A 125,776-nucleotide genomic window follows, 5' to 3' on the forward strand; every position below is an offset into this window, starting at 1 on the left:
CAGCAAGGACACAGCCAACAAAACTTCCCTCTAACTCTGAAGTCACAGTGGGGTTGCAAAGACTCAGCACCCACGCACACAACATAACTTTCAAAACCACATACTCTCTAGGCTTTCCTTCTTATTCCTCAGATTTTGGCTGCAACAACACTGCACAACAATCTCAAAATCTCAGTAGCATGAAAAAAACACTGTTTTATTTCTCACTTACAGTTCTGAAGGTGGGCTGTGGCTTAGTTGTTCTAGGTTGGGCTCAGCCGGGCCAGACTTCTGGTTCAGCTCTATAGAACTTTTCAAAGGGTTCTTTTATTGAGTGTAATGTTTTTTTGAAATTTAACCATGTTGTTGCATGTATAAGTAATTCTGAATTGATCATTTTTAAAAACACCTATCGTAGCTCTATCTATTGAATGGGTCTAAAAACAATGACATCTTGACAGCAGTGAATACAAACAGTACTCAGACTTGATTTCTAAATACCATCCCCACTAAAGGGAACCAAAGTTCATGGGAAACACAGCTGATTCCAAGATTGATCCAAGGAAAGTGTAAAGTGATTCTTGAATACTGTCTACCAGAAAGCAAGGAAATACTTAAAGACTAATGGAAACATGTTAAAAGAACACAATAGCGCTTTTAAAAGGTTCTCATTTGCCCAATTAATTTATTGAATTGTTAAAAAGAAAAGAATCTATGAGTCTATAAAGAGAAATAGATGGAATGAAACAGGTGATATTATTCTTTATATAATACCTCCTGTGAATAAATGTAAAAGGAATAATCACCATTTTGCAGTCTCCAACATAATCATGATTTAGACAAAGATCATCAATGAAATGCTAAAACCATTTTGCAGAACAAGATACCCACATGGTCTCCAAGTATGATTTCGTAGGTGATTATGTGTCAATTTCTAAGTGCTACTAATTTCAATGGGAATTAGTACCTTTACTATCAAGAGATCTGTCAGGCACCCCTATAATCAAGTAATCAAACATAGAATTACCAATATTGGGACAAACAAACAGTAAGTGTTTCTTGATGTAATAGCATAAGAAGTACATATCACCTCTATATTATTCTTGCCAAAAATATTTAATCTGAAAGCTAAACCTGAGGAAACTATCAGAAAATGCAAACTGTGGGACATTTTATAAATAAGTTGACCCAAATTTGCCAAAATGTCAATGTCACAAAAGGTTATTTTTTTTTTTAAACAAGATTGAGAGAATGTTCTAGATCAGAAATTCTCAAACTGTGGACTGTGGTTCCCTCGGGGGACCCTAGTCTATGAGACTAGGGAGTCCACAAAGTCAAAACCATTTTCATAATAATAATAAAAGATTGTTTGCCTTTTTCACTGTGTTGAGATTTGTAGGGATGGTGCGAAAGCACTGGTGTATTAAACCACCTTAGCAATCCAAACTCTGCAAGTAGTAATATTCTTCTCCAAGAGGTACCCTAATTTTTAAATGTCAATTTCACTTAAGAATATCCTTGAAGCAGCCAAAATTATTAATTTCATAAGATTTCAATTCATGAATACACATATTTTTAAAACTCTGTGTGGCGAAATAGGAAGTACACTTCCAAAGCACTTCTGCAAACCAAAGAGCAATGGTTGTTTCAAGGAAAAGCCTGTGCACACCAGTTTGAACTGCACATTGATCTGGTCACATTTTTCATGGAACATAATTTTTACATGACAGAACTACTGACAGATCCATGGTTTTTCAGGCTTGCGTATTTGGCAGCCAGTTTCTCCAAAATGTACAAAGTGAGCTCATCACTTCAAGAAAATCACTGACAGTATTTTGTTTCCAATAATAAAATCCCAGCTTTCAAGCAAACAACTGAATTTTGAAAAATTGTATTAATCATATTCATTTACATTCAATATCAATTTTTCAGTTCTCAAAGACGTTTTGTGAAACTGGTGGTATCGGTGTATGTGATTTCTTGATTATCAAAAGAACTCACATTTGAGTCCTCACTATCCACTGCACATCGTGCACGGTAGTTTACATACTGCACCATAACAATTCAGATTCTCTACAAGTCTATGCAGGGTTTCACCTCAAAAACAACTGGAAAGAACAGTAATAATGACATGGGGGAGAGCTTTAATATAGTTTGGAAAATGCTTTAGATGCAAAGCAAATAAAGAGAAAGGTTAATAAGATGTTAATTAGAAGTTTCAACTGAAACACCAAAATACAATGAATACTAAGAGTGTCAGGCAGACCCACCCTCATAATATGGTGATTTCAAAGGGTTCAGAGTGTTGATGCAGAAGAAGCCCTCAACATATTTGGAGAAAACAACTGACTCCCTGACTCACCCTTATGGGAAGGGATGGGTACTCTTCCCTCAGCTCAAGCCTGGGGTTAAAAGCTTCAGCAGGCCACCTGGAGAGCCTTCGTGTGTCCCTGCAGTTATAGGGGTACAAAGGACTGTGCCTGATTCATGAGAGGGACAACAAAAGTGGCCTGCACAGAACACAGGACCACATCAGGAGCAGCCCAATGCTCAGAATTTGTCAGAGCAGGGGAAGCATGAGGGGTTCCCATGGACTGTAAGTGAGCAGGTGACTGGAATCATTTTGACCACTGCCTGAGAGGGTTATTGGACTTCAAATAGTGAAAACCTGCGCAGAATAGACTATCAGAAAAAGTGGGGCTGAGGGAGAGAATTGTAGAAAATAAAGAGAAGACACCATCCATGTCAAGACAGTTGTAATCAGGGTTGTTAACCAAGCAAACCAGGAAGGCATCCGTAGGAGTCAGTTTTAGATTTCTTCCAAGGCCCAAGCATACGAAGCCAGTATATGATGGTATCATTCAAGCAAGAACTGTCTGATCCCTTTTCCTTGCTTCTTCCAAATCACTGGCTACAGGCTGCAAGGGGAGGTAGGGGAGAAGTCATTTTTAAATCAAGATTGAAGTATTCCATAGTATACTGAACTCTACATTCTAACTTATGAATCTTCAAGATTCACAAATTCTTTCATTTGTTCAATGAAGTCTTTGAGGTTTCCAAATGACATCAAACTTTGCCAAGTAGTGAAGAGGTGGACTTAAAGATAAAGGATAGACCACAGCACTGTAGAAAGGCAGTAAGTTACATCCCAGATTGAATAAATCCTCACTGGTCTATAATTCCCTCTGGGGTTTTCCTTGTGAATTGGTGTTTCCTGGAGTGCCTACATATGGCCTAATTTTAAGGAATGTTTACAATATCCACAGTCTACTGTTCAGAGTTAGTTTTATCACATGTCACCAATAATGTGGACACAACTCATCCAAAATACTAGTCCTTGACCAAAGGCTCCATCTAAAGGCTGGCTGACCAGAGGCCCATTTCACATGCCCTGTCCAGCAAGTGCTTTCTAAACTAATTCTGTCCTTCCTCTTGGGGTGTCTAAAAAGGCACAAATACAGAAATAAGGGCCTGTGAATAGGGTGAAGATGAAGAAAAGCACAGAGTAAAGAGGTAAATAGAAGTCATGACAATTCCTCAAAAAATTATACATAGACTTTCCAGGAATACACTCAAAGCAACTCTACTCTCAGGAATACACTCAAAAGGATTAAAGACAGTATTTTACAGAGATATCTGCACTCTGCATATCTGTATTCACTGCAGCATGATTCACTAGCCAAGATTTGGAAATACCTTACATTTCCATCTATCAATGAATGGATAAAGAAAATATGGTGTCTACATACAGTGGAATATTACTCAGCCTTAAAATGGAATGAACTCTGAAACATGCTGCAACTTGGAAGAACCTTGAAAACATCATGTTAAGTGAAACGTTAGATACCAAAACGCAAATATTGTCTGATTTTTTTATGAGGTACACAGAAGAGGCAAATTCATACAGACAGAGTAGAATATGGGTCACTAGGGCTTGGTGGGGAAGTAATGAGGATGGGGAGTTGATGTTCGAGTTGAGTTTCAAGACAATGAAAAGGCTTTGGAGGTAGATGGTGGGGATGGTTGCACAACATTGTGAATGTAGCTATTGTCATAAAACTGTATACATAAAAATTGCCAAAATGGTAAGCTTTATGTCATGTATGCTGCTGCTGCTAAGTCATTTCAGTCGTGTCCTACTCTGTGTGACCCCATAGACAGCAGCCCACCAGGCTCCCCCATCCCTGGGATTCTCCAGCCAAGAACACTGGAGTGGGTCTCCATTTCCTTCTCCAATGCATGAAAGTGAAAGGGAAGTCACTCAGTCATGTCCGACCCTTCGCGACCCCATGGACTGCAGCCCACCAGGCTCCTCTGTCCATGGTATTCTCCAGGCAAGAGTACTGGAGTGGGGTGCCATCGCCTTCTCTGTTATGTCATGTTTATTTTACCATAATAAAAACATTTACTTAAAAAATTTGTTCCAAGTTACTCTCCAACAATTTGTTTCACTGCAGTCTTTTATGAGAACGTGCACTCATCTTCTCCTGCGAGAACTCCAAAATTACAACTCGCTGCTGAACAACCATCAACAGGAGAATGTTTGATCCCACCAAAAAAAGATACCCCATGTCCAAGGGCAAAGGAGAAGCCCCAGAAAGATTGTAGGAGGGGTGAAATCACAGTTAGAATCAAACCCCATAACCTGCCAGAGACACTCGGAGGTCTCATACAAACCTTGTGCACACAGGACCCAGAGACCCCACAGAGACTGAACCAGAACTGTGTTTGACTATCTCCTGCGGAGGTATGGGTCAGCAGTAGACTGCTGCAGGGGCAGGGGCTCTGGGTACAGTAGACCTGGGTATGGCATAAGCCCTCTTGGAGGAGGTCGCCATTAACCCGACCATAGAGTCACCAGAACTTACACAGGACTGGGGAAACAGACTCTTGGAGGGCACAGACAAAAGCTAGTGCACACCAGGACCCAGGAGAAAGGAGCAGTGACCCCACAAGAGGCTGACTCAGACCAACCTGTGAGTGTCCAGGAATCCCTGGCAGAGACATGGGTCAGTGGTGGCCTGCTGCAGGGTTGGGGGCACTGATGGCAGCAATGCTTGCATGGAACCGTTTGAAGGAGGTCGCCATTATCTTCATTACCTCCACCATATTTGGCCTTAGGGCAAACAACAGGGAAGGAATACAGCCCACCCACCCCCCCTTCATCAACAGAAAATTGGATTAAAGATTTACTGAACATGGCCCCACCCATCAGAACAAGATCCAGTTTCCCCCTCAGTCTGTGCTATCAGGAAGCTTCCATGAGCCTCTTATCTTTCTCCATCAGAGGGTAGACAAAATGAAAACCACAATCACAGAAAACTAACCAATCTGATCACATGGACCACAGCCCTGTCTAACTCAATGAAACTATGATCCATGCATGTAGGGCCACCCAAGATAGATGGGTCATGATGGAGAGTTCTGAAAAAACGTGGTCCACTGGAGAAGGAAATGGCAAATCACTTCAGTATTCTTACCTTGAGAACCCCATGGAAAGTATGAAAAGGCAAAAAGATAGGACACTGAAAGATGAACTGCCCAGGTTGGTAGGTGCCCAATATGCTACTGGAGATCAGTGGAGAAATAACTACAGAAAGAATGAAGGGATGGAGTCAAAGTAAAACCAACACCCAGTTGTGGATGTGACTGGGGAAGGAAGTAAAGTCCGATGTTGTAAAGAGCAATACATGCATAGTAACCTGGAATCTTAGGTCCATGAGTCAAGGCAAATTGGAAGTGATCAAACAGGAGAAGGCAAGAGTGAACATCAACATTTTAGGAACCAGTGAACTAAAATGGACTGAAATAGGTGGTATGGACCTAACAGAAGCAGAAGATATTAAGAAGAGGTGGCAAGAATACACAGAAGAACTGTACAAAAAAAATCTTCATGACCAAGATAATCACGATGGTATGATCACTCAGCTAGAGCCAGACATCCTGGAATGTGAAGTCAAGTGGGCCTTAGAAAGCATCACTATGAACAAAGCTAGTGGAGGTGGTGGAATTCCAGTTGAGTTATTTCAAATTCTAAAAGATGATGCTGTGAAAGTGCTGCACTCAATATGCCAGCAAATTTGGAAAACTCAGCAGTGGCCACAGGACTGGAAAAGGTCAGTTTTCATTCCAATCCCAAAGAAAGGCAATGCCAAAGAATGCTCAAACTACTGCACAATTGCACTCATCTCACACATTAGTAAAGTAATGCTCAAAATTCTCCAAGCCAGGCTTCAGCAATACGTGAACCGTGAACTTCCAGATGTTCAAGCTGGTTTTAGAAAAGGCAGAAGAACCAGAGATCAAATTGCCGACATCCGCTGGATCATGGAAAAAGCAAGAGAGTTCCAGAAAAACATCTATTTCTGCTTTATTGACTATGCCAAATCCTTTGACTGTGTGGATCACAATAAACCATGGAAAATTCTTCAAGAGATGGGAATACCAGACCACCTGACCTGCCTCTTGAGAAACCTATAAGCAGGTCAGGAAGCAACAGTTAGAACTGGACATGGAACAACAGACTGGTTCCAAATAGGAAAAGCAGTACGTCAAGGCTGTATATTGTCACCCTGCTTATTTAACTTATATGCAGAGTACATCATGAGAAATGCTGGGCTGGAAGAAGCAAAAGCTGGAATGAAGATTGCTGGGAGAAATATCAATAACCTCAGATATGCAGATGACACCACCCTTAGGGCAGAAAGTGAAGAGGAATTAAAAAGCCTCTTGATGAAAGTGAAAGAGGAGAGTGAAAAGTTGGCTTAAAGCTCAACATTCAGAAAACTAAGATCATGGCATCCGGTCCCATCACTTCATGGGAAATAGATGGGGAAACAGTGGATACAGTGTCAGACTTTATTTTTGGGGGGCTCCAAAATCACTGCAGATGGTGACTGCAACCATGAAATTAAAAGACGCTTACTCCTTGGAAGGAAAGTTATGACCAACCTAGATAGCATATTCAAAAGCAGAGACATTACTTTGCCAACAAAGGTCTGTCTAGTCAAGGCTACGGTTTTTCCAGTGTTCATGTATGGATGTGACAGTTGGACTGTGAAGAAGGCTGAGCACTGAAGAATGGTGCTTTTGAACTGTGGTATTGGAGAAGACTTGAGAGTCCATTGGACTGCAAGGAGATCCAATCAGTCCATTCTAAAGGAGATCAGTTCTGGGTGTTCTTTGGAAGGACTGATGCTAAAGCTGAAACTTCAATACTTTGGCCACCTCATGTGAAGAGTTGACTCATTGGAAAAGACCCTGCTGCTGGGAGGGATTGGGGGCAGAAGGAGAAGGGGATGACAGAGGATGAGATGGCTGGATGGCATCACCAGTTCGATGCACATGAGTTTGAGTAAACTCCAGGAGTTGGTGATGGACAGGGAGGCCTGGCGTGTTGGAATTCATGGGGTCTCAAAAAGTCAGACACAACTGAGCGACTGAACTGAACTGAACTGAGGTGAATTTAACTCAGATGACTGTTATATATACTACTGTGGTCAAGAATCGCTTAGAAGAAATGGAGTAGCCATCAGTCAACAGAAGAGTCTGAAATGCAATACTTGGATGTGATCTCAAAAACAACAGAATTACTCTGTTCCTCTCCAAGGCAAACCATTCAATATCACAATAATCCAAACTATGCCCCAACCAGTAATGCTGAAGAAGCTGAAGTTGAACAGTTCTATAATGACCTACAAGACTTTCTAGAACTAACACCCAAAAAAGATGTCCTTTTCATTATAGGGGACTGGAATACAAAGAGTAGGAAGTCAAGAGATACCATACCTGGAGTAACAGGCAAATTTGGCCTTACAGTACAAAATGAAGCAGGTCAAAGGCTATCAATTTTCCCTACAGACACCACTGGTCATAGCAAATACCCTCTTCCAAGAACACAAGAGAAAACTCTACACATGGACATCATCGGATGGTCAACACCAAAATCAGATTGATTATATTCTTTGCAGCCAAAGATGGAGAAGCTCTATACAGTCAGCAAAAACAAGACCAGGAGCTGGCTGTGGCTCAGATCATAAATTCCTTATAGCCCAATTTAACTTAAATTGAAGAAAGTAGGGAAAATCACTAGACCATTCAGGTATGACCTAAATCAAACCCCTTACGATACAGTGGAAGTGACAGATTCAAGGGATTAGATCTGATAGACAGCGTGCCTGAAGAACTCTGAGACAGGTTCATGACATTGCACAGGAGGCAGGGATCAAGACCATCCTCAAGAGAAAGAAATGCAAAAAGGCCAAATGGTTGTCTGAGGAGGCCTTACAGATAGCTGAGAAAAGAAAAGATGCAAAAGCAAAGGAGAAAAGGAAAGATATACCCATTTGAATGCAGAGTTCCAAAAAATAGCCAGGAGAGATAAGAAAGCCTTCCTCAGTGATCAATGCAAAGAAATAGAGGAAAACACTAGAATGGGAAAGACTAGAGATCTCTTCAAGAAAATTAGAGATACCAAAGTAACATTTCATGCAAGTTCAGTTCAGTTCAGTCGCTCAGTCGTGTCTGACTCTCTGCGACTCCATGAATTGCAGCACGCCAGGCCTCCCTGTCCATCACAAACTCCCGGAGTTCACTCAGACTCACGTCCATCAAGTCAGTGATACCATCCAGCCATCTCATCCTCTGTCGTCCCCTTGTCCTCCTGCCCCCAATCCCTCCCAGCATCAGAGTCTTTTCCAATGAGTCAACTCTTCACATGAGGTGGCCAAAGTACTCGAGTTTCAGCTTCAATATCATTCCCTCCAAAGAAATCCCAGGGCTGATCTCCTTCAGAATGGACTGGTTGGATCTCCTTGCAGTCCAAGGGACTCTCAAGAGTCTTCTCCACCACCACAGTTCAAAAGCATCAATTCTTCGATGCTCAGCCTTCTTCACAGTCCAACTCTCACATCCATACATGACCACAGGAAAAACCATAGCCTTGACTAGAAGGACCTTTGTTGGCAAAGTAATGTCTCTGCTTTTGAATATGCTATCTAGGTTGGTCATAACCTTCCTTTCAAGGAGTAAGTGTCTTTTAATTTCATGGCTGCAGTCACCATCTGCAGTGATTTTGGAGCCCAAAAAAATAAAGTCTGACACTGTTTCCCCATCTATTTCCCATGAAGTGATGGGACCGGATGCCATGATCTTCGTTTTCTGAATGTTGAGCTTTAAGCCAACTTTTTCACTCTTCACTTTCACTTTCATCAAGAGGCTTTTTAGTTCCTCAAAAATTTCATGCAAAGATGAGCACAATAAAGGACAGAAATGGTATGGACTTAACAAGCAGAAGTTATTAAGAAGAGGTGGCAAGAATACACAGAAGAACTATACAAAAAAGATCTTCACCACCCAAATAACCACAATAGTGTGATCACTCACCTAGAGCCAGACATCCTGGAATACAAAGTCAAGTGGGCCTTAGGAAGCATCACTACAAACAAAGCGAGTGGAAGTGATAGAATTCCAGTTGAGCTATTTCAAATCCTAAAAGATGATACTGTTAAAGTGTTCTACTCAATACACCAGCAAATTGAAAAACCCAGCAGTGGCAACAGGACTGGAAAAGGTCTGCTTTCATTCCAATCCCAAAGAAAGGCAATGCCAAAAAATGCTCAAACTACCACACAGTTGCACTCATCCCACACGCTAGTAAAGTAATGCTCAAAATTTTCCACCAGGCTTCAACAGTATGTGAACCGTGAACTTCCAGATGTTCAAGCTGGTTTTAGAAAAGGCACAGGAACCGGCAATCAAATTGTCAATATCTGTTAGGTCATCGAAAATGCAAGAGAGTTTCAGAAAACCATGTACTTCTGCTTTATTGACTACGCCAAAGCCTTTGACTGTGTGGATGACAACAAACTGTGGAAAATTCTTAAAGAGATGAGAATACCAGACCACCTGACCTGCATCCTGAGAAATCTGTATGCAGGTCAAGAAGCAACAGTTAGAACTGGACGTGGGAAAAGAGAATGGTTCCAAATGGGGAAAGGAGTATGTCAAGGCTGTATATTGTCACCCTGCTTATTTAACTTCTATGCAGAGCACATCATGAGAAATGCCAGGCTAGATGAAGCACAAGCTGCAATCAAGATTTCCAGGAGCAATATCAATAACCTCAGATATGCAGATGACACCATCATTATGGCAGAAAGTAAAGAAGAACTAAAGAGCCTCTTGATGAAAATGAAAGAGGAAAGTGAAAAAGTTGGCTTAAAACTCAACATTCAGAAAGCTAAGTTCATGGCATCTGGTCCTATCACTTCATGGCTAATAGATGGGGAAACATGGAAACTGTGAGACACTTTATTTTGGGGGGCTCCAAAATTACTGCAGATGGTGACTGCAATCATGGAATTAAAAGACGCTTGCTCCTTGGATAAAAAGCTATGACCAACCTAGACAGCATTTTAGAAAACAAAGACAATACTTTCCCAACAAAGGACCATATAGTCAAAGCTATGGTTTTTCCAGTCATCATATATAGATGTGTGAGTTGGACTATAAAGAAAGCTGAGCACCAAAGAATTGATGCTTTTGAACTGTGGTGTTGGCAAAGACTCTTGAGAGTCCCTTGGACTGCAAGGAGATCCAACCAGTCCATCCTAAAGGAAATCAGTCCTGGGTGTTCATTGGAAGTACCGATGCTGAAGCTGAAACTCCAATACTTTGGCCACCTGATGCAAAGAGCTGACTCATTTGCAAAGATCCTGATGCTGGAAAGATTGAAGGCAGGAGGAGAAGGGGATGACAGAGGATGAGATGCTTGGATGGCATCACCGACTCTATGGCCATGAGTTTGATTAAGCTGCAGGAGTTGGTGAAGCTTGGAGTGCTGCTGTCCATGGGGTTGCAAAGAGTCAGACATGACTGAGTGACTGAACTGAGTCTTTTCTTGACAAGTCAGGTAATATGGAAAATCTTTTTTATGTAGAAGAAGAGATGCAATCTCCTTTTATTGATGCCTGCTCTGGACACATTCTTGCTTTTATCTCCAGATTCTGCCCTTTTTTGGAATGTTGAGATAGAAGTCAAGAAATGAACACTAGTAACAACATGGACTCTATAAAAGGACCCTGAACTTGAAGATGAAACACTGCAGGCTTGTAAAGTACAACAGGTCACCTGTGCTCATCAAGTCCTCTCAAACTGGCCTACTCAGAGCACAACCCATGGACCCCATACAAAAGCAGGAAGTAACCAGAGGTCAAGACAGCACAAACACAAATGTGGGGGCACTGTGGAGGCCATAGAGAATGACAAGAAGCCAAGGACTTGGCTGGATCCAGATTTTGACAAGGTCTTATGGCCTTAGAGTTGGGCAGGAGGACCACTGAAGACTCCAAGAGGGGACAGCACAGCCAAGCCACCAATGTCTGCAGGTGGAGAAGCGGTGTGGGCAGTGGATCAGGCTCCTGGTTGGGGAAAAGCAGAAGGAGAAGGAAGGCTGGACATGCTGCCTATTGGGAACTCTAGTCTGAAATGAACTTGTTTGGACAGAGAATTTCAGGCTAACTTCTAAGCATAAGGAAAGTCTCATCTGTCCACTCCAACTTCTGCCTGCGGAGGAACGCCAAGTGGGACTTTTTATGTTAAGGCTATGATTATGGAAAAATTCCTTAAGGCAGACAAGTATGTCAACATATTTTTCTAGTTTGTATTTTACATTGTCAAGTGTTCCCAGAGGCCTTGTGACAGACACGACTTTTATAAATATAAAGAAGTCAAACAGTCTGCGCACAACTGCCAGCCTGCTTAAGCCTCCCACTCCTTCCCGATTTAACCCATCAAACTTGTTAAAGATTATTATGTTTTGAAATTTTAAACATGCAGCTAGTTAGGCTGAGGGGAATGAGAGTTTACTCCAACAACATTGCAAGAAGCATTTCCTCCAACTCTGGTTTTTTCAGCATTAAAGCCCTTCCCTTGAAATAAGAGTCAACAGAGCTCTTCACATCATGAAAGATGTGGAGAAAAACCCAGCTTGCAGATAGGCATATTTTGGAGTGATGAAGGGAACCTGCACGGTTCTGCAGAGATGCCAAGGTTCAAGGCCCAGTCATGTTCCTTCTAAGAGGCATGCCCTTGGCCAAGTTACTAAACCTGCATCTCAAGCGTTGGTTTAGTGTGGCAGGTGGACTTTCCTAAGTTCAAATCTTCTTGTGCCTCCTCCATGCTGGGACTCCTGGCTGTGGGACAGTGACGACACAGCACCCAACTCATGGCATTATTGTGAGGTTATAAATGAGTTAGCTTTCACAAAGTACTTAAGAGAGTACTGCCATGCAGAGAACGGTGTATAAATGTTTGCTATTCTATCGCCAGTTTTATTTTAAAAAAATAAAAGCATATGCTCTCTCCCAGGGCACTTGTGATGGGGAGTAGGGCAATATAAATGGATCAAATACTAAATCCTAGCTCTACCACTTATTAGCTGTATGTCCTAGAACAATTTCGTCTACTTTCCTGTACTTCAATTTTGAGATTGAAAGAGATGATGCACTTTCAGAATTTAGCATAAGACCTTGTACATAGTGAGTAGACAGTAGATGTGGGCCGCTGTCATGTCATATCAACAACAAGCGTTACTTTCTTCTATCTTGATCATTCTCACTACAAGATTTTTTTTTTTCTTCTAAGAGGAGATGATCCCCTGGTCTGTTGAAGTGAACAGGGTAGTCCCCAGATGAGGGTTGTTATGGACTGTATTGGGTCCTAATAATTCCTGCATTGAAGTCCTAAGCCCTAGAACCTCAGATTGTAACCATAAATACTTTAAAGAGGTAATTCAGTTCAACTGGGCCCTAATCCAACATGACTGGTATCCTCATAAAAAGAATACATTTAGACACAGCGCAACACCAGACACTTGCATATACTGTAGAAAGACCACATGAGGACACAGAAAGAAGGCAGCCATCTGCCAGCCAGGGAGAGTGGCCTCAGAATAAAACCTGCTAACACCTTGGTCTTGGCTTTCTAGCCTACAAAGCCGAGAAAATTAATCGTTGTTGTTTAAGCCATCCAGTCATTGGTATTTTGTTATGGCAGCCCCAGCAGATTAGTATAGTATAAGGGTTTAAATCTATTCTGCATATTTTTAAGAGAAAGATACTCCATTTTCCAAGTTTCCCAGTAGGTGCTGATTTATTCAGCAAACATCTGTTGACCACCTGATATGTACGGGGCACCGTTCTAGTGCTGGAGGCGCCACAAGGAAGTGCCATGTGTCCACAGGGAAGCGCCTTGTGTCCTCAGGGAGCACATGGTCCAGTGCCTCCATGAACACGTGGCCTCCAAAGCCATCACAGCAGGAAAAGAGGAAAAAAGGAGGCCAGTCACAGGACTTACGTCAGTCCCACTCCCACTTGATTATCACATGGTCCCAACCTAACTTCACAAAAGGCTGGAAAACATCAGGTAGTGAGTGGGTGAAATATTTGGTGAGTAACTGCCTCAGGTAGATGCCTTTATTATATCCCAACTCTCTTAGCGAGGTTAAGTGTATTGCCCAAGGCCACACCACTCATAAGCAAAGGAGCCAGGATTTTATCCTACTGTCTGCTTCTAAACCCACATCTTAGCCACTGCACTGTACTGCACTGATTCAGATCATGAAAAAGTTTTTACTGTAAGAAGTTTGGTGAAATCTTATAGAAAATGGGGGCTACTGAGGAGTTTTAAGCAAAAGAATGGCATGATCATATTCTCCTTTTAGGTAGATCACACGTGCTGTGGTTTGGATGATAAATTTGAAAAAGCAAAACTGGAAGCAAGAAGACCACTTAGGAAGTTATTGCAATTGCTCAAACCAGAGCTGATGAAGCCTCAGGGAAGGCAATGACAGAAGGACTGGAGTGAGGGACATAGTGGAGGAGTTTGGGGATAAAGAGAAAATTAGTCAGACTTATTTAGTGTCGGGGTGAGGAGGAGGAAATATTCAGGAAACACACCCTTGTGTTTGAATGATCACCTGGAAGGATGACATCACTGATGAAAACAAAATACAGAAGGAGGAACAAGTTTGCTGGAGAAAATGGTGATTTTACTTTGGAAATGCTGAGTTTGAAGAACTTGGAAGATAAGTAGCAACACATGATCAACTGCTTGTGGAACAGTTATTCCAAAGCTTGGGAAAGTTGGAGTAGGGAGTCATGAATATGCAGGTGGTAGTTGAATAAGAGAAGAATTGGAATCTTGTGAAAAACAATCATCAAAATACCAAGTTCACAAGTGATGATAAAATCAAATGCCATAGAGTCCAGTCTAAACAATATCAATTGGGTTTTGTCATTAAAAGCCATTGATGACCTTAGTGATAAGAGCTTTCAAAGAGTGAGAAAACGGGTGGGGGACAGAAGCCAGATCGCCACTTTCTCCAGAGTGAAAATGAATGTAAAATACTACCATTTTCAACCCTCTCAATAAGATGGGTATTATCGTCCCTCCTTTATAATGAAACTCCAAATGGTGGCTTGCAATACGTGTGGTAGCTAGAAACTCAAGACTCAGGAATGCAGCTATCTCAGACTGGGTTCCTTGAATTAGACTGAGGTGGGTATTTGTATGTCGGCTTATTAGGGAACATTGTCAAAAACACCTTTTAGGAAATGAGGGAAGCAGGATTGGGCAGAGTTGATGAAAGGACTAGTCTGATCTTGCTGAGAATTCCTGACTTGGAAGGGAGTTCAAGTCGTCCTTAATGTGGACAAAGAAGTTTTGACCAGGGTTTTGGCCACATATTGACCAGACATTGGATGTACTATCCCCAAGAAAGAATGTAATTTGAGAGAGGCACCTTCCTTTGGCCAACTTCCAGAGAGGGACTCAGCTGAGAGGCATCAAGAACCTGCTCTCCCAGCAGCTGGGAAAATGAGCACCTCAGTTGTGACCAGGCATCTGGGTGGTGCATGACAGCATCCATTACACTGCCTGTCCAGGTGCCAATCTTAGTCCAGCCACTTACTGTGAGACCTCAGTTGATTTCTTAATTTCTCTGTTCCTCAGTTTCCTCATTTCTAAGGTAGGGATATCAATAAATGTGCCTCATAGGGTCGTTGTGAGAATTAAATGAGTTAATAAAACTGCTAGAAAAAATGCCTGGCATATGGTCAGCATTTCATAAGCTATTATCATTAAACATAGAAAAACCACTGCACCCAGCTTTTATGATTTCGAGTCCTGTGCCAGTTCTTCAGACCATTCAGCCTCCATTCTCATTGTTTCCAGTCTATGTAGTGGTAAAGAATCCACCTGCCAATGCAGAAGACTTAAGAGATACAAGTTCAATCCCTGGGTTGGGAAGATCCCTTGGAGTAGGAAATGGCAACCAACTCCAGTATTCTTGCCTGGAAAATTCCATGGACAGAGGAGTCTGGTGGGCTACAGAATGGAGTCATAAAGAGTCAGACACTACGGAGCAACCGAGCACAACACAACACATACAGCACATTAGCACTGAGGACTACACTGTGTTATCTATAACTGTTTTGCATTTTACAAAAGTATGTATTAATGTAGTCCTACATAAACAAAGATACCTGACAAATAACCTGGACACTTCAGTGGCTTGCAGAAGCCTGCTGCTCCCTCACACATCTATGGACTTGGCTGATGTGGCCTGGCTAACCTGGGCCTGACTCCCAGCTGCAGACTGCATCCAGGTCTGCTCCATGCCTTTCATCCTTCTTACATGAGCAGTGTCCACATCATGTTCTTCTCATGGTAAAAGTCAGGAGCTCTAGAGACCAAAACCACGTGTGCAAGCACATTTCAAGCCTTTGCTCACCTCCATTGACATCCTGTTGCCTAAAGCAATCAGGTGACTGAGTCCAGAGTCAAGCCCGGCAGGATGTGAAGGCAGGCGCAACACCCACGGAGGTTGGGGGAAGAGAGGGATTGGAAATATGCAGAACAATAGTCTTCCATATATCCGAATGAACAAAGATTCTGTAATAGTAAAGAAGATACTTCTGACCAAAATAATACAGTAAAAACTTTAATTGAAAGCTTTGGCTAAATATTGCTGGTATTTCTGAATATGTCCTTATAGATTCTCTCTATTTCTGTTTCCTCATTAGTAAAACATAATTACAATACTTCCTTCCATTCAACTCAGAAAAATGAGAAATCATCATCCTTATTGATGTATCATGTATTTTTTGAACACTGCAGCACTTCTTTGAATAATAATTGGCATCCTCTGCCATCCAGCATGCTTCTAAACCTTTACTGAGATCCCAACATGAGCACTGATCTCCCAAGACTACCATAGAAAGCCAGGAAGATGCAGGAGTGGTGTTCTTAATAACCACAATGGCTGAAATCCAGTGTACTGCAGATTTCTGAAGCACTGGGTCTTCACGTTTTGGGCTTCTGCTTATTTTGACAATGCTGAGTATACAGTAAGCAAGTCATAATTGTTGAATTTCTTGAATACCTTATGTTTGTAAGCAGTTAGATTAAGTAACCAAACACTGCTGAGATCTGAAACTCCATTCAGCGAGTGGCCTCTGTGAAAAATCTAACACAAGCTCATTGCCTATCTTAGCTACTAAACACTCCATTCAACACTTTGCTCCTTAATTCCAAAACCTTATATTTGGACACTGCCTATGAAGAAGCAGTGAATTTCCTCAGAATGGAATGAAAGAATGATGGTTCTGCAAACTGCAACTTTTGGTCCCCCAAAATTGTATTTCCAATTCATTGAATTATAGTGAGACAGTGCCCAACTTTTATGGCTTCAGTGAAATTAGTTTTCACAAAGATGAAATCCACTTCTCTCTACTTGCCAAAACAAAGGCAAATTTTCTTTATTCCTATAAAAATTTTATTGCTACAAGCATCATCCAACTCTTTAAACTCATTCTGAAATCATTTTGATCTCAGGAACTTTTTCATATCTCTGCTGTATCAATCTTACAAAAATGGTACAGGACCTCTAGTTAAAAAGTAGGAGAAACTCTTAGTGACTATATTAGTTTGCTAGGACTGCTATAACAAAGTACCACAAACTGAATAGCTGAAACAACAGAAATATATTCTATCACAACTCTGGAGAGTGACAGCCCAATGTCAAGGTGTTGGAAAGGCTAGCTCCTTCTGAGAGCTGTGAGGAAGTATATGTTCAATGCCTTTCTCTTCTTCTAGTGCTGTGCTAACATTTGGGGGATGCTTTGGTCTATAGATATATCACATTCTCTCTGTGTATCTGTGTGGGTGTGTGTCTCCAAATTTCCTTTCCTTATAGGAATAATCTGTTATGAAAGTGAAAGTGAAGTCATGTCCAACTCATTGCGACCTCATGGACTGTAGCCTACCAGGTTCCTCTGTCCATGGGATCCTTCTCCAGGAGATCCTCCCAACCCAGGGATTGAACCTGGGTCTCCCACATTGTAGGCAGATGCTTTACCATCTGAGCCACCAGGAAAGTAAATCTGTTATGACTCACCCTAATAAACTCATTTTAACTTGCTTACCTTTACAAAGATTCTGTCTCCATATAAGGTTACATTCCAAGGCAGTCAGGGTTAAGACTTCAACATACTAGTTTGGACCAGAGTGAGTACACGTTTCAAACAGTAACAGTGACGTTGCATTAGTTAGGCAAAGATATCTCACAAACTATAAAAGAAGAAAATCGATAAGTTGGATGTCATCAAAATTACATACTTCTGCTCTTTAAAAAAAAAATATTAAGAAATTAGAAAAACAAATGAGCCATAGACTTGGTGGAAAATATTTTGAAAATATACATTCAATAAAGCACTTGTGTCTAGAATACATAAAGAAATTTTACTCAATAATAAGACTTAATAGGAAAAATACAACTTATACAACCCAATTAGAAATGGGCTAAAGATTTGGACAGATACACCATCAAATAAGATACATAAATGACCACAGTCAAAACAACTGACAATACCAAGTGGCAGCAAGAATGTGGAGCAACTAAACCCTCATGCAGTTACTCTGGAAACCAGCAGGGCAGCTTCTTTTAAGAGTAATCATAACCTACCATGCAACACATCAACCCAAATCCTAGGTATTTACACAAGAGAAACAAAAATCTATGTTCACATGGACACCTCTACATGAATGTTCATAACAGCTTTGTTCATGGTAGCCAAGCCTGGAAATACTTTAAATGCCCATTAACTGGAGAATGGATAAACAAGTTTGATATGTATGTACAATGGATGGAGCACTACTCAGCAATAAAAAGAATGAATTACTAATACACATAAGAAAAGACTACATAACCTTTACTTCTATTTACACATTGTTCTAGAAAAGATGGTACCATAGAGAGAGAAAATCAACCAGCAGTTGACAAGAGCTGGAAGCAGTGAAAGAAAACTGGCTGAAAAGGAACACAGTGGAACTTTTGGGGATAATGGATGATGGTTAGATGACTATACACTTGCCAAAATTCACTGAACTATATTTAAGAAAGTAGTTGATTTTTTTTTTTTTTTTTTTTTTTTTGCTACAGTACTTTTCACTTTCTCTAGCATTCACAGACATTTCTGGAAAAATGCTCCGCCACTCTCCCCACCAGTCTTCAACAATTGAGTAGTGTAGCTTTCTCTTTTCAGCTCATTCCTGGAGCCAGTTTCCTAACAGGAATGTAATAAATATTTGCTGATCCTGTTATTCTCCATCTAAACATTCTATGAAATTGTTACTGGAAGGAATGGAGTCTGGCTGTTGCCCACCCAAAAGCCAACAAACAGGCCAGGCTGGTGGACAGGGAGGTTTGCTTCATTTCAGATGCCGGCAACTAGGGGTTGGTGTGGTGGACATCTGTGCGTAGGCTGACTCCACCAACTGGCAACCAGTGGGGCAAGAGCTGGTTGGATAGAAGGAGGGAGCTACATGCAGAAACAGCACAGTCAGCTGAGACAGTCATCTTCAGATTGGTCATCGGTGGTCTGACCAGTGTCACCTTGATTGTTTTAGGTACAGTTAATCTTCCTGAGTGAGACAGGAAGACAAGAGTGGGAGATGAGATGGCAGAGGAAAAGGATGTGCATTCACCTTCTCCTGCAAGAACACCAAATTGCAACTAGCTGTTGCCATGAGGAGATACCACACATCCAAGGTAAGAGAAACCCAAGTAAGATGGTAGGCATGGAGAGAGGGCATCAGAGGGCAGATAGACTAGAACCACAATCACAGACAACTAACCAATCTGATCACATGAACCACAGCCTTTTCTAACTCAGTGAAACTAAGACATGCTATGTGGGGCCACCTAAGATGGATGGATCATGGTAGAGAGCTCTGACAGAATGTGGTCCACTGGAGAAGGGAATGGCAAACCACTTCAGTATTCCTGCCTTGAGAACCCATGAACAGTATGAAAAAGCAAAAAGATAGGACACTGAAAGATCAACTCCCCAGGTTGGTAGGTGTCCATTATGCTACTGGAGATCAGTGGAGAAATAACTCCAGAAAGAATGAAGGGATGGAGCCAAAGCAAAATCAACACCCAGTTGTTGATGGGACTGGTGATAGAAGCAAGGTCCGATGCTGTAAAGAGCAATACTGCATAGGAACCTGGATGTTAGGTCCATGAATCAAGGCAAATGGGAAGTGGTCAAACAGGAGATGACAAGAGTGAACATTGACATTCTAAGAATCAGAGAACTAAAATGGACTGGAATGGGTGAATTTAACTCAGATGACCATTATATCTACCACTGTGGGCAGGAATCCCTTAGAAGAAATGGAGTAGCCATCATAGTCAACAAAAGAGTCCAAAATGCAGTACTTGGATGCAATCTCAAAAACGACAGAAAGATCTCTGTTCATTTCCAAGGCAACCATTCAATATCATAGTAATCCAAGTCTATGCCCTGACTAGTAACACTGAAGAAGCTGAAGTTGAACAGTTCTATGAAGACCTACAAGACCTTCGAGAACTAACACCCAAAAAAGATGTCCTTTTCATTATAGGGGACTGGAATGCAAAAGTAGGAAGTCAAGAAACACCTGGAGTAGCAGGTAAATTTGGCCTTGGAGTACAGAATAAATCAGGGTAAAGGTTAATAGGGTTCTGCCAAGAGAACACACTGGTCATAGCAAACACCCTCTTCCAACAACACAAGAAAAGACTCTACACATGGACATCACCAGATGGTCGACACCAAAATCAGATTGATTATATTCTTTGCAGCCAAGATGGAGAAGCTCTATACAGTCAGCAAAAGCAAGACCTGGAGCTGAGTGTGGCTCAGATTATCAGTTCATTTTTGCCAAATTCAGACTGAAATTGAAGAAAGTAGAGAAAACCACTAGATCATTCAGGTATGACCTAAATCAAATCCCTATGACCATACAGAGAAAGTGAGAAATAGATTTAAGGGACTAGATCTGATAGACAGAGTGCCTGATAAACTATGGACAGAGGTTCGTGACATTGTACAGGAAACAGGAATCAAGACCATCGCCAAGAAAAAGAAATGCAATAATGCAAAATGGCTGTCTGAGGAGGCCTTACAAATAGCTGTGAAAAGAAGGGAAGCAAAAAGCAAAGGGGAAAAGAAAGATATACTCATTTGAATGCAGAGTTCCGAAGAATAGCAAGGAGAGATAAGAAAGCCTTCCTCAGTGATCAATGCAAAGAAATAGAGGAAAACAATAGAATGGGAAAGACTAGACATCTCTTCAAGAAAATTAGAGATACCAAGGGAACATTTCATGCAAAGATGGGCTCAATAAAGGACAGAAATGGTACGGACCTAACAGAACCGAAAGATTTTAAGAAGAGGTGGCAAGAATACACAGAAGAACTGTACAAAAAAGATCTTCACGACGAAGATAATCACAATGGTGTGTTCACTCACCTAGAGCCAGACATCCTGGAATACAAAGTCAAGTGGGCCTTAGGAAGCATCACTACAAACAAAGCGAGTGGAGGTGATGGAATTCCAGTTGAGCTATTTCAAATCCTGAAAGATGATGCTAGGAAAGTGCTGCACTCAATATGCCAGCAAATCTGGAAAACTCAGCAGTGGCCACAGCACTGGAAAAGATCAGTTTTCATCCCAATCCCAAAGAAAGGCAATGCCAAAGAATGCTCAAACTACCACACAATTGCACTCATCTAACACGCTAGTAAAGTAATGCTCAAAATTCTCCAAGCCAGGTTTCAGCAATACATGAACCATGAACTTCCAGATGTTCAAGCTGGATTTTAAAAAGGCAGAGGAACCAGAGATCAGATTGCCAACATCTGCTGGATTATCAAAATAGCAAGAGAGTTCCAGAAAAACATCTATTTCTGCTTTATTGACTATGCCAAAGCCTTTGACTGTGTGGATCACCACCAACTGTGGAAAATTCTGAAAGAGATGGGAATACCAGACCACCTGACCTGCCTCTTGAGAAACCTGTATGCAGGTCAGGAAGCAACAGTTAGAACTGGACATGGAACAACAGACTAATTCCAAATAGGAAAAGGAGCACGTCAAAGTTGTATATTGTCACCCTGCTTATTTAACTTATATGCAGAGTACATCATGAGAAATGCTGGGCTGGAGGAAGCACAAGCTGGAATCAAGATTGCCGGGAGAAATAGCAATAATCTCAGATATGCAGATGACACCACCCTTATGGCAGAAAGCAAAGAACTAAAGAGCCTCTTGATGAAAGTGAAAGAGGAGAGTGAAAAAGTTGGCTTAAAACTCAACATTCAGAAAACTAAGATCACGGCATCCAGTCCCATCACTTCATGGCAAATAGGTGGGGAAACAGTGGCTGACTTTATTTTTCTGGGCTCCAAAATCACTGTGGATGGTGATTGCAGCCATGAAATTAAAAGACGCTTGCTCCTTGGAAGGAAAGTTATGACCAACCTAGACAGCATGTTAAAAAGTAGAGACATTGCTTTGTCAACATAGGTCCATCTAGTCAAGGCTATGGTTTTTCCAGTGGTCATGTATGGATGTAAGAGTTGGACTATAAAGAAAGCTGAGTGCAGATGAATTGATGCTTTTGAACTGTGGTGTTGAAGAAGACTCTTGAGAGTCGCTTGGACTGCAAGGAGATCCAACCAGTTCATCCTAAAGGAGATCAGTGCTGGGTGTTCATTGGAAGGACTGATGTTGAAGCTGAAACTCCAATACTTCAAGACCCTGATGCTGGGAAAGATTGAAGGCAGAAGGAGAAGGGGATGATAGAGGATGAGATGGTTGGATGGATCGCCGACTCAATGGACATAGGTTTGGGTGGACTCTGGAAGTTGGTGTTGGACAGGGAGGCCTGGCGTGCTGCAGTTCATGGGGTCACAAATAATCAGACACGACTGAGCGACTGAACTGTACTGCTGAAGAACCATCGACAGGAGGATATTGAAACTTACCAAAAAAGATAACCCATGTCCAAGGACAAAGGAGAAGCTGCAATGAGATGGCAGGTGGAGCGCAATCACATAAAATCAAATGCTATACCTGCCAGGTTGGTGACCCAAACTGAGAACAATTATACCAAGGAAGTTCTCCCACAGTTGCAAAGTCTCTAGACCCCACATCAGATTACCAAACCTGGGGATCCAGATAAGGGACTGGGAATCCCAAGGGAATCTTATTTTGAAGGTCAGTGGAATTTGATTACAGAATTTCCACAGGACTGGAGGAAACAGAGACTATTGGAGGGCATAAACAAAACCTTGCATGCACCAGGCCCCAGGAGAAAGGAGCAGTGACCCCAGAGGACACTGAGCCAGAACTCCCTGTGAGTGTTTGAGGGTCTCCTGCTGAGGTGTGGGTTGGCAGTGGCCTGCCATGGGGACAAGGGCACTAGCAGCAGCAGCCCTGAGAGGCACGTGTTGGCATAAGTCTTCTTGGAGGTCACCATTAGCCCTACCATAGAGAATGCAGACTTCAGGATTGGGTGACCACCGGCCAAACAACTAGCAGGGAGGGAGCACAGCCCCACCTATTAGCAGACAATTGGGTTAAAGGTTTACTGAGCACAGCCCTGCCCACTAGAGCAAGATTCAGTTTTCCCCAAAGTCAGTCCCTTCCATCAGGAAGTTTGCACAAGCTTCTTATCCTCATCCATCAGAGGGCAGACAGAGGAAACATTCCCACAGCCTCCAGAATTACACAGCCTCCAGAATGAAAACCACAATCACAGAAAGCTAACTAAAATAATTACATGGATCACAGCCTTGTGTCGCTCAATAAAACTATGAGCCATGTCATGCAGGGACACCCAAGATGGATGGGGCATGGTGGAGAGTTCTGACAAAATGTAGTCCATACAAAATGTAGTCCATAGAAGTAGGGGATGGAAAACCACTCCAGTATTCTTGCCTTGAGAAGACCATGAACAGTATGAAAAGGCAAAATGAAATGACATTGAAAGATGAGTGCCCCAGGTCACTAGGTGTCCAATAAGCTACTGGGGAAGAGTGGAGAATTCACTCAAGAAAGAATGAAGAGGCTGGGCCAAAGCAGGAACAACCCACAGTTGTGGTTGTATCTGATGGTGAGAGTAAAGTCCAATGCTGTGAAAAACAATATTGCAAAGGAACCTGGAATGCTAGATCCATAAGTCAAGGTAAATTGAAAGTGATCAAGCAGGAGATGGCAAGAGAACATCGACATTTTAGGAATCAGTCGATTCCTAAATGGATGGGAATGGGCGAATTTAATTAGATAACCATTATATCTACTGCTATTGGCAAGAATCCCTTACAAGAAATGGAGTAGCCCTCATAGTCAACAAAAGAGTCTGAAATGCAGTACTTGGGTGAAATCTCAAAAACAACAGAATGATCTCGGTTCGTTTCCAAGGAAAACCATTCAATATCACAGTAATCCAAGCCTATACCCCAAACACTAATGTCAAAGAAGCTGAAGTTGAATGGTTCTATGAAAACCTATAATACCTTCCAGAAATAACACCAAAATAAGATATCTTTTTCATCACAGGGGACTGGAATGCAAAAGTAGGAAGTCAAGAGATACCTCAAGTAACAGACAAGTTTGGCCTTAGAGTACAAAATGAAGCAAGGCAAAGGCTAACAGAGTTTTGCCAAGAGAACGCACTGGTCATAGCAAACATCCTCTTCCAACAACACAAAAGACAACGTTACACATGGACATCACCAGATGGTCAACACCGAAATCAGATTGATTCTATTCTTTGCAGCCAAAGATGGAGAAGCTCTATACAGTCAGCAAAAACAAGACCTGGAGCTGATTGTGGCTCAGATTATCAGTTCATTTTTCCAAATTCAGACTTAAATTGAAGAAAGTAGGGAAAACCTTAATCAAATGGCTTATGATTATACAGTGGAGGTGAAGAATAGATTCAACTGATGAGATCCAGTAAACAGAGTGCCTGAAGAACTATGGACAAAGGGTTCATAACACGGTATAGGAGGAAGTGACCAAAACCATTCCCAAGAAAAAGAAATTCAAGAAGGAAAAGTGGTTGTCTGAGGAGGCCTTACAAATAGCTGAGGACAGAAGTGAAAGGCAAAGGAAAAAGGATAAGATAGACCCAACTGAAGGCAAAGTTCCAGAGAACAGCAAGGAGAGATAAGAAAGCCTTCTTCAATGAACAATGCAAACAAACAGAGGAAAATAATAGAATGGGAAAGACTAGAGATCTATTCAAGAAAATTGGTGATACCAAGGGAATATTTCATGCAAAGATGGGCTCAATAAAGGGCAGAAATTGTATGGACCTAACAGAAGCAGAAGAGATTAAGAAGAGGTGGCAAGAATACCCAAAAAATCATATAAAAAAGATCTTAATGACCCAGATAATGACGACGGTGTGGCCATTCACCTAGAGCCAGACATTCTGGAGGGTGAAGTCAAGTGGGCCTTGGGAAGCATTACTATGAAAAAGCTGGTAGAAGTGATAGAATTCCAGCTAAGCTATTTAAGATCCTAAAAGATGATGATGTTAAAGTGTTGTACTCAATATGTCAGCAAATTTGGAAAACTTAGCAGTGGCCACAGGACTGGAAAAGGTCAGTTTTCATTCTAATTCCAAAGAAAGGAAATGTGAAAGAATGTTCAAAATATGGTACAATTGCATTCGCTTCACATGCTAGCAGGATAATGCTCAAAATTCTTCAAACTAGGCTTTAGCAGTATGCAAACTGAGGACCTCAGATGAACAAGCTGTCTTTAGAAAAGGCAGAGGAACCAGAGATCAAATTGCCAACAACCACTAGATCTTAGAAAAAACAAGGGAATTCCAGAAAAATGTCTATTTCTGCTTCATAGACTATGCTGCAGCCTTTGACTGTGTGAACCACAACAAACTGTGGAAAATTCTTCAAGAGATGGGAATACCAGATCACTTTACCTGCCTCCTGAGAAACCTGTATGCAAGTCAAGAAGCAACAACAGTTAGAATAGCAGAAGAAACAACGAAAATTGGGAAAGGACTACATCAAGGTTGTATATTGTAACCCTGATTATTTAACTTAACCACGGAGTACACCATGTGAAATGCCAGGCTAGCTGAATCACAAGCTGGAATTAAGATTGCTGGGAGAAATATCAACGACCTCAGATATGCAGATGATACCACTGTTATGGCAGAAAGCTAAAAGTAACTAAAGAGACTTTTGAGGAGAGTGAAAGAGGATAGTGAAAATGCTGGCTCAAAATTCAACATTCAAAAAACTAAATCATGGCATTCAGTCCCATCATTTCATGGCAAATAACTGGGGGAAAAGTGGAAACAGTGACAAATTTTCTTAGGCTCCGCAATCACTGTGGATGGTGGGTGAATGCAGCCATGAAATTAAAAGATGCTTGGTCCTTGAAAGGAAAGCTATGACAAGCCTAGACAGTGTATTAAAAAGCATAGACATCACTTGCTGACAAAGGTCTATATAGTCAAAGCTATGGTTTTTCCAATAGTCATGTACGAATGTGAGAGTTGGACCATAAAAAAGGCTGAGCACCGATGAATTGATGCCTTTGAATTGTGGTACTAGAGAAGACTGTTGAGAGTTCCATGGTTTCAAGGAAATCAAATCAATTAACCCTAAAGGAAATCAACCCTGAATATTCATTGGAAAGACTGATGCTGAAGTTGAAGCTCCAATTCTTTGGCCACCATCTGAAGAACTGACTCACTGGAAAAGACCATGATGCTGGGAAAGACTGAGAGCTGGAGGAGAGGAGGGCCACAGAGGACAAAATGATTGGATGGCATCACTCACTCAGTGGACATAAGTTTGCACAAACTCTGGGAGATAGAAGGACAGGGAAGCATGGTGTGCTGTAGTCCATGGGGTCACAAAGAGTCAGACATGACTTCACAACTGAACAACAACAATCTTCAGTTCCAGGGTCCACTTGTTCCTATTTCTTTGAGGTCAATTCTCGGAATTGTGATAGTTCGTGTCTTAGGTACAGTCTGGTGATCATGTAATTAATGTTCCACCTGGGGTTTCTGTATCTATAAGACAGTTCACAGGATATGGCTCAGAATATTATCTATAGCCCTTGAGAAGGAATTAATGGTCCTTTGCTATGCTTAATGACTACATTATTATTATTTGGTCCCCTTTTTCTATTTTCTTTTGTTTCAGCATTTCTCATCTCTCTGATTAAACTTATTATTTGGCCAAAGGTTTCCACAGACAAAAGGCAGAGAGGAAAGGACCTTAGGGTCCTGCTCTGTTTCAAAGTCAGATAAAAATGGTGAATGTTTCAACTCTTCTTTCTGCCAAATAAATTGGGTCCTGATTCCATTCACTGCTTAGTTCTTTCCCCCTTCTTCCTCTGAACAGGATTGAGAATATTCAGTCTCTTGGAAGCAGAATTAGGAAAAAGAGTTGAGGATAAAGGCTTAGTCTAGTGAAAACAAGAATGAGAGTAAAAAGGAGCCTCCATCCTTAGGGAATCTCACATGTGGAGGTGTGGAGGGCCCAGTGCAGTGCTGGGAGAGATGGGTTTGTGGTGGGTTAGAGAGAATACAAGGCTTTCTTGGTGGGTCGGTGATAAAGAATCTGCTTGCCAAGCAGGAGACGTGGGTTTAATCCCTGGTTCAAGAAGATCCCCTGGAGAAGGGAATGGCAGATCAGATCAGATCAGTTGCTGAGTCGTGTCTGACTCTTTGCGACCCCATGAATCACAGCATGCCAGGCCTCCCTGTTCATCACCAACTCCCAGAGTTCATTGAGACTCATGTCCATCGAGTCAGTGATGCCATCCAGCCATCTCATCCTCTGTTGTCCCCTTCTCCTCCTGCCCCCAATCCCTCCCAGCATCAGAGTCTTTTCCAATGAGTCAACTCTTCGCATGAGGTGGCATGGTTCTATGAAGACTTGCAAGACCTTTTAGAACTAACACCCAAAAAAGATGTCCTTTTCATTATAGGGGACTGGAATGCAAAAGTAGGAAGTCAAGAAACACCTGGAGTAACAGGCAAATTTGGCCTTGGAATACGGAATGAAGCAGGGCAAAGACTAATAGAGTTTTGCCAAGAAAATGCACTGGTCGTAACAAACACCCTCTTCCAACAACACAAGAGAAGACTCTATACATGGACATCACCAGATGGTCAACACCGAAATCAGATTGATTATATTCTTTGCAGCCAAAGATGGAGAAGCTCTATACAGTCAGCAAAAACAAGACCAGGAGCTGACTGTGGCTCAGTCCATGAACTCCTTTTTGCCAAATTCAGACTTAAATTGAAGAAAGTAGGGAAAATCACTAAACCATTCAGGTATGACCTAAATCAAATCCCTTATGATTATACAGTGGAAGTGAGAAATAGATTTAAGGGCCTAGATCTGATACATAGAGTGCCTGATGAACTATGGACTGAGATTCGTGACATTGTACAGGAGACAGGGATCAAGACCATTCCCATAGAAAAGAAATGCAAAAAAGCAAAATGGCTGTATGGGGAGGCCTTACAAATAGCTGTGAAAAGAAGAGAAGCGAAAAGCAAAGGAGAAAAGGAAAGATATAAACATCTGAATGCAGAGTTCCAAAGAAAAGCAAGAAGAGATAAGAAAGCCTTCTTCAGCAATCAATGCAAAGAAATAGAGGAAAACAACAGAATGGGAAAGACTAGGGATCTCTTCAAGAAAATCAGAGATACCAAAGGAATATTTCATGCAAAGATGAACTCGATAAAGGACAGAAATGGTATGGACCTAACAGAAGCAGAAGATATTAAGAAGAGATGGCAAGAATACACAGGAGAACTGTACAAAAAAGAGCTTCACGACCCAGATAATCATGATGGTGTGATCACTGACCTAGAGCCAGACATACTGGAATGTGAAGTCAAGTGGGCCTTAGAAAGCATCACTACGAACAAAGCTAGTGGAGGTGATGGAATTCCAGTTGAGCTATTCCAAATCCTAAAAGATGATGCTGTGAAAGTGCTGCACTCAAAATGCCAGCAAATTTGGAAAACTCAGCAGTGGCCACAGGACTGGAAGGTCAGTTTTCTTTCCAATCCCAAAGAAAGGCAATGCCAAAGAATGCTCAAACTACTGCACAATTGCACCCATCTCACACGCTAGTAAAGTAAAATTCTCCAAGCCAGGGAATGGCAAGCCACTGCTATATTCTTGCCTGGGAAATCACATGGACAGAGGAGCCTGATGGGCTACAGTCCATGTGGTTGCACAAGAGCCAGACATGACTTATCAACTAAACCACCACCAGAGAGAGTAACGGATGGGCCAGGGAGGGTGAGCGAGAGGGTATTCTGTGGGAGAAGGGTGACAATGACAACTTGAGAGTTGCAGGCTGCTAGAGAACAGGAAACTCAGCAGTGGCCACAGCACTGGAAAAAGTCAGTTTTCATTCCAATCCCAAAGAAAGCCAATGCCAAAGAATGCTCAAACTACCACACAATTGCACTCATCTCACACGCTAGTAAAGTAATGCTCAAAATTCTCCAAGCCAGGCTTCAGCAATACATGAACCATGAACTTCCAGATGTTCAAGCTGGTTTTAGAAAAGGCAGAGGAACCAGAGATCAAATTGCCAACATCCCCTGGATCATGGGAAAAGCAAGAGAGTTCCAGAAAAACATCTATTTCTGCTTTATTGACTATGCCAAAGCCTTTGACTGTGTGGATCACAATAAACTGTGGGAAATTCTGAAAGAGATGGGAATACCACACCACCTGATCTGCCTCTTGAGAAATTTGTATGCAGGTCAGGAAGCAACAGTTAGAACTGGACATGGAACAACAGACTGGTTCCAAATAGGAAAAGGAGTACGTCAAGGCTGTATATTGTCACCCTGCTTATTTAACTTACATGCAGAGTACATCATGAGAAACCCTGGACTGGAAGAAGCACAAGCTGGAATCAAGGTTGCCAGGAGAAATCTCAATAACCTCAGATATGCAGATGACACCACCCTTATGGCAGAAAGTGAAGAGGAACTCAAAAGCCTCTTGATGAAAGTGAAAGTGGAGAGTGAAAAAGTTGGCTTAAAGTTCAACATTCAGAAAACGATGATTATGGCATCTGGTCCCATCACTTCATGGGAAATAGATGGGGAAACAGTGGAAACAGGGTCAGACTTTATTTTTCTGGGCTCCAAAATCACTGCAAATGATGACTTCAGCCATGAAATTAAAAGACGCTTACTCCTTGGAAGGAAAATTATGACCAACCTAGACAGCATATTGAAAAGCAGAGACATTACTTTGCCAACAAAGGTCCATCTAGTCAAGGTTATGGTTTTTCCAGTGGTCATGTATGGATGTGAGAGTTGGACTGTGAAGAAAGCTGAGCGCGGAAGAATTGATGCTTTTGAACTGTGGTGTTGGAGAAGACTCTTGAGAGTCCCTTGGACTGCAAGGAGATCCAACCAGTCCATTCTGAAGGAGATCAGCCCTGGGATTACTTTGGAAGGAATGATGCTAAAGCTGAAAGTCCAGTACTTTGGCCACCTGATGCGAAGAGTTGACTCATTGGAAAAGACTCTGATGCTGGGAGGGATTGGGGGCAGGAGGACAGGGGGATGACAGAGGATGAGATGGCTGGATGGCATCACCGACTGGATGCACATGAGTTTGAGTGAACTCCGGGAGTTGGTGATAGACAGGAAGGCCTGGCGTGCTGCAATTCATGGGGTCACAAAGAGCGACTGAACTGAACTGAGAGAACAGGAGCAGAAAGGGATTTTAGTAAGAGCTGCCTTAGAGTTCTGCATTTGATTTGTTAGTGATTTGAATTTCTCTTTGTTCTGTTCTCCAAACATGGCTCCAGTCCTGAACGAATTACAAGGGTCATGATTTTAGGGTGGTCATACATGGAACAAGCATTTATTAGGCACCTTCTGGTGATCCCTCATCTTACTGTGCAGCTCAGAGGAGGCAAAATATATAAAAGACAATATTGAAGACATTTGGTGAGCTAAGAAATGAAATTTACAATCATTTATAACTTTCAAAAATCTTCATTTGATACTTTAATGTTTGATATGCTCTGATTGTATTGAACCCTTGTAAGAACTCTGTGGGGTAGTCTGGACAGACTGTAATTGAATTATCTGAACTAAATGATCTGACGGTGGCTAATATTGAGCTCAAGAGCAAGAATCTGAACCCAGGGACTCCAAAGTGTGTCCTCTTTGTTCTTTCTGCAACTTTTTGCTCTCTCTGGTCTGGGAAGAAACATGGAATACAGACAGAAACCCTAAAGCAGATACCTAGTTGCTGGTGTACAGAGTGGTTTTCAGGGTTACAAGAAATAAGTCTGGTGACCTTCAGTGACAAGGGTCTCTCACAGAGATTCAGGAGCATGTTAATTTTCACAAGTAATCCTCTTCCTCTTGACTGTTCAGTCCCTCTTGATCCCAAAGACTTGGGTAGAGGGCGGGGCCCATAGAGCACCAGCCCACATCTCAGCAAACATTGGGATACAATTTCCATTTCTGCATGTCTCATGGAATCCATATTTATTAAAAAGGATAAAATTGATCTGTTTTTCACCATTCCCTATGGAGTTCCTCTGTAGAACGTGGTTTTTGCCCAAAACCCCACAAAGGCATCTGGCCTCTCTCATTTTTATCAGAAAAGGACTGTAGGTGTGGGAGGGGGATGAGGCAGACAGACTGTGACTTCAAGGCAGATGATACAGGTAACCCTGCTATTGTGCTGTTTCCTGAAGTAATAAATACACAGGCTTGTGTTTTGTGTTGGGGATGGGAGGGGGGTGTGGCACATGTAAACTTAGCAACCTCATGTGCTTTTACATTTTTGTTCTAAAATCCTTTCAGGTATGACAGGACTTCAGAGCATCTATCTCAATTCCCCCTATTTCTCACCCACTCACCATTTCTCCACTATATTCTCTCAGCTTTGCCACTCAGAGTGTGTTGATCTAGAATTTAGCCAGTAAGTGAGGAGAAACACCCATGCTATTATTTTTTAAATGACCTGAACCCATTTCAAGAGCAGCATTCATATGCAGGCATCACTTATCATAAGGGATTATAAAAGTCCCCCAAATAATCATTTTTTAATATTGATACAAATTATCAGTGGGTTGTATTATTCATTATATAAAGGTTCCTAAAAAAAAATTATGAAACAATCTGGTCTGTGATTCAAAGTCTAAGTGCTTTCAAAACAAAAAATACTTGATTTTTAAATATAAATACATTTTAATATAGTAGACAAATGAAGAGACGTGCCTGTTGTATTCAGAGTAACAATATAACTCCATTCTATAACACTGTCATAAAGAAAGATTATCAGTTCCACAGCTGCACTGTAAGTATATCCATTGTTGTTGTTGGAATTCAGAGGTCTACAAACTATTCCATCATATTTAACTAAACCAAAGCATATACAAAGCAGTTGTTGAATCAATAGAGGATTAAAAAAAGATTGTTGACATTACATCACTTTAATCATAGATCTTAATCCCTATAATAAAGTCAATCATTACAATGTTTGCAAAAAAAAGAATGAGATCACAGCACTGACCTTTTAACCTAGGATGAAACACTCCATCTGGCAAGATCATGTTACAGAAACAGCCTTTGCTGTCTCTCTTGTATCCCATCCCAGCATTCCGTGATAGGCCTTCCCATCTTGTCTGGGTGAGTTCATTAGGAATTATTATGTCTAGACTCAGCAGTCAAAAATTAGTAAGCAGCCATCTATGCTGGGATTTGGAGATTATGGAGAGGATCCCCTTCACAAACAGATCTCCTCTAGCTTCTATTAGTATACCTGATATCAAGCTCTTTAGGTCTTCCTGACATTTTTGTTGCTAAAGAGGCTAGTTGGTTCTTTCTTCAAAGCACAAGACTTGCAGAGCTGACCTTGTCTTCTGATGGATGGTGATGCATACAACACTAGAAATGCAATGAGTTTGGAAAAGATAACAGACTTATGATGAGGTTGATAATCCAGTCACTGATGGCTCTTCTGTTAAAATGTGCATGCGTGCTTAGTCGCTTCAGTCATGTCTGACTCTTTGTGACCCTATGGACTGTAGCCCACCAGGCTCCTCTGTCCGTGGGATTCTCCAAGCAAGAATACTGGAGTGGGTTGCCGTTTCCTTCTCCATGGGATCTTGCAGACCCAGAGATTGAACCTGAGTCTCTTATATCTCCTGCATTGGCAGGCAGGTTCTTTACCACTAGCAGTACCTGGGAAGTTCCTGTTAAAATGAGTAGTAGCTAAATACACAGTATAACATACATAGCAAGACTTTTAAAAATTACATGATACCACTTTAACTGAAGTATATCAATTGAAACAACTTGCTCTTGGTTTACAAATGTAAAATGAAAGTTTTCTGGAAATATCACAAGGCTCTGAAACTGTTTTTTTAATAATTGTACTTATTTATTTACTTTTGGCTGTGCTGGGCCTTCATTGCTGTGTGGGCTTTTCCCTAATTGCAGTGAGTGGGAGCTACTCCCTAGATGCAGTGCCTGGGTTTCTCATTGTGGTGGCCTCTTTTGTGGAGCGTGGGATCTAGGGCATGTTGTCTTCAGTAGTTGCAGCATGTAGGCTCCAGAGCACAGGCTCAGTAGTTGTGGTGCAAAGGCTTAGTTGCTCCATGGCATGCAGGATCTTCCAGGAACAGGGATGGAATCTGTATCTCTTGCAATGGCCCATGGATTTTTCACCACTGAGCCACAGGGAAGTCCCTGAAACTATGTTTTACATCAAAAACCCATTTGTTCACTTCTGTGTGCTTGCTTGTCTAATCAGAGAAAGAAATCACTTTTTTTCTGTCCTACTCATTAGCCCAAAACATCATCTCCACTTGCATCTTCTATTCTGTTTGCAGAATTCCATTGCCTTTTCTCTTTCTTTGCATCTTTGACTTATTTCTCTTAGATTAACTGAAGAATTCACCAAGAAATGATAACAGTTTCATATTTGATGTAGGTCCTGTTAAGGACCTCAACCTGCTCAAAATTCACCTTAGACATGTGACCAGTCTCTTGTAACATCACACTCCAACCCCCTTGAATGTTGTACACTGAAGTGAACAAAATGACAGACACAACATCTGACTGAAACTCTGGGCCACCTTTGTTTTTGTCTTGTCTTTCTTCTGAACATTGTAAATAGATTTTTTAAATACACTAGAAATTTTTTTAACATATATGGGGGCTATTTGGTATAGCTATAGTGTTCATTTAATGAATCTTCCCATGACTTCTCTTGGAAAAACACAGGAGAAAAAAAAAAGCAGAGTTTTAAAAGCCACAAATTCAGTTTTCATGGAACTGGGAAAAACAAAAATCCCACGAAGTCTAAATTGAAATAGAAGTGTTTTTAAAAACAGCTGACCAGAATGCAGAAATGAGAGAGCAAAGGAGTACACAGAGGGATGTAGCAGTAAAAGACCTCAGAAATCACCAGCAAAATATTTCCCCTGAAGGTGAGGACCTCACCCTGAATGAGACCTGTTGTAGACAGGACTGGCTTTGAATAGATATCACGTGCTGGAGAAGAGAGAGAGAAAAAGATGGAAGGTGCCTGTGGGTATCTGGAGTAGCAAATATCAAAAGCATCAGCCAAAATGAAGGATCACATTCCAAGGAGGTACAGCATTGGGTGAAGAAACCAGGGGCATGCAAAAGAAGGCTGAAGACATCATACTGAACCAGGTGAAGTTCAGAGGGGCATACACAGAGGTGCCACTTTTAAAGAGAAAAAGGCAGTGTAGCAGGGCACAGAAAAAGATTTTAAATAGTAATGACTGAGGTTTCCCAAGTGATCCTAGTGGTAAAGAACCCATCTGCCAATGCAGGAGATACAAGAGACACACATTCGGTCCCTGGGTCAGAAAGATCCCCTGAATGAGGGCATGGCAACCCACTTCAGTATTCATGCCTGGAGAATCCCATGGACAGAGAGCCTGGCAGGCTACAGTTCATGGGGTCACAAACAGTCAGACACAACTGAAGCAACTTAGCACACACACACAGTAATGACCAAAAACTTCCCACATTTGATGAAAAACATTAATCCACACAGCCAAGAAGCTCAACAAGCCCTAAGTAGGATAAATTCAAACAGATCCATACCTAGACACATCATATTCAAACTGCCAAGGGACAAAAAGAAGTTTTTCCACATAGCAAGAGAAAAGCAATTCACCATAAAGGACCCTCAGTAAGATTAACAGCTTCATCACAACAATGGAGGCCGGAAGAAAGTGGGATGATATATTCAAAATGCTAAGATAAAAAAAAAAGTCAACTAAAAAGTACATATCTAGTAAAACTATCCAAAATGAAGGTGAAATAAAGACATACCCAGATTTTTAAAAGACAGAGAAACTGTTGCTTGCAGATCTACTTTTACAATAAGTTCTAAAAGACACCCCCCTGGCTGAAAAATAAATAAATAAATAAATTCACATGAAAAAAGCAAAGAACATGGTAAAGATAATTACATAGTCTGTTAGTTTCTTATGGCTTTAGTTAGAAAGTGAAGTCGCTCAGTCGTGTTCGGCTCTTTGCGACCCCATGGACTGTAGCCTATCAGGTTCCTCCATCCAAGGGATTTTCCAGGCAAGAATACTGGAGTGGGTTGCCATTTCCTTCTCCAGGAGATCTTCCCGACCCAGGGATTGAACCCGGGTCTCCTGCATTGTAGGCAGATGTTTTACCATCTGAGCCACCAGGGAAGTCATGGCTTTAGTTAACAGATTACCAAAGACTTAGCAGCCTAAAATGATGCAAAAATACTATCTCATAAGTTTAGAAGTCCAAAACAGATCTCACTGGGCTAAAATCAAGTTGTCAGCTGGTCTACATTCTCTCCTGGTAGTTCTAGGGGAAAATCCACTAAGTTCTCTCATTCAGCTTCTATAAGCTATCTGCATTCCTTGACTTGTGGTTCTCTTCCTACATCTTAAGAGATAGAAATGGTGGGTTGGGTCCTTCTCATATCACTCTGATTTTCTCTTCTGCTTCCCTTTTCCACTTTTAAAAACACTGGGATTATGTTGTATCCACTGGGCTAATGCAGAATAGTCTCCCCTCTCTTAAACTCAGCAGCTGAACAGTCTTAATTCTATCTAGAACCTTAATTTTTCTTTGTTATATAACCTAACATAATCACAGGTTTTGAGGATTAAGACATGAACATCTTTGGGGAGTCATTATTCTGTGTACACACATAGGTAAATGTATAACATAATATAAATGCATTTTTTACTTATTTCTTCTCTTGATTTAAAAGACAACTGTATAAAATAATAATGATATAGCTATATTGATGTACTTCTAACTAACAAAGATATAATCACTATGATAATGGACCTCCCTGGTGGCTCAGCTGGTAAAGAATCTGCCTACAATGCAGGAGACCTGGGTTCAATCCCTGTGTTGGAGTGATCCCCTAAAGAAGGGAAAGGTTACCCACTCCAGTATTTTGGGCTGGAGAATTCCATGGACTGTATAGTCTAAAGGGTCACAAAAAGTTGGACACAACTGAGCGACTTTCACTTCACTTACACTTCATTATAATAGTGTATTATACATGATTAATAATAACGCAATGGAGGAGGAAGGAAAGAGACGTATGTTGAAGCAAAATGTATATATATATATAAAATAGATATTATGGAAAGCACAATAAGAGATAGGCAGGAAAGAAATGAGAAAAGCAAGCAAAATTAAGCCAAAATAGAGAAAAATATCAACAGGATTAGAGATAAAATCATAGATACAGAAGACAAGTAAAGTGTATCTTAGACATACAGAGTCCAAAAGAAGAAAGTCAAAATGGTAGAATAGAATGCATATTTGAAAATATAACTATAGAAAGTATTTCTGGAATACATGATCTAAGCCTACCTATTGAAAAAGCACACTGTATATTAGGAAAACTTAATCCACCTCCAACAAAACAGACATATCTTAGTAAATCCACTGTCTTTAAAGAGTCAGAAAATCATTTGGAAATCCAAGCAAAAAGATGATATCATTTATGAAAAAGAAAAAGAAAATAAGGATGATGGTAGATGTCAGATTACTCAAAAATAACTTTCAATGTCAGAAGGTAGTTTTAACACTTAAACTCAAGGTCAGTATGAACCAGCCAAATTTTACTTCTAATATAAAGTTTCAACCTCAGGGTGTATAAAACTAGTCAGAATTCTTGGCTCAAAGCATATTTTCACTCTTAGTCCATACATGTCATTTATGTATTATACATATATTTATTTGATTTATGATAATTTGTTAATTATTATTAAAATAAGAAATGTTTAAATAATTATCTAAATATCCATGAAACCAACATGAGAACTCAAACAGTAACTTTCATCTACCTTTCTTTCATATCTCATCAATTTGACTTCCCCCACCAGAAGGAATCACCATCCTTAATTTTTTTATTACCCCCTTGGACACACATAGTATTGTCATACATACATGTTCATAAATAAAATTGCTTAGTTTTAGTTGTTTCAACCTTACACAAAGGGCACCATATTGAACGTAATCTTCTGACACTTCATTATGTCACATATTATTACCATATGTCCTTGAATACAAGTTCCCATGAAATGTAAGATACAGTGTTATTTTATATAAGAAAAGATAATATCCTCTAATTAAACAATGACATACCATTAATTGTAATATATATCACAATTTTACAAGTGTTAAAATGACAAGGATGAGAATTAGTAAAATATAGCACATTGCTAAGACTTTGTCTATACTGTTGAATGTGACTATAGATTATTCATTTTGATTGATGTATAAAATTTGAAAAATATACCTTGATTTACTTATCATTTGCTTTTTGGTGGTCATTCAATTTTTTACTGTTATAAAGAATCTTGTTATGAACAGCCCTCTATGTGACTTCTGAAAACCTGTGTATGAGTTGTCCCTGAGTAGACATGAAATTTCTGAGTCATATAGTAGTGAGTGTTTAACTTGATAAGTTGTTGCAAACCTGCTTTCCAGTGGTTGTACCAATTTATACTCTTGCCAGAAACAGAGCTTTTAGTCACATTCATTCCAATGGTTAATACTATCAAATTGCCTTGAACATTCCAGAATTCAGGGAATAATGTTCGTGTATATTCTTCCAAAGGACACTACTAGAGGAAAAACTGTAATCAGCCAAGGGATGACTGAGGAAGCCTCAGTTAAAAGACTTCTCAATGGCAGTAAATATATCTACCAACAGATATAAAATTTAAAAGGGGGGGAAATAGAGTGGCAGAATAAAATATATGTGGTATATGACCTGACAACTTAAAAACAATTTTTTTTAATGGAAAGAGGGAAAGCAGAAAAAAGAATAAACTCATTGATTGCTTCATCTATAATACCAAGAAACCAAGAGGTATTTAAAGTTGAAAATTCAAGTTTTAGAAGTAAAACATATTTGACAGCACAAAAGTCAACACTAAGAAAGATAGCATCATTTACCCGAACTGTGGGATGGAGAGGACGGGATGAAGGGGAAGAAGAGAATACACGCAACTTTAATGCTGCTTATGTTAGGAAAATTTTACATATTATTCTAAAGAAAAAAAGAGAATAAAAGTATTAAATAAAGATATAATTATGTAGCCACTATCAGAAAGAAAGAGGCTGCAAAGAAGAGACTTTTAAAATGTTACACATATCATAGGTCTAAAATTAATCCTACCAATATGTGTAGGTTTAATTTAGCTTATAAAAGAAAAAGATTGATTTTCAGATTGACTCACAGATCTAGGTCACAAACCCAATTCCTAGGCTATAATACAGAATAACAATGAAAACAAAATTATTCAGAAAAGCTAAAAAGATGAACAACAACAAAAAATACCAGAAAAAGCAAAACAAAAAGAAAGTGGCTAGTGTAATAAAATGTTAGAGAAGGTAGAAATCAAGCCAAAAAGCAATAATAAAGGCACTTCACAGCGTCAGAGCATACAAACCAAAATGAAAATGTAACAGCTATGACTACCTCTGTACTAAACAATGTAGCAACAATGTTGATAAAAACAGAAACTTTTGCAAGCACCAAGAGACACAGATGAAAACAGCAGTGGAAGGCTATTTCATTTCTCTCAGCCCACATCAGATCAAACGGACAAAAAATAAAAGGCATATTTCTGCATCTGGATATGACGGAATTCATGGCAGGAAAATGCTCCTACTGAGAACTACAAAACCCAGATAAACTTTTTAAACCTTTAAAATTTTCTAAGGTAACAGAGAGATACAAAAGCAAACAGTACTAGAGGGACTAAAATTCCAGAGACTGACAGAACCTTCTGTAAAGCTGTTGAGAACTGGCAGTTGACTTTTCCAGGAGGTATCTGTCAATTCTGGGCATAGGCTGAAGACTGAGGATCTGAGCTTGGTCCAGACAGGTCTCTTCTGGGAAGACAAAAGAAACTCACAGAGCTTTGTGTGGGCATTCAGGACTGAAATGCCAAAGCTGGAGATCTGAGACCTGGTCTCCGCCATCAAGGCATTTAGCTAATTCCAAAATGTGCATAATGGGAGATTAAAGAACATTTCTGAAAACCAGTGAAAAGCAGGGCAGAAATTCCCATAGTTCTCGGAGCTAAGGAGACCCAGACCTACCAGTCTCTTAACTGAAATCCTGAAGGGCAAGCTCTAGGTACAAGGCACAAAGAGTAGACTGAATCTTACCAGAACTGTAATCTAACCTCAAAACAGCCCAGTCGCTGATAGTATTAAAATGTTTCCCCTTATTCCAAATCTGTTTTCTTAGGGAAATTTTTGAACTTTCTCCATGAAAAGACATCATCATGTGGAGCCTCTTTTATTTTTGGCCTTGCAGGATCTTAGTTCCCTGATCAGGAATGAAATGTGTGCCCCCTGTGGAGTCTTAACCACTGGACCACCAGGAAAGTCCCAAGCCTTTTTTTTTTTTTTTAAGTTTCCAGTATTAAATAAGAATTCCTCAGCACGCAAAGATATGCAAAAAATATGACTAATTATCAAGAGAAACAAATAGAGGAGCTTGGTAAGGAAAGGATCTATACAGAGTTTTCCCTAAGTGCATTTTAGAACTAGGGACAGAGGAAACAGTCAATTTCCCTCATCCCAATCTCCCAGTTGCCATCCTGTAACATACCAATTACCTAGAGTTCTTGCAATTTTAACTTCCCCCTGCCTCAGGTACAAGGCTCACTTTGCCCTTCCGAATTCCTTTCTCTCTACATAGCTTAGCATAAGGTGGGGGGTGGGGGGGAGCGGATTATATTCTTAAAAAGAGATGATAGAGGTTTAGGAACATAAAAACCTAATCAAAAATCACAGTAATGGCCGTCTCCACCAGTTTCTCAGGCAACTACTTTCAAAATTTCATCTTGTTTTTTCTTCTTAAAGAAGCATCTACTTGAATGGGTAAAGAAGATGCGGTACATATATATGATCGACTATTACTCACCCATAAAAAAAGAAGTGAAATTGGATCATTTGTAGCAATGTGGATGAACCTAGAATCATACACAGTGAAGTCAGAAAAAGAAAAACAAATACCATATGTTAATGCATATATGTGGAATCTAGAAAAATGGTACAGATGAATCTATTTGCAGGGCAGGAATTGAAATGAAGATGTAGAACATGGACGTGTGGACACAGGATGGGGAAGGGGAGGGTAGGATGAATTAGGAAATTAGGTTTGACATAAATATACTTCACTACCCTGTGTAAAATAAACAGCTAGTGAGAACCTGCTGCATAGCACAGGTAGCTCAGCTCGGTGCTCTGTGATGACTTAGATGAATGGGATGGAGATGGGGGAAGTCCAAGAGGGAGGGGCCTGGGTTCACTGCTGGGGCTCAGGTTCAATCCCTGGTAGGGGAACTGAGATCCCAAACCATGAGGCATGGCAAAAAAAAAAAAAAAATTCAGTGTGAACCAGACTGAAAAATCATTCCTTCTCTAAAACCCTAGTAGGTATTTAATGAACTTGGCATATAGACTTCCCAGGCTTCCCAATACAAACTAAATTTTCAGACAAGAGTACAGTGAAATGAAAAAGAATCTAAAGAAAAATTAGAAGCCAGAGGGGAAAATAAATGAGAAAGATGAGGCATAAAAGCATGCCAAAAGTAGAGTCAATGACCATTAAACAGAATGTTGGCCCATAAATGTTTTTTCTAAAGGCAAGAAAATCTGTAACAAGCATCAAGAATTCTAGAGTGTTTTACAGAATATCAAGAAATGTGTGTGTGTGTGTGGTTGAGGTGCCGGGGTCCAGCCCCGGCTGATCCAGGGTATTCGAAGCGGGGATGGCGTCAGCGACCTATTTATTTATAAATATTTATCAAAGATATAAAGAGTAATAGAATGAGGATAGCTCAGTAGGAAAATTCAGTGGAGAAAAGAGGCTGAGTAGCTTGGTTTACGCGGGAGACCAATAAAACTTCAAGACAAGAAGTTTGCACCACTTACGTAGGCCACAGGCGTCCTTCCGCTCTCCCAAAGGAGAGGAGACACTGAGGCCTCCCCAGTCGGATCTTAGAAGCCCAGGCATAATTAGCAAGCATGGAGGGTTCCACGCTCCAGATGGAGACTCGGCCAGAATTTGAGAGAGAGAGCGACATGGGGAGACCAAGTTTCAGTGAACAAGGCCCGCACTTTATTTTCCAAAGTAGTTTTTATACCTTAAGTTGTGCATAGAGGATAATGGGGGAAGGGGTGGAGTCATGCAAGAACAGCAGTTCCTGGTCCTAATCGAAGTCAGGCTTTCAAACTTATCATATGCAAAAGTTCAGGTGAATTACATCATCTTCTGGCCTGGAGGCCTGTTAACATTTTAAGAAACTTATTTGTCTCTAAAGGTGATTATTCCAAAGTCAGGCACCAGCCTCCAAAAAAGCATTGGACAAATCTGCATTTTACATTTCTATACACCCATTATATCAATCAATACACTGCCAAGGACACAGTAGGTAAGGAGTATGGAGACTTAGCAGCAAACATTGGCTCAATAAGTGAAAAACCCTTCACCAATACAATTTCTAATCAATCTTTTAACTACTCAAAGGAATCTGTGTTTAGACAGTTTAGAACATCTCCTGCCTCTCACAGTTGGGAGGCTCTGAACAATCACATGTGGCCGGAAAAGCCTATTCAGGCAGGCTAGAGGATTTCCAAAGGAGTTTGTAGGTTAAACACTATCACACCCAGGAATTATTAACTAGAGCTGTAAGCTAATTCTTTTTTCAGAGAGAGGTAGTGGGGGACAGCCCCCCGTAAAGTCAGAGGTGTAGGTGAAAGCACAAAGCAGAAAGTAGGCAGACTCTGGTTTTGGGGGTAGATGCTCGAGAATTTCCAGGGGGACTCCTGAGGCTCGATCCCGCCTTTGCGTATGCCGAGCCTCCTTCCTCATGACCTTTGTCACGGGCGGAGTTCCTCACGCTGGCTCCTGGCAGTGATAGAATTCCAGTTGAGCTATTCCAGATCCTGAAAGATGATGCTGTGGAAAGTGCTGCACTCAATATGCAATATGCAATATGCACTCAATATGCAATATGCCAGCTCCTGGCATTGAGGAGGGAGGGTTTTTGGTGGCCTAGTGGTTGGGACTCCAGACTCCCACTGCCGTGACCTGGGTTCAATCCCTGGTTGGGGAACTGAGATTCTGCAAGCCACTCAGCATGACCCAAAAAAGAAAAGAAAAAAGAAAGAAATTTGTGTGGGCAAAAATAGCTTTTAGAATTCTAGGAACAAGAAAGGTCACCCTTTCTCTGCCTGGTATTGGTGACAGAGAATGAAGGTGGCCCCGGGCTGAAGGCAGATGGTTTGATGGCCTGTCACTTGCTTGTACAGTGTGAGTGGGCAAAGCAGAAGCTGGCCACATGGTCCAGCTCACTCCCATATTCTTGTTTGTTGACTTTTAGAAGTTATTCTAAATTTCTAACCGCTTCTTTGAGTTTTGCTTCTGTGAAATCTTATGAATAGGAAAATGAATAAAAAACTGTACTTTTTCCGTTTTCTTTTCTTAGGTTAATTCTCAAGACCACAGTTGCTGAACCTAAGAGAGCAGAGGAAAAGTTTTTCCTCAATACATTGTTATGCCATAAACGTCGCTCCAATGACATTTACATATACACACAAACACACACACACTATATATATATATGTACATATAATCAAATGCTTTTAAACAGCATGTCTAAACTTTGTTTTGAAAGTGTCACAGGTTAAAAACTGCCTTGAGTACCACACATACAATCTTATAGAAGCATGCAGTGGGAAGCTAGATCCACCATACTGAAATGCACTTTATAGCATTCAATAACTGAAGGGCTACTTCAGTTATTAAGGTACATTGCTAATCACAGAACAACTGGACCATGTTGCTTTCATTCCATTACAATTTCTCATAGAGGGTCTGTCAAACTTGATTGACAGCATAATCCATTACCCTAATTTAGTGGTTCTCCACAAGGCAGAATAAAATCACAATGTCACCAAATAACCATCAGCAAGTGACAGCTCAACAAAAGACCTAGGGAGGCAAATGCCTGTGTTATTATATTACAAGAGCAATTCTGTTCTAGTGTTTAAGCCCCACAGTCAATTCTAAACACAGATGTCTCTGAAAATCAAATTTCCAAGTTGAATATAAACAGGACGCAGTAAAAATAGAGCCCAAGGGCAGAGACACACATCCAAACTTGTGAATCTTTTTGAAAGGGACTGAGAATTAGCTTTACAGCAATGCAAGATCATCATGCACGTAAAAGTGATCTGCGGACAAACTGCACTGCATGAGTTTGTACAGCTGACCCACGGGGTCAGTGTAACTCAAGATAATGTCTGAACACACAAAAAAATTAGTTCAGTCATGGTTTCAAATGATACTTCATGACAATAAAAACATAGCCTATAAACTGCACCATGCCTTTTTATTTATAGAAAGTTTCACATGTTAAACAATAAAGCTGACTAAAAATTAAAATAAATGATAATACTTGAGAACAAACACCTAACATCCATAAACAAGATGTAAACTGAATCTAATCTGCAGGTTCTGTCATATCTGTTTTTAGATACAGTTCAGTTTGAAAGTAGAAAATCTAGATTATTTTAGGAAAATTCAGTTATTATAGTCAGTCTTCAGCTTCAAACTACTGTAGAATCTTGGGTGGGGATAAATCTTGGAAAATATCTAGTGCTGCCTCATATCAGATGTCAGCATTCTATTTCCTGGCAATCCAGGGTGTATTATTTATTCATAGTAGAAAGTATGGGAGAGTTTTTGTAAACAGTGTATTAGTTATTTATAGCAGCATAACAAAAGGTCACCAAACAGCTAAAATCAACAGTCATTTATTGTCTCAGTGTCTGAGAATCAGGAATCTAGGAGTGGCTTGGTTGGATGCTTATGATTTAGGGTCCTTCATGAGGTTATTACAATCAAGCTGTCAGCCAGGTCTGTGATCGCTGAAGACTTGACAAGCTTGAAGGATCTACTTTCTAAGTCATGCGTGTGTCTCCTGGCAGGCTTCATTCAGCTCCTCGCCATATGGTCCTCACCATAGGGCCACTCACAACATGGCTCCCACCAGAGCACATGGAGAGAGGGAGAGAGAAAACACATCCAAGATGTAAGTCACATATTTTTATAATCTAATCTTGGAAGTGACACACCATAACTTCTGCATGCTATAGCTCTCACAGCTTAACTGTGGAACAATCTGAGAGGGAGCAACCCAAGAGATATCAAAGCTCGTTGTGGGCCATCGTGGAAGCTGGCTACCACAGCAAGTAGACTCCATCTGGAGTCACACAGCTCTCTAGATCCAAAGTCTGGGCTGTACCATATTCATCAAAACTTGATTGGAAGGAAAGGATGAAGGCCTGTCAGATGCTGGCATGTTGAAAGAGTAAACAATCTGCTTATTTAACTTGTCACTGCCTCAGGGAATCTCTGGTGAAAGTGCCCAACCACAGCCCCACGAAGGGGCTGGCCAGAGGGTGTGTCCTGGAACTCCCGCTGTCGGGAGGGCTGACCTCACTGGGACACCCAGGAAACAGGGCGCCAGCTGATGACGGTTTCCAAATACAGCTCCTCATTTACCAACTAGTGAAATGAAAACCAGTTTTCTTGTTCCCACCAAAGTAGAAAAGATAAACACTTCCTGCTGATATCTACTGATGTCAAACATTGTTTTATGTGGAAAATGCCCCTCATTTTGGCGCCACCTAGCAGAGGGTTGTCTTATATCAGCAGCTGCAGGAAGCTAAAAATTGAGAAATTGAGTTTGTAGTTTTGTTTATTGGGAATGACCAATATTGGATTACCTGGCTTGGAAAACTGTGTGTAATAAATGTATAGAAGTCTCTTATTTTGAAAATATTTGTATACAATATCTATTAATAAAAAATTTCTCCCCAACTTCACTGAATAAATATTGAGTGAACACTTAAACAGTACTAGGTTAAAGGGGAGACCAAATTATTAAACTTTTTTAAATAATTGCTTGAGAATTCACTGGGTGGTCCAGTGGTTAGGACATGGTGCTTTCACTGACATGGCCTGGGTTCAATCTCTGGTCTAAGAAATTAGATCCAAGAAGCTGAGAGGTATGACAAATAAATATTTGTTGCACTGCAGCCAGGCACAGAAATAATTCAATTTCAGGTGGGATGTTTCAAGTCCCCCTGAATTCTCCAGTCTAGTTATTAGTCTTCTTTGTGGAGACTTGGTACCAATGATTGACTTCTCCAATGGCTCAGCTGGTAAAGAATCCGCCTGCCAATGCAGGAGACTCAAGAGACGGAGGTTAGAACCCCAGGTCAGGAAGATCCCTGGAGTGGGAAGTGGCAACCCACTCCAATATTCTTGCCTGCAAAATTCCATGGACAGAGAGCCTGGTGGGCTACAGTCCATGGGATCACAAAGAGTTGGACACAATTGAGCAACTAAGCACGCACACTCTCTAAGGTCACTCCTGCCTAAATTGCTCTTAGCTCCAAGTATATTCCAGACCCTCTGTGAAGCCTCTGATTCTTAGCTCTTGAGAGATATCCATGTACTGCTTGAATCTTTTTTTCAAACTGGATGATCTCCAAGGTGAACTTCATCTCAGGTGCTCTACAGGGAGCATGGGCCTTCACTCACCTTCCCCCTTAATGGAAGAGTCTTGCAGACCTTCTCACAACATAGCCCTCTTCTCTCTGCCAGCACTGCTGTCTGCCCCAGACTCTCCTGCCACTCAACCCACTACTGCATACACAATCTCTCTCCTGGCTACAGAATTGGCCATGGTTGCACTGGTGTTTGTGCTTCTTCTTAAAAATACAGCCCAACCTTTCATTCACTGACTTTGTGGTCTTAGTCACTAATGGACTGCCTGAGATGTTTCCAACCCACTTGTACACTAATCTTAGCGGAGAGAGTGAAACAGGAGCAGGATGGATTTCCATTTAAGGCTTATCTGATTTTTTTTTTTTTTTTTTACAGATGAAACATGTGCACACGCATGCACACACACATACAAAACTGGCAGGCTCTGATCACATGGAGAAATTTCCTTTGATTTCCTCCATAAATGTATTGCAATTTTCAACCTCCACTGCTGAACAGAAAACTGGACTGTAATTCACTATATTAAACAAATAACCTAATTTATTTTCTTTCTTTGTAATTTTCACAGATGAACAATGTACTGGTTCAGTGCAGTCTTAACATAAATCAGAGGTAGGGAAGAGAAGCTTACTGTCATTCTAGGTAAATATTTGAGAATCAAAAGGCCAGCACTTACCATTTCACTCAGTTTCAACTGCTCCTAATTTGATGGCCACCCATCAAAAAACTGGGGCTTCCCAGGTGGCACAGTGGCAAAATATCCACCTACCAATGCAGGAGACACAAGAGACTTGGGTTTGATCCCTGAGTCAGAAAGATCCCCTATAGGAGGAAGTGGTAACTCACTCCAGTATTGTTGCCTGAAAAATCCCATGGACAGAGGAACCTGGGTGACAGTCCATGGGGTTGCAAAGAGTCAGACATGACTAAGCACGCACATACACATCAGAAAATGGCTCCACCACAGGCATCTTTTCCTTTTCTTCAGGGTCCTGATGTGGTTGAATGATCTTGCTTTTTCAGAGCATCTGCAGTTCTCATTTGGACACCTTGGTTTATAAGATGGGCTCTTGTCCCCAAACACTCCCCACTCTTTAGCTGTTTCTGATGAGCCCAACCTATGCCCACCTTGCTTCAGGTCCCCAGGAGTCAGGAAAACATCCCGACGGGTGTTTCAGAAAATATTTCACACAGAGGAGTTCAGGATCCTGGGAATCAGCCGCATTTTATTATACATTCATATGAGTTCCTGCATTTCCAAGGTTATCAGATCACATTCAGGTTAGCACTGCTGGTAACAAAACTGTACAACTACCCTGGCTTCAAAACAAGATAGGATGATACACATTAACACTTCTTTCCCTTTAATACTGCAGGAGACAATACAGCACAAAAATAAAATCACATGCCTCTTACAATCCAGTGTGAAGGCATATTATGTTCAAATTAAACCATTTGGGACATAAGGAGAATAAAAAGAGTTTCAAAGCTTAAGATGTTAACAATTTCCCCCAATGCCATCTTTCTCTTCTAACTCCCAGTTGGCACACTATCAGTGCCTTGGGAAGAGTGGGGCAGAGGAAAGCAGGGGATCATTTAACTGAAACTCATGGCTTCTTGGGCTACTTCTGTAAAATCTACTTAAATAACCTAAAATTCTAAAAACAGTTCATATTAACAAGGGATGGTAATCTAGAAAGCACCTGGAGGAAATTCCTCCAGTCACTGATGGAAAATATAAGCGGCAAACAGTTCATAAAAAAGGACAACTGTATCATATCCAGAAATATATTAAGTTCTGAAAATCCATTTTCACTTTACAGAATGAAAACACTATGACCCATGTTCTGGCACTGAATCAGTTCAGAAAAACAGCTGTAACCTCTATCTGTAATATTTCTCATGGGCTATCTTGCATCATTACAATGTAAGAGTGCAGTGACCAATATCCCAACCCCTGAAAAATAGAAGCCAAACTGAGCTAAAATAAAAACAGATTCAGTTCAGATTAGATAGGAGAAAAGTCAGATGTGTGAGAAAGCAAGCAGTTAGATTTACTTGGGTCTTTTTCCTAGATAAAAAATATTGTTACAAAATGTTCTGGACCCAGGTCCAACACAGCTGGAATGATAAGTTATTGACAATGCAAGCCCCCATCCAGAAAGACAGCATGCTTATGCAGCACCTTTCTCTTAGAAGTTCAATGTGCTTGAGCATAATTATCAATTAACTGCATAATTAAGTACATGATTCAGAAAACACTCGGACTTATTGTTAATTCCAGTGACTAAGGAGTCCCTGCCACTTGCTGCCAAGAAATTTTTGAGTCCTGAACTTACCAGGTTATGAATGAAATCAATACTCATACAGATTGATTCAAAAGAAATACTACCCCTTTAAGGGCTGAAAAATATGACAGAAGAGAGAATAAGACACTTCTTAGGAAAGCCACATCCTTAGGAAAAAACACATTATGAAAAACCAGAGCCAGTGCATATTGTACAACCCCTGAAGAAAGCCCCCAGCAGCAGGGGGATCAAGGGGAGCAGTGATGATTTTGAAACCAGAGTGACTCATAGCTAACTGTCTAACAGGAAATTCACATAGTAAAATACAGAATAAATCAACATATAGCCAAGGTTTACATTTATCTAGAAATATGTTTTATGCTTTAAAAAAAATTGCAACACACTCCAAAAAAATTTTTTTTCAGATAATTCATGTACAACAGAAGGCACTGTTATTCGCATAAATCCATTGATTCTGCATGGCAAAACCTGAGACGTGCAATTCCATCCAATCCTCTAAATCCACCTTGGTCATTCATCCTTTGGAACATATGCTTTGTCCTTTTCAGTCCTATGATTTTGTTTTTCTTTAATTTCATACATTACAGTAGCTGCTTAAAATATATACTTCAGGGTGAGAAAGATCAAAGGGGACACAGGGGCAGAGAAAGGTGCTGCCAGACGCCAAGTGTAACTGGCACAGCAGGTGGTGCGAACAGCAGCCCCTCCCAGCTCTGCTGACCCTCTCCTTCCAGCTGACGTTCAATGTAACAATGATGTTTGGTCAGTTGATGTTCCTTCTTTCAGTTGTTGGTGGGCAGAGTCCCAAAATTAAATGCAGAGAGGACTCCTTTGTTTTCAAAGGTGAAGCCTCCCTGTTGTTCAATCTTCTTCTTTGCCTCTAGAATTTGAAGAGAAAGCAGGGAAAAGAGAAAAGTATCTAAGGTGACAAAGTTGGAAATATCCTCAAAGGAGCCAGATTCTTTAGAGTTAGCACTGTGAAGGAATGTGAATCGTGGTATTAATTATTCTGCCCAATTGAACACTAGCCTTTAACAAACCCATGTCAGTAAGTACCATCGTCCAGGTGTCTGGGGATGTGTAACCCACATACACATAGGATATAGAGGGCCCACTGCACCACACCATTTTAACAAGGAACTTGAGCATCCTAGGATTTTGGTATTTGAGGGGAGCCCAGGAACTAATCCCCTCTGAAGATACTGAGGAATGACTGGAATTACCATCTCTATTTTGGAAAAACTGTTTGCTAAAACTGAGCAAGATAAAAACAAGGCTCAAAGCCAGAGTGTCTACTCCTAAAAGGGCACACTCACTTCTCCCATTAGGAGAGGCGATACAGAATCTAGGCAGGACTGAAGTCTAAAGTCCATGCAGAAGAACCTGAGTTCTAAACTCTAGATTCCTATTCCATAATGTCTTCCACTAAAATACTTCTGTAATTACAAAATCTTCCATTAATTTTCCAGAAGTGACCATAATAATGTCTGCATAAAATAATTTCTCTAGCTCAAAAACTGAAAATCAACAAGAATCACCAACTTCTACATAAAGCCCAACAAAAAGAAATGGAGAGTATTTCATTTCTAGAAATATAAGGTCCTTATAAGAACTCATAAAATGCCTCTGGTTCACTGTTTAGATGGTTAGGTGGGTGACCCAGCTGGTTAACTCTCCTTCAGCAAGATTCATCCCAACTTTATGTCTTACCTTTGGCTCCAAAATAGGATAAAGGTGTGAATAAGAACACTACTGAAGACACATGTTAACACAGGGTGTTTTGCAAAACTATCGTAAGTGATTAAAAAGATCATAAAATAATGATAATTTCTTATTATCTTGAAAGGTTGGCCTCTAAAAACAAATTTTAGAACAGTATTTAGGTGCCACCAGGCTGGTAAAAATAAAAGCTGACTACCGACACATGCGCTCTGATCAGAAAATCATGCTGCTGACCTGCCACTGTCCTCCGGTGCTCGGCCAATGTGTACACCTCCTGCAGCGCCCTCCTCTGATCCTCACTGAGCGGTGCCATCAGCAGTTGATACCACGCAGCATCCCGATTCTGCACAGCTGTTGTAATGCGGGGTGTTTGAGGCAAGAAGGAATGATAAGGGAGTCCAGTGACAATTATTATTTCAGATAATAACTAATGATATAACCAAATTACAATAAAATGATAACAGACAATAGGTGATAAAACTTATTCCAACAAAGGATGACTCCTGAGTACTCACTTTAGTACTCAACCTATGTGGGGCTGTGGGGCTACAAGGGAAGGTTGAAGTGAAGTGAAAGTCGGCCAGTCGTGCCCAACTCTTTGCGACCCCATGGACTATATATATAATTCTCCAGGCCAGAATACTGGTGTGGGTAGCCTTTCCCTTCTCCAGGGGATGTTCCCAACCCAAGGATTGAACCCAGGTCTTTGCATTGCAGGTGGATTCTTTACCAGCTGAGCCACAAGGGAAGCCCCTTGTGGAAGGGCTGAAACACCACAAATCTCTCCTTTGCCTAGTTCTCTGCCTCCTTTGCCATCTCCTCCTCTTCTTGGGGTTTCACTAACTATGAAAGCTCCATAAAATCCAGATCATGGGAAACACTTTACTCACTTGTTATCATTTTCCTCAGGAATTCTCATGCTGCCGGCACATGCCACATGCTACCTGCATCTACACCAAAACCTCAAATTTGTACCTTTAGGCAAAACTGTTCACTAAACTTCCTGGACTTTTACATTGGATAGGTCACCTGAAACTCAGCACAACTATAACCAAATTTAACATTTTACCTCTCAAACTCTCCTTGGATCTCCCCATTTCCATCACTAGTTCTTTTAGTCTCCTAGTCAACCACTGTGATACCCTCTCCACATCCAATTCTGTGCTGCTTTCTTGATGGTTTTTACCTATATGCTTTTTTCATCAAATGCCATCCTTTCTCTCGAGGGCCCTACTTACATAAAGCAATTTCCTAACACTTGGTTCCCAAGTCTAGTCCACTTCAGTTGTTTTTGGACCTTATCAATAGATAATAGCCCTGAAAGAAACCACCACATCCCCAAGATCACTTCTTTATACAAAAACATTCAACAACACTCTAATCGGCAATGCGATAAAGACAACCTCAGTCCAGAATCCAAGGCTGGTACAATTTGGTACAATTTTACCACTTCACAGAGACTTAAGCAGTGGTCTCTATGTGCTGACTGAGCCAAAGCTGGTTGCCTGTCTCTTGAGGAGCATTTTCAAAATACATATCCTGAGATCCCACCCAAGACCAAAGAGCTTCTTTGTTGCTCATAATGGACACCCAGGTCCAGTAGCAACTGCCTTAGAGAACACCCTCTGCATTCCAATTTCCACATTTATGCTCTTTATCTTCCTCATGTTTTGGAATATCATTCCCTGGACTCTCAACCTCTTGTTCCTGCTAAATTTCAATAAAACATAGAGGTGACTCATTAATGGTATTTGTAATAAACAATATATTGGCATACTACATACTGCCAGTATATTAGGCTACCACTACCTTGTTAGTACCAAGATTACCGGGAGAAATATCAATAACCTCAGATATGCAGATGACACCACCCTTATGGCAGAAAGTGAAGGGGAACTCAAAAGCCTGTTGATGAAGGTGAAAGTGAAGAGTGAAAAAGTTGGCTTAAAGCTCAACATTCAGAAAACGAAGATCATGGCATCCGGTCCCATCACTTCATGGGAAATAGATGGGGAAACAGTGGATACAGTGTCAGACTTTATTTTTGGGGGCTCCAAAATCACTGCAGATGGTGACTGCAGCCATGAAATTAAAAGACGCTTACTCCTTGGAAGGAAAGTTATGACCAACCTAGATAGTATATTCAAAAGCAGAGACATTACTTTGCCAACAAAGGTCTGTCTAGTCAAGGCTATGGTTTTTCCTGTGGTCATGTATGGACGTGAGAGTTGGACTGTGAAGAAGGCTGAGCACCGAAGAATTGATGCTTTTGAACTGTGGTGTTGGAGAAGACTCTTGAGCATCCCTTGGACTGCAAGGACATCCAACCAGTCCATTCTGAAGGAGATCAGCCCTGGGATTTCTTTGGAAGGAATGATGCTAAAGCTGAAACTCTAGTACTTTGGCCACCTCATGCGAAGATTTGACTCACTGGAAAAACTCTGATGCTGGGAAGGATTGGGGGCAGGAGGAGAAGGGGATGACAGAGGATGAGATGGCTGGATGGCATCACTGACTAGATGGACCTGAGTCTGAGTGAACTCCGGGAGTGGGTGATGGACAGGGAGGCCTGGCGTGCTGCAATTCATGGGGTCGCAAAGAATTGGACACGACTGAGCGACTGAACTGAACTGAACCTTGTTAGTATTAACAACAATATTTTAGGGTTGGTGTTCAAATTGAACAAGGATGTTCAATTTAATATTCTTTATAACAGCAAAGAAACAAAAAACTGGAAATATCCTGTATGTCCATCAGTGGAAATAAGCTAAATTATGATACTGCCATAGAAATACAATGTAACTATCAAGCAACCCATATAGTGGGATTTCTTTTCATTATACCTTGTTTATAATAATTTTCCAAATATTCTCATTGGTTTATTACTTATTTTTAATTCTATAAGCTTTCTATTTATGTATCTCATTCTTATACGAGGTTATTTATAGAAGGTTTCTGTAATCTGTGGATCTTACATGACAGTATTTTCTTCCAATCTTTTATGAGTACTTTAACTGTATTTCTAGTATCCTTTGCTGTAAAAAATTGGTATATTGCTTATATAGTTAAAAATATACTCTCTTATGGACCCCATTCCTTCCCATGGGGATTGTGAATTGCTGATAAGTTTATGGCCACAATTTTTAAGCAAAATATGTGAGATACTTCATTCTGTAAAAATCTTTGTTTATACCTAGAGGATGAACAATATATACAGATACTCTTGCCTTAAATTACTTTTATGAGGATATCCTGCAATCTTACCCTGACATTATGCTATCTGCTCTCATTTTATGTATGTTTGGGGATTTCTATAATTAAAAATAAATACAATTTTTACAGGGAATCCTAAACCAATTTGGGGTAGACCCCCAAACAACTTCTAAAAGATGGAAATGAAAACCATATTTGATGATTCAGGGAGTAACAACATACTCAGCAAAGCTTGTGTAAAAAATTGATATTCATCCACACTATTGTCAAGGTCCAGCGGAGTACTGAATCCCTCAAGAGCAGTTTCTTCCAACACTTCTTCATCCCAGTCATCATCATCTTCCTCTTCATCTTCACCTCTTCCATTATTTGACTGCATTGCTTGAGCAGTTACATTAGTCTCCTCTTCATCACTTGAAATCTCTTCTGTGAATCCATTTCAAAAGGAATCAAATCACATAAGGACAAAAGATAAATCCAAATGAAAACAAAAATTATAAAGTGACATTCTAGAAATGGAAAAACTATCAAATAATTTTATATAAAATTAATAAAATAAACCTTACCTTTACTATAGCTTGCTAAATTGAAAATGACTTTATCTTCCTCATTTAAAACAATTTCTAACTATCTCTAAATCTGTGATCTAGATGAACTGTTATTACTGTTTTACTATGGCTGCTTCATATCCATTAATATAAAAATACTATTTAGCCACAGATTCCCAAATTAACCTTTTTGTAAAAAAAAAGACATAAAATGATTGTGTACTCAGTGCATGTGTTTTAAACAACAATGACCTCCCATTGAGAATGTGAGTCTCTTAACAATTAACTAAGATATTACTGCTGCTGCTGCTGCTGCTGCTAAGTCGCTTCAGTCGTGTCCGACTCTGTGCGACCCCATGGACTGCAGCCCACCAGGCTTCTCCATCCATGGGATTCTCCAGGCAAGAACACTGGAGTGGGTTGCCATTTCCTTCTCCAACTAAGCTATTAATAATTACCAATTGCTTGGAAATGCTCAAATGAAGAGGTCATTTCAGCTAACAGAAACAGAAAAGTTTAGAAATATTAAAGAAAAATAATTAGCTACACATGGGTTAAAAAGTTGACAGCTGAACTGTGTATCTCCATAGATTGAGTTTCTATTTTCAGGGCCAGTCTGTTCCAGACAGACCAGTACTGTAAATAACTGGAAGATACTAAATGCAGGGCAAAAATCAATCTAAGAGGAAAAACCTGGAGTAAACTTAAACCAGGCATTATTAATCTAAATCTAGTTCTATAAAACATACCATACTGAAGCACGTGTATTAAGCTGCAAAATAATTTTAGGGATAAGGCAAGAAACCATAGTTTTTACCACATACAAAAAAAATAAAAAACTATATACAAAGGATAATAATAAGACAACAAGAGATACCTTTGTTGGTTAATGGTCATACACTTAAGTAGGCAATTCAATAAGAAAGTCTGGGATATTACTAAAAAATCTTCCCTCAAGTCTTAATAATTATAAGCCAAGAGAGACCAAAGTAAGAAATTAGAAAGAGTGCAATATACTGGAAAAAAAGAATTCTGATTGCTTGAAGAAACTAATTTCAGGGTTAAAGACACACACAGATGGAAATGGAGTTTGGCGGTTTTTCTAATGTGTCTAAATGAACATCAGACCACTTGAACTTAACAGATATCTACAGGACATTAGATCCCCAAAATGGCAGAATACACATTTTTTCCAAGTGCACGTGGAACGTTCTCCAGGACAGAACACATGCTAGGCCACAAAATAAGTCTCACCAAATGTAAAGGGATAGGAATTATATTAAGCATTTTTTCAGACCACACTATGAAACTAGAAATCAATCACAGGTAGAAAAATGAAAAACATAAACACATGAAGACTAAACAACATGCTACTAAAACACCAATGGATGAATGAAAAAATCATAAAAGAAATCAGAAAATACCTTGAGACAAATGAAAACAAAAACACAACTTTCCAAATTTACAAACACTGCAAAATTTAGGTTTACCTCAAGAAACAAGAAAAATATCAAATAAACAGCCTAACCTACCATCTAAAAGAATAAAAAAAGAACAAACAAAGCCTAAAGTCAGAAGAAAGAAATAATAAAGTTTAGAGGGGAAATAAAATAGACCCAAAAAAAAAATAGTAGAAAAGATCAAGAACTGTTTTTGAAAAATAAGCAAAATGTATAAGCCTTTAGTGGGGGGAAAAAAGAGAGGGCTCAAATAAATAAAACAAGAAATAAAAGAAATTGCAACTGATATCACAGAGATACCAAAAAAATCATAAGTGAATGCTACAAATAGTTACAAGCCAACAAACTGAACAACCAAGAAGGAATGGAAACATTTCTAGAGATACACAACCTTCCAAAATTGAATAAGGAAGAAATAGACAATCTAAATAAAGAGATCACTCTAGTAAATTGAATTCATAATCAAAAAACTCCCAGCAAAAAGAAGTCCATGACTGGATGGCTTAACATGAAAACTCTTCCAAATGTATAAAGAAAAGCTAATACCTGTCCTCAAACTATTCCAAAAAGCCGAAGAGGGGGGAACACGCCCAAACTCATTCCACGGTGCCACCAAAAGCAAAGACACTACCAAAAAAAAGAGAAAGAATTATAGGCTAATATTTCTGATGAATATCAATGCAAAACTCCTCAACAGAATTATCAGCAAACCAAATTCAACAACTTATAAAAAGGATCATACACAACAATCCAGTAAGATTTATTCCAGGCATGCAAAGATGACTCAATATCCACCAATCAATGTGATACACCACACAAAAAAAGAATAAAATCACATGATGATCATAATACCTACCAAAAAGCACTTGACAAAATTCAACATCCATTCATGACAAAAATTCTCATCGAAGTAGGTATAGAGATAACATATCTCAACATAATAAAGGCTGTTTATGGCCAACCCACAGCTAACATCATATGCTACAGTGAAAGCTACAAGATTTTCCTCTAAATTCAGGAACAAGGTAAGGATGCCCACTCTTGCCACTTCTATTTAACATACTATTGGGAGGTGAGCCATGCAATCAGACAAGAAATAAGAAATAAAGGAATCCAAATTGGAAGGGAAGTAAAACTGTCACTATTTTCATATGCCATAATACTATATATAGAAAAGCATAAAGTCTCCACCAAAAAGCTTTTAGAACTAATAAATGAATTCAGTAAAGTTGCAGAAAGAGAAATCAAGAAAACAAATCTATTTAAAATCGTATTGAAGAAAATGAAATACTTATGAACTTTACTGAGGGAAGTGAAAAGACCTATACTCTACAAATTATAAAACACTGAAGAAGGAATGGAAGAAAATACCAAAAAATGGAAAGATATCCTGTGTTTATGGATTGGAAGAGTTAATATTGTTAAACTATCCATACTACCAAAGCAATCTATAGATTTAATGTCTATCAAAATACCCATGACACCCTCCACAGAATTAGAACAAATCGTCCTAAAATTTATATGGAACCACAAAAAACCCTGAACTGTCAAAGCAATCTTGATGAAAAAGAACAGGGTTGGAGATATCATGTGCTTTAATTTCAGACTATCCTATAAAGCTACAGTAATCAAAACAGTATGGTAATGGCACAAAAACAGACACATAGATCAACGGGAAACAATTAAAAGCCCAGAAATAAACTTCTACATTTGGAGTTGATTCACCTACCACAAAAGAAGCAAGAATATACAATGGAAAATATCAGTTTCTTCAATAATAAGCATATTGGAAAAACTGGACAGCTACATGTAAAAGAATGAAACTAGAACATTTTCTCACATCATAGATAAAAATAAACTCAAAATGGATTAAAGACCTAAATGTATAACCAGAAACCATAAAACTACTAGCAGAAAAATAGAACACTCTTTGATATAAATTGCAGAAATATTTTGGGTGTTCTGTCTCCTAAAGCAAAGAACATAAAAACAAAAACAAATGGAACCTAATTAAACTTAAAAGTTTTGGGGCATCAAAGAAAATCATTAATAAAATGAAAAGACAACTAATAAGTGCAAGAAATGATATAATATGATAGGGGTTAATACTCAAAATATATAAATACCTCATACAACTCAAATGTCAAAAAACCAACTGACCCAATTAAAAAATGAGCAGAAGACCTGAATAGGCATAAAAGATATTCAACATGGCTAATCACTAGAGAAATGCAATTCAAAATCACAATGAGATATCATCTCACCCCTCTCAATAAGAATGGCTATCAACAAATAACAAATGTTGGCAAGGATATAAAGAAAAGGGAACCCTTGCATACTGTTGGTGGGAATATAAACTCGTACAACCATTATGGAAAACTATGAAAAGTTTCTCAAACAACTAAAAATATGATCTAGCAATTTCACTCCTGGGTATATATACATATATTAAAAAATAACTCAAAAAGCTACACACACCCCCCAATGTTCACAGCAGCGTTATTTACAATAGCCAATATAAGGAAGCAATGCAAATGTCCATCAACAAATGAATGGATAATGAAAATGTGGTGAGATATACAGTGGATTAGTACTCAGCTATAAACAAAGAATGACATCTTGCCATTTGCAACAAAATGGGATAGACCTAAAGGATATTATGCTTAATGAAGTAAGTCAAACAGAGATAGACAAGTTCTATATGTTACATTTAAATATGGAATATAAAAAATGAAAGAAACGAATATAAAACAGACTCACAGATAGAGAGAAATAACTAGTAGTTACCATTAGGAAGGGGGAAGTGGAGGGCCAAGGGTAGGAGATTAAGAGGTACAAACTATTAAGTTTTAAAAAAATAAGCTACAAGGATATATTGAACAGCACAGGGAATATGTTAATATAATAACTTTAAACAGTGTAATCTATAAAAACAGTGAATCATTATATATGCTGTACATCTGAAACTAAAGACCTAAATGTATAACCAAAAATATAATATTGTAGATCAACTATACTTCAACGGGAAATAGATAAATAAAGTTATGAACTGTTTATTTCTGGAATTTTCCATTTAACATTTTTAGACAACTGAAATCATAAAACCAAAATTGTGGTAAGAAGGGACTACTATAATTCAGTCAATCAAACTCAAAATATTTGTTAAACATGTAGCAAGCCAAGAAATGTAAATCTATTTAATGTTTCTAAATAAACTAAAACTCAAAGAAAACACACTCAAAAAAATCAGTTCTAGCATTCACTGCAATTAGAACACTTTACCATTTTCTTCTATATTGGCTTTATCTGCTTTTGAGTGATCTTCCCGGTTTACCAGTTGTCTGGTAGCACAGACCTGCTTTAGTCCAAGGAAAAGGAAAAGAATTGAGGGCACAATCTGTCCCACCACAGCATCTACTGCAGGAGGTCGATTTTGCAATTCCAAAAGGATACTCAGTCCTATTATACACATCTTCCGATCATGATGCCTATAAATCATAAAAGGGAAAAAAGTGTGCACATGAGAAATAAGAAAAATTTCTGAAGAAATTACAAAAAGGAACATCCAAGTTGTGCTCTAAGGTTCATTCACTGGAGCTACACAGAGGTAAAACCATTTTGTACTATATGAATTCCTATGTAAATCAAGTTTTGCAAACCAATTCTCATCATCAAAGACCTATGGGAGCCTACAAGTGATATGATGAATCTTGCTGTAATACCAATTTATGATTAATACAAATGCTGCAACTGGGCCTTGACAAAACAAGTTTTATTAAAGCAAGAATACCTGTATATGACAGCATAAAACTCCTATCCAGTGAAAAAATAAAAGTCCCTTAGACTTTGATTCATTGCACTGGTCTACAAGGTACACTATACTGTATACTAATCCCCCAGGTGCCAAAAGCTAGTCTAAAAATCTCAACGTCGAATATGCTGAACTTAATGCGGGCATGCTCAGTTACTCAGCCATGCCCTCTTCTTTCAGGAACCATGGACTGTAGCCTGCCAGGCTTCTCTGTCCATGGAACATTCCAGCCAAGAATACTGGAGTGGGTAGCCATTTCCTGCTTCAGAGGATCTTCCCAACCCTGGGATGGAACCCAGGTCTCCTGTGCCTCCTGCATTGGCAGGTGGATTCTTTACCACTGCACCACCTGGAAAGCCCTGCTGAACTTAGTAGCTGCAAGTAAATCTATTAAATGTTCTGTGCTATAAAATAAGGAAAACTTAATTCTGAAGGAAAAAAAGTTTGACCAATGGTGGAGCTAGTGGTAAAAAACTCACCTACCAATGCAGGAGACATAAGATACCCAGGTTCAGTCCCTGGGTTCAGAAGATCACCTGGAGGAGGGGATGGAAACCCCTTCCAGTATTCTTGCCTGGAGAATCCAATGAACAGAGGAGCCTAGCAGGCTACAGTCCATAGGGCCGCACAGAGTCAGACATAACTGAAGCGATTTAGCAAATACACTATATACATTACAAAGATTTTTACATGAATGCTTCTAAATTGTTTAAAACTAAAAATATTAAGAATGAAAAGGTTTCTGTATTAGTGTAACATTCACACAGGCATGAATAAAAAAATTTACTGGCAGTAATTCAAAATAAAATACACAACAAAAAAAGTGAAAAGTGTTAAGTCATTCAAACATGTCCAACTCTTTGAGACCCCATGGACTGTAGCCCACTAGGCTACTCTGTTCATGGGATTCTCCAGAGCAAGAATATTGGAGTGGGTAGCCATTCCCTTTTCCAGGGGATCTTCCTGACCCAGGGGTCAAATGCCAGTCTCCCACATTGCAGGAAGATTCTTTACTGTCTGAGCCACCAAGAAAGCCCCAATATACACCATGCGCTCCTCAATATACAACAAACCTAAACAAATATAGCTTCTGTTATTCTTCATTATTTCCATTGCTTGATTCAAGTTACCAATGCGAAAGCAGTATACTATAATAGGTGCTGTGCTTGACCTGATGACTTTCTCATTAATGTAGCTCTACCTAGTAGTGTACACCAAGGGTCAAATGGATTACAGTACAAAAGACGATTACTGAGTGGGGCTCTGAAGAATCCAAGGGAGCACAATCCACACATGCCCAATCTATATAATTGCTGAGACACCTTCTATTTTTGGGAAATTGCTTATAGATGCTACTAACTGTGTAACTGGGCTTCCTTGGTGGCTCAATGGTACAGAATCTGCCTGCCAATGCAGGAGAAGTGGGTTCAATCCCTGGGTCAGGAAGATCCCCTGGAGAAGGAAATGGCAACCCACTTCAATATTCTTGTCTGGAAAATCCAGGGACAGAGGAGCCTGGCAGGCTACAGTCCATGGGGTGGCAGAAGAGTTGGACATGACCAAGCAACTAAGCAACAACTATATAACTGTGAATGACTAAATCTCTACTCTGTAAACCTTTGTCAGATATAACTAAGTACAATTTCTTTCTAAAGTATGCTCTTCCTTTCAAAGTATTAGTAAGAAATCTAAATCCAGGACAAATTCTAGTCTCCTATATGTAGAAAAATTAGAATACACATAGCAGCTTATAAGTATGTTTCCCTATTCCTTTTCCACCATCCTAATTCAGGCCTCCACCATCTCCCCACCACTTGGTAATATTCTAACTACTCCTGATGGAATTATTTCCCCCTCAGTAAATTTTTCTAAATGATATCTTACAAGATGTAAAAAGAACACTAGTTATTTCTAAATTAATCAGCAGTCTCTCAAATTCTAACACAACAGGGTCACTTATATGTGTGGGGTCACCTGAGGTGGGTATATAACTATGACTTAGGATCTCACTTTTCCTATGTTGGAAAGCTAGGAGAGTGCTTCACACAAAGCTGAACTCTCCTACCAGGATAGGACCTGGACTATAGCTAACAATCCTCTGATTTCACATTTGAGAACAGGCTTCCTTGAGGTTTTCATATTTTTACCAGACTAGTACTTTCCTTAGAAACATGACTCCATTTAGAATGTTGTTACCCAGAGACACTTAAAGTCGAGGAACCCAAGTAGACACTTAATTCTTGTTGCCAAGACATATAACGATACACATTAAGTCAAAAACAAGTGAAGAAGGGTAATAAACCTAATTTTCAGAGTCTGTGTTCTTTTCCACTAGATTATACTCCTGAAACACATTCTTAATTCTCTAAAAATTAAATATTATGTTAACAATATACTAAAAAATTCTTAAGATATAAAACTATCTTTCAATATGCTATTTTTTAAATTTTTTTTGAAAATTAATGGTTTTTTTTTTTTTTTTATAAATTTTATCAATATGCTATTATACATGCATATTACAAGTCACCTTTCCAAGAACAGAAATGCAGTGTAAAATCAAAAAGACACAGACCCAAGAAAACAATCTGTATCATTCATCCACTGATTTATAAATTGTACAGTTACAGGTCCAGGGTTGTGAGGCAACTGAATTCGTTCTAAAGTATGTAGCAGCAAATCAGGGTTGTAGTACAAGGCAGCAATTGCAACCTGAAGACACATAGTACGAAGCTCACTAGTTTTGACCCCTCGGGTTAATCTCTCCAAAACAAGTTGAACGAAGAGTGGAATGCACTAGAGGAAAAAAGAAAAAGAGAAATCAAGTAACTTTTACAGAAAGCTGAATGCTGGTAAAGTATAATCATTAAATAAGATACTCTTTAAAAACAGTAGAACTTGCTAGTTTAAATCATTTTCAGAATTATTAAACTCAGAGAGATTTAATGACCAAAAAAGGTCCTAGAGCAGTACCAAAATGTCTCCTTTCCTTTTAACTGAAGATTACAGTTAGATGAAGGTTGTCCTACAAGAATACACAATCAAAAAACTGCAATAATCCAAACATAGACTCAGTCACTTCCATGTTTAAGTTAAAATGACTAGGATGGAGTTTTTCTTTGATAAATCAAATTGGAAATACACTTGACCCTTGAACAAAATGGGTTTGAACTATATGGATCCATTTAAATGCAGATTTTTTCAACAATTAATACTACAGTTCTACACTGCTGCTAAGTCGCTTCAATCGTGCCCGACTCTGTGTGACCCCATAGACGACAGCCCACCAGGCTCCGCCGTCCCTGGGATTCTCCAGGCAAGAACATTGGAGTGGGTTGCCATTTCCTTCTCCAATGCATGAAAGTGAAAAGTGAAAGTGAAGTCACTCAGTCATGTCTGACTCTTAGCGACTCCATGGACTACAGCCTACCAGGCTCCTCTGTCCATGGGATTTTCCAGGCGAGAGTACTGGAGTGGGGTGCCATACACTATCCATGGTTAATTAAATCCAGATAGGGAGAAATCATGTATACAGAGGGCCAACTAGAAGTTATACACAGATTTCTAACTGCACAGAGGGTGAGCACCTCTAACTCCTGCATTGCTTAAGAATCAAGTGCAAAAAAAAAAAAAGAGAGAATAAGCATGATGTGATCAGAATTTCTCTCGAGGAAAAAAAATTCCTAAAAAAGTCACAGGGATATAACATACAACATGGTTTGCTGTTGTTCAGCCACTAAGGTGTGTCTGACTCTTTGCAATTACATGGACTGCAACACCCAAGGCTTCCCTGTCCTTCACTATCACCCAGAGTTTGCTCGAACTCATGTCCATTGAGTTAATAATGCCATCCAACCATCTCATCCTGTCACCCCCTTTTATTCCTGCTCTCAATGTTTCCCAGCATCAGGGTCTTTTCCAATGAGTCAGCTCTTTGCATCAGGTGGCAAAAATATTGTAGCTTCAGCTTAAGCATCAGTCCTTCCAGTTGAATATTCAGGGTTGATTTCCTTTAGGAATGACTGATTTGATTGTGCTTTCCAAGGGACCCTCAAGAGTCTTCTCCAGCATCACAAATCAAAAGCATCAATTCTTTAGCACTCAGTCTTCCTTATGGGCCAACTCTCACATCTGTACATGACTACTGGAAAAACCATAGCTTTGACTATATGGACCTTTGTCGCCAAAGTGATATCTCTGCTTTCTAATATGCTATCTGGGTTACATCAAGCAAAATGCTGAGCTGAATGACTCACAAGCTAGAATCAAGATTGCCAGGATAAATATCAACAACCTCAGCTATGCAGATGATACCACTCTAATGTTAGAAAGTGAAGAAGAACTAAAGAGCCTCTTGATCAGGGTGAAAGAGGTGAGTAAAAGAGCTGGCTTAAAACCCAACATTCAAAAAACTAAGATCATGGCATGCAGTCCCATCACTTCCTGGCAAACAGATGGGGAAAAAGTGGAAACAGTGACAGATTTTATTTTCTTGGGTTATAAAATCACTGCGGACAGTGACTGAAGCCACGAAATTAAGACGCTTCCTTCTTGGGAAAAAAGCCTATCAGGCTCCTCCATCCATGGGATTTTCCAGGCAAGAGTGCTGGAGTGGATTGCCATTTCCTTCTCCAGGGGATCTTCCCAACCCAGGGATCAAACCCAGGTCTCCCGCATTGCAGGCAGACGCTTTACCATCTGAGCCACGAGGGAAGCCCATGACAAACCTAGACAGTGTATTAAAAACTAGAGATATCACTTTGCCAACAAAGGCCCACATAGTCAAAGCTATATTTTTCTAGTAGTCATGTACAGATGTGAGAGTTGGTCCATAAAGAAAGCTGAGTGCTGAAGAATTGATGCTTTCAAACTGTGGAGCTGGAGAAGACTCTTGAGAGTCCCTTGGACAGCAAGGAGATCAAACCAGTCAATTCTAAAGGAAATCAGTCCTGAATATTCACTGGAAGGACTGATACTCAAGTTGAAGCTCCAATACTTTAGCCACTTGATGTAATGAGCAGACTCACTGGAAAAGACCTCGATGCTGGGAAAGATTGAAGGCAGGAGGAGAAGGAGGAGACAGAGGATGAGACCATTGGATGGCATCACCAACTCAACAGACATGAGTTTAAGCAAACTCCAGGAGATACTGAAGAACAAGGAAGACTGGCATGCTGCAGTCCATGGGGTCACAAAGAGTTGGACACAACTTAGCCAGAGAACAACAACACTACTACTTAAGAAGGTGAGGAGATAACGAATGTAACTATTTGCTTATTTTTTTTAATGAAAGTATGAACTAAAAACTGGGGTTGGGGGAGATGGAAATAGGGAAAGAGAGTAATGGTAGAATGGACAGGGATGGAAGCTAGATTTTTCTGAATATACATTGTTTTTTGTAAACCAGACTTTAGACTATGCATACGTTTTATTTATTCATAAAAAAATTTAAGCAATCCCTAGGAGTTAAAATAAAATGAATAATCAAACAGGGATTATTCTAAATTACTTTAAAATTTGTGACTTGACATGTTTGGCTATAAATATTCCTAGAATATACCCTTGAGACAAGAAGAGCTACTAAAAAATCTTAAACACACATGTTTAAGACAATGCAATCACATGTTTGTGACAATGCTGGTATAACTACACTGACACTGTGTATATACTTTTTTTTATTATTTTTAAGTGGAGAATAATCACTTTATGATGTTGTGTTGGTTTCTGCCATACATCAACATGAATCAGCCATAGGTATACATTGTTCCCTCCCTTCTGAACCTCTCTCCCACCTCCCATCTATCCAATCCCTCTAGATTGTCACAGAGTACCAGGATGAGCTCCCTGTGTTACACAGCAACTTCCCATTTGCTATCTATTTTACATATGGTAGTATGTATGTTTCCATACTACCTCTCAATTCATCCCACCCTGTACTTCCCCCACTGTGTCCACAAGTCTGTTCTCTATGTCTGTGTCTCTACTGCTGCCCTGCAAACAGTCTCATCAATACATCTTTCTATATTCCATATGTATCTATTAATATTCAATATTTGCTTTTCTCTTCCTGACTTACTTCACTCTGTATAACAGGCTCTAGGTTCATCTACCACACTAGAACTGCCTCAAATTTGTTCCTTTTTATGGCTGAGAACTAGTCCATCATATATATGTACCACAACTTCTTTATCCATTCATCTGTTGATGGACATCTAGGTTGCTTTGATGTCCTGGCTACTGTAAATAGTGCTGCTGTGAACACTGCGGAACATACATCTTTTAGAATTGTGGTTTTCACAGGGTATGTCTAGTAGTGGGATGCTGGTCATATGGCAGTTTTAGTCCCAGTTTTTTAAGAAGTTTCCATACTCTCCATAGTGGCTGCATCAATTTACATTTCTACCAACTGTGCAAAAGGGTTCCCTTTTCTCCACATTGTCTCCAGCATTCACAGTTTGTAGATTCTTTGATGATGGCCATTCCAACTGGTGTGAGGTGATATCTCATTGCAGTTTTAATTTGCATTTCTCTAAAAATAAGCAATGTTGAGCATTTTTTCATGTGTCTATTTGCCATCTGTATATCTTCTTTGGAGAATGTCTATTTAGGTCTTCTTCCCATTTTTTTTTTGGAGAAGGAAATGGCTTTTTTGATTGGGTTGTTTGTTTTTCTGATATTAAGCTGCATGAACTGCTTGTATATTTCAGAGATTAATCCTTTATGAGACTCTATATATTAATACATATTAGTGGGATAAAGTAAATGAGTAATTATGATGAAAACAAGGATTCTGGGTTTAGGGGATACTGATTAGGATCAATTTGGTTTAAAATAATGTAGTCTTGAATTTGAACTGGAAATATCCATGTCTTCTAATAATGCATTAGTCTTAAAATAATATAGTATGTATTTCCTGGTTCTCTTTTCTGGAAATAATGACCAACTCAATAGCAGAGGCTATCCCGTCTGCTTATAGTCCTGGAATACCATTTCCCAGGGTAGGGCAGGAAATGTACAAGATGAACCTGGAGCATCTAGTCACACCAGATAGCAGAAAATTCCCAAACACTACTAGAGTCAGGTCAAAAGCACTCATATGGCAAACTCAAGAAGCTCCCACTAGCCAAGGCTGAAAGAACTCTGTGTGCCTGAAACATTTTCTGAAGTATTATTTTAGTATTATTTGAACATACAGATTTAAATGAAACACATCAAATAAATGTGAATCTGTAAGTTCAAGTAATACTAAAATCCAAAAACAAAAAAACCCAAAACATCTCACTGGTCATCTTTGGAAGATGCTAGGAAACAAACTTATTGCCTCAGTCATAACAAATAAAGAGAAATACTCAAACTGTTCCTCAGAGGAACCTAATAAATTGATGAGAAAGCACTTTTCTTCATAGAAATATTTCTACTCATAAATGAAGAAAGAATGACAAATTAAAATATCATCACAATCAGCACTAAGATCATAAGATGAGAAACAACCAGACATCTGTGCCTCCTGGTAGGAACACACACCACCACCTATGAAGCATTCTTGCCAAAAAAATCACAAATAAATCTTACCAAAATATCTAGATATAACTACCAATTTATAGGAAATACTGAGGAATTTAATTCCAAGGTGTTATAATCTTTCAGCACAGTAGTGCTAACCTCACTAAAATTATAAAGTGAGCTAACTCAACTTTCTGACGTAGAAATGCTTGGATACCAACTTTTCAATCCCTCTGACAATCCAGTTTTAGAAGTAGAAATCCACAGTATTACACCTGAAATTCTTATTTGCTAACTTCAAATGAGTCTATCCAACTAAAAGCAATTCCTTTACTCAGTTTTTCTTTACTAGACTTACTAGACTTCTCCAAACTGAAATTTCAACTTTCTTCATTTCTTAACAATTCTATCTAACTAAGAAGATAAAGCCATTGGACTTAAGTTTTGACATCCCTTCTTTCTACCTCAAGACACATCTCTATATCAACATTATCTAAGGTGGAAATAAGAACATATTTTAAGATGAATGAATATGAACATATACCAAAACTTATTAATGTAGTTAAAGCAGCAGTTAGAGGGAAATTTATAGCTATCAATCTCTATAATAAAAAGCAAGAAAGATCTCAATCTACTAACCTAAATTTCCACCTCAAGACTCTGGGAAAAGAAGAGCAAGCTAAACTCAAAGAAAGTAGAAAAGACTAAATTATGAGGATTAAAGCAAAAACTAATGAAATAGCAAACAGAAAAACAAGAGAGAAAAATCATAAATTGGTTCATTGAAAAACTGAACAAAATTGACAAATTTTTACTTGAAATAAAAGGGGAAAAAAGAGAAAGAAAGAGAAGATGATAATTACTAAAATCAAAAACAAACAAGGTCATTACAAAAAGATAACAAAATATTATGAACTGCATGCCAACTAATTAGATGAAATGGACAACTTCTAAGAAAGATGCAAACTCCCATATTAACTCAAAAAGAAATAGAAATATAAGTAGACCTATAACAATTAAGAGATTGAACTGGTAATTTTAAAACTACCCACAAAATAACCTCAGGCAAAGATGGCTTCACTGCTATATTCTAACGTTTAAAAAACACCAACCTTCATAAATTCTTCCAAAAAATACAAGAGGAGGGAGCCCTTCCCAACTCATTCCACGAGGCCAGCGTAACACTGATTCCAAATCCAAAGATATCACAAGAAAAAAAATTACAGATCAATATCTCCTATAAATATAGACATAAAAAGTTATAAAAAATACCATCTAACTGAATCTAGAAATATATAAAAAGGATCATATTCCATGATCAAGTAGGATTTACACCAGGAATTCAATGTTGATTTAACATGTGAAAATCAACAAATCCACCATATTAAAAGAACAAAAACCATATGATCATCTCAAGAGAGGCAAAAAAGCATCTGACACTCCTTCATGATTGAAACACTCAACAATCCAGGAGTAAACAGGAACGCACTCAATCTGATAAAAGACAGTTATGAAAAACCCACAGCTAACACTAGACTTAATGGTGAAAGGAATGCTTCCCTACCTAAGATTAAGAACAAGACAAGATGTCACCATACCTATTCACCCTTGCACTGAAGGTTCTAGCCAAGGCAACTAGGCAAGAAAAGTAAAAAAAAAAAGCACCCAGGTTTGAAAGGCAAAACTCTATCTGCAGATGAGATGACCTTGTATACAGAAAATCCAAAGAAATTGTCTGAAACTCTATTAAAACTAATAAACAACTTTGGCAAAGTTGCAAGAAACAAGATAAATATATCAAAATATGTATTTCTAAACACAGGCAATAAACAACTTGAAAATAAAATTAAGAAAACAATACCATTTACAACAGCATTAGAAAGGATAAAATATTTCAGGAAGATTTTAACAAAAGAAATGTACTTGAAAACTACAAAACATTTTTGAAAAAAACTAAAGATACCCTAAATACAAGGAAAAGGAAAGATATCCTATGTTCAGGGATTGAAGTATTCTCAAAGTGACAATACTCCCCAAAGTGATCTAAAGATTTAGCACAATGCCTTATCACAATTCCAGCTGTCTTCTTTCCTTAAAGTGACAAGTCAGTCCTAAAATTCATATGGAAATTCAAGGGTCCAGAATAGCTAAAAGAATCTTATACAGGAAAACTGGAGGACTTAAACTTCCTAATTTCAAAAACTTACTACAAAGCTACAGTAATAGTGCAATCCTGGATTAAGGACAAAAAAATTCATCAAAACTGAATGAAAGTCCACAAATACATCCTCCCATTTATAGTGAATAGATCTGACAAGTGTGCCAGGACATTTCAACAGGGAAAGAAGTTTTTCAACAAATAGTGCTCCTAGACACCTTGACATCTACATGCAAAATGATGACTTTGTACCTTTTCCTCACACCATCTACAAAAATTAACTCAAAATGAATTAAAGACTTAAATATTAGAGCTAAGACCATAAGTCTCTTAGAAGAAAATGGAAATTTTTTGTAAACTTGAATTTAGCAATGATTTCTTAAATATGATGACAACCACAACAACAACAAAAAAATAAATTAGACATCATCAAAATTAACTTTCCTGTGCTTCAAAGGACATCAAGAAAGTGATAACACAAAAATTGGGAGGAAATTTTTGCAAAGTACATATCTGATAAGGAACTTGAGTTTAGAATATATACAAAGAATCCATACAACTCAAAAATAAATAAACTAATCAAAAATAGGCCAAAAAATCCGAATAAACATTCTTCAAAAAAATACAAACAGCCACATGAAAAGATGCTCACTATCATAAGCCATCTGGGAAAATGCAAACCAAAACCATGAAATATCGCTACTAGGATGGCTATAACAAAAAGACCAACCAAGTGTTAGTGAGGATATGGAGAAATCAGAACTCTCATTCACTACTGGTAGGAACAGGAAATGGTGCAGCTACTTTGGAAAAGTTTGGCAGTTCCTCAAATGGTTAAACACAGAATTACCACTCCTATATATATACATATATAAATATATATACCAAGAGAAATGAAGACATGTCCACACAAAAATCAGCATACAAATGTTCATGTCAACATTGTTCACAATAGCCAAAATGTGTAAATAAGAAAAATGTCCATCAATTGACAATTAGCTAAAATATATGTGATACAATCATATGATGAAATATTTATCAATTAAAAGAAATACAGAATTATCAATTAAAAGAAAGTAGAATAATGGTTGCCTAGGGTTGAGGGTCATTTAGGTGAAATGAGAAATAACTACTAAAGGGCACAGAGTTTTCTCAGGGGTAGTGATGAAATATTCTGAAAACTGATGGTGATAATAGTTGTACAATTTGGTGACTATATTAAAAACCAGTGAAGCATAAACTCTAAATGACTGACTGGATGGTATATAAATTATATCTCAATAAAGCTGTTATACAAAAATACATGGAGTAAATATTACAGAATTGGAAAAAAAAACTCTACACTTATACTTGAACATTTTTCTCAGTAACTGAATATCATACCACAGTTGTATCAAAAACTGAATTAATCTTATTAAAAATACATATTTTTATATCAATAGAGAAAAACTTTTTCCTTTTTGCACCTTCATTTCCTTTTTGCACCTTCTGGTTGAAAAAGATATCTGGGAATATTTCAATAGCATACACAAAAACAAAGGAAAAAAGCAAATCTCTGGGAATCAAACTGAGCAGGATTTGTACATTTATCTCCTTCATGATTTACTTGTTAGTCTCTTAAGTTATTACATATTTTTCTGTGTATCTAGAATGCAAGGAACAATTTCCAAATTGCATGGGTATTTTTGTTATAAGATTTGTACCAGTAAATACAAACTATAGGCTATCTTTATAATTTTTCATCATAATATAAACAAAATGTCAAGCAGGCATTGTAAATTCAAAATTTTAAACATCAAGTAGGATGTTTTCCATACATATATTACCTGATCAATTCCCCTTCCTTTGCACTGAAGAATGATGACTTCAAGAAGTTTGGCTGCATGACATTCTGCATCTTCTCCTGCATCTCCACATAGTACCTGCGGTAATTAAAATTTCACTCAGCAGTGAACAGCACTGTAAAACTTTAATCAAGTTTACATAAAGTAAATATCACGTAAAAAACAGCCATTAGAATCATGGTGTTTGCATCATGAGTTTACCTTGCCAAACCAAAAAAAGGAAGTTCAAAATAAAGTCCATCTATCTTTTTTATCTACTCTAATTCCTTATATGAGTAATGATTCACTTTATTTAACTCTGGATTAAAAAGTAGGCTGTTAGCTGTCTAGACAAAAAAGCTTCCCTTTAAGTAAGGCACCAAAAACAATAAAATGATACAATGAAATTAAAAAAAAAAAAAAAACCTTCTTAAACAATGAAACAAACCCTGTATTTTTTGTATTTTTCTGTTCTTTTTGAATCCTGTCTATATTCACCCAGTTTTTCATAACGAAACCATAAATATAATATTACATACCATTTAATTTTCTCACATGGACTTTACAACTCGAAGTACTTTCTAAAGATATTAAACCATTTAGGACTAAACAGTATTACACAAGATGACTATAACAAAGCTTACCAGACTGTTCCCCTAATGACAATTCTGTATTTTCACTGAATGAACAATTATAGAAAGCACATGTTCATACTGAACTGAGACCTAAATTAGATAAACTGAGTATGAGTTCAGCACTCTTTAATAGAGCCTGGTACATATCTCTTCTATGAAGGAAAACAGGCTGTACACTAGCTATCTTACTAACAACTCCAAAGCCAAACTTAGGTTTCTGGCTATTTGAGCTTTCTGAAATCTGCCATCTCTATGTAATACAGTTTTATATTTATGAATATACACATATTCACCTAAAAGAGGAGGAAAGCATTAGTCATGAGTCACTCCTAGATATAACCAAGAGGGGGCATTTGTGACAAAGATAACATAGTAGACAATCATGCTTGTACATAAATACAACAGTAGTCATTATGTGGCTTACAAACTATCCTGTATTGAGTTAAATGATGCTATCTTTCCAAATATTCCAATTTTTTGTGTCTTGTTTATGTTCAAATTACCTATACCTAGTGTTTTCCAATATATACATTCAATTAAAAGAAAAATCATAATTGACAAAGTGTGATATTTTCCTAGCACTCTTCTTTAATCAAGTAGTAAGTCTATATTTTTGAAAGAAAAACTACATGGAAAATTATTTACCTAAGCATTGTGAAGTACACAGCTATAGAAGTAGCAAACATTAAGTATAACAGACAATATGAAATTTTCAGAATATAATTCCAAACTCCATTTGAAAACACAAAATGACAAATATATGTTCATAAGAGCAATATACAACTAAATATATAAGAAATAAATTGAGAGAGTACCTGAAGTGAAATACAACACTAGTCAGTAAACATTAGTAAGACTCATTATGACAAATTGATTAGGACACGCTTACCTTTCTACACATTGTAAAAAGTATTTCTAAATGCTTTGGATTTAACAGTAAAGTATTTGTATCTATTGTCACATAATTATGCAGAAGAGGCATCATGTCTGGAAAAAAATTCAAACGCTCAATGAGATTTGAGCAACAGAAGCAGAAACCAATTATTACCACTGAAAGCACATTTCTATAGCACACACACATTACTATCTTCCCTTGCAACCACAAAATGCAAGAAACTAAAATGGTACACCTGCCCTATTTATTGATGAGGGAAATGTGGATCAGAAAGATTAAAATTCTCATCATTTACTGTAGTGATTGTTATGAATTTTCTTCTTTTTCCCCATACCACTCATTACCATCTGACACACTCTATTTGCTTATTTGTCTGTGTGTTTCCTAGCTTCTCCCACCCCATACTAGAATGGAGGTGTCAAAAGGGCAAGGGCTGTCTATTTTGTTCTCTGATGTACTGCTGAGCTTAGAACATTGCTTGGAATATAGCTGACATTCAGAAAATATTAATTAATATATGGATATATACTCTGACTGCAAAGTAATTTAAGTAAGATTCAGTAGGAAATATAGCCTTCCTACCATGACCTCTATTCCTAGGGCTAAAAAATAGTCCTACAATAGCACCACTCAACAGGAAAGGAAGAACAATTATTTTCTGATTAGTACTGGAATCATATGTCTTTATGTTAAGTGTCAGAGGAAATAATACCTATCTAGACACAGAACAGCAAAAATGTTACATGGTCAAAGTCATACCTGTAAAATATTCAAAACAATCCTGCTGAAAAACCTCATATAATATACCTAGAAGCTGCCACATTTGAGGAGAAATACCATGGCAAGTTAAACTGTAAGCCAGTGAAAGAATTTCTTCATAGAATTCTAGAAAGAAGAGAATCTCCAGTTAGAATCCTAGGAAATAGCAAAAATTAAACACAAAGACCACACAGAAGAGGATTTAGGCTATATACTCACACATATCTTATATCTAACATACTTTTGAACATCTGTTTCTCAGCTCCTATCTCTTGCTATCTCTATTAATATTTGCCATCTTCCATTTCTCACGAAGATCTGCCCCCTACTTAATAAGATATGGCAAAGATTTGCTTTTACTAAACTTACTTGTAATACTGAAAAGTTATATTTTTTGTGTTTTGTAATATAGAAAATAAAGTTTATATATAAAGCTATATTAGAAATGGATACAAGAAGGAACAATTATTGTATGTGTCTCATGCACAGGATTTTAAATTTACAAACAATTAATGTTCTTCAGAGAACTTAATTCATCTAGGTGAAAATATCGGTCTGCTGCATGTATTTTTTACAAACTATATACAGAATATATTTTGCCAATTTACAAAGCTTGTAAAATTAGTACAATATTTTTCAACTTACTTCAAGATAATTATACTTACTATTAAAAAAGTCCAAAGGGAATATTCTTGCATTTGTACATATACTTATTATTCTTACCCTCATTCAGAAGGAAATTATATCTAAACATACAATCAGAAAACACAAACCTCAACACAAAAATTTCAAAAATTTCCTACCATGTCACTGAAAAAAAAACTAACTTCAAAGTTTTGGGGTTTGTTTTTTTTTTCTTCTTCTTATTTAAGGGAACCAATATTTACCCTGGAAGCTTGAATAAAATTTTTTTCTGTAACATTATTCAAATTTTAATATATTTAAAAGCTAGCAATACAGATATTTGCCTTACCAAAAGCAAAATAAGATGGAAATTATAGATATTGGGAAATAATTTAGGAAAGACAATCACTTGAAATACAACCAATGGCCTGAATTAAAAATTTCTGAAAGTTCTGTTCAGGAAAGCAAATGCCTCTTCCTAACATGAAGCCTAAAAGAAAGAAAAGAGGCCCAGTATTTCCTTTCATGCTCTTGATGGCTACAGCCTGTGTACTTTACCAGGCCACTCGAGATGCTCAAGATGAGGACTATGAATCTGAGGGAGAAACTAAAAGGCACAAAGCTGTTCCAGTTTTTTTTGTGGAGGGTGGGAAGAATAAGGAGGATCACGGTCTGTGTTGGGAGTCTGGACTATGGTGGGCAGCAGTGTAGGACCCAGTGTTGAGCAAGGCAGCACAGGCCTTCTAAGCAGACCATTTTTATGGCAGAATCCTGGCTGACTCTGGCCAACTCCAGCCTTCCCACTGCTTTGGTGAGCTACCAATATCCTTCCATCAATTCCATTTATGTTTAAATTAACCAGAAGCTTTTTCATTTAGTCTCAGCCAAGACAACGGATTATTAGGGTAGGATGGTTGTACTAACTTTGACTTACTACATAAGATAGAGGAGTTAAATCAGTAATGGCTAAGCCTAGCTTTTAATAACACATGAAGTTCAAGAGTAAATTAGCAATAAAAACAGGCAAAAGAAGGAGGCAGAAGTGGAACAGTGGAAAAAGACTGGACCATGGACATAAACATGGTCAGACTGCTATGTAATGCACAGCACAGGGGATATAGTCAGTATTTTATAACTTTGTATATAGAATATTCTATAAAAATATCCAATTACTATGTTGTAAACCTGTAACTAATACAATATTATAAGTCAATACAATATCCACATGTTTGAAGTCCTTAAAAGAAATTTTTTAATGGAGAATTTTCAGTTGCATCTCTTCACAAAAAGGACATAAGTGAATACATTCTTTCTGATGTATCAGAATCTCTGAAGTTATGGCCCAGGAAGCCTCATTTTAACTAGATCCTCAGTGATTCTTATCCACATCAAAGTTAGAGAACTACTGCTTTATAGTGATGATTTCAAAAGTAAGGACTACTTCAGCAAAGTAGAGGATAATGCTCTAAAATGGGAGAAGAATGTATTAGAACACTTAGTAGAGATAAATATATTCATTTATATTTAATTTCACATTTTACATTTCTCTTTATGTATGTAAATGTATCACAGTAACATGTATATTGCATATAAATATATATTCAAGTATTATTCACATACATTAGAAGTACATGCTCAATATTTTACTAATGGTGTGAATGATAAAAGTTTGGAGATGGCTGCTCTAATGTGATAACCTGCTTTTGTTCCATCTTTCTATCTCTTACACTATACAGGCTACATTTCTCTCCTACCCACAAGACTTGCGGCTGGTATCTTCAAAATGCTTGGATACTATGAAAAGTTGCCTCTTCTACAAATCCCAACCAATCTATAACATCCAGTATTAACTACTGACTCTACTCAGAATTCAGGTACCATAACATAAACAGAATAACAATTAATGCACACTTCTGATAGAATATATGCCTATCATCTCACATTTTTCAATCCTAAAGTAACCTCACCTGAACCTCATCTTAGTTCTTTCTTTCTAAAAAAAATTTAAAATCTCTGTTCTTTAAAAACTCCCAACAACAAAAATTCTTAATTGGGTATGTTAAGCTTACCTCTAAATGAAAATCTAGAAATCTAATATTAGAAAGTATATCTAAAAATTGAACAGAAGACAAGCTTCTCTTTCTCAAAACTGTCCATCTTGTTGAATTTGAAGGGCTAAAATGCATTTTTCATCAAATTTTAAAATAGTCTCAATTTACCTTTTTATTCTATCTTTGAACTTACCAATTACATGTTTCTGTAAAACAAGATCAATGATCCGTAGACAGATATTCTCTAACTGCTGAGTAACCTAAAGACAAATTTTAAACATTTAGTTTAAAATTTATCATAACCCTTAATTTAATCTATAAATTTAATATTATCCCAATAAAAATACCAATAGGATTTTTTTTTCCAATAGTAGCTTTTTGAGAAGAGAAATTAAGAAGTTAATTCTAAACTCCATGTGAAAAATTAAACATCAAAGAATAACCAGGAAATTCTGAAAAGTTGGCTAATGATGGACATGTGAGTTAAAATCATAATAAAATTACAAGTTAAATTAATTCCTTATCTCATATTTTATACCAATATTTTAATTCCTAATATATCTAGGGCTTCAATGTGAAGACTTAAGCCATAAAAATACTAGCCATCTTTTTCCGATTTCTAATTTTACTCTTCATACATTAAGTATTTATACACATGTAAATACTTCTTTTAAGGAAATCTTACTTTCAAAGCTTGCTTTTAGTAAGTCAAAGTTCAAAATCATCAGAGGACCAAGATTCCAGTCCTTGTTTTACCTCTAGTTACCTATGACCTTGGCAAAGCCATCTAGCTAAAGGCTTTAAGATTTTTCATCTATAGGTTAGGGAAGCTAGATTTGATTAGTGTATCTCAACTTAAACCCATTCCTCCTTTGATAATCACAATAAGGTCACATGCTCCTTTAACTTTATTTGAAATTCAAAATAAAAGTAATATCAAGAATTAAAAAATTAAAACAGAAAGATAAAATGGTGGTTTTTTGTTTGTTTTTTTTTTTTCCAAACTAATCCTGATGTTTATCCTACTACTGCCCATCCTCCAGACAAACATATTTGGGAAAACTTGACAAGACGATTTCTAAGTTCTCTTCAAATTTAAAATACAAGTTCTACATATATGGGGAAAGAATAATCCTTAAGTATATATGCAATTTAACTTGAAAATCTCACCATTACAGAGAGGCCCATATACTTTCAACAATACAATAATGAATATAAAAACAAAAATTCACATTAAGTCTTTTAGGCAAAGAAAGGCCTGCCCAGGAGAAGAAAATTGAACCATTTTTAAGAACCTGGTAAGCATCCATTAGTATGCGATAAACACAGGATAAGTCAATAGCCACAGGGTTTAACAATGCTATTTAAAGAACCAGCACCTGCTTCCTAAGTCCCACTGTATAAAACGAGAGCTGCCAACATTGCCAAACAAGTCAACTGTGCTGGCAGAAGTAATGAACACAAATCTAATTTAAGTAAAGGCTATATAATATATAATACTTGGGGAGGAGAGCAGCAGGTTTTAGGTAGGCAATAATTGATATATTATCAGGATATATCAATTGACTGCAACTCTAAATCTACAAATTCCCAACTCCGTGAACATGAGATACTACCTGAACCTTGTGCTATACTTTCGCAAAAGGGCACTACCATTACCCGTGCTGGCAGGGGACATGGTGACATTCTGTCAGCTAATGGATAAGGGGATGACAGAGGATGAGATGGCTGATGGCATCACCAACTTGATGGACATGAGTTTGAGCAAGCTCCGGGAGTTGGTGATGGACAGGGAAGCCTGGCATGCCACAGTCCATGGGGTCGCAAAGAGTTGGACATGAATGAGCAACTGAACTGAACTGAACTGAACGGATATGAGAGTGCTTGACAAACATCTGCGCAAATTCTTAATCCAGTATTGTTCTGGAATTCAGCCTAGGGAAGATGATGTTTTAAGCTCTTCTTCCCTTCCATTCTCAGGTATTTGTTACATCAGTATTTTGTTCTATTATTTAAAATTTGCCTCTGTAACTGAATGGCAGTCTCTCTCTACCAGGAAGACCAGACTGTGGATTCCAAACAGTGGGGCTTATGTCCTATTAAATTTGGTTTTCCCCCAAGCCTACCCTGGCACATAGCAGATGTGATGAACTAAGTTTAGCAAAAGAGATATACTATATACTTTAAAATCACATGCAACATTTCCCTTCAATCATTTTAATACTTTTCTTTAAGATTTGAGGGTAATTTTTAAAATCCAGCAACATAAACAGCAATTTAAAGGTCAAGACTTTAAAATTCATGACCAATAATATAAATTTCAGTTACTATAATGACATCATAAAACACAAGGAAATCCTACCTCTTTGTGATCTTCTACAACTGTCAAGATAGTATCAATGGTATGTAAAATTCCCATAGCCATTACAGTCTTGTCTTCAACTTCTTCATATTCATCACTTTGAAGAACTTTGCCAAATATCTCAGCCTACAAAAATAGCAAACACATTCAACAATTAGTACTGCTACATTCACACTTCTCTATGAGAAGTGAGCAAAAGGACAGTGTCACATCTCCAAATGCCACCACTGCTCAAACTTTAAGATATGCAGTTTGCCAAGTGAATATTGATGATAGAAACTGTCATGTTTTAAATATAGCCACTTTGCCTTTATCTAGTCACTAAAGTGGAATACATATTAGCTATTATAATCAAACAGCAAATAATTAACTTCTGGTTGCCATTAAATAAATAAATCCAAAATCTAGGAAAACTGAAAACTATACATTGAAATTATTAACTGTCAGAATTATTAGAGCAAATATTTTTACATTAGTATTTCAGTTATATACAAACTAAACTTCAAATTTTGGAGTTTAATTTACTTAGATTATTCAAAGCCTTTATACCAAACTAACATAAAACTGTGCCCAGTCTTACCAAATGCTGAGTCATATCCACAGCAATTGAGGCTACCTCTTGGCTGTATTCACATATCATCTTCTGGATAACATTAGTAACATCATCATTTTCTGTCTCTCTAACAATGTGCAACAGCTCCTGCATAATAGGCCTTACATGTGGCTTCATATATTCCTTGGCTAATGCAATAAAAAACAAACTCAGTAAAAAATATTAGCGATTCACAAGTGAAAGTTACTTGGTCACAAGGTAAATAACACAGAGTAATAGGTTCCAGATACATATTTGCCTGATGGTAAGTAAGTTATAAAGTTGTACCAAAATAATGTTCCCCAATGTATCCATTTTCCCACGAGCAACATATGGACAATCAGTCCTGCACAGTAAAGAACTCTCCTGCCCCAAATGCCAATAGCTCCCTTGAGAAATGTGAATCACATGTGTCCTCTGTCATCAGCATGACTTATCAAACATGAATATGCCAGCATGATACAAGTGTAAAAACCATTTACATAAAGACTATGCCCAACATTGATGATGCTCATTCACTCTTTCACCCCATCTCCAACCACCCTTCTCCCCACATGTGTTTATCTAATATTGCCTTCCATTGGAACAGTGTTGTGTAGGGATAAAGGCTAAGGTTCTTCATAATGCAGAATTTACTTTTAAAGGTTTATTTGAATTTTGAACAGAGCATTCTTCTAAACAAAGGAGATATGTGTTATCACTCACTAGAAATGCAACTTGCTACTTTCAGAACTGTGAGAATCACAGAATCCTAGACCTGAAAGGAATCTTGAAGCCATCTAGTCCAATCCCCCTAAATTTAAATATATGGCAATCTAAGCCTTGACAGATCACATATCTTGCCCAGGTCTAGACGGCAAGGAAGAAGCTCACTCAAAACTAGACTCCTGGGTCTCTTGATTCCCCATCTACCCTAATGTTTAACAATCAACTTGTTTCCTAATCTCAAATTTTTCTGGAAACCACGGTTAACAGACATTTCTAAAAGTGGCAAGAATAAACTCTTATAAAATTCTGAGGGGGCAGAAGCTCAAAAACCCAAACTCTGAACTTTAAGACAAGGAAGTAAACAAAACTATTTGAGAAGACCACATCAAAATAATTATTTAATTAAAAATATCCTCTAAAAAATGTATTTTTATTTTAAATTTTGTTAATTTAATAATAATTTTGGCTTTACCTTGTGTCTGGTTAGAAATTAATGACTGAAGAGCAAGGGCAGCTTCAACCTTGACGGGCATCTCCTTATCCTCAATCAGGCTCTTCTTTGCTAGATCAACTGCATTTCTTAGGTTGAGCTCATTATGAAATTTCAAAGAACTGAATGCATGAAGTACCCAACAGGACTATGTTATAAGGAAAAAGTTAGTAGGAAGCTATTAGGATTATGGTTTTATGTAATAATGAATATAAAAACTTCTAAGTAAAACATCATTAATCCTACCATGTACTATTTATTTATTTGTTTTTTGGAGGGAAACATATTAGTCTCAGTTGCTAACTTCACGATTCCATACGTCTTATAAGAAAGGCAATTTTATTACTTCTAAATTACCTTTATGCAATATCATTATTTATAAGATTAAACAGAGCCCAACTTAAGTGTCTCTAAAAAAAAATCCTGTCAATGCTTTAATAAATATTATGACTCACAACTTATTATTTATATGCAAAAGCACTACAAGCCAGTGTTGACATTCATTTACTGGTCTTCAAAGCAAATGAATAAATCACTTACACTAATCAGCTTAAGAAACTTGACTTTTTCAGTCACAGAAGATAAAAAAAAATTTAACCTTGTATAAATTATCAAACCTTAAACTATTAGACCACTAAATCATAGTATTTTTTTTAATCTCTATTGCATAAAATACAATTGACAGTAATTAATTTGAATGACTAACAACTTGTAAGAGACATACAATTAATAGTCTGTAAAAATAGTAGCCTACTTATAAAAATACTTGTGTACCCTCTATATTTCTAACCTACATTCACACAAATATTCTCTAGTGACTATTATTTCTTTTTAAATATTTTTATTTATTTATTTATTTGATTGCTCCAGGTCTCAGTTCCCTGATCAGGGATTGAACCCAGGCCCCCTGCACTGGGAGCACAGTCTTAACCACTGGACCACCAGGGAAGTCCCTGTCTTTTATTTATAAAATGCTTTGGTGTGTACAAGGCATTATTAACATATATTGGTTTTAGCAAGATATTTTGTTGTGTTGATATAGTTACAAAAATAAGAACTAGGCTGTTAAAAGTTCTATTTTTATTTCTCCATAAAATATATTGCTTCTATAAATAATATATACTTAGAATACAAATAAATTTACATGGATTATTATGTTCTCCATGTTATTAAAGTGTATCTAACTATTATACTGGAAATCATAATCAAGAGTTTAGCCAAAATATAACTTTCATGCTGTTTTGGACACTAAAAATTAATCAGCCTATGAATTTACATGGTACCACTGCTGCAGCATCAGCCCTCTCACAGTACGTTCTGCATATGCAGCAAGTGAGGCAAGGGGGGGCAGCTGGAGTTAAAATCTATACATCCCTTTATTTACTAATTTGCTCTTTATTCAGCTTTTATGACTATAAAAGACATTCTCACTGACTTCATTTTGTCCCAGTGTGGTAAAAGATAAATTTGTCCAAAAGTATTTAGTTCAATAATTAACTTACAAATGAAGATTTCGAGACACTATAATGAAATATGGAAAAACCTACTCTGGCTCGAAGGTATCCCAGGTTAGACAATAGTAATGGAAATACGTGATTCTGCAACAATAACTCCATTTGGTCCTTGAATAAACTCTTCTGTTAGGAAATAGAAATTGAGTTTAACTTATTAATGTCTTTTTCATATGTAAAAATCACTTCCTAATAAAGCATGTTTCTTATGATTTACACTTAATATACTTTTATTTAAATTTTGTAAAATTATTGACCTACATAATGCATGTTTTAAAATAAGAGAGAAATACTCTTTAGATAGAAACCTGATATTAACTGATCTTTCTAGAAACAACACTAAAGTTATTTTGTATCATCTTTTTTACATAGCAACAGTTTCATACTGAAAAAGTGAATAAAAAGTCATTTTAAATTAAAAAAATTAAAATGACAGAAAGAAAAATATTTACAGTCAACTCAATTATGCAGAGTCAGAAGTTTTAAATTATCCATAATTCTCATATTATCTCATTTGCCTATGCTTCACAGTGTTATTAAGTAAATTAAATTTGAGTAGCTTAACCTTCAGTAAAATATCAGCTAGGGAACCAATCACATGCAGGGCTCCATCTTTCTTCCTAGGATCAAAGTTCGGGTCTGTTAGGATTTGATAACAGAATGCCATCATTTTTGGCAACACCTAAAGAAATAGAAGAATCCACTTTAGTCTACATGAGCTTTCACTGCTTTACTATCATATTAAAAATGATGTACAAATTTTCAAAAATAAAGACATTTTATTGTGTTCTATCAAGCAATTACAATTAAGAAAAAATATTCCTTTTCCCTTATGAGGACACAAAAATTTTTTTAAGTTACAGATTATAACTACTAACATAATTTTTCAATTACAAGGGCATTCATTAGAATGTCAAATCAACACAGGTCACTTTTCAGTTTTGTATTTAAAAAGAATAACTACATACCTCTTTTCTTTTCTTTGCAGCAGTATATAAGAGAGTCTGGGCTGCTGTGGTAGGAGATGCATAATCTTCGAAAATATCTAAGATTTTAGATTTTAAAAGTTTAAACCATGTTAGCAAAAATACAACTACTTATTATAGTTTAAACCTGACTGACCACTATTCCAAAACCAAGAAATAAAACAGTCCATATATAACACTGGTTATAAGCTAAGAACATATCATGACTGCTCTCATACACAACAATATTTATCAAACTCTATAGGCTGTCCTTTTAAATAATCATATTAAAACAAACAATACAGTTCCACTGAGGATAGGACAAATGCTTTACCTCTATCAGAAAACAATAAAAATTTATTTACTGCTTACTGTGTGCCAGGCTCTGTTCTAAGCTCTGGGAATACAAATATCAAAAAAAGGTTCCCATGTTGCTTACACAGTAAGAGAAGAAACAAACTGATTACATACAAACGCACACAAGACAGTACAGCTGAAAGCACCGCATCTCAGAGAGGTTAAGTAATTTGTCCACAATTACACAGTAAGCGACTAGGCCAGTATTTACAGCCAGACTGTCTTAACATCAAGGCCTGAGCTCTTCAGTCTGTTTTTTTAAAAATATTTATTTATTTCTCTGGCTGTGCTGGGTCTCAGTTGTGGCATGTGGGATTATTGATCTTTGTTGGGGCATGTGGGATCTTCTAATTATGGCATGTAGGATCCAGTTTTCTGACCAGGGATCAAAACCAGGCACCCTGCATTAGGAGCATGGAGTCTTAGCCACTGGACTGGCAGATAAGTCCCTCTCCTTCAGTTTTTACCAAATCTAAAAACACCATTATTAATATCAGTCAATATACTTAGAAGTATTTTGTTCATATAAATAACTGTACATGACAAAAATATAAAAAGGAAACTAGTAATTGTTTTCCCCAATAGCTTTCTAAAAGTAAAATACACACACTAGCCACTGCGTTCTAGTCCACAGAAGCAAACTATTAAGGAAAAAAAGACACTGAACCTAGTCTTGAGTTATCCATATTCTCCTTTAATCAATAAAATGTAACACACAGAACTCTTAACTATTATATTTTCCAAAACCTGAGGTACTTTCTTATTTAATATGAAGAGTAAGTAAAATAACAGTAGTTTTCTGAAAGCTAAACAAATACACTGCACTTATAAAAGTTCACAGGTATAGAAAAGCCAAACACTAAAAAGAATGCCTTAAATAAGACAGAAGAAAGATTGGCAAATAATTCTGTGCTATTTAAAGCACTGTGCATGTGCCGAGTCACTTCAGTCGTGTCCGACTGTGCAGTGCTATGGACTGAAGCCCACCAGGCTCCTCTGTCCAAGGGATTCACCAGGCAAGAATACTGGAGTGGGCTGCCATGCCCTCCTTCAGAGGATCAACTGGCACAGGGATCGAAGCAACATCTCTTAAGTCTCCTGCATTAGCAAGTAGGTTCTTTACCACTAGTGCCACCCGGGAAGCCCATTAAAGCATTAGGAAGGGGAATTAATAAATCTTGCATTATGTATCATGATTTGAAAAGGAAATGATAGAATGGAAGGATAAACCAGTGGTAAATACTTTTCTCATACTTTTGCTTTTCCTGTACTTTGTCTCCAAGGGAAAGAGGCACTTCCTCACTTACCAAATCAAATAATACTAAACATAAAGCATTGTGAAAACAACATGGACCAATAATCTGGCATCTATTCTAGTAGGTTTAATTCAGGTAACCAGAAACACATGTCCCAAGAAGAGGAAAGCACTGTGGTCACAGCCCCTTCAGCATGCCTTAGGTAATGCTAGTTTTAACATTATTTATTTGAACATTTCACTGAATGCAGACTAGTGCCAAGAACTTGCAAAGTAGTGTAGAGCTCTAGAACAGATGGAGAATGCAAAATAAAGCAAGATAGACCACCAGATGGTCAATACTGAAATCACACTGGCTGATTCTTTGCAACCAAAGATGGAGAAGCTCTATACAGTCAGCAGAAACAAGACTGGGAGCTGTCTGTGGCTCAGATCATGAACTCCTTATTGCCAAATTCAGATTTAAATTGAAGAAAATAGATAAAACTACTAGACCATTCAGGTATGACCTAAATCAAATCCTTACAATTATACAGTGGAACTGACAAATAGATTCAAGGGATTAGATCTGATAGACAGAGTGCCTGAAGAATTACGGACAGAGGTTTGTGACATTTTACAGGAGGCAGTGATCAAGAACATCCTCAAGAAAAAGAAATGCAAAAGACAAAATAGTTGTCTGAGGAGGCCTTACAAATAGCTGTGAAAAGAAGAAAGCTAAAGGCAAAGGAGAAAAGGAAAGATACATCCATTTGAATGCAGAGTTTCAAAGAACAGCAAGGAGAGATAAGAAAGCCCTCCTCAGTAATCAATGCAAAGAAATGGAGGAAAACAATAGAATGGGAAAGACTAGAGATCTCTTTAAGAAAAACAGAGATACCAGGGGAACATTTCATGCCAAGACAGGCACAATCAAGGACAGAAATGGTAAGGACCTAACAGAAGCAGAAGGTATTAAGAAGAGGTGGCAAGAAACACAGAAAAACTATACAAAAAAGATCTTTATGACCCAGATCATTATGATGGTGTGATCACTCACCTAGAGCCAGACATCCTGGAATATGAAATCAAATGGGCCTTAGGAAGCATCACTACAAAGCGAGTGGAGGTAATGGAATTCCAGTTGAGCTATTTCAAATACTAAAAGATGATGCTAAGAAAGTGCTGCACTCAATATGTCAGCAAATCTGGAAAGCTCAACAGTGACCACAGGACTGGAAAAGGTCAATTTTCATTTCAATCCCAAAGAAAGGCAATGTCAAAGAATGTTCAAACTACTGCACAATTGCACTCATTCACATGCTAGCAAACTAATGCTCAAAATTCTCCAAGTGAGGCTTCAGCAAGCAGTACGTGAACCAAGAACTTCCAGATGTTCAAGCTGGTTTTAGAAAAGGCAGAGGAACCAGAGATCAAATTGCCAACATCCATTGGATCATCTTAAAAGCAAGAGAGTTCCAGAAAAACATCTACTTCTGCTTTATTGATTATACCAAAACCTTTGCCTGTGTAGATCACAACAAACTGGAAAATTCTTCAAGAGATGGGAATACCAGACCACCTTACCTGCCTCCTGAGAAATATGTATGCAGGTAGAAGCAACAGTTAGAACCAGACATGGAGCAACAGACTGGTTCCAAATTGGGAAGGGAGTACATCAAGACTATATATTGTCAGCCTGGTTATTTAACTTATATTCAGAGTACATCATGCAAAATGCCAGGCTGGATGAAGCACAAGCTGGAATCAAGACTGCCAGGAGAAATATCAATAACCTCCAATACACAGATGACACCACCCTTATGGCAGAAAGGGAAGAAAAACTAGAGCCTCTTGATGAAAGTGAAGGAAAAGAGTGAAAAAGCTGGCTTAAAACTCAGCATTCAGAAAATAAGATCATGGCATCCAGCCCCATCACTTCATGGCAAATAGAGTGGGGAAACAACGGAAACAGCACCAAACTTTATTTTCTTGGGCTCCAAGATCACTGCAGATAGTGACTGCAGCCATGAAATTAAAAGGCGCTTGCTCCTTGGAAGAAATGTTATGACGAACCTAGACAGCATATCAAAAAGCAGAGACATTACTTTGCCAACAAAGGTCTGTCTAGTCAAAGCCATGGTTTTTCCAGTAGTCATGTAAGGATGTGAGAGTTGGACCATAAGAAAGCTGGGCACTGAAGAATTGATGCTTTTGAACTGTGGTGTTGGAGAAGACTCTTGAGAGTCCCTTGGACTGCAAGGAGATCAAACCAGTCAATCCTAGAGGAAGTCAGTCCTGAGTATTCATTGGAAGGAGTGATGCTGAAGCTGAAATTGCAATATTTTGGCCACCTGATGCAAAGAACTAACTCTGGAAAAGACCCTGATTCTAAGAAAGATTGAACGCAGGATGAGAAGGGGATGACAGAGGATGAGATGGTTGGATGGCATCACCAACTCGATGGACATGAGTTTGGGTAAACTCTGGGAGTCGGTGATGGACAGGGAGGCCTGGTGTGCTGCAATTCATGGGGTCACAAAGAGTCGGACATGACTGAGCAGCTGAACTGGACTGAACTGAAGACAGTCCCTGCCCCCAGATAGCTTCTTCACTGTGGGAGAAAGAGCGGTACACAAGTAACACCTTCCTATACTAACTGTCTGAGTATGCATGAAGTGATTAATTCATACTGGGAATAAAGGGGAATGAATTTGGGCAACCTACAGAGTTCAGCAGCTTCCAGGAAGATGCAAGGCTAAAAGAATCCACAGAGAACAGGGCCACACACTGGTGTCAACATAAGTATTTCATTCCCCTGAGGAATATTCAGTCCCTAGGATAAGGACACAAACTATATTGGAGCATTCCTAAAATATGCAGAAACGCAAGTGATCTCCCAGACCAAGAACAAACCCAAATGTGTAGCCCAAAAGGCATAGAAAGGAATGGACTCTGCAGATCAGCATCAGAATAGAAAGAGTTGTATAGAGATGATACTGCTTCAGCATCCTTGAGAGGGTTAGATAAATAAAGTAGCTTCTCATCTCAAGACCACTGGCTCAGCAGAACATCAAACTTTCATGAGTTTTGGAGTTTATCATGCAAAGCAGAACTCTGGGAATTTCACAAAGTAATAAATCTACTTAAAAGTATAAATTTAGTTATATTACTTCATATAACCAGGAACTGATGAAGAATAAAATCATCTCAATTACCGAATTTCATCCTTATATACTCATATGGATCTTCCTGCCACAGTTCTTCATCCTCATCTTTATAGCACATAACAGAAAAAATCACATCTTCAGAGATATTCTAAGAGAAAAAAACAAACCAATAAATGGATATAGAGTATTCATATTTGGGGAATATCAATAATGAAAGGCTTTAGGAAGTCAGTTTTCCAAACTGTCATATTAATGTTTCTAACAGATCTTTAAGATCTATAATAAGATAACACTAAACAAAAGCTATCCTAGACTCCAAAGATAAAAGAATTTGCTTTACTTTTCAGCTACCGTCTTAGAGATTACAGAATTAAAGAATGCATACTTTGAGAAGAAAAAATTTAGTTCCTAAATTCTTCAAATTATCCAGTTATCTGTATGTAAATATTACTTTATCAGTGGTCTATAACTTTTCATTGATTTGTTCCTTATCAATGCTGAATTAATCAATGCTTAACAATGCTGAATTCTACCTTTAAGTAAAATTGATACAAACGGAAAACTTTAGCTTTTGCTGTAGAATTTAACAACCTAAAAAAAGAAATAAAAACCTACAAAAGAAAATGGTCATGTATCAGGCTGCATTTCCTACAAAAGAACACTACCTTAACTACAGCCCTGGTGACTGTTTTCAAAACGCTATTATACAAAATACCTCATTTGATCCTAGCAACTTGCAGGTAAGGAGGGTAGAAAAATACTATCTGACGTATCAGAGGAAAAACAGAGGCTAAATGAGATTCCAACCAAGATCAACTCATTTAACTTGAAGGCCTCATTCTTCTCAAATATTTAAACTTCTAAACTCTTTATATGAAACATAAGATACTCTTCTGAAATTATTAATGAAAACAAAAATATGTTAAATATAAAATATTGGATTAGTTAACACTGACCTTGTCTAGAAAATTTTTAACCAGAGGATAATTGCGGAGAGCTGCTCACTGCCACTAACCTGTATGTGCGGCTTCATCTGCTTCCAGGTCACAGAATGAACAATTCCTTGGTTGAGATAGTTGAAAGCCTGCTGAAGAACACGGGGAGCTACATACTCTTTCTGCCTATACTGGTCTAAAATTTTTAGTAGTACCTACAGGAAAATAGGAAGAGAAAACATAGGAAAACAAACAATTTTAAAGTTAACAGGAGGGGCATTTTAGGCATGACATAAAATCAAGTCAGAGGTTACAGAGATTAAAAAAAAATAACAGATTTTTAGAGAAATAAATATTTTGTGAGAAAGCACATGAGCTTAGATAGGTCCTTGTTATACTGAACTGAAAGGTATCTCACTGTGATTTTCTGCCATTTACCCTACTTCTAACCTGTGGAAGTATTCAAAATAAGTCTATATTCTATTCCACATACTAGCTCTTCAAATAAATTAAAACTACTGTAAAATAATAGACTTGACTAAATGAACACTGAAAACACTATATCCATATAGTGAGGGACACCATAAACAGATTTTTAATATTTGATAAAGGTGCATTTCAACTGGAAGAGAAACAAGGTCATTCAAAAGAAAACAGTACTGGGATAGTTGACTAGGTAGCTCCTAAAAAATTAATGTAGTTCCCTAACTAAACTTCACATCAAAATAAAATCCAGATGGGGAAAATATTTCAACAGCTACAAAAAAATGAAACCATACAATAACTAAAAGAGTGTGGAAATTTTTATTTTATAATCTCAGACCATGGAAAGTCTTTGCAGAAATAACACAAAACTGAGTTTTTAAATTTTTTTTTTTTTAAAAAGACTGTTTCTAAGGAAGGAACCATGCCCAAAGCCACTGCGATGACCCATGTCGGAGGCTGCACTACCACACAGCCAAAGTATCCGGTTCCTGATCTCCAGAGTCCTTCACTACAGCAAGCTTATCTCTGAACCGCTGCATAAATTTAAAAGTGTCCTTTTAAAACACGTACAAAATTTATAAATTCAGAACATGAATTCAGTTCAAGTCACATAAAATTCAGGTTTATAAAATTTGTCAGAAGTACTATCACCAAGAAACTCTTTCTGGAATTCAGACTAAAAAGGGACGCTATTGAACACAGTTCTCCCTAATACGGCTGTGGTTTATGCGAAGTGCAGATAGCAGATGAGGCACAACTAACGAAAGGAACAGCTTTTGATTTTAAAAAAAACATTAAAAAATATGAGGAATATATACCTTAAATAACCAAGGTTCAGTTTATGGCATGGATGCAGTTCAGTTTAGCTGCTCAGTCATGAGCGCCATTTTGTGAAGGGCTTCCACAGCATGGATGCAACAGCATGGAATTTAAATGTGTGTGTATTTACACATGTTTATGTGACGCTGAAAACCTCTAATGAACACACTATAAGAAGGATTCAATTTTAGGATGCTTACTGGGGCTTTAATAGCAGTGGAAAGAGCAGAGAGAGAGCTGACCAGCTCCTTGATTACCCTGGTATCAACAATGAAGTATATATTTCAGTTCAGTTCAATCGCTCAGTCATGTCTGACTCCTTGCGACCCCATGGACTCCAGCACGCCAGGCTTCCCTGTCCATCACCAACTCCCTGAGCATGCTCAAACTCATGTCCATCGAGTTGGTGATGCCATCCAACCATCTCATCCTCTGTCGTCGCCCTTCTTCTCCTACCTTTAATCTTTCCCAGCACCAGGGTCTTTTCGAAGAAGTCAGTTCTTCCCATCTGGTGGCCAAAGTATTGGGGTTTCAGCTTCAACATCAGTCCTTCCAATGAATATTCAGGACTGATTCCCTTTAGGATTGACTGGTTAGATCTCCTTGCAGTCCAAGGGACTCTCAAGAGTCTTCTCCAACACCACAGTTCAAAAGCATCAATTCTTCCGCCCTCAGCTTTCTTATGGTCCAACTCTCACATCCTTATGTGACTAATGGAAAAACCATAGCTTTAAGTAGATGGACCATTGTTGGCAAAGTAATGTCTCTGCTTTGTGATATGCTGTCTAGGTTCATCACAGCTTTCCTTCCAAGGAGCAAGTGTCTTTTAATTTCATGGTTGCATTCACCATCTGCAGTGATTTTGGAGCCCAAGAAAATAAAGTCTGGTGCTATTTCCATTTTTCCCCACTCTATTTGCCATGAAGTGATGGGACAGGATGCCATGATCTTCATTTTTTGACCTTTGAGTTTTAAACCAGCTTTTTCACTCTCTCCTTCACTTTCATCAACAGGCTCTTTAGTTCTTCTTAACTTTCTGCCATAAGGGTGTCATCTGTGTATCTGAGGTTATTGATATTTCTCCCAGCAATCTTGTTTCCAGCTTGTGTTTCATCCTGCCCAGCATTTCACATGATGTACTCTACATATAAGTTAAATAAGCGGTTGACAATTATATAGCCTTGACATACTCCTTTCCCAACTGGGAACCAGTCCATTGTTCCATGTCTGGTTCTAACTGTTGCTTCTTTACCTGCATACAGGTTTCTCAGGGAGCAGGTAAGGTGGTCTGGTATTCCGATCTCTTGAAGAGTTTTCCAGTTTGTTGTGATCCACACAGTCAAAGACTTTGGTATAGTCAATAAAGCAGATGTTTTTCTGGAACTCTCTTGCTTTTAAGATGATCCAACAGATGTTGGCAATTTCTCTCTGGTTCCTCTGTCTTTTCTAAATCCAGTTTGAACATCTGAAGTTCTCGGTTCACGTACTGCTGAAGCCTCACTTGGAGAATTTTGAGCATTACTTTGCTAGCATGCAAAATGAGTGCAGTTGTCCAGTAGTTTGAATACTCTTTGGCACTGCCTTACTTTGGGATTGGAATGAAAACTGACCTGTTCCTGTCCTGTGGCCACTGCTGTGTTTTCCAAATTTGCTGACATATTGAGTGCAGCACTTTAACAGCATTATCTTTTAGGATTTGACATACAAACTGTCTAATGGAATACAAACTGCCCTTAAGGGCAGAAAGCAAAGAGGAACTAAAGAGCCTCTTGAGGAGGGTGAAGGAGGAGAGTGAAAAATCTGGCTTAAAACTCAAAATTCAAAAAACTAAGATCATGATATCCAGTCCCATCACTTCATGACACAGATGGGGAAACAATGAAAACAGTGACAGACTGTATTTTCTTGGGCTCCAAAATCACTGCAGATGGTGACTGCAGATGTGAAATTAAAAGACGCTTGCTCCTTGGAAGGAATTCCCAGGTGGCTCAAGTGGTGAAGAACCCGCTTGCCAATGCAGGAGACATAAAAGATGAGGGTTCAATCCCTGGATTGGGAAGATCACCTGGAGCAGGGCATGGCAACTCACTCCAGTTTTCTTGCCTGGAAAATCCCTTGGACAGAGGAGCCTGGTGGGTTATGGCCCATAGGGTCACAAAGAGTCAGACATGACTGAAGCAACTTAGCATGCACGCACACTCCTTGGAAGAAAAGCTATGACAAACCTAGACATCATATTGAAAAGCAGAGACATTGCTTTGCCAACAATGGTCCCATCTAGTCAAAGCTATGGTTTTTCCAGTAGTCATATAAGGATGTGAGAGTTGGACCATAAAGAAAGCTGAGCACTGAAGAACTGATGCTTTTAAACTATGTTGTCAGAGAAGACTCTAGAGAGTCCCTTGGACAGCAAGAAGATCAAACCAGTCAATCCTAGAGGAAATCAGTCCTGAATATTCATTGGAAGGACTGATGTTGAAGCTGAAACTCCCATACTTTGGCCACCTGATGCGAAGAACTGACTCAATGGAAAATACCCTGATGCTGGGAAAGATTGAAGGCAGGAGGAGAAGAGGATGATAGAGGATGAGATGGTTGGATGGCATCACTGACTCAATGGACATGGAGTTTGAACAAGCTCCAAGAGTTAGTGATAGACAGGGAGGCCTGGCATGCTCCAGACCGTGGGGTCACAAAGAGTTGAACACAACTGAGGTACTGAACTAAACTTAATGGGCCAATAAAATAATTTGTGAGAAAATTATAGCCATAGCTTTCCTGAAACATTGCAAGGTAATTTTTAGAAATGATAATCCATAAAAGGAATTACTCCATATAAGATGTCAGGTTTTAAGTATTTAACTTTCTATCACTGTCAATAAAGAAGACTAATATGCAGAGATTGATAAAAATCTAGAAACCCTTTCTTTATCATTAAAGCCTTTTACTATGTCTGATTAATCTTTGTTTCCTTAATACAGCCCTGATATAGCCAATGCTCAATCATTATTAAATTTCATGTGTTGAAATAGAAACAAAAATTTCATAATTCAAATGGCAATACAGATAATCCAGTCTTCATGTCCATCTATCCTTTGTAGTTTGTAAACATTAAAATCAACTTGGAGTGTTTCTTAAGAGTTCCTAATTTTCACTGTATAGAAAAGTTCCCAAACTTCCACAAAAATGTGTAAGCTCTCAGCTGAATGTCAACTTCTGAGTTCAACTCCTCTTGAAATAGATCAATTCCTATTACGTAAATCTTCCGATATAAAAACTTAAAACAAAGATGTGCAGGCTTCAAGAAATAGCAGGTAAGAAACTGATATGAGGTCAGAAAGTTAACTGAAGAAAATGATCTAATACTGGTGACTGCTGTACAAGTACCAATCAACATACTTGAAAGGGCTGAGTCCAGCATCAAGGAGGGGAATTTTTTTTTTTGTTTGTTTGTTTGGGAGGGGAATTCTTGCAGTAGCTACCCTAGTACATTTGCTTCTACAACTGACTGCATTGCATTAGATTCCCAGATCTGCCATTTCATCCTTAAAAATAGGTAATGTATTAATTAATATTTTATAATCTACTTTTAAATGATAGAAGTGACTTTAACTACTTTCAGTAGTAACCATCCTTTTATTTTAAAAATGTTAAGTTTATTACCTGTTGAATTCCCACTGCATAAGTTTTCAAAAAGAATTCAGAAAATTCAAAGTATTCTTTTGTGACATTTCCTGGGCTTCCATATCTTAAAACACAAAGAGAAAATGTTTAAATATTGAGAATTTTGTAAACAAAACATGCTCATTAGTTTAAATACATTTTGATAGATACATTCTATTGGGGCAGAAAACTAACACTTTCCCTTTTATTCACAAGCCCCAAAATGAAATTATGACAAGCAGCACTTAGACTGCAGGCCATACTTAAAATTTCAGACAGAAATATCATCTCTCCATCCTTTTTTACAGAAACTAGAAAGACCCAGCGAAGACTGTTCACCTCATTATGATCTCAAAGCCAAGGATCACAGTGAAGCCTGCTTTAAAACAAGCACAGGATAACTTTTTGCCCTCTAAAGAAAAATGATCAAATACCATACAGCATCAAGGGGACCTATTCAATTTTATTATATCCAATACTGAGATACTAACCACAGATGGTAAATCTAATAACCAGAATTACCGTTCAAAGAGACGAGCTACAATGTGTAGTGCCCACTTCTTGCATTTCCACCAGACTAGTTCTGGTCTATCATCTTCATCAATCTGCAGAGTCTCCTAGGAGGACAAAACACCCAGATAAAATTCCTACAATGAAAGGGTTTGTGTGACTAACAAAGGCAGAATAAATGTTGATATGAATTAAGCAATATTAAATATGAATTCAGATTGCCATACAAATGCAAGTTCTTACTTTACAGATTGCTAGGTAGGAATTAAACAAGCAAAACTGCAACTAACTAGTGCTACTGTTCACATTTATCTCCTATCTTTAAAAGGCCCAAATAAGTAGAAAACAAAATACAAAGCATCATATCCCTCAAGGAAACTCTCTGGGATACCAAAAAGTTCTATATTTTGATCTGGGAGACAGTAACACAAGTGTCAGTCTGTCAAAATTCACTGAACTGTTCATTAATTTCTGTGCATTCATGTGTATAAACTAAACCTCAACATAATTCGTCACAAGATATAGACAAAGGAAGGAATATTGAAACATCTGGAGACAACATCGGGAGACAAACTCAAAATTTAAAATATTTTATAATTTTTTATAATTTTATATTTTAATATAATTAATATATTTAATTTTATATATAATTTTTAAATTTTAATGTATTTTAAGTTAGTTAATCTGATTAGTTATTTGAGTTAATTTGATAGATGAAATATAGTATCACATCTATTGCAGATAAAAATAAGACACCATCTTTCACCTATCAAACTGGCAAACAGAATTTAACAAAACAGTATCAGTCACTGCTTATTAAAGTGTAAGCCAAACACTGTTTCTGGAAAGCTGTTTTCAAGATCTGTCAAAGTAGAAAATAATAGCCATTACTTTCTACTAACTTTTAATAGAATATAATCTATAAAAATACTGAATCACTATGCCAAACACCTGAAACTAATATAAGATTGTGAATCAACTCTACTTCTATTAATTAATTTACTAATTAGCTAAAGATCTGTCAAAGCCTTAACACAGCAAGGAGGTTATCCAAACAAAATAATCATGTATGTGCATAGAAATCTAACTACATCCTTATAGTTAAACCTATAACAAGCTAAATATCTAGCAAATGAAGCATTAAGCAAAAATGTACCATACAAAAAAATTCAAAATTGTACAAAATATTTCTAAGAAATTTTAAGTGAAAATTAATATCAAAACAGTACCCACTCCAGTATTCTTGCCTGGGAAATCCCATGGACAGAGAAGCCTGGTGGACTACAGTCCATGGGTCACAAGAGTCAGACATGACTGAGCACACACGCATGCTCACAACTATCTGTATACACCATTCTTACAAATATAATAAAATGTAATTGTTCTTCCTGACAGATTTCATTAATGCTTCTTTCTTTGTATACCCTTTTTAATCACTTTTTAATAAGATTTTGTCAGTACAGCCTTTTTAATCACTTCTTCCTATAAAGATTTTATAGTATTTTCTGTAGGAAAAAATATGTTGTATATGAATATAGAGAAAAAAAGAGAATGATTATCAAGTTTTAAAAATGGCTATTTTTAGTAGGATTAAACAGTTATTTTATTAATTTTGTTTATCCGAATTTTCTATAGCTGGGCATGTATCATAAATTGTTTTTATTACAGTATTTTTTTTTCCCCAAATAGCAGGCTGGGATAATAATCAGTCTACCACAAATAACCCAAATCCAACTTTTCCCAATTCTTCTTAGAAACAGCAGCCCTTTCTTACAGGAGGAACAGTCCTGTCAATAATAGTTCGGAAGATCTCCATCCACGCTGTCATGGTTTGGTTATTCACCAGTTGAAGAGGCAATGCATACTGAAAAGAAAGGAAACAATATCAGACAATAATTCCTCCCCTCTAAAAAATCTGCAACTTATCTATATAGAAAGGTTGAAATACATGAAATGGCTAACACTTGGACCATGAAAATAGTAATTTCAGATGATTCAATCTAAAATTTAACTTAAAACAGCTCTATAAGCATATGTGTATAAGTTAAATTTTTAAAATCTAGAAAATATACATGCTATAAATTATTTCTCTGAGCTCCTCCTTTTTTTTCAGCCATGCTGTGCATCATCCAGGCTTTTAGTTCCCCAACTAGGGGTCAAACCCATGCCCCCTGCATTGGGAGCATGGAGTGTTAACCACTGGACCTCCAACGAAGTCCCTGGTACATTTTTAAGTAAAAAATAATAAAAATAATACAGAAAGAGGTCATTTATTCAGCATGAGACTCTAGATAAGTGATTTTTTACCATTTACCACTTTGGGTGTCAAACTTCATCTTTCCAGCTTTATTGAGATAGAATTGATATATAACACTATGTAAGTTTAAGGTACACAACATGATCATTTGATACACATATATATTTTTAAATTACTTTTACAACAACGTTAGTCAATACTTCCATTACCTCATATCATTATCTTTCTATTTTTGAAATGTAGTTCATTTAAAATATTATATTATTTTCAGGTATATAAGCAACTTCACAATTTAATAGACATATTCCATTTAAAGTTATTACAAAATAATGGCTATATTTCGCTGTACAATACATCCTTGTTACTCATTTATTTAATACACAGTAGTTAATATCTCTTAATCTCATATGCATCTTGACCCTCCCCACTTCCCTCTCCTGTTAACCACTAGTTTATTCTCTGTATCTATGTATCCGTTTCTGTTTTGTTACAAACACTTGTTTATTTTTTAGATTCCACATATACGTGATAACAGTATTTGTCTTTCTTTGCCTGACATTTCTCTAAGTGTAAAACACTCTAGGTCCATCCACATTGCTGCAAATGGCAGAATTTCATTCTTTTTTATGGCTGATTAATATTCCATTGTATGTATATGCATGTACATAAACATACAACATCTTCATTCATTAATTTATTGATGGACACTTATGTTGCTTCCATAATATGGCTATTGTGAATAATACTGTTACGAACACTGGGGTGTATATATCTTTTGAATTAGTGTTTTCATTTTTTCCAGATATATACCTAGCAGTAGAATTGCTGATCATATGGCAGTCCTATTTTTTGTTCTTTGAGGAAATGCCATATAGTTTTTCATAATGGCTGCACCAATTTACATTCCCACTAAAGTGTATGAAGATTCTCCTTTCTCCACATCCTTGTCAACATTTGTTATTTGAAGATTTTTTCATAATAGGTATTCTGAAATGAGGTGGTATCTCATTATGGCTTTGATTTACATTTCTCTGGTGATAAGAAGTGTTGAGCATCTCTTCAAGTGCTTGTTGGCTATCTATATTTCTTGTTTGGATAAATGTCTATTCAAGTCTTCTGCCCATTTTTTAATTGGGTTTTCGTTGTTGTTGTTATTGAGCTATATGAGGTGTTTATATATTTTAGATATTAACCCCTTATTGCTAATATCATTTGCAAATATCTTCTCCCATTTAGTAGGCTGTCTTTTTGTTTTGTCAATGGTTTCCTCTGCTGTGCAAAAGCTTTTAAGCTTAATTAGGTCCCATTTGTTTTTGTTTTTATTTCCTTGTCTTAGGAAACAAATCCAAAAAAATATTGCTATGATTTATGTCAAAATGTGCTACCTGTTTTCTCTTCTACTTTTATGGTTTCCATGTCTTACATTTAGGTTTTTAATCCATTTTGACTTCATTTTTGTATATGATATGAGGAAATGTCCTCATTCATTTACATATGACTGTCCAGTTTTCCCAGCACCACTTACTGAAGGGACTGTCTTTTCTCCACTGTATATTCTTGCTTCCTTTGTTGTGGATTAACTGACTGTATGTGCATGGGTTTACTTCTGAGTTCTCTGTTCTATTCCATTGATATATAAGCTTGTTTTTGTGCCAGTACAATACTGTTTTGATTATTGTGTATTTGTAGTGTAGTCTGAAGTCAGGGAGCGTGATATCTCCAAGTTTGTTCTTTTTTCTCAAGGTTGCTTTGGCAATTCAGGGTCTTTGGTAAATTATCTGTTCTACTTCTGTGAAAAATGTCAGCAATATTTTGATAGAGATTTCAGTAAATCTATAGACTGTTTGGATAGTATGGACATTTAAACAATATTAATTATTCCAATCCAAGAACACAAAATATCTTTCCATTTCTTTGTACTGTTTTCAAACTCCTTCATCAATGTTTATAGCTTTTAGAATATAGGTCTTTTACATCCTTAGATAAGTTTATTCCAAGGCATTTTATTATTTCTGATGCAGTTGTAAATAGGGACGTTTCCTTAATTTCTCCTCCCATAATTATCTTTTTGTGATGCAAACCCAGTTTAATGACATTAATGAAAATCTTTCCTTCAAGAAACACTTTTTTCAATTAATTTTGTCTACACTGTGGCATGATATCACAGTCCACTACACCACGTTACAGTGTACAACTCCCCTCCCTACTACACCTTGAGCTACAGGAGATGAGGCTTAGCACCTCTGCATCCATGCATTCCAAAACCTGCTACATGCTAAGGATATAATAAGTGAAGCTTACATTCTAATTGAGGGGGGAGAAACACTTAAATAAGAATTACAATATGGTGTGATAAACAGGACAGATAAAAGCATTACAATGTTGATAAGAGCACCCATGAGGACCACGTAACGCAGCCTGCTAATAGAAGAGACAACTTCTGTGGAAGAAGTGATATGCAAGCTGAGACATGGAGAAAGAGCACAAATGGACCAGGGCAGAAAGGGGAAGGAGGGTGCTCCAGGCTGCACGGTGCCTTAAAGGTTCAGCAGTGACAAGAGGACATGACCTGCTCATGAAGCTAAAAGAATTTCCATATGGCTGGAGTGTAAAGAACAAAGCTAAAGCTAAATATAGTATAAGATGAGGTGAGAGATGAAAGGTTTTATAGGACATGTGAAGAAATTAACACTTTATTCTAAATGCAGTGGACAGTCAGTTGGTTTTAAGATGGAGCAAAGAGGAGCAGCAGGCTCAGGGTTAGGGGAAAGATAATAATGAGTTCACTTCTGGACAAATGAGCTCTGAAATATGTATGAAATATTCAAGAGTCCTGTACACAATAAATATTTAATAAATGCTTACACAAAATCAATTTCATTATATCATACTTTTTATAACATAAATTTTTCTGCCTTTTCCTTTATAGACAATCACTCTTTACTTACATAAACACTGGAACTATGCCACTTGAAGCCTTCTAAATTTTTGCTTCCAGGATTCCTCACTGAAGAATATTACTATATCAGCACATAATAAATTACTGAAATGGTTTAAAATGATGAGGGTTTTTTTTCCCGGATTTTTTAGGTTTTTAGCACATACATGTTAAGAAAAAAAAAATTAGACTTTTGCTCTCTTAGCAAACCAAGTAGAAGCAGAGACTTTAAGAAAACTATTTCATCATCCTCTGTCTTACTTACAGTTCCTGGCTATGCTTCTCCCAGTGGGAAAGGGAAGTCTGGCTCTGAATAAATGGGATATTACTATGTCTAATGGCAAGACATCTCACTGAATAAAAAATGTTTGCCCCAAAGTGATGCTCCTGAGAAAGATTTCTGAACAGAAAAACAAAAACAAAAGCATCATACATCTTCCTAGTTTATTACTTTTAAAAAAAAGAAAAAAAGGTGTATTCTTAGTATTCTAGTTTCTTCTCTTTTCTCAGAGGTGCCTCCTTTCCCCTTCCCACTCCCTCAAAAAAGGCAAAGCTGAAAAAAACACAAATATCCTCCCTGGACTGTCTCTATTAAAAGTTTAAAAGGTGAGGCTAAAAATATAAATCCTTTTTAAAGTGAAATATTCTAGAACAATATAAAAGTACTTCAGTCAGATAGAAGCCAAGAACAAAATCAAACTATCCTGACTCTCTAGCTTGATAAAACTACCCTCTTGCCATGACTAAGTTAACAAGAAAGCATGAAATAAAGCTTTAATCCATTCATCACTCAAATAGTTTAAACTGACAGCAATTATTCTTTCTCCACCCAGATCTAACTATCTTACCCAAGCCTTTCGAGGATTAAATTTTAAATATATTTAAAACATTCCATATTAATGTTCGTTATAGCTTTCAATTAAGAAAAAGGAAATTTTTAAATGACGGTAAACGAGTCACTCACTCTCATTTGTTAGCTTTAAATTGGGCCAAATGCAAACAAACTACCATCAATATGATTTCTCAATAAAAAAAGAACTCTCTTCTTTTCCTTTCTCTTCTCCTATAATGATAACTAATCTACAGGCAGAATGCTATGGACAGATTAGTCAAATCATCAGGTTTTAGGACAGTTAACTGCCTTGTTTCTTCCATACTCAGACTCCAGACACTGGGGTGAAAGACATATGGCCACTGAATCTCAGCTCTGCCACTCAGATAACCTTCGACAATTAAGTTGACCTCTCTAAGTCTGTTCGCTCATAAGGATTTTTAAGAAATACATGTGAGAATATATAATATGTAATTTTCAACAATAAACAATAACTGACACTTACTGAGCACTTTCGATGTGCCAGGCAGAAATACATGGCATCAAATTTGTCTTCTGCTATAGAAACTTACCTGCACAAGTGCATAAAAGATTTTCAGAATCTGTTTCTGTATTAATACAGAATAATGTGAGGAATCAGGAAGGAGCTGCATGATTTGTTGCTGAATACGAGGCAGAAATATTTGCATTGCTGCTATAAGAGGTTCTCTTTCCTCTGCTTTCTTATATCTACATGAGCAAAGACAAAACAAGAGAACAATAATTTCTCCCCCCACAAAAGAGCTATAAACAATGAATGAAAAACAGTATTTCTAAACTATATAAAACTTAAACAGTAACTTTCCAAACACTGTATTACATTTCACTTTGGATTGTTAGAATAAACCTGAGAGAAACTTTAAAAGAGCACATCCCTGTTTCAGGCAGAATACCTAAAATCTTTCAAGAGTTGGACTAATTCAAAATAATCAAAAACAGCTTTGCCACTTTCCTAAATCAATTTTTCTAATACTTAGATTAATTTTCATCATACCACAATTCTTGCCACAAAATACAGGCTGATATGCCAGCTTAAATAGATATTTCTATTATATAACAAATAATGTGGTGGAAAACACAGTTGTCTATACCGTATATTGAGAAGTTAAAATAGTTTACAAATTTATGTGCTCTTAGATCACTTTAATAGGTGTAAGTCTAAAATATCCTCTAAAAATCATTTTAAAAGGAGGACTACAGAACTTTGTATGCAGGAGCAACAATTTGAAACTAGAAAGCAATGCCATTAAACATAACACTAGTCCCACACTTTCCAAGCAATTCTTATAGAAACGACACTCGTTAGCAAAGAAACTTGAACATTTTCTACCTTGCATCCAAAAAGGTAAATGTTTGGTTTACTTAATAATGTGCTCACTTGAAGACAAATGTTAAGGTACCTCTCCATCAAAATTTCCAAGGAAAGCTGTTAAATAAATGGTCCTCTGAAACTAACAAATTAGTTTGAGAAGCACTGCCTGAAAGATTAACACATTAGCAGATTAAAGATTCTTTGAAAAACTGTAGTAAATTACCACATTTGTGTTTAATCCAACATTTCCCAAACTAACCTGATTCTGCACAACACCCACAGCAGACCCCTCTATGCAATGTAATTCTTTCTAAGTAACACAAGGCTGGTATCTTCAGCCAATAGAAATCAACTTACTCATATGTCTTCACCAGTTGATATAGACATAACAAACTGCCAAGCCAGCTTCCACTGCTCTGTGATTGCAAGTAATAGTCTATCTTGTCGACTACCGCTGGCCAGTGACCAGGGAAATCATATTTAATGATGGCACGGAGACACATTGTTAACTGGACTCTATAAGGTGGGGGAAAAAAGTCCACAATCTAAGTAGTTATAAATATCAGGCTTCAAAGACCTCTAGTACTGTACACAAAAGCACTTTGATTCCTATTTATCTACCTTATATAGTTATTTATCTTGGGTGATAAGAAAAAGAAGGGTCCTATTAAAAAAACACCTCCTCAGTAACTCAAACTTACTGAAAATAAACAGAATGAGTGATTGCCTAAAATGTATCAAATCTTTCAAATGGTCTTATCCTAAAGATAAGCTTTGTAAAAAAAAAAAATTTAATAAATTCATAAAAAATTCTACAAAAAAAAAAAAGACAATGAATCAACCCCAGCTCTTATAAAATTTCCCACCTTGTCATATTTTGTATTTTGGTTATCATATCCTACAGGGAAACAAAACAAAAAAGCATTTTATTATTTCAACTAGACAAACTTAACCTAAAAATGGTCACAGTAAGTAAAATGGAAGCCTAATAACAGTGGGAAGCATCTCTGTGAGCCAAAGTCTGGAATCAGTCATCAGCAATTCCAGCCATGCAGGATTTTGCACCTATCAAAGCTTTCTTAGATCCTAAATTTTATACAAAGTACCAAGTACTAGCTGGAAATTCCTGAAGGGGAATGTTAAAAGCTATTTCCAAAGAAACATAGAAAAAAAGAAACAGGCAAGACATTAAACAGAAAAAAAAAAAAAAAGAAGTATCTTCAATAAAACCACAAAGTTAAGTGATAAAAGATGTGATCTCATAACACTTAGGTCAGTAATCATTTCCTCAACTGGATCCCAGTCACAACTGAAAAGAAAGTGAGGGAAAAAAAAATGTCTCTCCTACAAACTCTCAGTGTGTCCTTACATGGTCACTTGCAAATGGTCAGAAAGTGAATCAAGCTAAATTAGGATTCCACCATGCCAAGAAAAAGATACATACTCAGTTCAACAGCCAATAACTTGAATTCACTGAAATGAAACAAACAAAATAATGCCTTTTCCTTGTGTCTCCAAATCTATCTGCAAAAGATCCTTTGCAGTACTTTTAAATAAACTTTGAGAATATTTATTTAAGAGTGGTTACAGTTAAGCCTTCAGGACATAAAAGAAACAAAGCCACAAAGAACTGTCTCATAATAAAGATAAAGATAACCTCCTATGCAACCAGCAGCTGTTCCTAAACAACCAATAGATCATATCTGTATTCAACAAAACTGAAACTTTTCATTTTTTTAATTTCATCTTCAGGTTGACCCTCTTAATCCTTTCTCATTCCAAGCCAAGCAAAGGATGTCTATGAACAGCCATCCTTTCATATATTACTATGCAGAAGCATTGCTTGCAAGATTCAGAGAGATTTAAAATGTAAAGATTTTGCCAAGAAATGGACACATGATGGTACCACAGGGAAGCCAGTGCCAGATGGGCATGTGGGCAACCAACAAGAATAAAGACTATTTTCTTTCATCAGTACACTTCCTTTCTCCTCTTAATGAAACAACTGCACAAAGAGGGGTTCAATACTTGTCACACTCAGGGATAAAGTTATATCTACTCTCTTGAAGTTCATTTCATTTCCCTACCTCAGATTCATCTATTTCCCTCCTGCCTTTTCTAAAGAAACCTAATCACTCTCTCATGTTGAAAAGAATTTGTTTTTCCTATTTTAAGACTGCATAATTTTTTTGACTCTATAGTTGTGCTATCCAATAAGGGCAGCCACCAGTTATATAAGTAAATTAGAAATTCAGTTCCTCAGGTACACTAGCCATATTTCAAGTACTCCACTGGCTTCTATGCCACATGACTAAGGATCAGACAGTATGGATACAGAAGATTTCCATCACCGTAGAAAGTTGACTGGACTCTACAGCAGCTAATCTAAATTTAAAAAACCAGAGATGCTTCTAGTTTATACTTTCTCCATCCTATCTTCTTCAAAGGAACAGATGTTCAGCTCACAAAAATGAATAAAAAGATAGGTAGAGTATTACAAAAATGCTAAGTTAAAACCCCCAGAAGTCAATTTCCCTGTATCAGGGAAAAGAAAAGCAAATAGTGAAAAGTCAAAAGTCAAAACCTATGTCTCTAACTGAGAACATAGGTTATTTACATACAGGGATCTACACAACAATTTTAGTTACATGTTTGCTTTAACTCTTTTTGTGGCTACTTATAGCAACTAAATCCTTTCCAAAATATTTTGAGGCAGAGACTTTCTGGTGGTCCAGTGGTTAAGATTCCTCCTTTCCCACTGCAGGGGGCATGGGTTTGATCCCTGGTTGGGGAACTAAGATCCCACATGCCACATGATGCAGCCAAAAAAAAAAAAAACCTCTCTCTCTCTCTCTCTCTCTATATATATATATATATAAAAGCAAAGAATTACAAATGCAAAAACAGATAATTAAAACTGTATTCTTAGAGTGACCATCTTTATTACTTTGTATCTCTTTTAAAAAACAAACTTGAGGCTGATGATTATACTAATTTCCCCCATCCACATAGTCTGTGCTTCCCACAAAGCATACAGATTTAGTATAATGTACCTCACTAAATCTGGAGACCGAATTATTCCTTCCACAATATTATCACGTATTTGCTGGCGATCGTTTTCATGAATGTTGAATGGAAATATTGCTTCTCCTGGCGGAGGTTCTCGATCCGGCCAGTACTGTGTCACCATGTTCTTCAAGTAAATGGCAGCTAAATTAGAGGGGGTAAAAAAAAAGCTAATGTAGCAGTATTGAAAAGATGGCTTTCATTTAGCCTTGCAGAGCATGAAAGGCTAAACCCTTCAATGCTAAATATGACACCCAGCAAAAATGGAAAGTCTTATAAATAGCCAAATGGAGAAGGGAAAATGAATATGAATTTAAAGTTTCTCTTTAGCTAGTAAAGTAAATCTAAGCAGAAAACATCTCATTAAATAAAGCTCCAGAGTTTACATGACAGAAAAATGACCTAGGAAATCAAGTATGTACCTATATACTAAATATAAAATGGTCTAAATGCAACTCTACTAAAAAATTTTCAGATCATGAGAGTCATACTGTTCATAACGCCCAATATTGAACTGACAACAGGTGAAATTCTACAGCCCTTCACATAGATTGCTTTTTCTGTCTTTCTTTCACTGGGTATTATTATCCCACACTACCATTTTGAAATCTGTATACTTTTTATAGTATTGGTAATTATTATCTAACCCTTCGGAAATATTTGCCACTTGCAAATATAACAATAGAGAAAAGAACATTAGCTTTCAAATATTTTTGGAAAATCTCAGGAAATCTCTTATCTGTTTATTTCTATCAAAGTACAATCATCAATGATTTGGTTCCTCTTTTTAATTACCTTCAACATTTAACAGGGAGAAGGCAATAGCAACCCACTCCAGTACTCTTGCCTGGAAAATCCCATGGACGGAGGAGCCTGGTAGGCTGCAGTCCATGGGGTCGCTAAGAGTCGGACACGACTGAGCGACTTCACTTTCACTTTTCACTTTCATGCATTAGAGAAGGAAATGGCAACCCACTCCAGTGTTCTTGCCTGGAGAATCCCAGGGACAGGGGAGCCTGGTGGGCTGCCATCTAAGGAGTCGCACAGAGTCGGATACGACTGAAGCGACTTAGCAGCAGCAGCAGTAACATTTAACAAAAGACTTCTAAAAGAAGCTAATATACTGCTACAGAGTTCTGACAGGGAATGCAAAGCTTTCTCACCAACCCAGCTGAGCACTGGGAATATATATGTTTTTATAATGTCATATTCTTACCTATACATAAAATATAAAAATAAAGAGAGATGACCTGCAGATAACTGTCTTCCCTTAAGTTTCTCCTCTCCCTTCTTCCCCACTCCTCCCTTCATCTCAATTTTAACATAAGCTAAACTGGCTCATAAAAGCATTATACCACAAAGACTAAAGCAAAACATGTTCTACATTGGCTGTAATACAACAGAAATCCAGTGAAATTATGAACCTGATATCCTATAAGCTCCTCTTTCATTAGTTTTGATTCAACAAAGGTCTGAAAAAGACAATTTCACCTAAGACTTTCATTTTTTAGAATAAAAACAAAAATTATTTGAGACAGTGAAAGAGAGAGGGAAAGGGAAAAAGTGGGGGGCGGGTGGGGGGGTGGGAAGGGAGAGAAAAGGGAAGGGAGGGAAGCAGGAGAGAGAGAGAGAAATGTGTCTATGTGTGAGAGTTTGGGTTTTTATCTTTTTTTAAGTCAGACCACATAGGCTCTGGACTAAGTACCATCATTTACCCCAGTATACTTATTTTATTATGTAACTGTCATTGGCAATAAAAATACACAAACTGTTGGAAAAAATGAATAAATGATCTAAGAATATGGTCCAACCTGTCAGCAGTTCAGACTGATTTCATGAGATTAATCTTTGCAAAAAGAAAAATCACAATGCCATTTTAATCCCTACAGAACTAGTCTTGAAAATAAAAAGCAACTTTCAGACAGCAAAGATACAGACATGGTAAAATCATGGACCTATTCATAATTTATTCATTAAATGCTATTAATTTTATAACTAAAAATATTTTTATTCTGGGACACCATCAGAGATGGACTATATAAAAGACAGTGACAAACTGTATAGATTGCAAGAAACATGCAATTAGTTAAAATAAAACTGAACTTAATGTAATAATTTGAAAATAGAATATTAATTATGCTTATAATCATGGATTACTAAAGATAATGAAGGGAAAATACCAAAAATAACTGAAACTCTACCAATAATCTAAAAATATCCCTTTAATCATTTAATTCAAATGTCTATCTAACCATATGCCAGAGCTAAGTAAATACAAATATCTTAATTCATTCATAAAGAAATTAAGTATTAAAATTTGTTTTTCTGCAAAATCTACTTATAACTTCAGCATCTTAAGTTTGAAATTAACTTTAAAACATACACACATTTCTCCCCTTTTGAAACAATGAATCATCACATACGCTCTATGTTCTGGACCCAGAGCCACCAACCACCACACAGATCAACTGGGTTCTATAACATCAAAGTGGAAAGGATGCAATTAAACTTAGTGAAGTGGAATGCTATGCTTTTTGAGTTGATATTTCTAAGTTTTTCTACAATTTTTCATAGTAATTTGGTAGCCCTTCTCCCCTTCTCACTCTTGTTATTAATCTGTTAAAGGCTAAGAAATAAAGTAATGAAGTGTGTAAATTATATCTAAAACAAGATTAAATAGATTCTGAGTAAAAGTTTCCTACAAATAAGACCCATGAGTTTTAACAAAAGAGCATCTTGAAGTGCTTCTGGACTAATCAAACAACTTCCTGTTAATTTCTAGGTTCTGTAATCTGAAACACTGAAGTTACCACCTTGATAATGCTACTAAGCTTACCAATCAAAAGCAAAACAGTGGAGCAAACATCCAAATTTATCTTGTTTAGCTTGCCAATATCAAAATATTACATTTATTTCCTATTTCTTACCAGTAAAGTAATAAAGGACACTCACTAACAAGCTTTATTGATAATGGCAAGAATATTAATTGCCCATAAGCAAAAAAATCAAGAACTGAATATTTCACAGAACCATGTCTTTCCACTTAATATTATAGCATAACTTTTATGAACAGGCTGATTTTTTAAAATCAAAGATCACAACATTCTGTTTTAAATGTGATGCTAAAATGATAAATTGTCTGAGGGTCACCATGATTCTTGGGGTACCTTTGTATTCTAATAATAGGTTAAATAGAAGAGAAAACTTATAAATGGCACTTAAATTTAGGATAGTTATAATGTAGACTTCTACACAGTATATACACAGACTGTATAATAAAATGGATGCTGTAAAGTAAAAAGTTGTCCTAATGAATTTGGACATGATCAGCAACCAAGAGAAACTCTGTCCTGTAGCTAACAGATTTAAAGTCTACATAAATTATAAATTAAAATTGCTTTTAAATGCTAATTACATTTTATATTAAAACTTAATTACCTACGTTATTAAGATTCAAAGTTGTATAGAACTGGTGAGGATATGGGAAACCCAGCATTCTAATGCACTGTAGATAGAAAAAGTAAGCAAATGCAACTTGGTGATAAGATTCAAAACTGTAAATGTTAATATTGTTAATATCATTAACCTAGCATTTCCATTTGTTTCATCCTGTGAAAATATCTCCACTAGTATCCAGAGATATGTGTTCAAAGATGTTCATTTTAGTGTTGCCTCTAACAAAAACAATAAAAAGGGGCAATAAGGGACATGCCCCCCAGTATCGGATTGCTTAAATACACTATGGTAGTTCTCATCCAAAGAAATACAGGAGAGGATGGGACAAACTGAGAGTAGCACTGAAATATACACATTACCACGTATAAAGCAGATAGCTAGCGGGAAGTTGCTGTAACACAGGAAGCGCAGCCCAGTGCTCTATAGAGGGGTGCACCGTAGAAGGGTGGGGTCAGGAAAGGGTGGGAGGGAGGTTCAAGAGAATATATGTATACTTACAGTTGACTCATGTTATTGTACAGCAGAAACCAACACAACATTGTAAAGCAATTACCCTCCAAACAAAAATAAATGTTTTTAAAAAAAGAATATATAGAGGAATGGGAGTATGGAAATCTCAGAAATATACTTTTCTTTAAAAAAAAAGAAATACTAAATAAGTGTTACAAAGAATGAAGTATACATATGTGCACTGACATGGAATGATCTCCCAAGGGTATATGGTTAAATGAAAAAAAAAAAGTAAATTACAAAATAGCATGTGTAGTGCAAACAGATTTTTATTACTTTTTAAAATCAGCATATCTACAGAAAAAGAAAAAGAATTAGGGAACCATGCACCAAAGTTGATAGTAGATATCTCTCGGGGTAGGTTCAAGAGCAATCTAATAATATAAATTCTGTTTTTTTGAAATAGTTGTATGTCATATAAATAAGACTTATTAATTTAATAAACTGCTTTAAGATCCTTAAAAATACTATTTCTATTGCAAAGCTTTATAGCAAATTCACAATGGCCCTATAAACACTTAGGTTATTTAAGTAAGTTCCATTTAGCAAAATGTGGTTTCAAAACAGCCCTATTTTATAAAACAAACATTAAACTGAGAATTGTGATTTCAAAAAACTTACACTAAAGTCTCATAAACCTTATTAAAGTAAAAATAATTCCACTATGAATGTTTTTCCATAGTTTTTTCATAAGAAACTTATCTTTTCCATAAGATAATTTAACCACAAAGGGATCATTTAGGAAATCATACATATTTTTCCAAAATTTAATGATTCCCTACTTTATTCTGTTATGTTCAAGTAAAACTAAATACTTTTATCAGCATGTAGAGTATAATTCCATTTCTATAAAATTGTTCATCTATTTCTATCTGAACACATGCACAGAGTAATGAGCACCTAATGATGGGTCATTTCTAAGTAATGAACGTAGGGTAATTTTTTTACTTTTTTCTGTGTATTTTTCTGTATTGCCAAATTTATTTATGAGTGTATGTCACTTCAATCATATAAATTAGCTACTGTCATTTGATCCCCTTCACTTGAAATTATTTTCTTTCCAGGACTCTTCATGCTCCGTTTTTAACCTTCTGGTTTCTAATGACCAGTTCATTTAAAAAAGGAGGAAGAAGAATAAAAAAAAACATCAAGGAACTACCCTAAGATCCACAGACCCAAAAGCAAGGTTCATGTTTATAACAAAAGTTCAGCTTCCCATCATGCGGTTAGGAACACCTGTGCAAACCTTCCCCCTCCATGATCTGACACATGGAATGGAGCCAAATTCATATACACAAATTCATGGTGTTAGTCTATGGGTCTAAAGGCAAAGCCACCAGGAATCATTAAAAATTAGGGAGATAACGCTATTAAAACTGAATAAGCTAAGAGGAAAAATGCCAAAGTTATAGAGGAAAGGAACTGTATTAATAGCTAGAAGGGAGAAGAGGACAGAAAAAGCTATGGGAGATTTAAGAGCTCCATATGAACCTCTAAATTTCCAGGGAAAAAGACAGTCAGTTTTCAAGCCATGAGAAATACCTCATGTATGTTTCCTATGTTTTCAAAGAAAGCAGATATTTAGAAATGAAATAAAACTCTAGTTCTAGTTTTACCCATAAATAATCTTAGAAAGGATTGAAAAAACCAACTCACCTGCCTGGCGCACTGGGAATTCCACATGCTCAGACACTATAATCCGAAGCAGACTGGGAGCAAAATTGATAATCTTGTAAGACTGAAATTACAAAGAAATATTTTATTAAAAATAGGGCAATACAAGTGAATAACCGTCCGCACCTGTTCCTGAATACACTCCTGTCCGAACAAAAGAAAAACTTTTAAAGGAAAAGAAACTCTCCAAAGCAAAATAAAGATTACTAAAATACAAAAAGAATCCTTGGAATAAATCAATGAATAAAAGAGTAAGAACATTTTTATGTTTTTTTAGATATATATTGTCAAAATGTTCTCCAGAAAGGGTGCAGCAATTTATGCTTCCCGCAGTAGATTATATGTGTGCCCATCTATCTAATATAGAGATTAGCATTATCATTTCTTCAAAACTTTTCATCTTTATTCATATTTTAAACTACACTTATTCTAGCTTGAATTTTTTTTCCTGTCGGTTGGCTATTTGTTTTCTTCCACAAATTCTTTATTCCCCTCACTCTTCTGTAAAAGGAATATTTGTTTTATTCTTAATAACTTCTGGGAGCTATTTTATGAATTTAAAATTTCAAATTTTTATTTGACTCATACATTGTGCTCAGTCGCTAAGTCATGTCTGACTCTGCAACCCCATAGACTGCAGCCCGCCAGGCTCCTCTGTCAATGCAGTTTTCCAGGCGAGTGACTTATACAAGTGTTTCTTTCCAGCTTATTTGTGCTTCAATTTTGTTAGTACTTTTGATGAAAAGAAAACATGGGCTACAGAAAATGGAAGATCCAACAGAGAAAATGGACAATGGCTCTGCACAAGCCAGCCCAGATTGCAGCAGTATATGTACTTCAGGAGACAGGGTTGAGAGCTCTGTCACCAGCTGCCCTCTGCTGCCAGAGCATCTTTTAAACTTAGCAGCGCCCAAGTGAGCCTGCACTGATGAAGTGCCTACTGTCTGGGCCATTTCTCCCCATAGACATGTTTTACTCTGACCTACTCCTGAGTTTGGCCATGGCGACTATAGATGCAAAAAAAGAGAGAGAGCGAGCAAGCAGCCTATTCCTTCTGATCATATTCCCTCCAGATGTCTAGTACCTGGACCACATTACAGGCCTGCCACATGCCCAGAGCTTACACTTGGCCATGCCTGCTGACATTCCCAGAAAGGACTCATAAATTCTCACTGAGACTAAGCCACACAATGTCACAAGGAGTCTGTTCCGCTTACCTCCTCCCTGGACCCTGGATCTATGGTGGCATCCCTTTCGGTGCACCACTAGGTTTATGCACACCACTCCTTTTTTTAAATTTATCACCTTTCCTATTATTTATAATAACATTCATTGAGATAAATGTTTAACCAAAAAAAAGGAGAAAATTGGCATCTTTAAAATATTGGTTCTTTTCATATTCATTGGAAGGACTGAAGCTGAAGCCGAAGCTCCAATACTTTGGCCACCTGATTAGAAGAGCCTCAAGAGATTCACTGGAAAAGACTGAAGAAGGTAAAAGGAGAAGAGGGTGGCAGAGAATGAGGTGGTCAGATGGCATCACCGACTCAATGGACATGAATTTGGGCAACTCTGGGAGACAGTGAAGGACAAGGAAGCCTGGCATGCTGCAGTCCTTGGGGTCACAGAGTCAGACACAACTTAGTGGTTTCAATTATAGATAAAGAATTTACTTCATATACAAAAATTTAAGATTCTGCAGTTTATAGAGGATGAAAGGAACAACAATTACAAGATAATTCAAAAATTTACTCTTGTTGTTCAGTCACTAAAATAAATGAGCTGGGACCCTAATCCCTGTGGTAGGTTACCCACTGGTTTATCCAACAAAGAAGGACGTTACAGTGGTGGTAAAGGATAAAGCATACAAAACGCAACATTAAAACCATATTTATTAAAAGTTTATGCAACATTATACTTTGGTATTCTACTTACAAGTCAAAAGAATACTTAGAGCATATTACAATCCAAAGCATTATACTAAATATAAAAGCTAAATGAGTGACACAACAATAAGCTACTTTTAGAAGTTGCAGAGGTAGTTGTGGTCTGTAGTGAGTTGGGTGGATATGGGGCAGGGCAGAGTTAGGTTGGTATGGAGTTGGATTGAAATATCAGGAACAAAGGGGCTTCCCAGGCGGCACTAGTGGTGAAGAACCGACCTGCCAATGCAGGAGACCTAAGAGACACTGTTTTGATCCCTGGGAAGATCCCCTGGAGGAGGGCATGGCAACCCACTCCAGTATTCTTGCCTGGAGAATCCCATGGACAGAGGAGCCTGGTGGGTTACAGTCCATAGGGTGGCAAAGAGTTGGACAGGACTGAGGCAACTAGGCATGCACACACCACGAAGAAAAGGGTATGGGGTCCTAAATATCTCTTGCAGTTCTGCAGGTTTTCCACCTTCCCTTTCCACTTTTATAAAGTCAGCTGCACTTAACATACTGATGACTCAGAAACAATACAAGCATAGGCTAACAGAGGCAGAGCGGTACAACAAGAGAGAAAAGATATGATCCCTGTTCAAACTATCAAAATAACATCTGTCCACATTGTGAAGGGAAGGGGGTCATAAACAGGCCAACTCCCCTGCTCATACTAGCAGAATGCAAGTTCAGCTCTTGCTTTGTTCCTCCTAACCAACGCCTGGATTACTACTCTTCCAACTAAGCAACACGTAGTACTTTTACCCTGCAAAGCCTGGGACAGGTACTGACCTTAACTTTCCCCTATTCTGAGAGAGAGTCCTTTTCTCTTTGAAGCACCAATACACTCCCTTTAGGCGTCAGTTGAACTCAACCTTCTCTCCAGAGTCAGTTATTTTCACTCTCTCATCCTGGATTCACACCTAACTCCACCCAGATTTCCCATTTAAACAATCCCTTTCAAAGATTCACGAGAGATATCTGCACTTCAAAGTCAATTCCATCCAGGGAAAACCTAGGACACACTTACTTAAGACAGTCATTCTCACACTTTAGGAAGCACAGAATCACCTAGCTAGTTAATTAAAACACAACTGGGCCCCATCCCCAGAGGTTCTAGTTCCTTAAGTCTAGAGTGAAGCCCCATAATTTCCATTTCCAACAAGTTCCCAAATGATATTGACGTTGCTCATTCTGGGCAGCACTTTGAGAACCACTAATTCAGGTATATTCCTTTACATTTTAAGGATTACTGCAACCTCAAACCTGTCACTCTATCCTGGGGGTAGACCTTACTTCGTACTTTGTAGTGATAAGTTTATGATTCATTCTTACAGGTGAGGAGGAAAATACAACCTAGAGTTTGGGATTATTAAATTTGCCAGTGTCGGTAATATCGCTGGAACAAGGTCAAAGCTAGTTAGCAAGAATAAAGGAAGGGAGATAAAAGAAAGTCTCACACATTTTACCGTTTTTTAAAAAACCTCTACAAACTCTTACTATTCGGTGTGGCTTTTGCAAAGCACCACCACCATTAAAAACTGCCTATTCTTCCCAAAGCACTCTTCCGCCAGCATTTCCCCAGCGCTCCAACAAACTCCGCCACTCAGTGTCTAAAACGGTCCTGCCAAACCCCACAGAAGCAGGCGAATGGACAGGGTTTCCCACAGCAACACCTAAAAAGGCCTGGGTCTGCAGAAAAAAAGAACTCAGATTTGAATTTTAAATGAATTTTCCCACCAACTCGGCGTACTTAAGGAAAAGAAATCACATCCCGAAAACACTAGCAAAGCTTGCTAAAGCTTCTTTCTGCGGACCAGGCGAGCTGAACAAACTGCACCGGGAAGAAAAACGACAGGGAAAGATGCAAAGGTGGCCAACAGGTGCGTGAGCCGTTGAGAAAAGATCCAAGGAGTACGGTACCACCGGACCCGGCGGCGGGGGCGGGGACGGAACCGGCCGAGAGACGCTTTGAGGTCCGGGGTCCGGGGTCCCGGGTCGGGGCCCGGGTTGGGGTGGAGATCAGGGGCGCCGAAGAGGGAGAGCCCGGCGAGGCGGCGGAGGGCCCGCTCCTCACCTGGTTTAGTTCATTCTCGGCCGCAATCCGCAGCTTCGGGTCGATGGTGCCCTTCAGCGCCTGGATGATCCGGTTGAGGTCCATCTCCCCAGGCGGGGGCTCCGCGGCCCCCGGACCAGTAGGCCAGACTGCCGCTTTAGTTTTTCTTTTGACCCTCTCAGCCTCCTCCGCCGCGACCCCTGAACTACCTCACTCCTCACCCCCCGCCACCGTCGCCACCTGCAGCCACTTGCTGCGCCACTCTGACTCCGCGCCCCTTGTCCTCCCTTTCTACCCCCCACAACTCGCTCTCCATTCACCCTTTTACGACAGCCGGTGGGAGGCGGGAGAAGTAAGAAGAGGAAACGGCGCCTCCTTTACGGCGGCCTCTTCCCCCGGGCATGCTGCTATGGCCGCCCCCTCTAGCGGCCACCATGCTGCTGTACGGAAAGTGGTCTCGGCTTCTTTCCAGCAGGGAAACTAGCTCACTAGCTCCAACAGGCGGTCGTCGTGCTGCCCTACGGAAAAGAACTTCCTGCCATTTCCCTTTGGGAGAACCGAGCTCGCAAGGTGTCTCTTTACAGTTGCTTCCAAATTAAGCGCATATGGGTGGAATGGCACTATTTATTAGTCTGAAAATTCTTTGGGTATTACAACTGAGATCATCTGCGTGCGTGCTAAGTCGCTTCAGTCGTGTCCGACTCTGTGCGACCCTATGGACTGTACCCACAAGGCTCCTCTGTCATTGGGATTCTCCAGGCAAGATTACTGGCGTGGCTTGCCACGCCCTCCTCCAAGGGAATCTTTCCTACCCAAGGATTGAACCCTCATCTCCTATGTCTTCTACATTGGCAGGCGGGTTCTTTACCACAAGCGCAAAGCTGTCTCTGTGGGATCCATCATTCGTTCATTCAGTTACTCACTCATATCCTGAATGTTTTTTAAACATGTATTTTTCAGCCAGAGTACCAAGATACTTAGGTACCACATTATAACAAAACTAATTCAATGCAGGTTACTATGAAGGAACTCACAGTGTGATAGAAGAGAAAAATATAAACAAATATACATAAAGTAACTGTTCCAGATCAGAGAAACTATATGCCTAGTCAAGGCTGTATATTGTCACCCTGCTTATTTAACTTATATGCAGAGTACATCATGAGAAACTCTGGACTGGAAGAAATACAAGCTGGAATCAAGATTTCCGGGAGAAATATCAATAACCTCAGATATGCAGATGACACCACCCTTATGGCAGAAAGTGAAGAGGAACTCAAAAGCCTCTTGAGGAAGGTGAAAGTGGAGAGTGAAAAAGTTGGCTTAAAGCTCAACATTCAGAAGATGAAGATCATGGCATCCGGTCCCATCACTTCATGGGAAATAGATGGGGAAACAGTGGAAACAGTGTCAGATTTTATTTTGGGGGGCTCCAAAATCACTGCAGATGGTGACTGCAGCCATGAAATTAAAAGACGCTTACTCCTTGGAAGGAAAGTTATGACCAACCTAGATAGCATATTCAAAAGCAGAGACATTACTTTGCCCACAAAGGTCTGTCTAGTCAAGGCTATGGTTTTTCCAGTGGTCATGTATGGATATGAGAGTTGGACGGTGAAGAAGGCTGAGCACCAAAGAATTGATGCTTTTGAACTGTGGTGTTGGAGAAGACTCTTGCGAGTCCCTTGGACTGCAAGGAGATGCAACCAGTCCATTCTGAAGGAGATCAGCCCTGGGATTTCTTTGGAAGGAATGATGCTGAAGTTGAAACTCCAGTACTTTGGCCACCTCATGCGAAGAGTTGACTCATTGGAAAAGACTCTGATGCTGGGAGGGACTGGGGGCAGGAGGAGAAGGGGACGACAGAGGATGAGATGACTGGATGGCATCACTGACTCGATGGACGTGAGTCTCAGTTAACTCCGGGAGTTGGTGATGGACAGGGAGGCCTGGTGTGCTGCGATTCATGAGGTTGCAAAGAGTTGGACATGACTGAGTGACTGAACTGAACTGAAAGTTTCTGAAAAATTTCCAAATCTTCTCAGAAAAGTAGTGAAAGGCAAGAAACGTCATGCTGTCTCCACCCACTGTGGCCATATCTGGCCCCCAAATTTCAATGGCATAAAAATATTAAGGAGCTAGTTGTTCCTGAGGTTACTCTGAAAAAGTTTAATTACACTTGTAAAGATGATTGTGGGCAAAATACATCTGAAGAGGTGTGATCTTTCCCAGAGTAGATAATTGAAGCAAAATGGTTCCGTTAACTGGGTTCAATCAAGAAGGTAGAAATTTTGTGGTAGACAACTTAGCAGCCTGATCACTTTCCCCTCTACAGGGGCTGTAAATGGGACCACATCCTGCAGCTGGGTGCAAAAGTGCCTAATATGGTTGCTTCCAGTTTTGCCCATTCTCTGAATTTCCATAGGGTAGTGTTTCTTACAGATTAATACTGTCATGTTCCTTCCTTGATGACTTCTCATCAATATCAAGATAAAATACAAACTACAAACTCCTTACCACTCAAGGTTTTATGAAACATAGTGCCTTTCATCTTCACACTATTTCCTTATCCTACTTTCTTGGACTTCATGAATCTAAAACTCCTTGACCTCTGGAATCTTAACTCCAATATCTTGTTTTTAGTTTAAGAACTTCTCTTCCGTCTCTGTCTCCCTTAATTACTTTACACCTATTTTCCAACTCAATCACTTTTCAATCCTTTCTCAAGTCTACCCTTGACCCAATGTGAAAACTGTTACTGTTAAAAATGTGTGTTCTTTCCTTAGGCCCCAAAATCCTGTTCCTTTCCTTTGCTCAGCATCACTTCAGCAACTGTTCCAACCCTCAAGACTCTTCTCAAATTCCCTCTCTTTCCACAGAGCCCTGCAAAGATGAACAAAATCACCAGGCTCAATCACTGAAACACAAATTAATCTGTTTACCCTGCTTTAAGCCTGTTTACCAGGTTTCCCTGGTAGCTCAAACAGTTAAGAGTCTGCCTGCAGTGCAGCAAAACCGGGGTTCAGTCCCTGGGTGGGGAACGTCCCCTGGAGAAGAAAATGGCAACCCACTCCAGTATTCTTGCCTGGAAAATGCAATGGACGGAGGAGCCTGGCAGGGTACAGTCCATGGGGTCGCAAAGAGTCAGACATGACTGAGCAACTTCACTTTCACTTTACCCTGCTTTACACCTCCTTGCCTCCAATCTGAACCTAATCTCCCATTCCCCTGGGACCTTGCTCCACAAATCTCTATTCTATATATTTTTCATTAAAATGAATTGAGTATTATTACACTTATGGTTGAAAATTTGTGAAACATTTTTCCTCTATTTTCAACCTCTTTCTCTCCACTGATTCAACCTCAGCCTAAAAATATTTCCCCTGGTTAAAAATAGTCTTTTTTGCAATAATACTGTCTATTGTTCATCCTTTTCCAAAGAATGATATTCATTCCTTGTCTCTGCTTCCTTACTTTGCTTCAATCAGTTATTCCTAGGCTTCTGCCTTCATTTCTACCACTAAAACTGCCAACAAAAAATGAACACTAATCCCTTAGTTACTATCTAAGGTATGTGCACTTGATATATGCAAGATACAGTTTTAGTTCTCATCTTAAAACCTCTCAGTGGTATCCAACACTGTACTATATATATATATATATATACACACACACACACATATATACACACATATATACATATATATATGGTATCTTTGTATAACACAACTAAATACTACTGAGAATACAGAGAAACTGGATCACTCATACGTTGTTGGCTGGAGTTTTAAATGGTACAGCCTCTCTGGAAAACAGTGGTTAAACAATCTGGCACATTTATACCACGGGAATACTACTGAGCAGTAGAAAGGAATAATACAGGCAACAACATACTCAATGAATCCTAGATGAGAATTATGCCAAGTGAAAAAAAGCCAATCCCAAAAGGTTACATACTCTTTGATATTTATATATTTTTTAAATATCAGTTCAATTCAGTTTAGTCCCTCAGTAGGGCCCGACTCCTTGCGACCCCATGGACTACAGCACATCAGGCTTCCCTGTCCTTGACCAACTCCCGGAGCTTGCTCAAACTCATGCCCATCGAGTTAGTGATGCATCCAATCATCTCATCCTCTGTTGTCTGCCGGGGTCCAGCCCCAGCTGATCCAGGGTATTCGAAGGAGAGACGGCTAGGCGAGGGTCGGGGAACAACTGCTTAATTAAACGTTAATTAAGGATATAAAGAATAATAAGATGAGGATAGCTCAGTAGGAAAATTCAGTGGAGAAAAGAGGCTGAGTAGCTTGGTTTACGCGGGGGACCAATAAAACTTCAAGACAAGAAGCTTGCACCACTTACGTAGGCCGCAGGCGTCCTTCCGTTCTCCCGGAGGAGAGGAGACACTGAGGCCTCCCCGGTCGGATCTTAGAAGCCCAGGCATAATTAGTAAGCATGGTGGGTTCCGCGCTCCAGATGGAGACTCAACCAGAGTGAGAGAGAGAGAGAGAGACATGGGGAGACCAGTCTTTCGAGGAACTGATCCCCATTCTTTATTTTCCATGGTCTACTTTTATACACTGAGGTGTTATGCAAAAGTCACGTGGGGTCAGCAGTCCTGACTTTTATCAAAGTCAGGTGCTTCATACAAATGTATACAGAGGTCTTAGGGGTGTTACATCATCTTCTGGCCAGGGGGCCTGCTGACAATTTACGACCCTCTCCTTGTGACAGCGGTCAGTCAACCAGGACACTTATTTCTCCAGGGGTGATTATTCTTAAAACAGACGCCACCCAAATAAAGTTACATTCCTATAGGGTGAGGGTGTAGTGGGTTTTAGTTAAGGAAAGAATTTACTTAGCCTAAGGTCTAACGTGATTAATATCAAAGGTTAATACTTATTTCTTCTATATATTCATTAATGTGTATAAGGGCAGGGGATGTGGAGACTTAGCAGTAAACATTGGCTCAACAAATGAAAAACCCTTCACCAATATGATTTCTAATCAGCCCATTATACTTATACTAATAATTTTCTAACTTTTCTAAGGAACCTGTTTTTAGAAGGTTTAAAGCATCTTGTGCCTCTCATGGTTGGGAGGCTGTGAGCAATCACATGTGGCCGGACAAGCCTGTCAGGCAGGCTAGAGAACCTTCAGAGGAGTTTGTAGGTTAAAACACTCTTGTCACGCCCAGGGGTTTTTATCAACTGGAGCTTTAAGTTAACTCCTTCTCCGAAAGAGGTGGTGGGGGACAGCCCCCCGTAAAGTCAGAGGTGTAGGTGAGAGCACAAAGTAGTAAAGTAGGCAGGCTCTGGTTATGGGGGTAGATGCTTGAGGATTTCCAGGGGGACTCCTGAGGCTCGATCCCGCCTTTGCGTATGTCGAGCCTCCTTCCTCATGACCTTTGCCATGGGCGGAGTGCCTCATGCCGGCCCCCAACAGTTGTCCCCTTCTCCTCCTGCCTTCAATCTTTCCCAGCTTCAGGGTCTTTTCAAATGAGTCAGTTCTTCACATCAGGTGGCCAAAGTAGTGGAGTTTCGGCTTCAGCATCAGTCCTTCCAATGAACACCCAGGACTGATCTCCTTTAGGATGGACTGGTTGGATCTCTTTGCAATCCAAGGGATTCTCAAGAGTCTTCTCCAACACTACAGTTCAAAAGCATCAATTCTTTGGTGCTCAGCTTTCTTTATACTCCAAATCTCACATCCATATATGACAACTGGAAAAACCATAGGTTTGACTAGATGGACTTTGGTTGGCAAAGTAATGTCTCTGCTTTTTAATATGCTATCTAGGTTGGTCATAGTTTTTCTTCCAAGGAGAAAGCATCTTTTAATTTCATGGCTGCAGTCACCATCTGCAGTGATTTTGGAGCCCAAGAAAATAAAGTCTCTCATTGTTTCCATTGTTTCCATTATTTGCCATAAAGTGATGGGACCAGATGCCATGATTTTAGTTTTCTGAATGTTGAGTTTTAAGCCAACTTTTTCACTCTTCTTTCACTATCATCAAGAGGCTCTTTAGTTCTTCTTCCCTTTCTGCCATAAGATTGGTGTCCTCTGCATATCTGAGGTTATTGATATTTCTCCCAGCAATCTTGATTCCAGCTTGTGCTTCCTCCAGCCTGGCATTTTGTATGATGTACTCTGCATAGAAGTTAAATAAGCAGGGTGACAATATACAGCCTTGACATACTCCTTTCCCTATTTGGAACCGGTCTGTTGTTCCACAACCAGTTCTAATTACTGCTTCTTGACCTATGTACAGATTTCTCAGGAGGCAAGTCAGGTGGTCTGGTATTCCCATCTCTTTCAGAATTCTCCATAGTTTGTCTTGATCCACACAGTCAAAAGCTTTGGCATAGTCAATAAAGCAGAAGTAGATGTTTTTCTGGAACTCTCCTGCTCTTTCAACGATCCAACGGATGCTGACAATTTGATCTCTGGTTCCTCTGTCTTTTCTAAATCCAGCTTGAAAATAAATAAATAAATAAATAAATAAATCCAGCTTGAACATCTGGAAGTTCACGGGTCAAGTACTGTTGAAGCCTGGCTTGGAGAATTTTCAGCATTTCTTTGCTAGCATATGAGATGAGTGCAATTGTGTGGTAGTTTGAGCATTCTTTGGCATTGCCTTTCTTTGGGATTGGAATTAAAACTGACCTTTTCCAGTCCTGTGGCCATTGCTGAGTTTTCCAAATTTGCTGACACATTGAGTGCAACACTTTCACAGCATCATCTATTAGGATTTGAAATAGCTCAACTGGAATTCCATCACCTCCACTAGCTTTGTTCATAGTAATGCTTCCTACGGCCCACTTGACATCACATTCCAGTATGTCTGGCTTTAAGTGGGTGATCACACCATCACGGTGATCTGGATCATGAAGATCTTTTTTGTATAGTTCTTCTGTGTATTCTTGCCACCTCTTCTTAATATCTTGTTTCTGTTAGGTCCATACCATTCTGTTCTTTATTGTGCCCATCTTTGCACGAAATGCTGCTTTGTTATCTCTCATTTTCTTGAAGAGATATTTAGTCTTTCCTATTCAATTGTTTTCTTCTATTTCTTTGCACTGATCACTGAGGAAGGCTTTTTTTATCTCTTTTATCTACTCCTTACTGGAACTCTGCATTCAAATAGGTATATCTTTCTTTTCTCCTTTGCCTTTAGCTTCTTTTCTCAACTATTTGTAAGGCCTCCTCAGACAACCATTTTGCCTTTTTGAATTTTTCTTGGGGATTGTCTTGATTGCTGCCTGTACATGTCACGAACCTCAGTCCATAGTTCTTCAGACAATATCATATCTAATCCCTTGAATTTATTTGCCACTTCCACTGTATAATCATAAGGGATATGATTTAGGTCATACTTGAGTGCTCTAGTGGTTTCCCTACTTTCTTCAATTTAAGTCTGAATTTGGCAATAAGTTCATGATCTGAGCCACAGTCAGCTCCCAGTCTTGTTTTTGCTGACTGTGTAGAGCTTTTCCATCTTTGGCTGCAAAGAATATATCAATCTGATATCAGTATTGCCCATCAGGTGATGTCCATGTGTAGAGTCTTCTCGTGTTGTTGGAAGAGGATGTTTGCTATCAACAGTGCATTCTCTCGGCAAAAGTCTGTTAGCCTTTGACCTGCTCATTTTGTACTCCAAGGCCAAATTTGCCTGTTACTCCAGGTGTTTCTTGACTTCCTACTTTTTCATTCCAGTCCCCAATGATGAAAAGGACATCTTTTTGGGGTGTTAGTTCTAGAAGGTCCTGTAGGTCTTCATAGAACCATTCAACTTCAGCTTCTTCAGCATTACTGGTTGGGGCATAGACTTGGATTACTGTGATATTGAATGGTCTGCCTTGGAAACAGACAGAGATCATTCTGTGGTTTTTGAGATTGCACCCAAGAACTGCATTTAGGACTCTTTTGGTGATTATGAGCGCTACTCCATTTCTTCCAAGGGATTCTTGCCCACAGTAGTAGATATCATGGTCATCTGAGTTAAATTCACCCATTCCAATCCATTTTAGTTCACTGATTCCTAAAATGTCAATGTTCACTCTTTCCATCTCCTGTTAGACCACTTCCATTTACCTTGATTCATGGACCTAACATTCCAGATTCCTAAGTAGTGTTGTTCTTTACAACATCAGACTTTACTTCCATCACCAGTCACATCAACAACTGGGCGTTGTTTTTGCTTTGGCTCTGTCTCTTCATTGTTTTTGGAGTTATTTCTCTACTCTTCTCCATAGCATATTGGGCACCTACTGACCTGGAGAATTCATCTTTCAGTTTTGTTATCTTTTTGCCTTTTCATACTGTTCATGAGATTCTCAAAGCAAGAATACTGAAGTGCTTTGCCATTCCATTCTCCAGTGGACCACATTTTGTGAGATGTCTCCAGCATGACCCATACGTCTTGGGTGGCCCTACACAGCATGGCTCCTAGTTTCATTAAGACAAGGCTGTGGTCCACGTAATCAGTTTGATTAGTTGTCTGTGATTGTGGTTTTCATTCTGTCTGCCCTCATAAGGATAAGGGCCTTATGAACAAGAGACTGTCTGTGGGGGAAACTGGGTTTTGTTCTAATGCGGAGGGGGGGCATGCTCAGTAAATCTTTAATCCAATTTTCTTTGATGGGCAGGGCTGTGTTCCCTCCCTATTCTTTGATTATTGACCGAACTATGGTGGAGGTAATGAAGAAAATGGTGACCTCTTTCAAAAGATCCCATGCGGGCACTGCTGCACTCAGTGCCCCCAACCCTGTAGCAGGGCACTGCTGACCCATGACTCTGCAGGAGACTCCTGGACACTCACAGGCAAGTCTGGGTCAGTCCCTTGTGGGGTCACTGCTCCTTTCTCCTGGGTCCTGGTGCGCAGAGACATTCATAAAATAATTAAGAACAGATCGGGGCTTCTGAGGGATTCAAGTGGGGATGGCTACAAGAGGGAAGTGTATGTTAATATGGAAGGGCAATATGAGGGATTACTGTGCAAATGGAAATAATCTGTGTCTTAACTGCATCAACCTCATTATCCTAGTTGTGATATTAACATCACAGTTTTGCAAGATGTTACTTTTGAAGGAAACTGAATAAAGGGTACACAGGATCCATCTGTATTATTTCTTACAACTACATGAGAATCTACAATTATCTCAAAATAATTTTAAGTTACAAAATATATAAAGAAAGAGATGATGTTCCCATGAAAACTGTGTATGCTTTGAAAAGATGCAGTGAAGACAAGTTACTAAAAAATAATGCTGTCAGATTCTGAGACAAAAATAAAACACACACAAAAAAACCCATAAACACCTATTTCTTTACAAGTGTTTTAAAGTAGCTTTCCCTAAACTATATCTTTAGCTTATAAATGGTTCGTTGTTTACAAGTTCCCTCTTTTTTACTACTATGTACAATATGAGAGTATGTCTGTATAAATTAACACATTCACCTTAAGACAGAATTTGAGTGAGCTGTATTTTCTCATTGTAGTTTGCATATTGCCTCACCTTTCTGGGCCTGTTTGCTCATCTGTTTCCAAAAGCTACTGTGAAGACTGAATGAGGTAAGTACATTGCCCATGCTAATGCTCAGTATTAATTATCATTGTATTCTGTTAAGGAGAGGGGAGACCTTATTCATCCTTTGATAAATGAGACATAGTTCCATACTATGCCTGACACATAATAAGCAATTAGTAAATATTGGTTGAGTGAATAAATGAGTGAATGTGTGAGAAAGAAGGCATCTGAAACAGGATATACACAGTAAGAATAAAGAAGATAGGACAGATACGAGACATTTCACAGAAACAACAGAAATTTGTGACTGATTAGATCCACAAAGTAACAAAAAGGAAGTCAAAAATTATTATAGAGCATCAAGATTTGATGACCTTTGGGAAAATGGGAAGAGTCCTGTATTTTGGAGGAAAGATGAATTTGTCTTTGGACATGTTGAACTAGAGGTGCTTATGGGTTATACAGGTAGAGATTTCCAGTGACATCTGGAAATTGACATCTGGACCTCACAGAATAGCTGGGTGAGAAAGAGGAAGTTATGGCGGGGAGGGGGGGTGCGGGGAGGTGGTTACAAGAAGGAGTAAAGAGAACCGTGAGTCATGTGTGTATGTAAGTTAGTTGACACCATAGAAGTAGATGACGACATCCTAGAAATACAGCTATAGAGGATAACTGGCATGATTACAGCTCAAGTTATGGAAAGCAATTTTCACTCCAAGCACTACCACTGTGGCCTTTTTTTAAGATTTAACATTTCAGTCATCTAAATGTAATATCACACAGCTGTCCTCCCCATCTGTTGGCAGCAGCTCATCTGCTATGTTAGCAGCAAGTCTGTTAGCAGGATTGAGTCTCATCCATATGGTAAAGACAAAAATGGGAGTTAAAACCCAATGCACAAGAATCTCTATCTGTAAGTTACATGATCTCTTAAATAATCTTAAATCATTCAAATGATCTGTGAGTATGATAAATTTTTTGACTAAATGCCTCTACTTCAAAAGGGTCTCTATTGGCTGAACTCTACATCATAGCACCTGAAATACAGGCAACAGTACATACACACATCTCATAAATATAAGATCTTCAGTATTGTTAGTATAATAAAGTCAGTGGCATGGTCCTTTCCTTTGAACTGTCATATGTAACCAAAAGCCCTGAGTAGAGTTTTTTAGAAGAATCTCACAGACCTCTCAGTTAAAGAATAATTTTTTAAAAACAAAATTTTTTAAAACATAAAAATCTATTGTTGTTGTTTAGTCACTTAGTCGTGTCTGACTCTCTGTGACTCCATGGACAACACACCAGGCTTCCCTGTCCTTCACCATATCCTGGAGTTTGGACATGTCCATTGAGTCAATGATGCCATCCGACCTGATACTGATAATACTGATAAAAAATCAGTATTTATAAGCTAAAGTAATAGAGGGTTCGGAGAAGGCAACGGCACCCCCACTCCAGTACTCTTGCCTGGAAAATCCCATGGACGGAGGAGCCTGGTAGGCTGCGGTCCGTGGGGTCGCTAAGAGTCAGCCATGACTGAGCGACTTCACTTTCACTTTTCACTTTCATGCATTGGAGAAGGAAATGGCAACCCACTCCAGTGTTCTTGCCTGGAGAATCCCAGGGACAGGGGAGCCTGGTGGGCTGCCGTCTATGGGGTCGCACAGAGCCGGACACGACTGAAGTGACTTAGCAGCAGCAGCAGCAATAGAGGGTTAGGAAGTTTTGGATCAGAAGCCAGAAATTTCCATCTCCAAGAAACTAAAATGATAGTAGTGGTGGGAGGCAGAGAAACTAAAAAGAGTGGTATTAACTAAGGCTGAAGATGAAATTTGTACTTTCTTTTTTTTTTTTTTTGAAATTTGTACTTTCAAATCAGTTTTTTCCCTCAAAGTCTTCTGTTTCTTCGTTTCCTCAGACTTTCCACATTTCATATTGGAAATGGAGTCATCCTGTTCAAAATCAGGACATATGAAAAATGGTAACTTATGACAGCCTCAGTGTATCCAGTTCACAGTGTTTAGTCTGCCCTAGTAAAAAAGCTGAGTAGTACCTCTAAAATAATTGTGTGCAAAAAGAAAAGAAAAAGAAAAGCAATGGAAAATACAAGGAAACCACACCTGAGAACTAAAGAAAAGCAACACAAACAATAGGAAGGGCCGCCACTGTACTTGGACTCAAAGCCTGGCGGGGGCACTTCTGCTAGTGGCCTTAGAAAGTCAATCTCCAGCTGTCCCAATTTTCTTATCTCCTAAAAAAGTATCTGCCTCACCAGGACCACTATGAAGATCAAATAAGATTACACAAATGAGAGTAGTCTAAATCATGAAGTGAAATACAAATATTAGTGAAAGGTGAAAGGTTTTTATAGTAAAATTCTTCCATGTGTTATCCCAGGCTTAATGATAATTAAAGCAGACCCTCAAGCTCTATCCAAGCAAAAACAAGACAGGGTAAGTACCATAGCAATCTGACATTTTATCTTTAAAGTTTTTAACAAAAAAGTGACATGTACATTTAAAGTTCTATAGTAATATGCAGAATGAAAAATACCTCCTAACCAACCCCTTTTCCTTAGAGCCAACACTATCACATTTTGTACATACTGCAGGATAGTCTTTTCTGACTTAACCAATTCCTACTGATGGACATCTAGGTTATTTCTCCAGTTTTGCTGTTATAATGAATGCTGTATCTCAGCGTAATTCCAAAACTATTTGTAAATTACTAGTAGTGGAATTTCTGCGTCAGAAAGCATATACTTTATCTTTCCAAAAAGTACTCATTTTGTTATCATCTACAGTACGAGTGCCTGTTTTCCCACATGCTTGCCAAAAGATGCACTTTAAAACTTTATATATGCTTACTGATTTTTTTAAAGTATATATGAACTGAGTGTTCAATTCTGTTGGCCATCTTTTTCTTGATTTTCTCCCCCTGCAGGCGGTCATTTGTCTTTTGACATTATTTTCCCTAACAGAACTTTAAGGGGAATAAATTCTACATGTCAAATTTATCCATCTTTTACAGCTTCAGTGTTAGACAGCTCCTCCCTACTTCCACACTGCTGTTCTCTCCACAAAAATCATGCTACTATGAACTCAAAAGTCTTAAGAAGCCCCACCTCTGCATTCAAAGCTTCCAATCACTTTTAGGTACCACTTCTTAAATATGAATACTCAACCAATAATCACAAGATTCTGATCAAATGTAACACCCCAGATAAGAGATTAGGACAAACAGAAAGTGTAGGAAATAGACTACAAAGGGAAGAAAACTTAAAGAGAAAAACTATTCTCAGAATTAGACAATAATGCAATCTTAAAACGAATA

General features: G+C 38.2%; 1 protein-coding gene and 1 long non-coding RNA gene across 4 annotated transcripts; both read right to left on the reverse strand.

Annotated features, from left to right (window-relative positions):
* Nucleotides 1–634: 634 nt before the first annotated feature.
* LOC123333213 lies at nt 635–39,927 on the reverse strand. The gene is made up of 4 exons (XR_006550418.2): nt 39,875–39,927; nt 17,466–17,610; nt 15,773–15,933; nt 635–2,897 (listed from the first exon to the last, which is right to left on the reverse strand). It is a non-coding gene; the product is annotated as an uncharacterized LOC123333213 (long non-coding RNA).
* A 6,814-nt stretch (nt 39,928–46,741) lies between these two features.
* IPO8 (importin 8) lies at nt 46,742–113,250 on the reverse strand. Of its 3 annotated transcripts, XM_006069105.4 has the most exons (26): nt 112,932–113,249; nt 108,912–108,993; nt 103,277–103,433; nt 100,581–100,739; nt 99,445–99,601; nt 94,620–94,709; nt 92,858–92,952; nt 92,336–92,420; nt 87,448–87,582; nt 86,481–86,580; nt 81,675–81,751; nt 81,272–81,388; nt 80,743–80,832; nt 79,178–79,343; nt 77,986–78,146; nt 77,406–77,531; nt 75,237–75,303; nt 72,369–72,494; nt 71,604–71,701; nt 70,083–70,178; nt 61,171–61,391; nt 58,070–58,275; nt 55,334–55,414; nt 53,002–53,205; nt 49,801–49,917; nt 46,742–48,724 (listed from the first exon to the last, which is right to left on the reverse strand). In XM_006069105.4, the coding sequence occupies exons 1-26, from the start codon at nt 113,013–113,015 to the stop codon at nt 48,627–48,629; spliced, it is 3,195 nt and encodes a 1,064-aa protein (XP_006069167.2). In that variant the 5' UTR covers nt 113,016–113,249; the 3' UTR covers nt 46,742–48,626. The 3 variants fall into 3 exon arrangements, with proteins under 3 accessions (XP_006069167.2, XP_006069169.2, XP_006069168.2); XM_006069107.4 differs by lacking the exon at nt 100,581–100,739 and having other exon boundaries at nt 112,932–113,250; XM_006069106.4 differs by lacking the exon at nt 55,334–55,414.
* Between the last annotated feature and the right edge of the window lie 12,526 nt (nt 113,251–125,776).

Source organism: Bubalus bubalis, chromosome 4, assembly GCF_019923935.1.
Source record: "Bubalus bubalis isolate 160015118507 breed Murrah chromosome 4, NDDB_SH_1, whole genome shotgun sequence".
Classification (NCBI taxonomy): Eukaryota; Metazoa; Chordata; class Mammalia; order Artiodactyla; family Bovidae; genus Bubalus; species Bubalus bubalis.

What these genes read in the sequence shown, in the direction of transcription:
- IPO8 (XM_006069105.4), bottom strand. Translation starts at nt 113,015, where the DNA reads ATGGACCTCAACCGGATCATCCAGGCGCTGAAGGGCACCATCGACCCG. An exon ending in GTAGCTCGTCTCTTTGAACG is followed by an intron (nt 92,421 to 92,857) that starts GTAATTCTGGTT and finishes TTGTGTTTTAAG; the next exon opens with ATATGGAAGCCCAGGAAATG. An exon ending in AGATGAAGCCGCACATACAG is followed by an intron (nt 86,581 to 87,447) that starts GTTAGTGGCAGT and finishes TTTTTCTCTTAG; the next exon opens with AATATCTCTGAAGATGTGAT.